This window comes from Mustelus asterias, chromosome 20 (genome assembly GCF_964213995.1).
Source record: "Mustelus asterias chromosome 20, sMusAst1.hap1.1, whole genome shotgun sequence".
Classification (NCBI taxonomy): domain Eukaryota; kingdom Metazoa; phylum Chordata; class Chondrichthyes; order Carcharhiniformes; family Triakidae; genus Mustelus; species Mustelus asterias.
This window is the reverse complement of record NC_135820.1, coordinates 5,446,763-5,590,941: the sequence shown is the minus strand read 5'-3', so window position 1 is coordinate 5,590,941 and position 144,179 is coordinate 5,446,763. Positions and strand designations below refer to the sequence as shown.

Below are 144,179 nucleotides of genomic sequence, written 5' to 3'. Positions count from 1 at the left end.
CCTCACCAATGCCCTGTACAGGTGCATCAAGACATCCCTGCTTTTATATTCTATCCCCCTCGCAATATAGGCCAACATCCCATTTGCCTTCTTGATCACCTGTTGTACCTGCAGACTGGGCTTTTGCGTCTCATGCACAAGGACCCCCAGGTCCCTTTGCACGGTAGCATGTTTTAATTTGTTTCCATTGAGATAGTAATCCCATTTGTTATTATTTCCTCCAAAGTGTATAACCTCGCATTTCTCAACGTTATACTCCATTTGCCATATCCTCGCCCACTCACTCAGCCTGTCCAAATCTCTCTGCAGATCTTCTCCGTCCTCCACACGATTCACTTTTCCACTTATCTTTGTGTCGTCTGCACACTTCGTTACCCTACACTCCGTCCCCTCCTCCAGATCATCGATATAAATGGTAAACAGTTGCGGCCCGAGTACCGATCCCTGCGGCACGCCACTAGTTACCTTCCTCCAACCGGAAAAACACCCAATTTAGCATGGCCAATCCACCTAACCCGCACATCTTTGGATGTGGGAGGAAACTGGAGCACCCGGAGGAAACCCACGCAGACACGGGGAGAGCGTACAAACTCCACACAGACGGTCACCCAAGCCGGGAATCGAACCCGGGTCCCTGGCGCTGTGAGGCAGCAGTGCTAACTTATTGTGCCACCGTGCTGCCCCAAATCAAATGATACAATCTGCTCCAAAGTTATGACTTACTTTCTTTTCGTTTCCTCTTGCAATTCACTCATGTTCCGTGACACACTGCTGCAGCATGACATCGAGAGGCCACTCAGGGTCCTGCATATGAATGGATGGTCAGTGCACAGTACTCACTCTCTAACCGCTGACAGAGGGTGTAACGAAGGAGAACACTCACAATGTTACAATACATGGCCCACAGGATAGGAGATAAACGGCATTCCAAATGATCCAGACAACTTAAGCAAATCATGATGTAGGACAGGTTTTAAAATGTAAATCATCAAGCTAATTCATGTATGAACAAGAAACAATAAACCCCCCCTGATTGAAAAAAGCAAATAAAATTCTTCCTTCTGTCCCCATGCTTTGATCTGCAAATTGGAAGCAGCCTTTCCAGTCTTAGAAAGAACTCGAATAGTGGGACTGCGGATTAGGCTCTCAGAGAGGGAAAAAATGTATTAAATAAATTGGTCAAAGAAGAATTGAGTAAATCTCTTGCCAGGATCAAAAAATACACTCGGCACAATTTGCAGTTTGCCCATGGTGAGTGACACCTGTGAAGGCATGCATTATAAAAATGAAGCAAAAACAGAAAATGCTGGAAATGCTCAGCATGTCACGCAGCAGCTGCGGGAAGGGAAACAGACAGCAGGGTTTTCCAGACCCAACATTGGTGGGCAGGACGGAAACATATTAACGGACAGCTCTCCAACACTCAAAATATTCCCAACCCACCTGCAATGATGCCCGCCAGTGTCATGGCCAGAGACTCCCGCCCAGAGTTAGAGTTTGAAGTTAATGACCATTCAATAGAAATCTAATTTGTTAATTGTGTTAACCCTGCTGCTATCTCCGCAGATGCTGCACAGCCTGTCGACTGCTTCCAGCTTTTTATTCTTTTATTTCAGACATCCAGCATCTGCAGTATTCTGCTTTCAATATGCAACTTAGTTCACATGGGTGAAAACATTACAAAGTGGTAAAGAAGATTAGAGATTGGGAGTACTCAGAATATAGAATCACTACACACACACACTCACACACCACACATGCACACATTCATGCACCACAAACACACACGTACTTACACATGCACAGATCACACACACATGCACACTTACACATGCACACACTACACACACAAATTCACACACACCACACACACACATCCTTGCACATGCACACATCACACAGACACATATACACACACAAACACACCACATGCATACACACATTGATTTTCACTGTAACTCGGCTGTTACCTGGGTTCCTCCACGCAGGGTGAGTCTGACTCTTCCTTTGATCTGCTGGAGCAGCATGCTACCCAGGTGCCTGCGAGCTTGCTGTGAGACAGAGAAACAACCATCTTCATCTACACACTGGAACTTTGACAAGTTGAACAGTAAAACATGGACACAATGGGCTGAGTGGTCAGCTTCTGAGCCATCAATCTTTGTACATTTCTGCTCACAACATGTTAATATTGCAGAGTGAGACAATCAAGAGATCACTTTATACTGGCTGTTACATCCTTTTGTATCCAAGATAATTTGCTTATGATGAAATTACACATACATGATACTAGACAGGCATGGGGTCTGTTTATCTGTTATGATCTGAAGTTTATTACATCTCCCTCCATCCTTTGGGCTCTAAAAAAATGATTACAGCTGTCAGCTAATTAAAAAACTAAACTTCTGCTAGACTGCTTTGATCATCTGGGCAAGTGGTGCAACATCTGTTCGAATTGTTCGTCGACAATTTCCAATTTTCTGAATGCTTGGCTGACTTTCAAAAACTACAATTATCTCAGTAGGAGGGTCAGCGTTTACAGTTTGATTGACAGCTGAGAAAGCCTATTGGTTACAGTAGCTGTTTTCGCGGTGGTGTATAATCAGAGCCACGTCTGTTTTTCTAAGTGATCAGATACTTAAGATTTGAAAGCTTTGCATAGGCTTTCATGAATAGGATGTTTTTAATTTCAAGTCTGGAGAGTGAAAGCTGTATAGAGTTTGCAACTGTATTTTATTTCATCTCCACATGGCTCTTGAGGTCTATACATCTTTTGTTCTACAGACCTGATATTAAAAACATCCCATTCATGAAAGCCTACACAAAGCTTTTAAGTCTCAAATACCTGATTATTAGAAAACAAGCATGCCTCGGTTTGTATACCACATCAATAATAGCTACGGTAATCCTCTGATACGGTCTCTAAGCTGTCAATCAGACTGTGAACTCGGCACGATGCCACAGTGCTTAGCACTGCTGCCTCACAGCGCCAGGGACCTGGGTTCGATTCCTGGCTTGGGTCATTGTCTGTGTGGAGTCTGCACGTTCTCCCCATGTCTGTGCCAGTTTCCTCCGGGTGCTCCGGTTTCCTCCCGCAGTCCAAAGATGGGCGGGTTAGGTGGATTGGCCATGCTAAATTTCCTTTAGTGTCAGGGGAACTAGTTAGGGTAAATGCATGGGGTTCTGGGGATAGGGCCTGGGTGGGATTGTGGTTGGTGCAGACTCGATGGGCCGAATGGCCTCCTTCTGCACTGTAGGAATTCTATGAAATCCTAAGGTTTGGACCAAAACAGGCCACACACATTTGTGCACAAACTTTACATTGAAGGTGTGTTCACCTTGACTTAGTGAAGTCGAGATTCCTTCATCTTCCAGTCGGACAGACAGAATAATGGTTTACATTATATTAAGGGCTACAAACATAAGGTTTACGAACTTTACCTTAAGATTTATATTGTCTTGTTAAGCACAGCACACTTCTGCTTGGCCGGGAACAAGCATCCACAGAGTTCGATTCCCCCCTCCACACCCTCCCCTCACAGGATTCATCATCGGTTTCACACCCTGGATGACAAGCCGAGAAGCTACTTGTGCCGTCAAGCATGAGAAGCCAAACATTTCTGCCCTCTGGAAAAACTCACCGCGCCTTCCTCTGGGCATCAGATCATGCTGCGTTCCAGGGATTGCCTTCCCAGTGTCGCACTGACAGGTGGGGTGGGATGATCACTTTGAGTGGATTTTAAACAGGCCCCTGTTTTCAAAGGAAGAACGGCCCAGTTCTATACAGGGAGGCCCTCTTACCCAGTCTCCTTGATATCATCGATGTTCTCCAAAGTGCCTTTGTTGCAACACGACAGCCAGTAATAAAAGATGTATCTGGTGGAGAAATAATATGAATTTTGCAATACTTGTTGCTTTGCTGAAGAAGATTATTCATATTAAAGCAAACTCTCTACTAATTAAATCGGACGGCAAAGTTTAAAAGTACAGGAATTACTGGCAGCAAAGACACCCGGTGATAAAAGATGTGTGAGACCATAAGATGTAGGAGCAGAGGTAGGCCATTCAGCCCATCAGCTGGAATTTTACCAGCCCGCCCACGACAGGAATCGGAGTGGGCGAGGGGTGGAGCTTGGGAAGATCCATTGAGCTCGGGCGGGAAGTTATGGTTTCGGGATGAGCAAGGCCGTAAAATCCCACCCATCATGTCTGCACTGCCATTCAGTGAGAGCATGACTGATCTGGTATAATCCCCAATTCCACATTCCCGCTTTATCCCCATAATTTTTGATTCCCTTACTGGTTAAAAATCTGCCTATCCCAGCCTTGAACGTACTTAATGACCCAGCCTCTACAGACCTCTGCGGTAAAGAATTCCACAGATTCACTACTCTCTGACAGAAGAAATTCCTCCTCAGCTCTGACTTAAATGGGTGACCCTCTCACTCTGAGATTACTCTGAGATGTATCTGTTGAGAAACAATGGCCGAAATTCTCCTGCCATTCACACCAGCTGGACCTTCTGGTCCCACCAATGGTTCTACCCTTGCGCGGGATTCCCAGCGGTGTGGGGTGACACCAATGGGAACTGCCATTGATAGCGGCAGGACCAGAAGACCCCGCCACCAGTGGACAGTGCACTGCTGAGAAAAACTCCAGAGAATCCCACCCAGTATAAATTTTCTGACATCTGTTTCATTGTTAACATAGACCATTTACATTAAAAGCAAATTGTCAACTAATTAAATTTGATGGCAAGGTTTAATAATACAAGAATTATTGTCCTATTTTGACATTATAATGGCCATATGAATACCTTTTTCTAAAGCCGTGAACACCAAAGTAGACACCATTTATAGTCCACCAGCCAATGAGGGAAAGAGTGATACCTCTGGGTGGAGGGGAAAAGATGTTGCATTTGGTCAGAAGTGGGGGTCAGTATGACATCTGGGAGAATTTCTTCACTGCTCCCTAAAAGTAGTTCTAGAACAGCTCACCATAAAGAAAACCCTATCTAATTGAGGATCAATTCATCTTTTAGCAAGGAACTGTATTAATAGGATGCTGAGCAAGGCAAATAAGGGTGGCATCAATATTAATTATTTTATATTTACACATTGCATAGAATTGTCAGCACAGAAAAAGGCCTAATTGCTCTGTGCTGGTGTTTATGGTGCACATGAGTCCTTGATTATCAAACCCACTGGTATAACCTACCATTACTGCCCCATCAGCACAGCTCTGGGTTCAGATCCCACAGTAAGAAGTCTCACAACACCAGGTTAAAATCCAACAGGTTTATTTGATCCACTTCAGATCCTACCCCAGGAGCTGATGGTCAAGGAAGGTTCATTCACAACGCGGCTAAACGGGTGGAGTGTGTCAACCTGACATTGAATTAACTACGTATGATCAAACATGTTCAAGTGTCCATACCATCAGTAAAACAATGGAAGGGGAAAACTAAACTTGGCCACTCAGTGAGACCTAGATATTTAAAATACCCGACCTCGGAGTCAATCATCAACTGTCGAACATCTAATGAAAAATCAGGCTATTTCTCAAACTCGTGCTCAAAACACACACAGCTTTACTCACAGGTTGAAAATCATGATGTGGAGATGCCGGTGTTGGACTGGGGTGGGCACAGTAAGAAGTCTCACAACACCAGGTTAAAGTCTAACAGGTTTATTTGGTATCACGAGCTCTCAGAGTGCCGCTCCTTCATCAAGTGAGTGAAAATCGACAGCCATATTCTGAAGAAACCCAACATACTCACCTGTTGAAACAGGAGCAGGAGCATTGCTGATCACAACAGTGTATCCTGATCGTGATGAATGTTGCACAGCATCTGCCAAAAAATCAGAATAATGCAGAGTTACCCTTTCCCAATTTAAAAGGCTGAGTGTAATTATGCACAAGCATTGTGCATTTATTTGAAGCCGATGCGCACTTTTTCGTTAAGTGATTAGCACAGTTAAGTCCGACTGGGTAAATTGATGCCGGCTAGGGTTACTTACATCAGCAGAGTTGGGATGAGTACAGCCAGAATTATGACCCACTGGAACATGTCCTTCTGTGTGGGAGTACCTGCAAAAGAGGTTCATGGCATTACAGTGGGAAGCATTACAGTTCTCCAAGTGGACTCACAAGAGTAGGAATTCATCCTGCTTTTGTAATAATATCATAAATGTAGAAATTAAGAGCAGGAGTAGGTCACTCAGCCCCTCAAGCCAACTCCACCATTCAAGGAGATCATGGCTGATCTAATTGTAACCTCAACCCCACCATGCCTGTCTACTTTTTCACCCCCTTGTTACTTTCACCCCCTTGTTACTCTACCTAGCTCTGCCTTAAGAATATTCAGAGACTCTGCCTCCACTTTGGAGGAAGAGAATTCCGGAGACTCATGACCCACTCAAAGGAAAAATTCTCCTCATCTCTTTCTTAAAGGGTAGACTGGGGAGGAAACCAGAGCACCTGGAGGAAACCCACGCAGACACGGGGAGAACATGCAAACTCCACACGGACAGTCACCCAAGGCCGGAATTGAACCTGGGTCCCTGGAGCTACGAGGCAGCAGTACTAACCACTGCTAGAACTAAAAAGAAACAGATATTAAAATACTTTAATTGTTTTATTTGTCTTTTTTTTAAATCTCGCTTAACTTAATTGTCCTTTTCCTTAATTTCTCTCTGTCCCTGATTTGACTTATTTTGTATATTTATTCTTTGGTTGTGGGAGTTGTTGGCTATGCCAGCATTCATTGCCCATCCCTAATTGTCCCTTGAGAAGGTGGTGGTGAGTTACAGTCCATGTGATGTCGGTACACTCACCATGCTGTTAGAGAGGGAGCTCCAGGATTTTGACCCAGCGACAGTGAAGGAACGGCCGATATATTTCCAAGTCAGGATGGTGAGTGACTTGGAGGGGAACCCCCCAGGTGGTGGTGTTCCCAGGTATCCGCTGCTCTTGTCCTTCTCAATGGGAGTGGCGAGGGTTTGGAAGGTGCTATCAAAGGAGCCTTGATGAATTGCTGCAATGCATCTTGTTGGCACTGTGGTTGCCACTGTGCATCGGTGGTGAAAGAGGGAGTGAATGTTTGTGAAAGGGGTGCACTCCCATTCTCTCTGGGCCCTTCCAAATCCTGCAATCTCATTTGCTAAGGGGATAGAACTTTGATTCCAACATTCACTAAGACCTCCGGATACTCTGTTAACCTCATCACACTTTCATCAGTTAGAGTTTCCAACAATTTCCAAGATGCAAGAATTTAAATTGAAAGGTGCAAGAGTGAAATCCAAATATATATCACAAGACAACCCTGCTGTAGTAGTTTTGGTTCAACTGAAATATACGAACGCAAGTTGCTATTTATATAGTCCTTTTAGCACGGTCAAAATCTCCCAAGGAGCCGCAGTTATCAGACAATGTTTAGAATGTATTACTCTACAGGAATAATGCAAACTCACTGTTTTCATCTTCAATCTGTAAAGAGTAGAGTCCGCTTGCTTTTTCACTAGCAGGGTTGCGTGCAATGCATTGGTAGTCACCGACGTTGGTTGCATCAACACCAATTATCGTCAAAGTGGTATTTTCTGAAGAAAGTATGATCATCTCATTGCCGTCCACAACGCTCCCATTGAAAAACCAAATTCTTTCGCTACAATTTCCAACTACATGACATGTCAGGCAAACAGAGACATTCTCTCGCATTGGGTTTGAAACATTAGATGTGATATACACAGAGGAGATTGGTTCTGTGAATACAAACGGAAATGGAGAATTAATAATCAACCTTAGGATAGAGCATTGAAAGAAATTGTTTTTAGTAAAGACAATAAAATAGCTCCATCCTTATTGGAGCCTCACAACATTATTCAAGAACAAAATATAATGAAAAATGTTGGACTAGTCCCGCTTAATCTGCTTTGAAATTTCCCCCTTTTTCAGAAATCACAGAACAAAAGAATTGTCACTGCACGGAAGGAGGCCATTTGGCCCATCCTGTCTGTACCAGCTTTCCAAACGAGCATTATGACTGAGTGCAATGCCCCAGCCTTTTCCTGCGTACCTCCACACATTGTTTCTATTCAAGTAATCATCCCTCGAATTCCTTAGTTGAACCTGCCTCCACCACACTTCCATGATTTTCATTTACCATTGGAGGGAGTGGGCAAGATGAACCACGATGCCAGTTTTACCCAAGTGGATAACATATTGAAATTCAAGTCCCATGCTGGGGATGAACCATGACAAAAACCACCTCATCTCTCTCCAGTCCTTCTTTGCAAAGGCACATTCCAACTGCAAGCTGCCCTCCAAGCTGCACACCACTCTGACTCAGAAACATATCGCTGCCATTCCCTTCACTGACGCTACAAGAGCAGGTCAGAGGCAAGACAGGTCAAAGGAGATAAGTGAGTAACTCACCTCCTGACTCCGCCAAAATCTGTCCACCATCTACAAGGCACAAGTTAGGAGTGTGATTGAATACTGCCCACTTGCCTGGATGAGTGCAGCTCCAACCACACCCAAGAAGCTCAACACCATCCAGGACAAAGCAGGTCCAATTGATTGTTACCCCTTCCACAAACATTCACTCCCTCCACCACCGATGAACAGAGGCAGCCATATGTACCATCTAGAAGATACACTGCAGGAATGCAACAAGGCTCCTTCGACAGCACCTTCCAAACCCATGACCACTACCATCTAGAAGGAAAAGAGCAGCAGATACCTAAGAACACCACCACCCCCTACAAATTCCCCTCCAAGTCACTCAGCATCCTGACTTGGAACCATATTGACTGTTCCTTCACTGTCGCTGGGTCAAAACCCTGGAATGCCATCCCTAACAGCACTGTGGGTGTACCTACACCTCAGGAACGGCAGCAGTTCAAGAATATGGCTCACCACCATCTTCTCAATAGCAACTGGGCAGTAAGTGCTGGTTTAGCCAACAACGCTTACACCCCAGGAATGAATGAAATACAAGCTTTATATTCTGAAGTTAGAGCTGAGGGGCGATCTGTTTGAGGTGTTCAAGATTATGAGAGGAATGGACAGGATGGATAGGGAGCACCTGTTCCCCTTAGTTGAAGGGTCAGTTATGAGGGGACATGAGTTAAAAGTGAGGGGTGGGATGTTTAGGGGGGGATTTGAGGAAAAACCTTTTTACCCAGAGGGTGGTAATGGTCTGGAATGTGCTGCCTGGGAGTGTGGTAGAGATGGGATGCCTCACATCCTTTAAAAAATACCTGGATGAGTACGTGGCACGTCATAACATTCAAGGCTATGGGCCAAGTGCTGGCAAGTGGGATGAGGTGGGCAGGTCAGGGCCTTTCATGTGTCGGCGCAGACTCAATGGGCCGAAGGGCCTCCTCTGCACTGCAGTATTCTGTGAATGTGTGATTCTGTGACTTCTGGGTAAATGAGAAACAATAGAAGCTCCAAACATTTTCCTTGGGTCAATCCTCCATTTTGTTTTTATCCAACATAAATCCCAAACTGGTATGTGCTGCTGCCCCCTTCAGTCAACTGTCGTACCAGTTTCTAAGTTGTACCTTGGAAACCACCAACATCCTAAATGCAATGGCTGCTTAGTATGGCAGCTTCTCAAAAAGAAAGACAAGGAAGTCGCTGAAGCAGGTTTTGCAGCTTTGGAAGCTATCTTGATGATCACATTCTAAGATATCTTCACTTTGTTAAGTCCCAAATTTTTCCCACTGCTCAGTGGCATCATCCTGTCAGGGAGTGAAGTAAGACCCCAGAGTTGGTTGTTAATTAGGCCTCAGATCCCGCACACAGATCCTGTGGAACCCAATGACTGATGCAATCTCCTTAAGAAGACATGAAATCTGAGTCCATTAAAGCCATCAAGAAAACTTGTGCAGGTGATAAAGTATTTGAGGGCAATGACATGTTTAATGTCTTTACGCAGTAGTGTTCTGTTTTCTAACATTGTTGTGTCACTGCAGTGGCACAGAATCTTGCACTGTGATGTGGCTGTTGGCCTCAGGCGATAGCTAACAACAATATTTTTTAAAAGTCTGTTCAAAATCTGATGGGAGGGAGGGAGGCCATTCAGCCCGTCATACTTGTACCAGGTAGGAACAGCCTTCCTGTCAGTGGAATCACCTTATTGTCTCTTTGGGTTGGATCTTCCAGTCCTGCCGATGGCAACCGCCCCCCGCCCCTCCCCACCTCCCACTTTGGTGGGTTTCCCAACGGCGGGAGAGATGAGCCACATAAATCGCCCTGGACATCAGAGGGACCGGAAGATCCTGCTGACAGCCAATGGTGAGCTGGAAAACAAGTTGAGGGATGGGGCTGGAAAATTCCACCCAATGAAAAAGCTTCATAATTTTGAACAAAACTATTAAATCTCCCCGTAGGCCTTGCTGCTCTAAGGAGGACAATCCACCTTCTCTCATCCCACCTCATAAGTTTCTCACCTCCAGTACCATTGTGGTAAATCTCCCCTGCACCCCCTCCAAGACATTGATATCCTTTTTACAGTAAGATGCTCGGAACTGAACACAATACTCTCGCTCAAGGCCAGCCAGTAACTTCTAAAGGTTTAACTTTAACTTCATTGCTTTTGTCCCAGAATAGAACCATTCAATCCCTACAGTGCCATTTGGCCCATCACGTCTGCACCAACTCTCTGAAAGAGCATCCCACCCAGGCCATTCGCCTCTCCGCCATCACCCTATCCCTGTAACTCCGCTCAGTTACCATGGCTAATCCATCTAACCTACAAATCCTTTGAAACTAAAGGGCAATTTTAGCATGGCCAATCCACCCAGCCGAATTTTAGCATAGCCAATCCCACACTCCAAAGGCTTAGGTTAATTGGCCATGCTAAATTACCCCTTAGTGCCAGGGAACTAGCAGGTAAATATGTGGGGTTATGGGGATAAGGCCTGGGTGGGATTGTTGCCGCTGTGAGCTCGATGGGCCAAATGGCCTCATTCTACACTGTAGGGATTCTATGATTCTAACCTGCACACCTTTGGACTGTAAGAGGAAACAAACCCACGCAGACACGGGGAGAAAGTGTGAACTCCACACAGTCACCCAAGGCTGGTATCAAATCCAGGTCCCTGGCACTGTGAGGCAGCAGTGCCAGCCACTGTGCTACCGTGCCGCCTCGATTGCTCTTAGTAGAAAGCCTATGTGTTATTTTTTAAAACAGCCTTACCAATTTGCCCCTGCCACTCTGAAAGGTGAATGTATATTCATTTGTTGATAACTGTTCAGGATATTGGTCTCAAAACACTCAATTGGCATCTGCACCTGTTTATTTTTGTTGAGATGTGGTTAGAATCTGAAAGTCTGCATTACCATCCAGCTGCTGTGGACTGTCAGAGGGAATCCTGTGCTATTGGGACAACGGGACCCTGATTGCCTTTTATACCAGGGTTTGAGTGTGGAAGGCACTGCCAGGTTCATGCAGGCAGGAGAAGGTCTTTGTGTGGGGGCGGGTGGGGGTAGGGGGCAGTCTCTGCCCAGGACCAACTCCTTCCCAACTGACTGTGAGACCTTCCCTCCCACTTTGACCAGCAACAAGGAGACGAGACCCCCTGGCTCAAAACCTCGCTGAGTTCAAATTGACCAACTGGTGGGTTTTTGCACTCACTCCATCGCCAGAATTCAACCTCCTCGATTTAATCAGCAATTGCTGCAAGCCACCCCAAATGTATTCAGTCGTGTTATAAAGCAGAGGTGGGTCCCACCCCCTCTGAGAACTAACACCTAGCCACTCAAAGAGGAATACCTCGCCCTATAATCTGTAAAACTGAGTGTGAAGTGGCACAATCTGCTCGTCAGCAACTTTAGTGATTAAATCAAAATAACCACCTGAGACGCTCTCTCTCAATCAACAAGTAACTATTTACCAGAAGGATATCAGAAGGACGTATTTTACACAGAGGGGTGGTGGGGGCCTGGAATGCGCTGCCGGGCAAGGTGGTGGAGGCGGACACACTGGGAACGCTTAAGACTTATCTAGATAGCCACATGAACGGAGTGGGAATGGAGGGATACAAAAGAATGGTCTGGTTTTGACCAGGGAGCGGCGCGGGCATGGAGGGCCGAAGGGCCTGTTCCTGTGCTGTATTGTTCTTTGTTCTTATTTATCTAACTAACAGTGAACAAGTTAACTAAATATTAACAAACCGAATAAAACACAATTCTAATGGAATGCTGTTTCGATAAATACAATTCCTACTTATTAACAAAAAAAATAGAATTTTAGACACTCTCTAAATTATAATCATGTTTTATGCCTTCTGGAATATTCTGGGCCTTCTCTGTTGATTCTTATTTCCTCTTTCTTCTTTCTTCGTTGGTACCTTCGCTATCGAGATGATGCTTTCTCTTAAGACATAAATGAAGCCAAGAGCTGAACTAAGAGCTGTTACTCTATCAGTTGCTCTCTGCTTTTGTCCCACTGCCCTCTTCTTTTTATACCTGTGATGACACATCAATATCCCCCACAACAGGATTGGTCTCAGGCTGCTAACACCATCAAATTTAAATTTAATAGGTTCTTGGTATCTAAGCGCCTAACTCAAATTGATTGGCTGAATTTAAAAAAAATTCTAAAGCCTGAAAGCATGTTGAAAGCCTGTTGCCTTGGTAACACTGCTGCTTGGCCTTTCAATACGAATGTTTCATTTTGGGTACTCTATACTTTGCAACTTGCAAAACCTGGTTGTAATTTAGAGAATAAATAAAATTCGAATTTTTTGTTAATAAGTGGGAATCGTATTTATCTGAACAGCATTCCATTGGAATCGTGTTTTGTTCAGTTTGTTAATAGTTTAGTGAACTTGTTCGCTGTTAGATAAATAAATTGTTATTTGTTCATTTTAGAGAGAGAGTTTCAGGGAGTTAGAACATAGGACATAGAACAGTACAGCACAGAACAGGCCCTTCGGCCCACGATGTTGTGCCGAGCTTTGTCTGAAACCCAGATCAAGCTATTTCCTCCCTATCATCCCGAAGTACTCCATGTGCCTATCTAATAGCTTCTTAAATGTTCCTAAAGTTTCTGACTCCACTATCCCTGCAGGCAGTCCATTCCACACCCCAACCACTCTCTGAGTAAAAAACCTACCTCGGACATCGTTCCTATATCTCCCACCATGAACCCTATAGTTATGCCCCCTAGTTACCGCTCCATTCACCCGAGGAAATTGTCTTTGAACGTTCACTCTATCTATCCCCCTCATCATCTTATAAACCTCTATCAAGTCTCCTCTCAACCTCCTCCGCTCCAAAGAGAAAAGCCCAAATTCCCTCAACCTTTCCTCATAAGACCTACCCTCCAAACCAGGCAGCATCCTGGTAAATCTCCTTTGCACTCTTTCCAGTGTCTCCACATCCTTCTTGTAGTGAGGTGACCAGAACTGCACGCAATATTCCAAATGTGGTCTCACCAAGGTCCTGTACAGTTGCAGCATAATCCCACGGCTCTTAAACTCAAACCCCCTGTTAATGAACGCCAACACACTATAGGCCTTCTTCACGGCTCTATCCACTTGAGTGGCAACCTTCAGAGATCTATGGATATGAACCCCAAGATCTCTCTGTTCCTCCACATTCTTCAGAACCCTACCTTTGACCCTGTAATCCACATTTAAATTTGTCCTACCAAAATGAATCACCTCGCATTTGTCAGGGTTAAACTCCATTTGCCATTTTTCAGCCCAGCTCTGCATCCTATCTATATCTCTTTGCAGCCTACAACAGCCCTCCACCTCATCCACTACTCCACCAATCTTGGTGTCAACAGCAAATTTACTGATCCACCCTTCAGCCCCCTCCTCCAAGTCATTTATAAAAATTACAAATAGCAGAGGACCAAGCACTGATCCCTGTGGCACTCCGCTGGTAACTGGTTTCCAGTCCGAAACTTTTCCATCCACCACCACCCTCTGTCTTCTGTTAGATAGCCAGTTACCTATCCAATCGGCCAAACTTCCCTCTATCCCACACATCCTTACTTTTTTCATAAGCCGACCGTGGGGGACTTTATCAAACGCCTTACTAAAATCCATGTATATGACATCAACTGCACTACCTTCATCTACACACTTAGTTACCTCCTCAAAAAATTCTATCAAATTTGTGAGGCAAGACTTGCCCTTCACAAATCCGTGCTGACTATCCCAGATTAAGCTGCATCTTTCTAAATAGTCATAAATCCTATCCCTAAGGACCTTTTCCATCAACTTACCGAACACTGAAGTAAGGCTAACCAACCTATAATTACCAGGGTCATTTCTATTCCCTTTCTTAAACAGAGGAACCACATTCGCCACTCTCCAGTCCTCTGGCACCACCCCCGTGGACAGTGAGGACGCAAACATCAATGCCAAAGGCTCTGCTATCTCATCGCTTGCCTCCCAAAGAATCCTAGGATATATTTCATCAGGCCCAGGGGACTTATCAACTTTCAGTTCATTCAAAATTGCTAGTACATCTTCCCTCCGAACATCTACTTCCTCCAGCCTATCAGCCTGTGACACCATCTCTTCCTCAAAAACATGGCCCCTCTCCTTGGTGAACACCGAAGAAAAGTATTCATTCATCACCTCTCCTATCTCTTCTGACTCCATGCACAAATTCCCACTGCCGTCCTTGACTGGCCCCAGCCTCACCCTGGTCATTCATTTATTCCTCAAATAAGAGTAAAAAGCCTTGGGGTTTTCCTTGATCCGACCCGCCAAGGACTTCTCATGCCCCCTCCTAGCTCTCCTAAGCCCCTTTTTCAGCTCATTTCTTGCTAACTTGTAACCCTCAATCGAGCCAACTGAACCTTGTTTTCTCAACCTAACATATGCTTCCTTCTTCCTCTTGACAAGACTTTCCACCTCTTTTGTGAACCATGGTTCCCTCACTCGGCCATTTCCTCTCTGCCTGGCAGGGACATACCTATCAAGGACACCCAGTATTTGTTCCTTGAAAAAGTTCCACTTATCATTAGTGCCTTTGCCTGACAATTTTTGTTCCCATCCTATGCTTCCTAATTCCCGCCTGATTGCATCATAATTACCTCTCCCCCAATTGTAAACTATGCCCTGCCGTATGGCCCTCTCCCTCTCCATTGCAATAACAAAAGACACCAAATTGTGGTCACTATCTCCAAAGTGCTCTCCCACAACCAAATCCAACACTTGGCCCGGCTCATTTCCCATTACCAAATCCAATGTGGCTCCACCTCTTGTCGGCTTATCCACATATTGTGTCAGGAACCCCTCCTGCACACACTGCACAAAAACTGCCCCATCCGAACTATTCGACCTATAAAGGTTCCAATCAATATTTGGAAGGTTAAAGTCCCCCATGACAACTACCCTGTGACCTCCACATCTATCCATAATCTGCTTAGCAATTTCTTGCTCCACATTACTCTATTACTATTTGGGGGCCTATAGTAAACTCCTAACAACGTGACCGCTCCTTTCCTATTCCTAACCTCAGCCCATATTACCTCTGTAGGCAGATCCCCTTCGAAATGCCTTTCTGCAGCCGTTACACTCTCCTTGATTAACAGTGCCACTCCTCCACCTCTTTTACCAGCTACCCTACACTTACTGAAACATCTATACCCCGGAACTTCCAACAACCATTCCTGTCCTTGTTCTACCCATGTCTCCGTAATGGCCACAACATTGTAGTCCCAAGTGCCAATCCATGCCCCAAGTTCACCTACCTTATTTCAGATGCTCCTTGCATTGAAGTAGACACACTTCAACCCACCTTCTTGTCTGCTGGTATCCACCTTTGACCATGATACCCTTCCCAGTACCTCACTACACTCACTGACCTCTGGACTACAACTCCTTTTCCCATCCCCCTGACAAATTAGTTTAAATCCCCCCGAAGAGCCGTAGCAAATTTCCCTCCCAGGATATTGGTGCCCTTCTGGTTCAGGTGCACCCCGTCCTGTTGGTACAGGTTCCACCTTCCCCAGAAAGTGTTCCAATTATCCACATAGCTGAAACCCTCCCTCCTACACCATCCCTGCATCCATGTGTTTAACTGCACTCTCTCCCTGTTCCTCAACTCGCTATCCCGTGGCACCGGCAACATACCAGAGATGACAACCTGTTTTGTCCTGGCTCTCAGCCTCCACCCAAGCTCCCTCAATTCCTGTTTTGAGTCCCCGTCCCCTCTCTTACCTATGTCTTTGGTGCCGACGTGCACCACGACTTGTGACTGTTCCCCCTCCCCCTTTAGAATCCTGAAGACACGGTCGGAGATGTCACGGACCTGGCATCCAGGATGCAACATACCATCCGTGAGTCTCTCTTGTTGCCACAGAACCTCCTATCTATCCCTCTAACAAACGAGTCCCCAATAACTATAGCTCTACCGCTCTCCCCCTTTCCCTTCTGAGCCACAGGGACGGATTCAGCGCTGGCAATCTGGTTACTGCGGCTTACCACTGGTAGGTCGCCCCCCTCACCTGTATCCAAAGTGGATACTTGTTGCTAAGGGGAACGACCACAGGGGATCCCTGCACCGACTGCTTCCTCCCAGCCCCTCTCACTGTCACCCATCTATTTTCATTCCCTGGAGCAACTATATCCCTGAAGCTTGTATCTATGGCCCTCTCTGCCTCCCTAATGACCCTAAGCTCATCCAACTCCAGCTCTAGCTCCCTAACGCGGTCTTGGAGGAGCTGCAGATGGGTGCACCTCCAACAGGTGTAATCAGCAGGGACACTGACGGTGTCCCTCACCTCAAACATTCTGCAGGAGGAACATTGCACTGCCTTCACTTCCATCCCTTCCATATAAAACTTACTGCTCCAAAGAAAAAGAATTGCTCCAATGGAACACTGAACCCTTTTCCCCCTTCCTCAGAGTGCACTGGGAAAGAACAAGGATTCGAAATTGAAGGGTAACAGAATGAATTTAAACCTGTCCTGTGTCGCCTGTTTCCGCCTAAGCCCTGTGAGCCAAAGCCCTTACAGCTCTCACTCTGCTTCCCACTCACTCCACTGCCCGCTCCCGATGCTATTTTGATTAAACCACTAAAAGTTGCATTTGTACTTGCATCAGTAACTTTCTAAGCACAGAAAAAGCAGCACCTTCTTAAAGGGACCATTCCATGCTTCTTCCCCAGTGTTTTACAATTTTATAAACACCAATCTACAACTGCTCTATTCAACTTCGCAACACTAGCTCCAGGCAGCCTGTGAACACAAGGATTATTATTCATTACTTCCTTTTGACATGGACGAATAAAACATTGTTGTGACTCACCGAAAACAAGGAGGTTGATTCTGGCACTTGCTGCTGTGTCAGAGTAGGAGTTCATGGTAACAGTGTATTCTCCACTGTCTGAAACACTCACTGACTTGAGCAGGAGAGAGTGGTTATCGACTAACTTCACTCGATCTGTGTAATTGTTATTTATATCCACACTTGTCCCGATCCACACTATGACATCGTTCCCATCGTGTTTCCAGGTCCCACTCCTCACCTCCACGGACGGCCTCACAGACAGGAGCACAGTATCTCCGGCTGCTGCATTCACACGACTCTCACTCACCGAGATGGTCAGAGGTTGAGATTCAACTACAGGGGGTGGGGGGGAAAGTTAAGAAATTTAAATGAAAATGAGACAGAGGCAGGATAGGGCAGGGTGTAAAATCAGCATCAATATCAGTAATATTGCTGAAGCTATAATTAACTTATCCTTCCCTGCCTGTTGAATCCTCCCCATAACATGAGAATTTCTTTTTCACACAATATACTTTGTTCGTAAAATATCTGAAAGAACATTACCAACATTTCAAAGTGACCATCACAGGAACAGCAATAACATTCAGGTTTTCTGCATACATTACGTTACAGTCGGAGATCATCATAGAAGTTATGATAGAATCCCTACAGTGCAGAAGGAGAGCATTCGGCCAATCGAGTCTACATCGACCACAATCCCACCCAGGCCCTATCCCCGTAACCCCACATATTTACCCTGCTAACCCCTCTAATATACCAGGACACTAAGGTGCAATTTAGCATGGCCAATCAACCTAACCTGCACATCTTTGGACTGTGGGAGAAAACCAGAGCACCCGGAGGAAACCCACACAGACACGGGGAGAACATGCAGACTCCGCACAGACAGTGACCCAAGCCAGGAATTGAACCCGGGTCCCTGGAGCTGTGAGGCAGCAGTGCTAACCACTGTGCCACCGCGGTGCCCTTTTGTGCTGTGTCTTCATCAAGCTGACACCAGGACTGGATGCTTCAATACAGCCAAATGAACAGTACAGACATTTCAAATTGGTCGTTACAAATGGTGCAAAGGTATTTGAACACAGATCATGAAATTCACTCTCACCAGTGGATAGGAATAACCAGACAGCCAGGGCAGTGAATAGGACTCTCTCCATCCTGCCGGGGTAATGCTGTTTCCTGTTACAGAGAGAGAGAGCAGCCAGAAATCTCTGGTCAATGAACCAGATTAGGTATTAACTAAACTGAAGCAATGTGGGCAGCAGTGCAGTTCAGAGTCACCTCCCTGAAAGGGATTGGGAAGTGAAGGGTGACAACTTGGTGGGAGGGATTAAACTCGCTGGAGACATTATTCTTCGTTCTCTCTCTGTTAGCTTATTTTGCTTGAGGTTTGAACACCGTTGCCACGTCGAACAATCGATTCCGCTCGCCTCTGGCCGTTTCAACGCTCATTTGGAACCATACAATGAAGAAGGAGGCCATTCGGCCCATCAATACTGTACTGACTCTCCAAAACAGTGTCTCATCTTTTGCACTGATGTGCTGGACTCTGTGATTAATGAGAATGCCCATGGAACCTCCCCTTCCCTTTAGCTGGTTAATTCACCACCACCCTTCTTGACTGGAAGTCTGGCAGGACTGAAGAGCTTTGATCTGATCAGTTGTTTAAGTTTATTTATTAGTGCCACAAGTCGGCTTACATTAACACTGCAATGAAGTTACTGTGAAAATCCTCTAGTCGTCACATGCTCCGGTGCCTGTTCGGGTATACTGAGGGAGAATTTAGCATGGCCAATGCATCTAACCAACACGTCTTTCAGATTTTTTGGGATTGCTTGGCTTATGCTGCTTCCACTGTGTTGTGGCTTCATCAAGCTGACACCAGGACTGGGTGCGATACTCTGGCTGTGGCCTAACCAGAGATTTTAAAAGGTTCAGCGTAACTTCCCTACTTTTGGACTCAATACCTCTATTTATGAAGCCCAAGATCCAATACACTGTGTAATGTGTATGCACCTATCGACTAATGGTGCATAGGGAGCCATGAGGTAGGTCTGGCAACTTGAACAGTGGGAACTCTTTATTATAGGTCTGCACTGTTCCACAGTCAGATCTCAGACTGTTCAACCGGGCCCCACAATGGGAGGAGCTAATCCCCAGGGGACGGACTCTTAATGGGGCAGTACGCACCCCAAACCCCAACATACATGATATACATTTATCACACTGTGCCAATTCTTTCAATGTGACCACTACCGTCAAAGATTTATGCACATGAACTAGTGTATATTTTAAATCATTGATGCATTGTAGTGTTATAACATGAAAAGACAGCCCATGTGGAAATTGCTACCTAAAGGCCAAAAAACAACAGATAAGGGCAAGATGAGTAAAGTTCCAACAACAATAAATCAGTAAGAGGATGTCTGTCAGAAGCAGGACGTTGAGAAAGTCTGGACCTCATTCTACGCATTGCGCAGTCTGGAACCAGTGATCTGGTAGGACAGGGTGTGGGGGGAAGAGTTGCACTTGGTTTAACCTTAAAAGAATTTGACTGACAGACAGCAAACAGCCAACCATCTAGATCATTGGGCAAAATAGATCTTCCCCTAACTTTTACTTACACCTCAACTGGCAGAAACAACATGACAAGACAACATTGTGGCACGTCTGGCACCTCAGCCACAGAAGCCTTGCCCAAAGGGTTATAGATAGGCCGAGAAGGTAGGGATATGTTCGGCACAACTTGTGGGGCCGAAGGGCCTGTTTTGTGCTCTAGTTTTTCTATGTTTCTAAAGGAAGGAAGAACAGGAACAAGAAGAAGCTTCAACAGCTAAGAAGGAGCTCATTGCTCTTCTACTTTGGTGCAAAGATCCTTAGGTTTTCTTAACCGAGACCCTTACTCTAGTTAATTCATAGACACAAAACCTTTGGGCTGAATTTTCCTGTTCCGCCTGCCATGGGATTTGGAGTGGGCGAGGGCGAACCAAGGGAAGGTCCGTTAACCTCAGGCGGGATTTTCAGGGCGAGTGCAGCCAGAAAATCTCACCCTTTATGTTTAAATCAAATTACGTCTTTATTAGGAAAACATAACTACTGAAGACAGGTGGCAGTTTTTCAAGGAATGTCTGTCCAGGGTTCTACAGGACAACGTTCCGAGCAAACAGGGAGGAGTTGGTCGGTTAAAGGAAACATGGTGCACGAAAGCTGTGTGGGACCTCGTCGAGAAGAAAAGGAAAGCGTACAAAAGGCTCAGAGAGCTTGGCGAAGATAGGGATCTAGATGAGTATACGGCTTGTAGGAAGCAACTAAAGAAGGAAATTAGGAGAGCCAGAAAGGGTCATGAGAAGGCCTTGGCGAGTAGAATTAAGGAAAACCCTAAGGCGTTCTATAAATATGTGAAGAGTAAAAGGATGAGACGTGAAGGAATAGGGCCTATAAAAGGTGAAGGCGGGAAAGTCTGTACGGAACCAGTAGAAATGGCAGAGGTGCTTAATGAGTATTTTCCCTTGGTTTTCACAGAGGAGAAGGACATGGGTGGGTGTACTGTGGGCTTGCGGTGGACTGAAAAGATTGAGTATGTGGACTTTAAGAAAGAGGCTGTGCTGAAATCTTTGAATGGCATCAAGATAGATAAGTCGCCGGGTCTGGATGGGATGTACCCCAGGTCACTGTGGGAGGCGAGGGAAGAGATTGCAGAGCCTCTGGCGATGATCTTTGCATCATCGATGGAGACGGGAGAGGTACCGGAGGATTGGAGGATTGCGGATGTGGTTCCTATTTTCAAGAAGGGAAAATTACTGACCGGTGAGTCTAACCTCAGTGGTTGGTAAGCTGATGGAGAAGATCCTGAGGGACAAGATTTATGAGCATTTAGAGAGGTTTAGTATGCTCAAGAATACTCAGCATGGCTTTGTCAAAGGCAGATCGTGCCTTACGAGCCTGGTGGAGTTCTTCGAAAATGTGACTAAACACATTGATGAAAGGAAAGCGGTAGATGTGGTTTATATGGATTTTAGCAAGACGTTCGATAACGTCCCCCATGCAAGGCTTCTCGAAAAAGTGAGAGGGCATGGGATCCAAGGGGCTGCTGCACTGTGGATCCAGAACTGGCTTGCCCAAAGGAGGCAGAGAGTGTGTATAGATGGGTCTTTTTCTAATTGGAGGTCGGTCACCAGTGGTGTGCCCCAGGGATCTGTTCTGGGACCCTTGCTGTTTGTCATTTTCATAAATGACCTGGATGAGGAAGTGGAGGGATGGGTTGGTAAGTTTGCCAATGACACAAAGGTTGGTGGGGTTGTGGATAGTCTGGAGGGATGTCAGAAGTTACAGAGGGACATAGATAGGATGCAAGACTGGGCGGAGAAGGTTGCTCTGTCAGAGAGCTGGTGCAGACTTGATGGGCTAAATGGCCTCCTTCTGTACTGTAGGAATTCTATGTGTGTATGGTTTTGAAGTAAAACATATGTGAACAATGACAAGAACAACCTCAAAGCTGCAGTGCAATGCTCGACACCATCGCCAGCAAGCAAGGATCTGGCATACTGCTTTAAATCCTTACCCAACACAGGTTGACATTCTTATATCCAGAAAAATCTCTTTAGTTCCAGCAAACCAAATCCTAATTGTCACTACCAGTGAATCCACTCCAGACGACTATCATGGATTGGGAATTCCACCCTCGTTATCACCTTTCACAGACTGCTGGGCCCTCGCAAGATGTTCTTTGACTTTCCCCATGGCTGTTGGTCAGGGATAGGAACAATTGGGCCTGGAGGTCATGCGTGTATTGTGGAAGTTAAGTTACCACAACAACAAGGCAATTCTGTCAGCGAGAATGGAAAAAAACTTATTATCAAACAAGGTCTCAGAGGGACCTGGGTGTGCAAGTCCACAAATCCTTGAAGGTGGCAACACAGGTGGAGAAGGTGGTGAAGAAGGCATATGGTATGCTTGCCTTTATAGGACGGGGTATAGAGTATAAAAGCTGGAGTCTGATGATGCAGCTGTATAGAACGCTGGTTAGGCCACATTTGGAGTACTGCGTCCAGTTCTGGTCGCCGCACTACCAGAAGGACGTGGAGGCGTTAGAGAGAGTGCAGAGAAGGTTTACCAGGATGTTGCCTGGTATGGAGGGTCTTAGCTATGAGGAGAGATTGGGTAAACTGGGGTTGTTCTCCCTGGAAAGACGGAGAATGAGGGGAGATCTAATAGAGGTGTACAAGATTATGAAGGAGATAGATAGGGTGAACGGTGGGAAGCTTTTTCCCAGATCAGAAGTGACGTTCACGAGGGGTCACGGGCTCAAGGTGAGAGGGGCGAAGTATAACTCAGATATTAGAGGGATGTTTTTTACACAGAGGGTGGTGGGGAGCCTGGAATGCGCTGCCAAGTAGGGTGGTGGAGGCAGGCACGCTGACATCGTTTAAGACTTACCTGGATAGTCACATGAGCAGCCTGGGAATGGAGGGATACAAACGATTGGTCTAGTTGGACCAAGGAGCGGCACAGGCTTGGAGGGCCGAAGGGCCTGTTTCCTGTGCTGTACTGTTCTTTGTTCTTTGTTCATTTGAGATCAGCGGTTACGTATTCAGGAAAGAGACTAATCTAACCTTGTGTCATTTTCATAAACACTGCATTCCTGGCCTTGGCCACAAGATGAAACAAAGACAAGTTATCATGACAAATACTAAAAAACAAGATATTTTGACACATTATGCAAATGAAGGAGATGGTTTTCTACTGGAAAAGAAAGGGCACAAAGTTATGCTATGATTGGTGGACTATGTATGCAAATGAAGGATTAGGAAGTTGCTTGTTTCTCATTTGTTGTAATTAACTATAACTGCTAGTTATCTGTATGAATGAACAGAACATCAGAGTGAAATTCACTGTGTCTGATCTCCTTGCTGGCAAGTAATAAAAGCTTTGGAGATTGGGTACTCATCGTGCGTGGTCTGGTTAATCCTCAACAGTTTCTTCATGTAGCATCCAACCCAGTGTGTATGATTGCTTATCTACAACCAGTGGAATCAAGTTGAACTTCAGTGGTTGCTTATCCAGGGCTTATGTATATTCTGTAACAGTGGCTTTCAACAATAACATATCTATGCCAGCGTGTTGTGTTGTACTCAGTGGGACTCCATTGGGGTGCGACTCACTGGCGTATAGAACAACCAAAATTTCCACAGCCATAGTAAAATGCCAGAGGTTATTGAATGATGGAGGAAAAATGTGAGCAACCTCTGACCTGGGCACTGAATCCCCACTGGATAAATGGCATGAAGGCAGCCTATACTGAATAAGATGGGTATAGAGGGATATGGGCCAAATGTGGACAATTGGGACTAACTTAATCTTAAAAACTGGGCAGCATGGACAAGTTTGGCCGAAGGGCCTGTTTCTGTGCTGTAAACTTCTCTGACTCTATGACTCTACACTTCTCTTGCTACTGGGGACAATAGTGGGAAACACCACATCAAAGAGAGCCATTGTTATTCCTGCCAAATATTCATGTTGTTCAACCATCACTGACACATCTGCATCTCTGTACTTGAGAATCCCGATGTGGAGATGCCGTCGTTGGACTGGGGTGAACACAGTAAGAGTTTTAACAACACCAGGTTAAAGTCCAACAGGTTTATTTGGTGGCAAATACCATTCGCTTTCGGAGCGCTGCTCCTTCATCAGATGGAGTGGAAATGTGCTCTCAAACAGGGCACAGAGACACAAAATCAAGTTACAGAATACTGATTAGAATGCGAATCCCGCTGTAGGGATTCGCATTCTAATCAGTATTCTGTAACTTGATTTTGTGTCTCTGTACCCTGTTTGAGAGCAGATTTCCACTCCATCTGACGAAGGAGCAGCGCTCCGAAAGCTAATGGTATTTGCTACCAAATAAACCTGTTGGACTTTAACCTGGTGTTGTTAAAACTCTACTTGAGAATCCCACCAGATTTGATTTGATTTGATTTATTATTGTCACATGTATCGGGATACAGTGAAAAGTATTGTTTCTTGCACGCTTTTCAGACAAAATATACTGTTCATAGAGTACATAGGAGAAGCTGAAAGGAGAGGGTGCAGAATATAGTGTTACAGTTACAGATAGGTGAAGAGAAATAAAAGCCTAATATAAAAGCATTTGGAATACTGCGTCCAGTTCTGGTCGCCACACTACCAGAAGGACGTGGAGGCTTTGGAGAGAGTACAGAGGAGGTTTACCAGGATGTTGCCTGGTATGGAGGGGCTTGGTTATGAGGAGAGATTGGGGAAACTGGGGTTGTTCTCCTTGGAAAGACGGAGGATGAGGGGAGACTTAATAGAGGTGTATAAAATTATGAAAGGCATAGATAGGGTGAACGGTGGGAAGCTTTTCCCCGGGTCGGTGGTGACGTTCACGAGGGGTCATAGGTTCAAGGTGAAGGGGGGGAGGTTTAACACAGATATCAGAAGGACATATTTCACACAGAGGGTCGTGGGGGCCTGGAATGTGTTGCCGGGCAAGGTGGTGGAGGCGGACACACTGGGAACGTTTAAGACTTATCTAGACAGCTATATGAACGGAGTGGGAATGGAGGGATACAAAAGAGTGATCTAGTTTGGACCAGGGAGCGGCGCGGGCTAATTGTTCCTGGTTTCTCGTTTCAAGGCTTCATTCTACGATCATCTTGCTGGTGCCAGTACAGAGTGATACTGCGGATAGTTGGGAACCTGTCTCGGGGGCAGGGGATTCATATGGTGTTCGTGGAAGTGGAAATGACTAGGGTTGGGAAGCATTTTCCGATCGGGGCCATTGTGATCTCCTGGACTCGTTTCGATCGCCTCAGGGGGTCGGAGAGGAATTTCCCAGATTTTTTTTTCCCCATATTGGCCCTGGGGTTTTTCACTCTGGGTTTTCGCCTCTCCCTGGAGATCACATGGTCTGGAATGGGGGGGTGGGGGTAAGTTAATAGGTTGTAATGAACAAAGCATCGTAGCTGTGAGGGACAGCTCGGTGGATAGGATATTGGTATGTAGATAGGCTGGAAAATTGGGTGGGGATCCTGGATTCAGGATTCAATCCTGGACTGGGGAGCGGCGCGGGCTTGGAGGGCCAAAGGGCCTGTTCCTGTGCTGTATTGTTCTTTGTTCTTTGTTCTTTGTTCTATATGATAGGACCATTCAAAAGCAGGATGACAGCAGGGAAGATGCTGTTCTTGTGTCGGTTGGTATGTGTCTTCAGACTTTTGTATCTTTTTCCTGATGGAAGAAGCTGGAAGAGAGTATGTCCGGGGTGGGGGGGGTCCTTGATTATGCTGGCTGATTTTCCGAGGCAGCGGGAAGTGTAGATGGAGTCAATGGATGGGAGGCTGGTTTGCGTAATGGATTGGGCTACATTCACAACTCTTTGTAGCTTCTTGCGGTCTTGGTCGGAACAGGAGCCATACCAAGCTGTGATACATCCGGAAAGGATGCTTTCCATGGTGCATCTGTAAAAATTGGTGAGAGTCGTAGCTGACATGCCAAATTTCCTTAGCCTCCTGAAAAAATAGAGGCGTTGGTGGGCTTGCTTAACTATAGCATCGGCATGGGAGGACCAGGACAGATTAGGGATATAAACTTATCAATACGGTTGGTGGGGATTGGAACTGGAAGGAGTTAGTGGATGAAGGATGATGTCCTAAACATTTTGTGCCCACGTCCTGGTGTGGTAAAGTAAAGGCACAGCTGAGAGGACACAGTGAACCCCCCTCCCAGCTCCTCTGTCGCCAGGGCAGTTTAATAATCTGAATCGATGCAGAAATAAAGAGGGGTAGCGAGAGGGCCAATATCATGCACAAGGCCAAGGGTGGGATTTTCCAGTCTCATCCACCATGGGAACTGGATATTCCTGCCCGAAATTAACGGAACTTTTGCTGGCCCATCAAATTTTCCATCCTGCTCGCGACAATTCCTGCTGTGGGCAAAACCGGAAAATCCAATTCCGGGTATCCGTTCTCCGTGATTCAAAAAGAAAAGCTTATTTGGAAATGTGAGAGGAGTAGGCAGTAAAATGGATTGCACCGTTGGGATCAGGGGAGGAATTCACTTGTGTTTCCTTTGTCTGCCAAAAGGTTAATCATCTACATGAATGAAACATATTGATCCATGCCCAAGAGGAACCTTTGTTCCAGTACTTTGTGTGGGCGCTCTCTCGGGAATGTAGTTCCTCTTTCAGCCCAATGGGTCAGGTGAAGCATGCCCAGCCACTGAAAATACACATTAGGCATTCCCAATTTTTCTACAGTGACTCCTGAACTGGACTGGGGAGTACTGGGTCCATCTGTCTGCCCAACTGTGTTGAGGAACGTGGTCAGAGAATGCCATAACAGCAACTGATAAATGAGTAACTGATCTTGGATTGAAGTCAACACCCCAGCTTCAAATTGGCCATGGCTGCACACTGGAGACATGGAGCGAAACTGAATGTTGACATTGGGCAAAACTCAGAAAAGGAATGAAGGTGGTAAAGCAAGCTGGTGATACCAGTCCCTGATTGGCCAATCGCAGATTGATGGCTCTACCAAATTGGCTAATGAAAGGCCAGAAACTCGCGAGATTTCCCAACCTTCCCTTTTCCCTTATGGGATCTTTTCCAATGGCTCACTATTGGCGGGATCTTCCAGTCCTACAATGTCTACAGAACCTGCCACGGGGCGGTGGGGGGCAGGGGTTGGATGGTTGGAGGGGGGAGGGTGTTCACCTTTGGCTACGCCGAAGATGCTGAAGCAGGAAGGGCCGCACTGGAGGGGGTGCAGAGGAGATTCACCTGGATGCCTCCTGGGATGGAACATTTAAGTTATGAAGAGATGTTGGAAAGGCTTAGGTTGTTTTCGTTGGAGCAGAGAAGACTGAGGGGGCGACCTGATCGAGGTGTACAAGATTATGAGGGACATGGACAGGGTGGATAAGAGGCAGCTGTTCGCCTTAGAAAGGTCAGACATGAGGTGACATAGGTTCAAGGTGAGTGGCAGACGGTTTAGGGGGGATGTGAGGAAAAACCTTTTTACCCAGAGGATGGTGATGCTCTGAAATGCACTGACTGGGAGGGTGGTCGAGGCGGGTTGCCTTGCATCCTATAAAAAGTACCTGGATGAACACTTAGCATATCATAACATTCAAGGCTATGGGCCAAGTGCTGGCAGATGGGATTAGGTGGGAGTTCAGGTGTTTCTAATGTGTCGGTGCAGACTCGATAAACTGAAGAACCCCTTCTTCACTGTATGATTCGATGATTCTATTCATCAGACCATAAGATAGAGGTGCAGAATTAGGCCATTTAGCCCATCGAATCTGCCCTGCTATTCAATCATGGCTGATAAGTTCCTCAACCTCATTCTCCAGCTTTTTCCCCTTAACCATTGATCCCCTTACCAATCAAGAACCTATCTATCTCTTTCTTAAGAACACTCAATGACCTGGTCTCCACAGCCTTCTGGGGCAATGAATTTCACCACCCTCTGGCATGAAGAAATTTCTCCTCCAAAGGGTCATCCCTTGACTCTGAGGCTGTGCCCTCAGATCCTAGTCTCTCCTACTAATGGAAACGTCTTCCTCACGTCCATTCTATCCAGGCATTTCAGTATTCAATTGGCAATCCTCTCGCTCAGATGTCAGAAGAGGGCGGGAGTCTTAAATTCCACTCCAGGAACTGACGACACAATCCAGGGCTGACAGCCCAGCACTGAGAGCACGCCGCATTGTCAAAGGAGAGGAGTTCAGCGGAAACATTGATGCTGCTTGTTCGACTGAAAGTAACAGATCAAACGGGTTTGGGGGTTCCAAAAGAAAAGAGGAAGAAATCCTGCCCACACTTACTTCCCAAGCATATTGATTATTCATCTTACTGACATTATAGAATCCCTACAGTGCAGAAGGAGGCCATTCGGACCATCGAGTCTGCACCAACCACAATCCCACCCAGGACCCATTCCCCTAACCCCACGTATTTCCCTCCTAGTTCCCCTGACACTCAGGGACAATTTAGCGTGGCCAATCCACCGAACCCACACATTTTTGGACTGTGGGAGGAAACCGGAGCACCCGGAGGAAACCCATGCAGACACGTGGAGAATGTGCAAACTCCACACAGACAGTGACCCGAGGCCGGAATTGAACCCGGGTCCATGGCGCTGTGAGGCAGCAGTGCTAACCACTGTGCCACCATGAAATGATTGTGAATTACTTTTATTTTGGAGATGAAACAAAACAGCGTGAAAAAGAACAGAGATTATAGAATCATAGAATCCCTACAGTGCAGTAGGAGACCATTCAGCCCATTGAGTCTTCGTCCACTCTCCAGCAGAGCATCTTACCCAGGCCCTATCCCCGTAACGCCACATAAAATTCCTCTAACCTATACAGTGAAGGACAATTTAACCTGGCCAATCCACCTAACCTGCACATCTTTGGAGTGTGGGAGGAAACCGGAGCACCCAGAGGAAACTCACACAGACATGGGGAGAATGTGCAAACTCCACACAGACAGTCACCCAAGGCCAGAATCGAACCCAGGTCCCTGGCGCTGTGAGGCAACAGTGCTAACCACTGTGCCACTGCACTTGTCTTGGCTCCAGGTCTGGAACTGTCACCTATTGGTTGGGAGGGGTGGGGGGGAGAGTGGGCGGGGGGTGTCCACAGGCAGCAGCCATCCTTCCAGATAAATAATCTTCAGCCTGGATCCTTCCCAGTCAAGCAGGGAATTCAGTGGGGCGATCCTAAGCAGTGTGGGTGGAATAATGCATTCCTTTCACTCATTCCAGTTTCAGCGTACACAGATAATTCCTGGCGGCTGCTCAACATCACAAGTGAGGGCTGTATCTTCTTCCTTGTGACAGAGATTCATCACACACTTAACAGCTCCACATTAACAAGGGAACACATCAATCTCTGGGTATGCTGCACTAGTGCCAGGGAGTTCTGACTCAGCAGCTAGGAATGTCTGAATGGAACTTTTGACACACTGTGAGGATAAGGGAACCTCACTGCATTGCTTTCTTTCAGTCCAATTATGACCTGCCAGAGATGTATAGTAGACTCTGAAATATGACCTAGAGAAGCATCAGATATTGAAGCTTAATGGTAAATGTGGTTAAGCAGCTGACAACAAGTCATCTATTTACTCAAGTAATAATAAAGGGCAATTTTTGTCCTTTACATCTGTTATGTAAACTGGCAAGAACATGTATCCTTAGTTACTGCAATGAGTGGCATGGTGGGAGCACTGCTGCCTCATAGCCCCAGGGACCCCGGTTCAATTCTAGCTTTGGGTGGCTCCCCAAACGGGAGTTTGCACATTCTCCCCGTGTTCCTCCCACAGTCCAAGATGTGCAGATTAGGTGGATTGGCCATGCTAAATTGCCCCTGAGAGTCCCAAGCTGCGCAGGTTAGTTGGATTGGCCATGCTCAAATTTCCTTTAGTGGCCAAAGATGCGCAGATGAACCTGTAAACGAGGTCACCATTGCCGATGTCAGAACAGCCTTCTCAAAAATCAACCCACCGAAAGCAACTGGCCCGGATGGGGTACCCGGACGAGCACTCAGGTCCTGCGCGGGCCAGCTGGCAGAGGTATTGGCAGACATGTTCAATCTCTCTTTACACCAATCTGAGGTCCCCACCTGCTTCAAGAAGACAACCACCATCCTGGTACCAAGGAAAATCCAGGCAGCGTGGCTTCATGACTATCGTCCAGTGGCTCTGATATCCATCATTATGAAGTGCTTTGAAAGGTTAGTCGTGGCACAAATCAATTCCAGCCTCCCGGACTGCACGACAGTTTGCCAATCACCACAACAGGTCGACAGCAGATGCCATCTCCCTGGCCCTACACTCAACCCTGGAATACTGAGATAACAAAGACACCTATGTCAGACTTCTGTTCATAGACTACGGCTCAGCCTTCAATACCATTATTCCAAGGAGACTCATCTCCAAACTTCGTGACCTGGGGCTCGGCTCCTCCCTCTGTGACTGGATCATAGAGGTCCTAACCCACAGACCGTAATCAGTAAGTATAGGAAACAACATCTCCTCCACCATCATCCTCAATACCTCTTTCCTCAGCCCCTTACTGTATTCCTTGTACACCTCTGACTGTGCGGCCAAATTCCCCTCCAACTTGATTTTCAAGTTTGCCAACGACACCACCCGTAATGGGTCGGATCTCAAACAATGACAAGACACAGTACAGGAAATAGATAGAGAATCTGGTGAACTGGTGCGATGACAATAATTTCTCCCTCAATCTTAACGAAACAAAGGAGGTAGTCATAGACTTCAGGAAGCGTAGTGGGTGGCATGTCCCTGTCTACGTTAATGGGGACGAAGTCGAAATGGTTGAGAGTTTCAAGTTTTTAGGTATCCAGATCACCAACAACCTGTCCTGGTCCCTCCATGCGGACACTATAGTTAAGAAAGACCACCAACACCCCTATTTTCTCAGGAGACGAAGGGAATTTGGCAATTCTGCTACAACACTCACTAACTTCTATAGATGCACCATAGAAAGCATTCTTTCTGGTTGTATCACAGCTTGGTATGGCTCCTGCTCTGTCCAAGACCGGAAGGGATTACAAAGGGTCAGGAATGAAGCCCAGGCAATCACGCAAACCAGCCACCCATCCATTGACTCCATCTATACTTCCCGCTGCCTCGGAAAAGCAGCCAGCATAATCAAGGACCCCATGCACCCCGGACATTCTCTCTTCCGCCTTCTTCCATCGGGAAAAAGATACAAAAGTCTGAGGACAGTATCAACCGACTCAAAAACAGCTTCTTCCCTGCTGTCATCAGATTTTTGAATATACCTACCTCGCATTAATATACCTGGGTATCTTTGTCCACACCCTAGCTATGACTGTAACACTACATTTTGCACTCTCTCCTTTCCTCCACTATGTACAGTATGTTTTGTCTGTTTAGCGCGCAAGAAACAATACTTTCACTATATACTAATACATGTGACAATAATAAATCAAATCAAATCAAAAGGTTAGGTGGATTGGCCATGCTAATTTGCCCCTTAGTGTCCAAAGATGTGTAGGTTAGGTGGATTGACCATGCTAAATTGCCCCTTAGTGCCCAAAGATGCGCAGGTTAGGGGGATTGGCCATGCTAAATTGTCCCTTACTATCTCAAGATGTGCAGGTTCGGTGGATTGGCCATGCTAAATTGCCCTTTCGTGTCTAAAGATGTGTAAGTTAGGCGAATTGGCCATGGTAAATGCATGGGTTACGGGGATATGGTGGGGGGAAGAGGGAGGGGAGTGGCCCTGGGTAAGATGCTGTAGCCAATTGATGCACGGCAGGGTCCCACAGACAGCAACATCATAATGGTCAGATAATGATGTGATTGAGGGATGAATATTGCCCCAGGGCAGTTAGGAGAATTACCCTGTTTATCTTAGAAATCGTGCAGGGTCAATTCCGTTGACCTGAGACAGCAGGCAAGGCCTCGGTTAATGAGTCATCAGGCAGAGGGCACCTCCAACGGTGTGGCACTCATTCAGTACCGCACTGGAGTGTCACAGGCCTTTGGAGTGGGACTGGAAGCTTCAACTTTCAGACTGAGAGGCACTAGTGCTACAGCTAGGGCCACGGACACTGCCAGCTATGTAGTCTGGAACTAAAGTCATGTGCAAGTCAGACTTTCGTCGGGGTAAGAGCTTTCCTTCCCTGAGCAATAGAAGTTGGGCTTTTAAACAACAATCTGGCAGATTCAGTGGTACCAGTCCACAAGATAACCACACTCACCGAATTCCGTAACTTGCCATGAATCATAGAATTCCCACAGTGCAGAAGGAGGCCATTGGGCCCATCGAGTCTGCATCGACTCTGCAACAGAGCATCCCACCCAGGCCATATCACCGTAGCCTCACATAATTACCCTGCTAATCCCTCTAACCTACACATCTTGGGACACAAAGGGACAGTTTAACAGGCCACTCAACCTAACCTGCACATCTTTGGACTGTGGGAGGAAACCGGAGCACCCAGAGGAAACCCACACTGACAGGGGAGAACATGCAAACTCCACACAGATAGTCACCCGAGGCCAGAATCGAACCCAGGTCCCTGGTGCTGTGAGGCAGAAGAGTTAACCACAGTGCCACTGTGCCGCGATCGTCAGACTTGAATTTCTGGCTTGTTAATCCAATGCCATCGAACAACAAAACTATAATACTCATCTTTGCCAGTCTTGCTCTGTGCATGAAATGGAAAGGGATCGTGAGGTGGGCATGTTCCTGGGTATCTGAATTCCTTCCTGTGATGCATCCTTGCGAACGATGTTCTCACTTTCTCATGGGCACTTACCTTCTCTTAAACACAGATATTAAATCCAGCAACTCACTTCACAATTTACTTGCAGAATTAAGAATTACCCTTTGAAATCTCTCCAGTGTTCACTAAATCTGATAATGGAGAACGAGACTATTTCATTAGCCCTACTTCCTGCTATTTCTCCTGAATCCTATATTTTTCTCTCCTCTCCAAGTATATATCCAATTTCCTTTTGAGAATTCCTGTTGAATCTGCTCCCCCAGCCTCTCTGGCAGCTCATTCCACAACTCACTACACAATAAAATAATCTCACTTTCCCTCGCCCTTTTCCCCATAGCTCTCAAAATGACTCCTTTTCAAGGTCACATCCATTTGGAAGTTCCAATCAAAACTCATTCCAACTCAAACTCCTGGGGTTCACAACCCTCTGTCTATAGCACAGAAACAGGCCATTCGGCCTATCTGCTCTGTGCCAGTGTTTAAGATCCACGGGAACCTCCTCCCACCCAATCTTCATCTCACCCTGTCACCATCAACATCCTGGGGGCTTACTATTAACCAGAAACTGAACTGGACCAGCCATATAAATATTGTGGCTACCAGAGCAGGTCAGATGTTGGGAATCCTGCAGCAAATAACTCAGCTCCTGCCTTCCCAAAGCCTGTCCACCATCTACAAGGCACAAGTCAGGAGTGTGATGGAATACTCCCCACGTGTCTGGATGGGTGCAGCTCCAACAACACTCAAGAAGTTCAACACCATCCAGGACAAAGCAGCCTTGCTTGATTTTCATGTCATTGAGAAATATTCACTCCCTCCACCACTGACGCACACTGGCACCCATGTGTACCATCTACAGGATGCACTACAGGAACTCACCAAGGCTCTTTAGGCAGCACCTTCCAAACCCACAACCACGACCATCTAGAAGGGCAAGGGCAACAGACACATGGGAACACCACCACCTGAAGGTTCCCCTCCAAGCCGCTCACCATCCTGACTTGAAGCATATCACCGTTCCTTCACTGTGACTGGGACAAAATCCTGGAGCTTCCTCCCAGCAGTACTGGGGGGTGAACCTCGAGGAGAATCTTTCTGTTCTTGTAACTTCCAGAATCAAGGGCCAATCCTGTGTCCATGTGACTCGTGGCAGCCATCTTGTTGGATTCGGCAGAAAGTCCATTTTAAAAATAGCAAAAAATTAAATAATGTCTGATGCAGACAGTTGCGATTTCCTTCATGTCTTGTTGACAGAACAGTAACGCTAAACTGACTGCATCCAGAAGTATAAAAAGAACCTTCCCCCTCTCCCTCGTAACGCAGTTTGTTGAAAGATTCCGGGAAATTTGCTGATCAGCAAGCAGTCTAATGCTCCTGTCAGAAAGCAGGGTTTTTTTGAATCGTGGTGAGATAAACATACCAAGTCTTTGTTTTGTTAAAGATAAGAATCTTGTTCTTGGCAGAGGCCAAGAATCCCAAAGGTCACTTTTGTTGGAGTTTGAGGCAAATTTGATGGGAGGGGGGGAATTTCTGACCTGGAAGGGTCTCTGACCTGCTCTCTACACATTTTCAGCTTATCATTCACTGTACTCAAGCTGAAATAGTCGGAAAAAAATTCCAAGTGTATTCCAAATGTATTATTTACTTTTTAAATGTACAATCACGTTTTAACTATGTAACCATTTCCTTATTTCTTTCAACGTGGACCGGCTGTGGTGTCTGTCTCATGCTGGTAACATTGGCACATGGCAATAAAAGGAGGACCCAGATCGAAGATATGTAAAGAATTGGACTGAACTGGATGATGGGCTCAAAAACACACAAAGCATGAAGGTTAATTTAACCAAATGAAAGCTTTGCTCGAATCAGCAAGTTCTGCAAAATGACTTAACTGTAGCGGGTTCATACCTGGGAAGATAAATAAACTGAGATGCGTTAAGGGACAATAAATGAGTTACCTTAGAGTGTTACAATCTCTATAGTGCAGAAGGAGGCTGTTCAGCCCATCGAGCCTGTACCGACAACAATCCCATCCAGGCCCTCTACCCGTAACCTCACATTTTTACCCTGCTAGTTCCCTAACATTTTACCATGGCCAATCCACCTAACTTACATATCTCGGGACATTAAGGGGCAATTTAGCATGGCCAATCCACCTAACCTACACATCTTGGGACACTAAGAGCAATTAAGCATGGTCAATTCACCTAACATCTTTGGACTGTGGGAGGAAACTGGAGCACCCGGAGCAAACACACGCAGACACGGGGAGAAAGTGCGATCTCCACACGGACAGTCACCCGAGGCTGGAATTGAACCCTGGTCCCTGGCGCTGTGAGACAGCAGTGCTACCCACTGTGCCACCGTGCCTTCTCCCAGCCCTGGAGATTGATATCGATGGCTGGGAGATAACAAAACAGAGGCAAGCTGGCTCTGGCACCTCCAGGGTGACCTTCCAAGGGGACCTAGCCAGGGAACATCTGGAGAAGGCATGGAGATGAGTAGTGATGTAATTAAAAAAACAATTAAATGGACTAAAAGCAGGCTTTACTTTATATGGCAGAAGGCCATAGCAAATAGAGTTTAAAGAAAGAGGCAACAGAACCATTGGGCCTGCAGTGGTTACACACATGGGGGGTCTTGTCATCAGATTGACCACGAAGCCAGGCCTCGGCACAGAGGGGAACTCAGCAACCAGTATCATTGTGAGGATGCACTATTGCTTAGTGGTTCAATAAAGGTGTATCACCTTTGGTGTAACTTCATCCGGGTTATTGTGCTCATGATGTCCAGAATAGAGACAAAAGAACGTTTAGAACAAAGAACAAAGAAAATTATAGCACAGGAACAGGCCCTTCGGCCCTCCAAGCCAGCACCAACCATGCTGCCCGACTGAACTAAAAACCCCTACCCTTCTGGGGACCATGTTCCTCTATTCCCATCCTATTCCCCTTAAAAGTCACTACCGTATCCGCTTCCACTACCTCCCCCGGCAATAAGTTCCAGGCACCCACTACTCTCTGTGTAAAAAATCTGCCTTGTACATCTTTAAACCTTGCACCTTAAACCTGTGCCCCCTAATAATTGACTCTTCCATCCTGGGAAAAAGCTTCTGACTATCCACTCTGTCCATGTCCCTCATCATCTTGCAGACAAGATTAGACAAGGCATAGGGTCTTACACAAGTTAAGGTATAGGAACATGCTGCACTGTTCTGCCAACACAATTCTTCCCAATGAGAAGATTCTTCCCCGTGGGTGGCATGGTGGCACAGTGGTTAGCACTGCTGCCTCGCAGTGCCAGGGACCTGGGTTCAATTCCCAGCTTGGGTCACTGTCTGTGCGGAGATGGCACATTCTCCCCATGTCTGTGTGGGTTTTATCCGGATGGTCCGGTTTCCTCCCACAGTCCAAAAGACATTGTAGTTAGATGCATTGCTGTGCTAAATTCTCCCTCAGTGTACCCGAACAGTCACTGGAGTGTGGCGACGAGGGGATTTTCACAGTAACTTCATTGCAGTGTTAATGTAAGCCGACTGGCAACACTAATAAATAAAACTAGATAAATAAACTAAACTTTAAACAATGCTTTATGCTGAGCTAGCTTTTAAATCTCAACGAGAGCATGGATGGAATAAATCTGGATGTCCGGGTTATTTACACCACAAGTGTCGTGTGTGTGAGCAGGGCAAAACAGGAGTTACCCTCTGAGTATAGCCTCGGTGCAGTGTTAACCTGCAGCCTTGGCCTACTTATGACAAATGTAGAGTTGATGTACTGAAACCACCTCACCTCAATCCAAGGGCAAGAGTAGGAGCAGCTGGAAATTCAAAACTTTGTAAACTGTTTTAAAATTTCATTCATGGGTTGTGGGCATTCCTGGGTAGGCCCTGCATTTATTGCCCATCCTTAATTGGCCTTGAGAAGGTGATGTTGAGCCACCTTCTTGAACCGCTGTAGTCCATGTGACTTAGGTGCACCCGCAGTGCTGTTGGGGAGGGAGCTCTGGAATTTGGACCCAGTGTCAGTGAAAGAACAGCTGATGTATTTCCAAGTCAGGATGGCTTGGAGGGGAACCTCCAGGTGGTGGCGTTCCCAAGTAGCTGCGGCCCTTGTCAGAGTCATAGACACAGAGTCTTACAGCAGAGAAAGAGGCCCTTTGGCCCAACATCTCTTTCTAGTCGGTAGCGGTCATGGGTTACCTAAGGAGCTTAGGTGAGGAACATACTTTGAACATACTTTGAAACCAAAGACTAGTTAAGTGTTGAAGATATGAGGAAAGGGGAATTTAATCATGGTGTTTTTATCCAGTATGCTCAACTGTTTCCTTCTTGTTTCGCAAACAAAATGAGTCCATTACCAATGAGTGTTCGACAAACACAACCCTGGAGCACTAGCATTCCAGAATTAATTTCATACCCCGTTCCATTAGTTCCTGAATCCATTCCAATTCTCTTCCCGCACTGAAGCAGACTTTTGTCTGTTTCCATAGCTAGTAATTCCTGGAACCGGTCACCAGTCTGTCGCCAGGGGCTTATATTGTGGGGGGCGCCACTACACATCAAGTGTGGCTTACCCAGGAATCTGCCCCACTCTAATCCCCTGCCTCTGGCATGTTTGGCAGGATTTTAAAGTTTGGCACACTCACCCTGTTTGGCCATTATGAACGCATCTTCCTTGGCCATTATGAGGAGCGGCACGGTGGCACAGAGGTTAGCACTGTTAGCCTCACAATGCCAGGGTCCCAGGTTCAATTCCATCCTAGGGTGACTGTGCGGAGTCTGCACATTCTGCCTGTGTCTGCACAGGTTTCCTCCGGGTGCTCTGGCTTCCTCCCACACTCCAAAGATGTTCAGGTTAGGTTGATTGGCCACACTAAATAGCCTCTTAGTGTCAGGGGACTAGCAGCATAAGTACATGGGGTTACAAGGTTATGGCCTGGGTTTGATGGACCAAATGGCCTCCTTCTGCACTGTAGGTATTCTATGATTCTATGTAGTCCTAGGGCGGGACTCAAACCTGGAGCTTCTGGCTCAGAGACAGGGACACTAACCCCACTGCGCCACAAGACCGCCAGCTCCTGCAGTCAGTCAGTATTCAACAGGGCGCGGACGCGCCTTTGAACTCTGCCAGTTAACAAGCTGTCAGCTCCTCCGGGAAAAGGGTTTGATGAATTATGGGGTCAGAAGTGAATTCCAGAGCCTGATGTTCTCAGGCACTTTCTGTTAGTAAACAGGATATGTTATCGAAGATATCAGCCACTTTACAGCTGGCTGTTCGATTAACCTGCTGTCCCAGATAGGAGCAAGTGATGACAAGAAGGAAAAAAACCTTACAAAAGGAACTCCAACCTTCCCAGGAAGCTGTTTTTATATTACAAAGATAACGAGTTCTGGAATGTTCTTTTTAATTCGGGGTAATTAAGGGGAGACGATGGCCAAGTGCTATTATCGCTCGACTATTAATCCAGAAACTCAGCTAATGTTCTGGGGACCTGTATTCGAGTCCCACCACAGCAGGGGTGGAATTTGAATTCAATAAAAAATATCTGGAATTAAGAATCCACTGATGACCAGGAAACCATTGTGATTGTCGGAAAAACCCATCTGGGTCACTAATGTCCTTTAGGGAAGGCAATCTGCCGTCCTTACCTGGTCTGGCCTCTGTGTGGCGCCAGAGCCACAGTAATGTGGTCAACTCTCAACTGTCAAAGAACAAAGAACAAAGAACAATACAGCACAGGAACAGGCCCTTCGGCCCTCCAAGCCCGCGCCGCTCCCCGGTCCAGGATTGAATCCTGAATCCAGGATCCCCGCCCAATTTTCCAGCCTATCTACATACCAATATCCTATCCACCGAGCTGTCCCTCACAGCTACGATGCTTTGTTCATTACAACCTATTAACTCACCCCCACCCCCCTATTCCAGACCATGTGATCCCCAGGGAGAGGCGAAAACCCAGAGTGAAAAACCCAGGGCCAATATGGGGAAAAAAAATCTGGGAAATTCCTCTCCGACCCCCTGAGGCGATCGAAACGAGTCCAGGAGATCACAATGGCCCTGATCGGAAAATGCTTCCCAACCCTAGTCATTTCCACTTCCATGAACACCATATGAATTCCCTGCCCCCGAGACAGGTTCCCAACTATCCGCAGTCTCGCTCTGTACTGGCACCAGCAAGATGATCATAGAATGAAGCCTTGAAACGAGAAACAAGGAACAATTAGCCCGCGCCGCTCCCTGGTCCAAACTAGACCACTCTAAACTTATAAGGAGCTAATGCAAAACCTTGCTGGAAGAGTAATGGAAAGAACTATGATTTATAAATTGGGTTAAAAGAAAGAGGCCATTCAGTCCTCTGAAATGGCCTAGCGACCCACTCAGTTCAAGGGCAACTTGGGATGGGTAATAAACACTGGCCAGTCAGCAATGCCCATGTCCCAGGGATGAATAAAAAAAAACCTCCCCAACACCGCTGCCTACTCTGCTGCCATTTTAAATTAAGTACCTACTTCAGAGGCATGGGGAAGGAATTCCAAAGAATGGGAGCGGAGACAGCTGAAGGAGTGGTGTGTGAGGTCGGGATTAAAGGGATGGAGAGTTTTGTCCCATTCCACCCCCACCTTCATGGTATAAATGCTCTTGGTTCTAGCCCTGACGAAGGGTCATGTAGACTCGAAACGTCAACTCTATTCTCTCCCCACAGATGCTGTCAGACCTGCTGAGGTTTTCCAGCATTTTCTGTTTCAGATTCCAGCATCCGCAGTAATTTTGCTTTTATGGAGAGTTCTGGGGTTGGTGGGGAGGGTTGGGGGGGGGGTGGGGGGGGGGGGGCAGCTGCAGCAGGTTACAGAGGGAGGGCAAAGGTCATGAAGAGAATTAAACTTGGAAGTGAGGCTTTAAAACTGACAATCTTTGGGGAAAACGCGTGACATTGCGGGTCAGTAAGGTCGAAGGTGAGGAATGAGGTCGGGGGGTGGGGAGCGCGTAACAATTAAACTATTGGAAAAATCGAGCCTCAAGGTGACAAAAATAATGTTTGAGGGTTTCAGCAGTGATTGAGGTGAAGGAGAGTTGGAAGTAGGTGCTGATAATGGAGGCAATGTCCGCTAGCCTTTGTGACGGTGAGTGAGTGCAGATGGAAGATCAGCTTCACAATGCTGAAGTGGCGAAGGGTCTGGTTCAATCTGAGGCAGAGTCTAAGGAGGGAGGGTACATTGGTGACAAGGGCATTGATGTAGCTGGCAGGGAGGGGAAAGAGGGCAGTGGTGCTGGTCAATGACTTTGGTCTCCCCTCTGTTTAACTGGAGGATGGGGGGAGCCTCCTGCCCATTCAGCAAGTCCGATAACATAGCCAGTGAATAGACCAAGACGGACAATGAGTAGATAAGGCAAGCGAGCTCAGTGGAGATGTGTGGGGGAAGTTTTTTACACAGAATGTGGTGGGGGCCTGGGATGCACTGCCAAGTGAGGGGGTCGAGGCAGTTGCGTTAGCCACATTTAAGACTTATCTTGATAGGCAGATGAACAAACAGGGAATAGAGGGATAGAAGTAGTTGGTTTAGATCGGCGCAGGCTTGAAGGGCCAAAGGGCTTGTTCCTGTGCTGTACTTTTCTTTGTTCTTTTGTTCTTTGAGTGCACATGGAAGGTGAACTCACATTACCAAAGCAGCAGTGTGTAGTTGAGGAAGATATGTGTGGCAGGGAGAAATATGGGGAAACCCCAAGGAGTTTGAATAAGAACATTAGAACCAGGAGCATGTCGCTCTGCCCCTCCAGCTCATTCTACCATTCAATAAGGTCATGGCTGAATTGATTGTGTCCTTTCCTACCTGTCCTCCTCGACTGTCTATTAAAAATTTGTTTAACTCAGTCTTGGCTATATTCAGTGACCCACACTCCCACTGCTCTCCGGGGACAGAGTTGCAAACTCTCACGACCCTCTAAAAGAAACTTTTCTTCATCTCCATCTGAAATGGAAGACCCCTTATTTTTAAACTGTATCCCCCACCCCTTAGATCTAGATTACCCCTTATGCGGGAAACATCCTTTCAGCATCTGTCAAGCCCTCTGTGGTGAACCATAGATGGTTACCACTATGGGTACTGAACCATAGATGGTTATCACTATGGGTACTTGTACATATGTTACTCTTGTTACTGTTGGGGTTAGGGTTGGGGTGTTCTACCTGTTGGTATTGTTCTGTGGTACACTCCGGTTGGCTCCGCCTACCTGTAGGAGTATAAAGGTCACTACACTGCCTGGTGACCCTTTAGTCTGGGATTGTATTGTTAAGCCGTATGCTCCATTCTTGTTACTAATAAAAGCCTTTATTTCCCGGGTACGATCCAGCCTCCCGAGTGATTTAATCGCGCATCACCCTCTTTGAATCCTTTATGTTTTAATAAGATCATCCCTCATTCATCTAAACTCCAATGAGTATGAGCCCCACCCTGCTCAACTTTTCCTCATAAGACAAACTCCATCATCACAGGAGTCAGACTGGTGAACCTTCTCTGAACTTCTTCCAATGCGAGTATATCCATCATTAAATAAGGAGACCAAAACACACGCAATACTCCAAGTGTTGTCTCACCAATGCCCTGTATAGTTGCTGCAAGACTTTCCAACTTTTATACTCCATTTCCCTTGTAATAAAGACCAAAATTCCATTTGCCTTCCTTATTACCTATTTTGATTTGATTTATTATTGTCACATGTATTTGGGTACAGTAAAAAGTATTGTTTCTTGCGCACTACACAGACAAAGCATACCGTTCATAGAGAAGGAAAGGAGACAATGCAGATTGCAGTGCTACAGTCATAGCTAGGGTGTAGAGAAGCATCAACTTAATATAAGGTCCATTCAAAAGTCTGATGGCAGCAGGGAAGAAGCTGTTGTTGAGTCAGTTTGTACGTGACCTCAGACTTTTGTATCTTTTTCCTGACAGAAGAAGGTCGAAGAGAATAAGTCCAGGGTGCGCGGGGTCGTTGATTATGCTGGCTGCTTTTCCGAAGCAGTGGGAAGTGTAGATGGAGCCAATGGATGAAAGGCTGGTTTGCGTGATGGACTGGACTTTGTTCACAACCCTTTGTAGTTTCTTGCGGTCTTGAACAGAGCAGGAACTGTACCAAGCCCTGATACATCCGGAAAAGATGCTTTCTATGGTGCATCTGTAAAAGTTGATGAGAGTCATAGCAGACATGCCAAACTTCCTTAGCCTCCTGAAAATGTAGAGGCGTTGGTGGTCTTTCTTTACCTTTATGCAAACATTTTATGATTCCTCTGGATCCCAGCCACCTGCAGTCTTTCCCCATTTAAATAATATTCTGTTTTGGTGGACAACCTCAAATTTGACACGTTGTGTTTCATCTGCCATTTGTTTGTCTGTACATTTAACCTATTGATATCCCTTTGCAGACTCCCTATATCCTCCTTACGACTTGCTTCCCTACCGACCTTTGCATCATCAACAAATCTGGCTACAATACAGTCGGTCCAAGTCAGGCGAGGGTACAAACAGCGGGGTTTTAAACCGAAGTTCAAAGCAGAACAAGGGAAGTAATTTCTGGAGATCCTCTGCACCAGTCAGGGGTGACTCTGGGTGGCGCTGCAATGATTCCCACTCTGCCCAGATTCTGGGTGGCGCTGCTGTGATCCTCCCAGGAAGCAACTGTCAATCAATCCTCCACTCTGCACAGACTCTGGATGGCGCTTCAATGATTCTCCTAGTGCAGGTGTCAATCATCATCCATTCTGCCCAGGCTCTGGGTGGCACTGCAGGGCTTCGCATGGTGCAGCTGTCAATCATTCCCCCACTCTGCCAGACTCTGGGTGGTGCTGCAGGGATGGCATTAAATTGAGAGAGGGTTATGCACTGTAAGGATTCTATGTTTCTATGAATGTGCAATGAGATTTGGGACTCATTGTAATCCAGTGACTGAAGGTAAGCCTGCAGGTGCAGCAGGCAGTAAAAAAAGCAAATTGTATGTTAGTTTTCATCGTGAGAGGATTCAAATACAGGAGCAGGGATGTCTTGCTGCAATTATACAGGGCCTTGATGAGGCCACACCTGGTGTATTGTGTGCTGTTTTGGTCTCCTTATCAGAGGAAGGATGTTCTTGCTATAGAGAGAGTGCAGCGAAAGTTTACCAGACTGATTCCTGGGATGGCAGGCTTATCGTATGATGAGAGGTTAAATTGTTTTGGATTATATTCACTGGAGTTCATAACAATGGGGGTGTGGGGGAGGTGGATATCAGTGAAACATAAAATTCTACCAGGTCTAGATAGGCTAGGATGTTCTTGATGATGGGGGTGTCCAGAACCCCTCGGGACATAGTCTGAGAATAGGGGGTAAACCTTTTAGGATTTGATTAGTTATTGTCATATGTATTGGTGAGGATGAGGAGAAAGGAGAAATGTCTTCACCCAGAGAATGGTAAGACTGTACAATTTGCTACCACAGAAAGCAGTTATGGTCAAAACATTGTATGTTTTGAAGAAGGTGTTAGATATAGCTCTTGGGGTGAAGTGTATCAAAAGGATGTGGGGAATCAAGCTATGGAATCGGATGATCAGCCGTGATCATAATGAATGGCATAGTAAGCTCGAAAGGCCAAATGGCCTACTCCCATTTTCTTTGATCCTCCTAGTGCAGTTGTCAATCATTTTCCCACACTGCCCAGACTATGGATGCTGCTGCAAGGATCCTCACAGGGAATAACAGTCAATCATTCCCACACTCTTCCCAGACTCTGGGTGGCGCTGCAAGGCTCCTCACAGAGCATAACAGTCAATCATTCCTGCACTCTTCCCAGACTCTGGGTGGCGCTGCAAGGCTCCTCACAGGGAATAACAGTCAATCATTCCCACACTCTTCCCAGACTCTGGGTGGCGCTGCAAGGCTCCTCACAGGGAATAACTGTCAATCATTCCCACACTCTTCCCAGACTCTGGGTGGCGCTGCAAGGCTCCTCACAGGGAATAACAGTCAATCATTCCCGCACTCTTCCAGACTCTGGGTGGCGCTGCAAGGCTCCTCACAGGGAATAACTGTCAATCATTCCCACACTCTTCCCAGACTCTGGGTGGCGCTGCAAGGCTCCTCACAGAGCATAACAGTCAATCATAAGAACATAAGAAATAGGAGCAGGAGTAGGCCATCTAGCCCCTCGAGCCTGCCACGCCATTCAATAAGATCATGGCTGATCTGACATGGATCAGTACCACTTACCCGCCTGATCCCCATAACCCTTAATTCCCTTACCGATCAGGAATCCATCCATCCGCGCTTTAAACATATTCAGCGAGGTAGCCTCCACCACCTCAGTGGGCAGAGAATTCCAGAGATTCACCACCCTCTGGGAGAAGAAGTTCCTCCTCAACTCTGTCTTAAACCGACCCCCCTTTATTTTGAGGCTGTGTCCTCTAGTTTTAACTTCCTTACTAAGTGGAAAGAATCTCTCCGCCTCCACCCTATCCAGCCCCCGCATTATCTTATAAGTCTCCATAAGATCCCCCCTCATCCTTCTAAACTCCAACGAGTACAAACCCAATCTCCTCAGCCTCTCCTCATAATCCAAACCCCTCATCTCCGGTATCAACCTGGTGAACCTTCTCTGCACTCCCTCCAATGCCAATATATCCTTCCTCATATAAGGGGACCAATACTGCACACAGTATTCCAGCTGCGGCCTCACCAATGCCCTGTACAGGTGCATCAAGACATCCCTGCTTTTATATTCTATCCCCCTCGCGATATAGGCCAACATCCCATTTGCCTTCTTGATCACCTGTTGTACCTGCAGACTGGGCTTTTGCGTCTCATGCACAAGGACCCCCAGGTCCCTTTGCACGGTAGCATGATTTAATTTGTTTCCATTGAGATAGTAATCCCATTTGTTATTATTTCCTCCAAAGTGTATAACCTCGCATTTATCAACGTTATACTCCATTTGCCATATCCTCGCCCACTCACTCAGCCCACTCACTCAGCCTGTCCAATCATTCCTGCACTCTTCCCAGACTCTGGGTGGCGCTGCAAGGCTCCTCACAGGGAATAACAGTCAATCATTCCCGCACTCTTCCAGACTCTGGGTGGCGCTGCAAGGCTCCTCACAGGGAATAACTGTCAATCATTCCCACATTCTTCCCAGACTCTGGGTGGCGCTGCAAGGCTCCTCACAGGGAATAACAGTCAATCATTCCCGCACTCTTCCAGACTCTGGGTGGTGCTGCAAGGCTCCTCACAGGGAATAACTGTCAATCATTCCCACACTCTTCCCAGACTCTGGGTGGCGCTGCAAGGCTCCTCACAGGGAATAACAGTCAATCATTCCTGCACTCTTCCAGACTCTGGGTGGCGCTGCAAGGCTCCTCACAGGGAATAACTGTCAATCATTCCCACACTCTTCCCAGACTCTGGGTGGCGCTGCAGGGATCCTCACAGGGCTCAGTGTCAATCATTGTCACACTCTTCCCAGACAATGGGTGGCGCTGCAAGGATCCTCACAAGGAATAATTGTCAATCATTCCCGCACTCTTCCCAGACTCTGGGTGGCGCTGCAAGGCTCCTCACAGGGAATAACTGTCAATCATTCCAGCACTCTTCCCAGACTGTGGATGGCGCTGCAGGGATCCTCACAGGGCTCTGCTGTCAATCATTGCCACACTCCTCCCAGACTCTGAGTGGCACTGTCGGCATCCTCTAGGCCGCGCAGGCATCACCACCTTGTCACAGAAGGAGGAGCTGGTGCTGGCGGATAGGTTCTACACAGTAAGAAGTCTAACAACACCAGGTTAAACTCCAACAGGTTTATTTCGGAGCAAAAGCCACGAGCCTTCGGAACAGGCTGTCCCTTCGTCAGGTGGGTGGGAGTTCTGATCACAAACAAGGCACAAAGACACAAACTCAATTTACATGAATAATGATTGGAATGTGAGTCTTTACAGCTAATCAAGTCTTAAAGATACAGACAATGTGAGTGGAGGGAGCATTAAGCACAGGTTAAAGAGATGTGTATTGTCTCCAGACAGAACAGCTAGTGAGATTTTGCACATCCAGGCAAGTTGTGGGGGTTACAGATAGTGTGACATGAATCCAAGATCCCGGTTGAAGCCGTCCTCATGTGTGCGGAACCTGGCCATCAGTCTCTGCTCAGCGACTCTGCGCTGTCGTGTGTCGTGAAGGCCGCCTTGGAGAACGCTTACCCGGAGATCAGAGGCTGAATGCCCGTGACCGCTGAAGTGTTCCCTAACAGGAAGAGAACAGTCTTGCCTGGTGATTGTCGAGCGGTGTTCATTCATCCGTTGTCGTAGCGTCTGCATAGTTTCCCCAATGTACCATGCCTCGGGACATCCTTTCCTGCAGCGTAACAGGTAGACAACGTTGGCCGAGTTGCAAAAGTATGTACCGTGTACCTGGTGGATGGTGTTCTCGCGTGAGATGATGACATCCGTGTCGATGATCCGGCACATCTTGCAGAGGTTGCTGTGGCAGGGTTGTGTGGTGTCGTGGTCACCGTTCTCCTGAAGGCTGGGTAGTTTGCTGTGGACAATGGTCTGTTTGAGGTTGTGCGGTTGTTTGAAGGCAAGAAGTGACGGTGTGGGGATGGCCTTGGCAAGATGTTCGTCTTCATCAATGACATGTTGAAGGCTCTGGATGAGATGGCGTAGCTTCTCCGCTCCAGCATCTCCACATCATGGATAGGTTCTACTCAGCGTCTTTGGGGTGCCTACTTCGAGTTACCTTGCCTCATGTAAGCAGGAATATTATATTTGAGCCATTTATGCTTTGTGCAATTTGTAGGTATAATAATAGTGACGTTCAAGGTATTTCCATCCTCTGACCCCTGTACAAAGATGGCCACCGCACCGTCCGTTTGGAGATAATGATCATGTCTGAATGCGCGAAGTCGTCATCAGGTTCTGCGACACGACGCAACGTAACGATGCCAGCTCGCCCGCCACTGCAATATTTGCGGGCGGGGGCCGGACCATGAAACGGTCCATTGACGTCGGGCAGGATTCTCGGGTTTTGAGGTGAGCGCGGCCGGAGAATCCCACCCAGGGACTTTGGTCATTCATTCCAATAAAAGGACAGATGGGAACTATTTTCTCATTGCCAACTGTTTATGTTCTGTCAAAACAAAACAACAAAGGAGAATGGGTATTGGGGAGGTTTGAATAACATGGACCTGCGGTTAGGGATTGCCAACAATGTGTTAAATGTATCCCTGGAGATTTCCTCGCATGGCTTGACCCCAAGCTCCATCCATTAGTCAGCTGACACATCCATCCTTGCCTTCCGACTCCAATCAGAAAGAAAAATGACCCATTTCCTGAGATAAAAAGCAATTCCAGAGATAAAAGCTCGGATGAAGGGTCACCCAGACTCGAAATGTTGGCTCCATTCTCTCTCCCACAGATGCTGTCAGACCTGAGATTTTCCAGCATTTTCTTGACCATTTCCAAGTTGCATAATGCGTGATTCAGCCAAACAGCACCCCCAACCCTCCATCTCATTTTCCACACTTTTTATATCTGGTCAAGCGAACTGTTCAAAGGAAATGACAATAAAAAGCATTTTTTTTCAATGTCCTTATGATTTTTTCCAGGATCACACCCAGCAGTGTCCTGCAGAGGCTTCAGGGAGAACCAGTGACACCTTCACAGGTCTGGGAGCAATATCCTCGCAATGCTGTTAGGTTTTACCTAACTTGTCGACGGCGAGGGGAGGGGGGGTTAGTTGTTGGGAACCTGCAAGAGATTTCAAGAGGATTTAGACAAGTGAGTGGGCAAGAGTGTGGCAAGTGGAATACAATGTGGAAAAATATTGGGGTTTCCACCTTGTTAGGAAAAACGTATCCTGAGGGATATTGACAGGATGGATATGGTGAGCATGTTTCCTTTTGGAGAAATGAGAATCGGGGGTGGCGGGGGGTCACTGTTTTAAAAATAAAAGGGTGGCCCATATTAGACAGAGATGAGGAAAACACTTCTCTGAGGATGGTGAGTTTCTGGAACTCTCTTCCTCAAAAGGCAGTGGAAGCAGAGTCTTTGAATGTTTTTAAGGTAGAGCTGGACAGATTTTTGATCAGCAAGGGGGTGAAAGTTTATCTGGGGTAGGCAGGAATGTGAAGTTGAGGTTAAAATCAGATTAGCTATGTGAATGGTGGAACAGGCTTGATGGGCTGAGTGGCCTGTTCCTAAATCATATGATTCATAGAATCCCTACCTGCAGAAGGAGGCCATTCAGCCAATCGAGTCCGCACCAACCACAATCCCACCCAGATCCCATTCCCACAACTCCACATATTTACCCTGCAAATCCCCCTGACAGTACGGTCAATTTAGCATGGCCAATCTACCTAACCAGCAGATCTTTGGCCTGTGGGAGGAAACCCACGCACACACGGGGACAACATGCAAATTCCACACAAAAAAATGACCCAAGGCCGGAATTGAACCTGGGTTCCTGGCGCTATAAGGCAGCAGCGTTAACCACTGTGCCACCCCATATGTTTTTTGTACAGCAAGCTCCCACAAAGTGATGTTATGATAAATTGGTCATCTGTTCCTGCAGGGTTAATTGAGGAATAAATATTGAGCAAGGCATCAGCAAGAAATTCCTTCAAATAAAGATCTCTTGCACCCATTCTGTGAGGGCTGGCATGGCACTGGTTTAACATCACATTCATAAAGGTGGCACCTCTGACGGTGCAACACTTTGTTAAGCGTGACACTGAAACATCACTTCTGGCCTTGTAGTATGGATTAGAACAGGAGCCCGTGACTGACTCGAAAGACAAGAGTGTGCCCATAATGGAATGGCCTTGACTGCACAGCAGACTCCTTGTAAAACTGCACTGCAAGAGTTAAACTCACTGAATTGGAACTCATGTCTGGCTGGGCCGGGCTTAGAGACTGAACTGGGTGCAAAGAGGCTTTCATAGGAAGTGTGGGAGGGGGGGGGGGGGGTGCGGGCGTGGGGAGTTGGAGAGGAAATGGTAATCGTGACTGTAGAAAAAGAAAACATGAAATCATCAGCACAGTGAGTAGATTATGGTCCCTTACATTCCTCTGAGAACCTGCACTGCAGCAAAAATTGACTCATTAATTCCTGCAGAACACCAGACTTGCTGCTGAAAGCAGCACCAATTCCCGGTCCTGGATTGCAGTCTGCGCTCTGCCATCCAGGCCTGGATTCCTCCCCTTCATGGCCTGAAGGGGAACACCCCGCTGGGCTGTTTACCACGACCTGCCCAGTGCCTCACTCAGATGCCTCACTCAAATTCATCATTTGCGTTCCCTGCCAAGTAGGTGGAGGAGTTTAGTGGTGAGTGTCAGTCAGTTAGAGGTGCTTCACAGCGAATATGAAGAAGTTGGAAATCCATGGCAGTGGGTGCCACGAGGCTAAAAGACTTTAACAATGGTTGTCAGTCACTGGGAGGACTTTGGCAGAGAATGTCAATCAACGGAGGACCTTGATGGAGAGTGTGAGTCAGTCATTGGAAGGACCTTGGCAGTGAGTGTTAGTCGTTGGGAGGACTTTGGCCGTAAGTGTTGTCCAGTGGGAAGACACGAGCAGTGAGTGTCAATCAGTCTGTCGGAGGACCTTGGCAGTGTAAATACAGATTTTGGTCAGAGATCAGTGCTACACTAATTAGGAGCAGGAACTTGGTGTTGTTTATTCCGTTCCCTGTGGTCCTAAAGCACAAAGAATATTCATAATGTAACGACTCCCCCAAACTACAAACTCACATGAACAAACTGAGCATTGGACCACCACAGTCTGATCTGCAGTGTGAGCACTGCCTCAGGACCTCTCTAATAGTGTGATCCAGGTGGGGAATGTTCATTAAGGACAGGACAGAGTAGGGGAGATGTCTTACATTGGTGAGGTATATAGGGTTTGAATTGGTGCATGTTCAGTTCTGGAATAATGCAGAGTTTCCCCTGTCAATCGTTTGAGGAGAGGGAGAGAGACCCCTAAGCGGGGGAAACCCCATATCCCACACCTGCAGTCCAAAGCTAAGATCTCTGAAGAATTTGTTCACATCCCTTTTTGACTGACTATTCTTCCTTCATTGCCCAGATAAAAGTCAACTTCCAAGTCATCCTGAGCCATTTATCAGATGGTCATCAGAAATCTGACCTCCGGTGCAGTCTGAGGAAGGCAGAAATTGCATCCCAGCCTACCTCCGCCTCTCTCCGTATTACCCACAAAAGATTAACTCGAACATGAAGCCAGCCACAGATTGCCAATAGCTGCTCTCTGAGGTCAAGGATGTTTCAGGAAACCAGTTATGTGAGGTTTCTCCGCACCCACCACCACCCCCCCTCCCCTTCCTCCAGAACTTGTAGAATTGCCAGATGTGAGATAATTGCTCCAGTGTTGGTGTGAGCATTTAGAAATCATGCTGAACTCGGAATAATGAAGGAACAGTGCAAATCACCATCAATTTCGATGTTAATGCACCCGTTATTGAATTGTCATGAATGCCAGGAAGAGCCGTTATCAGCTGGAACAGGTGAGCATGTGAAAAGATTGGGAGCCCCAGCCAAGAAGCAAGAGATGGAGGTTGAAAGCTCGTAATAAGCAAATCAGAATGTGTGAAAGACAGAGCGTGAGGCTTCTAACCCTCAAAATCGGAGCTTAGGAGGACAGGCTGAGGAAGCATGTCAGGCTGGGGACTGGTGCTGAGCACCATGGTCTCTGACCCATGAGTGAAATATTCAGCCCCTTGCCATCACCAGTCACCAGGACTGACATCTAACACCCAGAGACAGATTCTGTACATCCCAGAGAGACACTGTACACACCAAACAAACATTGTACCCCCGAGAGACAGGCATTGTACACATTGTTCATTGGCATTACCATTGCTTAATCCTCCATTATCAACACCCCGGGGGTTACCATTGACCAAAAATTGACCAGGGCCAGCCATATAAATACCATAGCTACCAGAGCAGTTCCGAGGCCGGGAATCCTGTGATGAGTAACTCACCTCCTGACTTCCCAAAGTCTGTCACAAGGCACAAGTCAGGAGTGTGATGAAACACCCTCCACTTGCCTGGATGAGTGCAGCTCCATCAAGAAGTTTGACACCATCCAGGACAAAGCAACCCTTCTAGATTGGCACCCCATCTACAAACATTCACTCCCTCCACCACCGACACACGTTGGCTGCCGTGTCTGCCGTCTACAAGATGCACTGCAGGAATTCACCAAGGTTCCTTAGGCAGCATCTTCCAAACCCACAACTGTTTGCATTGAGAAGGACAAGAGCAGCAGAAATATGGGGACACCACCACCTGGAAGTTCTCCAAGTCACTCACCATCCTGATTTGGAAATATTTCACCATTCCTTCACGGTTGCGAGGTCAAAAATCCTGGAATACCTTCCCTAAGAGCACTGTGGGTGTATTTACACCACATGGACTGCAGCAGTTCAGGAAGGCAGCTCCTCACCACCTTCTCACCAATTAGGGATGGGCAATAAATGCTGGTCTAGCCAGCAATACCCATGTTTCCCTTGAATGAAACAAAATTATAACTTTAATGAGGCACCTTAGAGTGCCATGTACTGTATTAAAAGAAATTCATATTACACAGTTAATGTAATGTCAACTTTGAATTGTCATTTAATGTACTTCTTTAATTTTTATGCATAAAGTATATAAATAGTCACTTGGCATTACAGAACTTGAGTATTGCTGAATAAAGACACATGCTGTCGAAGCTTTTTGTCTTGCACTCATCAGGAATGACACAAGAACGCCAAATTTCAAAGGGCGTTTATACTTCAGGTGCTGATTCATTGACAAGTGGACTCTGATTGATCGAGGTGTTGCCAAGAAGACCCCCATCCTTTTCTTTCATTGGAAAAGGCACAATGCCTCGGTGTGTTTCTGCTTGCAGGGGACTGGGTCCTTTGTATGAATAGATGTTTAATCTCTTTTCAGCAATTCTGTTTTGGAAAAAGAAACTCAACTATTCAAAGTGATAACACTGTTAATCTAGTTCCAGTTTAAGCAAAGATCCAAATCCCAATGATCTGATCCTCAATTGAATTCAGCCTTGCTTTATTAATGTTCAAACTGAAGGTAACACCAGTTGTACAGACTCCTTCCTGCTCATGCTGTGGTCCTCTTCCAAATGACATCGCATGATTTATCCCATTTTGTGGCAAATCAGTAAAACTGAATTGAGAAATGAAAAGTTTAAACTTTATATATTAGTGTCACAAGTAGGCTTACATTAACACTGCAATGAAGTTACTGTGAAAATCCCCCAGTCACCACACTCCGGAGCCTGTTCGGGTACACTGAGGGAGAATTTAGCACGGCCAATGCCCTAACCAGCACGTCTTTTAGACTGTGGGAGGAAACCAGAGGAAACCCATGCAGACACGGGGAGAATGTCTCCACACAGACAGTGACCCAAGCCAGGAATCTATTCCAATTCTGAGTTGTCTGCTATTCAATTGGGCTCGATATAAGACTTTGCGATGATCAAAGACGTGTTGTGCCTCTTGCAAGAAAGCCTCACTAGTGTTTTGTGCAAAGACTCACCTGTCAACCACAGCTTGTCAATGTGAATGGAGAGATTTAATTCGTGAAAAAATCAATAGCTGTAACAGGGAAAGAAAATGAACTCAGTCACGGTATGTTTGATGAGGTTTCAAGATCCTTAAGCTGCCTGCTTTGAGTGATTGCAAACACACTAACAATCAGAATGCACTATCAGAATGAAAGTTATGTTAATCTGTCTAAACATACTTGCAAATATGTCCTTGCATGCTTTGAATCTGTAAATCATCCTGTCCTTTTCTTGTATGTTCGAGCTGGCCTTTTTTATAATGAATTCCTCTGGCCCATACTGACAAGAGTATCTTTCTATGTGAACAATTTATTAGTGTAATAACACCCGCACTGGGAACAGGAACAAGCCACATACATCCGTCCTGTTCTGCCACTTAACGAAATCAAGGCCAATCTGCATCCTATTTTTATGTGCCCATCTTGGTTGAACAATGCCTAAATCCGAATAGCAAAAATCTTTCCATCCTGGATTTCAAATTATTAATTGAGCTGATGCTTTTTTGTGGGACAGAATTCCAGTGTAGGGTAGGGAGGTTGTGGTGGAATTAACACATTCTGATCACTTAATGGATACTTTCAACACCTTCTCAGCCTTCTACATGCTCATTCACATTCCCTTTGTCTAATTTCACCACCTCACCCTACCGTCATAGTATAAATCTCTGCTGACTCTCTTTCCTCTCTGATGAAGGGTCACCTAGACTCGAACATAAGAACATAAGAAATAGGAGCAGGAGTAGGCCATCTAGCCCCTCGAGCCTGCCCCGCCATTCAATAAGATCATGGCTGATCTGATAGTGGTTTAGTTCCACATACCCGCCCGCTCCCCATAACCCTTAATTCCCTTATTGATCAGAAATCTATCTACCTGTGACTTAAACATATTTAACGAGGTAGCCTCCACTGCTTCAATGGGCAGAGAATTCCAGAGATTCACTACCCTCTGAGAGAAGAAGTTCCTCCTCAACTCTGTTCTAAACTGACTCCCCCTTATTTTGAGGCTGTGTCCTCTAGTTCTTGTTTCCTTTCGAAGTGGAAAGAATCTCTCTGCCTCTACCCTGTCTCGCCCCTTCATTATCTTATATGTCTCTACAAGATCTCCTCTCAGCCTTCTAAACTCCAACGAGTACAGGCCCAATCTACTCAATCTCTCCTCATAAGCTAAGCCCCTCATCTCCGGTATCAACCTGGTGAACCTTCTCTGTACTCCCTCCAAGGCCAATATATCCTTCCGCAAATAAGGGGACCAAAATTGCACACAGTACTCTAATTGCGGCCTCACCAGTACCTTGTACAATTGCAGCAAGACCTCCTTGCTTTTATACTCCATCCCCTTCGCGATAAAGGCCAACATTCCATTTGCCTTCTTGATCACCTGCTGCACCTGCAAACTGAGTTGTTGCGATTCATACACAAGGACCCCCAGGTCCCTCTGCACAGTAGCATGTTGTAATTTTTCACCATTTAAATAATAGTCCATTTTACTATTATTCCTTCCAAAGTGGATAACTTCACACTTGTCAACGTTATACTCCATCTGCCAGATCCTCGCCCACTCACTTAGCCTATCCAAATCTCTCTGCAGACTTTCCGCATCCTCCACGCAATTTGCTTTCCCACTCATCTTTGTGTCATCCGCAAACTTTGTTACCCTATACTCGGTCCCCTCCTCCAGATCGTCTATGGTAAACAGTTGAGGCCCCAGCGCCGATCCCTGCGGCACGCCACTAGTTACCAACTGCCAACCAGAAAAGCACCCTATATTCCAACTCTCTGCTTCCTGTTAGATAGCCAATCCTCAATCCACGCTAACATTTTACCCCCAACTCCGTGTACCCTAATCTTCTGCAGCAACCTTTTGTGAGGCACCTTATTGAACGCCTTCTGGAAATCTAAAAACACCACATCCACCGGTTCCCCTCTGTCAACTGCACTCGTTACATCTTCATAAAAATCCAGTAAATTCATCAAACACGACTTTCCCTTCATGAATCCATGCTGCGTCTGCTTGATCGAACCATTTTTTTCCAGGTGTCCTGCTATTTCTTCTTTAATGATGGATTCCAGCAATTTCCCAACTACGGACGTTAAGCTAACCGGCCTGTAGTTATCCCCCTTTTGTCTACCTCCTTTTTTAAACAGTGGCGTCACATTAGCTGTTTTCCAATCAGCCGGCACTTCCCCAGAGTCCAGCGAATTTTGATAAATTACAACCAACGCATCTGCTATTACTTCTGCCATTTCTTTCAGTATCCTGGGATGCATTCCATCCGGGCCCAGGGACTTGTCTACCTTTAGTCCCATTAGCCTACCAAGCACTACCTCTTTAGTAATAGTAATCATTTTAAGGACCTCACCCCCTACAGTCCCACGACCGTCAATTTTCGGTAAGCTATTTGTGTCCTCTACCGTGAAGACCGACACAAAAAACTTGTTTAAGGCCTCGGCCATTTCCTCGTTTCCCATTATTAAATCCCCCTTCTCACCTTCTAAGGGTCCAACATTTACTTTAGCCACTCTTTTCCTTTTTATATATTTGTAAAAACTTTTACTATCAGTTTTTATATTTTGTGCTAGTTTAGTTTCATAATCTATCTTTCCTTTCTTTATCACTTTATCGAAACTTTGGTTCTGTTCTCTCTCCACAGATGCTGTCAGACCTGTTGAGATTTTCCAGTTTTTGTTTCAGATTCCAGCATCTGCAGTATTTTGTGTTTATCTTAAATAATCCCATAATCCTTTGTATCCCAGAGAATGCAAGCCTCATCAATATTAACTGCACCTCATAACTTAACCCTTCAGCACTCCTTGCAATGCTGGCATATGATGTGTGGTGCCCAGAATTGTGGGCAGTCCCACAGGTGTGGTCCAAGGCTTTGTACATCAAGCAGAACTTTACATCCCTTTGTAGTCCTTTTCTATTCTCCCCGCCGTTCCCCCCCACCCCCGCCAACAAATGGAATGGAGTGGAAACTGTCAGCCTTAATGCATGCTCTGGTGTGTCAGCATGGGAATGGATAATTGGAACAGTCTCGCGATATGCATGACAATGTTGAATGAATAATCTTACCAGCCTGATGTCCTGGAGCACACAAATGTCGGTTGATGAGAGTGGCAAAGATAATGAGAAAATTGAAAGCTATCACCAAGATGAACGATAGACATACCCGGTATCCTTTACAGAATATAGCCAGAACATCTGGAAGACAAATCACATGGATGTAGTCATTGGCAAAATGAAAAGCAACATGGAACTGACTTGATCCTTTAGAGGCAGCATCGATGCTCTTAATTAGGTGTGTCAACAATTCTCTTCTAATGGCTCAGATCTGTTTGCGCTCCCTCAGTCAACCCCTCGATCTCCTACATCATTATAGATTACCACTGTCCATCCTATCACTGTGTGCCTCTTAGTGACTCTCCTCGCACTCCATCCTCACATCTCACCCCCTACACATCTGGTTATATTATTAATCACTCCTCACTCTGAGAGGACAGTTCTCTGCCTGATGGTTGGCACTTACCAAGGGTAGCGTGATGGCACAGTGGTTAGCACTGCTGCTTCACAGAATCAGGGACCCAGGTTCAATACCAGCCTTGGGTGACTGCGTGTGCAGAGTTTGCATGTTCTCCCTACGACTTACATGGTAAGATGGGTTTAGAGGGATATGGGCTAAACGCAGGCAATTGGGACTTGCTTAGTGATTTTAAAAAAAAGGCGGCATGGACAAGTTGGGCCGAAGGTCCTGTTTCCACACTGTAAACCTCCAGGACTCTATGACTCCATGAGTTTCCTCCGGGTGCTCCGGTTTCCTCCTACACTCCAAAGATGTGTGGGTTAGGTTGATTGGCCATGCTAAATTGTCCCATAGTGTAAGGAGAATTGGCAGGGTAAAGATGTGGGGACAGGTGGGATTACTGTCAGTGCAGGCTTGATGGCTGAATAGCTTCCTTCTGCGCTGTAGGGATTCTATTATATTAAGGAGGCAGGTTCCCCAATCCTCCCCAGTTAGACATGGGGATCGAACCCCTCGCTGTTGACACTGAGCCATTCAGTCACCACAGAAGTCCAAGTGACAGTGACTTGCATTCACTGTTGCTTGTTGTTGCACAGAGCTGTGGACGATGATGATAAAGACTCCAGTTTCTTTCCATCCCGTGGCTGACCAGGAATCTCTCCCACTCTCACCACCATTGGTGTGCATACTTGACCTATGTGGCCACATTACAGACACACCTTCCTTGGCCATCAAGTCCTACGGTGGGACTCGAACCCTAGCGACTCAGATGCAGGGGCAATACCACTGTGCAACAAGACCTCCACTCTATCCTTTACCTTCTGTTAAAGGTGTTATTGTTTTAACAGTGACTCCCTCACTTCACCCCATCCCTTTATCTCACTTCAAAACATGGTCTAGCATTATTACCTCTCAACTCACCTTCAGTGCATTACAGATATTAGCCACCCCTCACTCTCCTCATTCTTTCACTCTCTGTATTACATATCGGAATATTAATGGCCCCCTCCCTTGTTGGCTTTCAGATACCATGCACGTAAATCAGTGCGCAAATAGATCTCGGTGTACAAGTTGAGTTCCATTACGTTGTAATTTTCAATTTGAAATGTTTGGGGATGCACTTCTATAAACTGTATCAACAAAGTGTATTTTTTTGGAAAGAACACAGCTCGATGTAGGCATTTGAATTTGATTTGATTTATTATTGTCACATGTATTAGTATACAGGGAAAAGTATTGTTTATTGCGCGCTATACAGACAAAGCATACCATTCATAGAGAAGGAAAGGAGAGAGTGCAGAATGTAGTATTACAGTCATGGCTAGGGTGTAGAGAAAGATCAACTTAATGCGAGGTAGATCCATTCAAAAGTCTGATGGCAGCAGGGAAGAAGCTGTTCTTGAGGCGGTTGGTACGTGACCTCTGACTTTAATCAGGCCATTGAGGTTGGCCTATTGGAATACAAATTTCCTGATTAAGAGGCCAATTCATGGGCCAGTCAGGGAGACTGTACTTTGTATACACCCCAGCTATGATTGTAACACTACATTCTGCACTCTCATTTCCTTCTCTATGAACAGTATGCTTTGCCTGTATAGCACAAGAAACAATACTTTTCACTGTATGCTAATAAATGTGACAATAATAAATCAAATCAAAAAAATTATTCGTGACCTCAGATTTTTGTACCTTTTGTAGCATGTCTCCATGCTAATGAATGAGTGAAATAGGATAAATATCAGTACCTGGACCTTGGTGACCTTGGTGCAATGTCTAATGCTTACCGTGGATTTCTTGACCAGCAGTTTGACGTTTGTATAGATGTGGTTAGCAAATACAAGAATGCAAACCAAAGCCAGAAGAACTGAAATGGTAAAACCAACATTGTAGGTTGTACACGAATGACTGGACCCTGGAAGAGATTATATTTTGGAGTCGTTTTTAATCCATTAACAAATGTAATCTTTAAATAAACTCTGTTGTCAACATAACCCAATGGAGCCATAAAGCTCTACATCGCAGAAAGAAGTCCTTCAGCCCATCGTGTCTGTGCCAGCTATCAAACACCAATCTGTTCCTATTTTCCAGCACCTGGTCTGTAGCCCTGTATGCTATGGCGTTTCAAGTGATCATCTAAATGCTTCTTTAATTATGTGAGGGTTCCTGCCTCTCCCACCCTTTCAGGCAGCGAATTCCAGATTCCTACCACCCTCTGGGTGAAAAGGCTTTTCCTCAAATTCCCTCCAGATCTCCTGCCCCGACCTTAAATCTATGCTCCCCCCCCCCCCCCCCCAACCTCCCCCCGGTTATTGACCCCTCTACTAAGGGGAAAGGTTCCTTCCTATCTATATCCCTCAGAATTTATCCCCCCACCCCTCAGCCTTCTCTGCTCTAAGGAAAACAATCCCAACCTAACCAGCCTCTCTTCATAGGTGAAACGCTCCAGCCCAGACAGCATCCTGGTGAATCTACTCTGCACCCTCTCTATTGCAATTTTCTTCCTGAGGGCTCTGCCAATTGCTGCCCCAGGCTGTTTGGCGAGGAGTGAGCGAGTGACTCTTCAACCAATATCCCGATTGTCATCCAGGCCCCCTTTTTGGCCAGTTCCACCCCAGTCCATGGCGTACATTTTCAGTAAATTGTTTTGTTCATTCCAGGCACAAGCATGACCAACTTGTGTTTGCAAGATTTTAGCTCACAGTTGCAAAAATGCCATTCCACCATTAAGACTGACGTTACATGAAATTTATGCAGAACATGGAATTGAAGAAGAGATTTATGAGGAGGATACCAAGAATGCAACACTTCGAATCATAGAAACCCTGCAGTCAGAAGGAGGCCATTCTTCCCATCGAGACTGCACCGACAACAATCCCACCCAGGCCTTATCCCCGTATTTATCCTGCTAAACCCTCTAACCTACACATCCTGGGACACTAAGGGGCAATTTAGCATGGCCAATGCACCTAACCCACGCATCTTTGGACTGTGGGAGGAAATTGGAGCACCCGGAGGAAACCCACTCAGACATGGGGAGAACGTGCAAACTCCACGTAGACAGTGACCCAAGCTGGGAATCGAACCCAAGTCCCTAGCCTTGTGAGGCAACAGGGCTAACCACTGTGCCGCCCCATTTCAATCACTCGGACAGATTGGGGGAGCTGGACTTGATCTGAGCTTTACATGGTTACATCTTTATCAATTTGATGTGGGAAGACCTGTTGACTCCCACCACCATGACGAAAACTCAGGATAACAGACCATTTTACACACTTTCTTGTTTTCCTGCTATTGAATTCATTAATAGGAAGAAGCAGTTTGGGTTAAATTTGGGCCAATTTGTCTGCCTGGCAATGGAAGTAAAAATTATATTGATAACATGGGAAAATTGAGAAAGTAGGAGCAGGAGTAGGCCATTTGGCCCCTTCAAGCCTTCTTCGCCATTCAATCTGATCATGTTTCGTCCTCTATCTCAACACCATGCTCCCACTATTACCCCATACCCCTTGAACACTATAGAGTCTAGAAACCTATCTACTTCCTGCTTAAATATACTCAGTGACTTGGCCTCTACAGCCTATTGTGGTAGACAATTCCATAGGTTCACCACTGTCTGGGTGATGAAAGGTTTCCTCATCTCAGGCCTAAATGGCCTACTCCCGTATCAAAGAACAAAGAAAATTACAGGAACAAGCCCTTCGGCCCGCCAAGCCTGCACCGACCACGCTGCCCAACTTAACTAAAACCCTCTACCCTTCCAGGGACATAACCCTCTATTCCCATCCTATTCATGTATTCGTCAGGGCGCCCCTTAAAAGTCACTACCGTATTCGCTTCCACTACCTCCCCCGGCAATGGGTTCCAGGCACCCACTACTTTCTGTGTAAAACATCTGCCTCCTTTAAACCTTGCCCCTCGCACCTTAAACCTGTGCTCCCTAGTAATTGACTCTTCCACTCTGGGAAAAAGCTTCTGACTGTCCAATCTGTCCATGCCTCTCATAATCTTGTAGACTTCTATCAGGTCGCCCCTCAACCTCCGTCGTTCCAGTAAGAACAAACCAAGGTTCTCCAACCTCTCCTTATACCAGGCAACATCCTGGTAAATCTTTTCTGTACCCTCTCCAAAGCCTCCACATCCTTCTGGTAGTGTGGCGACCAGAATTGAACACTATATTCCAAGTGTGTCCCAACTAAGGTTCTATAAAGCTGCAACATGACTTGCCAATTTTTAAACTCAATGCCCCGACCGATGAAGGCAAGCATGCCGTATGCCTTCTTGACTACCTTCTCCACCTGCATGGCCACTTTCAGTGACCTGTGTACCTGTACATCCAGATCCCTTTACCTATCAATACTCTTATGGGTATAGATGGGTCTTTTTCTAAATGGAGGTCGGTCACCAGTGGTGTGCCCCAGGGATCTGATGTGGGACCCTTGCTGTTTGTCATTTTTATAAATGGCCTGGATAAGGAAGCGGAGGGATGGGTTGGTAAGTTTGCCGACGACACGAAGGTTGGTGGGGTTGTGGATAGTCTGGGGGGATGTCAGAAGTTACAGAGGGACATAGATAGGATGCAAGACTGGGTGGAGAAGTGGCAGATGGACTTCGACCCAGATAAATGCGTCGTGGTCCATTTTGGTAGGACAAATGGGATGAAGGAGTACAATATAAAGGGAAAGACTCTTAGTACGGTAGAGGATCAGAAGGGCCTTGGGGTCCGGGTCCATAGGACTCTAAAATTGGCCCCGCAGGTGGAGGAGGTGGTTAAGAAGGCGTATGGTGTGCTGGCCTTTATCAATCGAGTGATTGAGTTTAGGAGTCCAGGGATAATGATCCAGCTATATAAGACCCTCGTCAGACCCCACTTGGAATACTGTGCTCAGTTCTGGTCGCCTCACTATAGGAAGGATGTGGAAAAGATTGAAAGGGTGCAGGATGTTGCCTGGATTGAGTGGCATGCCTTATGAGGATAGGCTGAGGGAGCTCGGTCTTTTCTCCTTGGAGAGACGAAGGATGAGAGGAGACCTAATAGAGGTGTATAAGATGTTGAGAGGCATAGATCGGGTGGACTCTCAGAGGCTTTTTCCCAGGGTGGAAATGTCTGCTACGAGAGGACACAGGTTTAAGGTGCTGGGGGGTAGGAACAGGGGAGATGTTAGGGGTAAGTTTTTCACACAGAGGGTGGTGGGCGAGTGGAATCGGCTGCCGTCAGTGGTGGTGGAGGCGAACTCAATCGGGTCTTTTAAGAGACTCCTGGATGAGTACATGGAGTTTAATAGGATGGAGGGTTATAGGTAGGTCTAGAAGGTAGGGATGTGTTCGGCACAACTTGTGGATATAGATCATAGAAACATTTGCTATGTTTCTATGATCTATATCCTGCTGTATCCTCTGATGGTCCTCATCGCTATCCGCAAGTCCACCAACCTTTGTGTTATCCGCAAACTTACGAATCAAACCAGTTACATTTTCCTCCAAATCATTTATATATATTACAAACAGCAAAGGTCCCAGCACTGACCCCTGAGGAACGCCACTTGTCACAGCCTTCCATTCAGAAACACACCCTTCCACTGCTATCCTCTGTCTTCTTTGACTGAGCCAGTTTTGTATCCACCTTGCCAGCTCACTTCTGATCCCACGCGACTTCACATTCTGCACCAGTCTGCCATGAGAGACCTTGTCAAAGGCCTTACTAAAGTCCATGTAGACAACATCCACTGTCCTACCCTCATCAATCATCTTCGTCACTTCATCGAAAAACTCAATCAAGTTCATGAGACACAACCTCCCTTTCACAAAACCGTGAGACTGTGACTGCTTGTTCTGGAACCCTCCTCACCTCCAGCCAGGGAAACATCATTCCTGCACCTACTCTGTCCAGCCCTCTTAGAATTTTATACATTTCAATGAGATACCCTCTTACTCTATCTCAGTGAATGAAGAGGCTTGTACAGATGCCACCCCTCACATAAGACTCCTGTGGCTGAGTGGTGTAGATCACTGAACTGGTAAACCACAAACCTGGGGAAATGCTCTGTGGCTCCAGGTTCAAATCCCAGCATGGGTGCTGGTCAAATTTGAATTCTAAAATAACTCTCATGTGCTCTAGTGGTCAGGTCACTGAACTGGTAAACCACAAACCTGGAGCAATGGGGAAATTTGAATCCAACAAAAATTTGGAGTTAAAAGTCTAATGACAATGAGACCCATTTGGTTTGCCAGTGCCCTTTAGGGAAGGCAATCTTCCACACTTGTCTACATGTGACATCAATGTGGTTGACTTTTAATGGCCCCTCTCAAGGGCAATTAGGGATGGGCACAAAATACTTGCCCAGCCCGATGCCAATGCCTGAATCATAGTGCAGAAGGCCATTCAGCCCATCGAGTCTGCACCGACCATAATTCCACCTATCCCTATCCCCATACATTTACCCTGTTAGTCCCCCTGACACTAAGGGGCAATTTAGCATGGCCAACCCACAAATCTTTGGACTGTGGGAAGAAACTGGAGCACCCGGAGGAAACCCATGCAGACACAGGGAGAATGTACAAACTCCACAGTGACCCAAGCCAGGAATCCAACCCAGGTTCCTGGCGCTGTAAGGCAGCAATGCTAACCACTGTGCCACCATGTCGCCCCATCAACAAATAATAGATATGTATCTATTATAGATAGTTAATTCAGTCATCAAATGTGAGAAGCAAGTATCACCAAATAAGTTGTAAGGGCTACTCACTGAACACATTCAGGGTGATGTTTGCTGTTGCTGTATCACCAGAAGGGGATTCCAGGGTAATGATGTACAATGGAAAGCTGTACTCGTGTACGGAAAGTAGAAGGAGCGATGCATTTGGCAAGAGGTCTATTAGAAACAGAGGGTGTAGAGTGACATTTTGTAAAGTGCTATTCCACTGAAAAAGCGTCTGGTCTCCAGTGCTCCAGCTGCCATTCTTCACTTCACCCGATATCATCACTGACAGCAGAACGTTGGCGTCATATTCTGCATTAATACTACTGAGCACAGGCCGGACATCAATTGGCTGCCGTTTGGCTGGGGGGGAAAGAACAGCTGGTCAATAAACAGCGTGAAACCTTTCCGAAACCCACCGACAACTCCACCCCGGACCCTTGCTGGCTTTTTGCTGATGACACCATCCTAGTGGCTCAGGTCTCAAACAATGATGAGACAGAGTACTGGAAAGAGAGAATCTGGTGAAATGTGCAACAACAATAATCTCTCCTTTAATGTCAGTAAAATGAAGTTTTTAGGTGTCCAGATCACCAACAACCTGTCCTGGGCCCTCCACGCCAACGCCATAGTTAAGAAAGCCCACCAACGCTTCTACTTTCTCAAGAAGCTAAGGAAAGATGGCATCTCCACTTCGAATCTCACCTCCTGACTACCCAAAGCCTATCCACCATCTACAAGGCACAAGTGTGATAGAATACTCCTCACTTTCCTGGATGGGTGCAGCTCCAACAACACTCAAGAAGCTTGACACCATCCAGGACAGAGCAGCCCCGCTTGATTGGCACGACAACGACAAACATTCAATCCCTCCACCACCGACGCTCAGTAGCAGCAGTGTGTACTATCTACAAGATGCACTGCAGCAACTCACCAAAGATCCTTAGACAGCACCTTCCAAACCCACGACCACTTCCATCTAGAAGGACAAGGGTAGCAGATAAATGGGAACACCACCACCTGCAAGTTCTCCTCCAAGCCACTCACCATCCTGACTTGGAAATATATCGCCATTCCTTCGCAGTCGCTGGGTCAAAATCCTGGAATTCCCTCCCGAACGGCATTGTGGGTCAACCCATAGCAGATGGACTGCAGCGATTCAAGAAGGCAGCTCACCACCACCTTCTCAAGGACAACTAGGGATGGACAATAAATGTTGGCCAGCCAGCAACACACATGTCCCATGAATGAATAAAAAAATCTTTTACAGATGTACCATAGAAAGCAATCTTTCTGGTTGTATCACAGCTTGGTATGGCTCCTGATCTGTCCAAGACCGCAAGAAACTACAAAGGGTCATGAACGTAGCCCAATCCATCACGCAAACCAGCCTCCCATCCATTGACTCTGTCTACACTTCCCGCTGCCTTGGAAAAGCAGCCAGCATAATCAAGGCCCCCACACACCCCGGACATTCTCTCTTCCATCTTTTTCCATCAGGAAAAAGATACAAAAGTCAGAGATCATGTCCCAACCCACTCAAAAACAATTTCTTCCCTGCTGCCATCAGACTTTTGAATGGACTTACCTCATATAAAGTTGATCTTTCTCTACACCCTAGCTATGACTGTAACACTACATTCAGCACCGTCTCCTTTCCTTCTCCCCTATGTCCGCTACGAATGGTATTTTTTTGTCTGAATAGTGCACAAGAAACAATACTTTTCACTGTATCCCAATACGTGTGACAATAATAAATCAAATTAAATCAGATCAAAGCATGCAGTCCCAGAGAAGGTTGTCTGCTGAGGATAGGCTGGAGAGGCTGGGCTTCTTTCCACTGCAGTTTAGAAGAGTAAGGGGTGACTTGACTGAGGTATTTAAGATCTTGGAAAGTATTAACAAGTTGGACATTTGAATTTGCCACTCAATGCTGATGTTCCTGGCACTGTGAGGCACGGTGGCACAGTGGTTAGCACTGCTACCCCACAGTGCCAGGGACCCGGGTTCGATTCCTGGCACGGTGGCACAGTGGTTAGCACTGCTACCCCAGAGTGCCAGGGACATGGGTTTGATTCTGATCTTGGGTGACTGTCTGTGTGGAGTTTGCACGTTCTCCCCTGTGTCTGCGTGGGCTTCCTCTGGGTGCGCCAGTTTCCACCCACAGTCCAAAGATGAGCAGGTTAGTGGATTGACCATGATAAATTGCCTCTTGGTGTCCCAAGATGTGTAGGTTAGAGGGAATAGCCGTGGTGAATACAAAGCTGAACTGGAATTCAAGTGGGGAGCCCAGGTTGTGGCCAGTTTGGGGTAAACATTAGAGAGTGGTAAGGAAAGGAGATGGATCAGTGTCAAGGGAATGGAGTTCCATGTTGCAGGCAGAAGACAACAGTCCCAGGTGTTCAACAGCACGTGGCACTCGGAGGGACTAAGAAGTGGAACTCACGATGGGAGAATGGTTAGCTCAGTGACTAAAATTCAAGTCATGATAAATTTGGGGGAAACAGGATCAACTTACTGCGCACATTCAGGTAGATCTTTGCTGTGCTTGTGTTGCCAGAGTCTGTGCTCATGGCGACTCGGTACTCTCCGGTGTCTGAGGCACGCACTGACTTCAACTGCAGGGAATTCTTGGCCAGTATCGCCACCCGCCTCCGGTAATCAACATTGATCTCTGGAACTGTACCTTCCCACATAACAACATCTTTCCCACCAAATGTCCAGCTCCCATTTTTCACCTCTTGCGAAGGACTCACGGACAGGACGACGGTGTCCCCGTCAGTTGTATTGATCTCCCTGTGTTTCACCGCAATGGAAAAAGGTACAGGCTTTGCTGGCAGAGAAATAAAAATAAAATATCAGCATGAGAGTCAGCATATTCAACCGATCATGATCGAGATTGAGGCATTGTAATGGCAGCAAGACTGTCAATGTTTGTCACCCTCATAAGGGGAGGCAGCGGTGTAGTGGCAATGTCGCTGGACTAGTAATCCAGAGACCCAGGATACTGCTCTGGGGTCCTGGGTTCAAATCCCACCACGGCAGATGGTGAAATTTGAATTCAGTAAAAATCTGGAGTTAAAAGTCCAGCAGAGAGACTTCACTGAGGAGCATTCTGGGAGAAGTCACCACCCTGACTGTGGAGTGGGTAGAGGAAGGACTCGTCCAGAGACAAACAGGAAAAAAACATCCAGCAGAGGCAGCAGTGAGACTTCATCCTGGAGCTTCCTTGGTTCTCAGCTTTTTTTTTTGTAATCAATCTATTTTATTTGCATGTCATGAGGGAAAACCTTAAATAAGACTTCTTCGCCAGCTTGCTCACCACTGTTTGCAACCTATTCAGGTTGTGTTTTAATGAAATCTCACCGTCTTACAAACTTCAGACCAAAGGATTCTCTTTCAAAGTGCAAAATGCAAACAAGTGATTTCAACCAATTGATGGCTCAGATCAAGTGTAGTTTTGCTATCCTGCACTTGGTAGAAGTCAACAAGGTTACACTGAGGCTTCATTTGAAGCAATTTTTTAAAAACCGCGTCTAGGCCTTTTGGCTAAGATGCAAGTGAGATCAAGCCTTGGAGGAGGTGCAAAGCCTGCTCCAATCAGTTTGGATCATGCAGATCAAGCCCAAGACAGGAAGCGTCCAGCCTGTCTTGTCAGCTTGGATCTGGAATGTCTCGCTGGTCGAGACTTTGAATTGGATTTAACTAAAGAAAATTCTCAGTGAAAGATGCTCTTTGGTCTGCCAAAAGCTTGTTGGACTTCCAGTGCAAGGAGCCTTGCAGACTGGCACATTCCAAAGCCCAGGACACTGTGCTGAGGGACGCACTAAAGCTTGGGGCAGCTGCCGCAGGGGCTAAATGGGGGAAGGTCGCTGTCTCAGACCTTGTGGCCATAGTGGGGCTAGAAACAGAGTGGAACTCTTTCAGGCTGTCATGCCTGATATGGAATGTACTTTGCGAATATAAGGAGGGTTGAACAGGTATAGAGGAACCCCATAGGGAGGAACACGATGTATGGAGGAAGAGCGAACTCTATTCCCATTTCCTGTCATTTCTGAACTTTAAATGTTTTGTGTAGGATTTTATGAACAAAGTATAGTTCTGGGGGGGGGGGGGGGCGGGGAAGAAGTTATTAAGTTGATAAAGTGAACAGGCAGCACCATGCAGGCCCCTAGCTTGTGAAGTCTGTCTGCATTTCAGAACCTGATTTATCCGTTTTACACAACATACTGGCACCATCCAGCAACCCATTCTATCAGGAGGAGGGGCATCATTTGGTGAGCTAGTAAAGCCCCCGCCCCCGCCTTCCCCCCCCCCCCCTCCCCCACACCTCCCAGTACTGACCACAGTAGTCGATGAACTTACGAAACACATTGAGGGTGATCTTGGCTGTGGCTTCATCTCCTCTGGGTGAGTCCATGGTCACCCAGTAGTCCCCGCTATCGGCCAGAGTCACAGAGAACATGAGGAGGGAGGTGTTGTCCAGCAAGTGCACAAGGCGTTTGGTGTAAGCGACATTGAGATAGGGGGCTTCCACTGTCCAAACCACAATCGATTTTGTACCAAACTTCCAGAAGCCGCCTGAGACAGGAACAGAAGGTCGGGCTGACAGTACGACAGTGTCACCCACTGTCGCGTTCACCTCTTCCTTCTTCACCATGAGGTAGAAAGGCTGCAACTCAACTATGGAAACAATACCGTTAGATCATTTTGCTTTCAGTAAGAAAGCAACTCTGACACTCACATTGAGTCCCCACGCTCTATCCTTTATCTGTACCTTTTTACTGACATTGTTTTCCACCACCAACCCCTTATTCCACGAGGAAATGTCTATCTATTACTGACACGGGGGGGTTTAAGAAAGAGATTCTCACCAGAGGATATCAATGAACAACAAACGACCAGTGCAACGAGCCGAGATCCCTCCATCCCAACGCAGCCCTTCCTGACGCGTCTGTCGCTGGATTCTTACTCCTCTGAAGATCACATGAGCACTTGCTGAAGAGGGCAAAACAGCTGACTGCTGGGCTTTTGGTGAGATCCTCCCTTCCCGCTTGTAAACAGCTATTTCAAGCAAAGTTCAGTAAGCAGAGCCTAATCTCTGACACTTCTATTGTTCTCTCACTTCCTCCAAAACCACTTTCGCCTCAGGGGCAGGATAGAGGATTGGCTAAACAATAGGATACACAGAGTTGGGATAAGAGGGGTAATTTCAGGATGGCAACCCGTAACTAGTGGAATGCCACAACGTTCAATGCTGGGGCCATAATTATTGACAATATATATTCATGACCTGGACGAGGGAAGTGAATGTACAACTGCCAAGGTTGAGGACGACACTAAAATAGGTGGGAAGACAATTATTGATCATGACACAAAGAGTCGACAGAGAGATATAGACAGGTTCAGTGAGTGGGCAAACACTTGACAGATGGTATATAAGGTGGGTAAATTGAAGTAATGCACTTTGGTAGGAAGAATAAAGGAGCTGAATTTTTTTTTAAATAGAGAAAGACTGAAGAAAGCTGCAGCTTAGAAAGATTTGGGGTCCTCGTGCGTAAATCACAAACAACTGGCATTCAAATTAAGCAGGTAATAGGGAAGGCAAATGGAATGTTGGCCTTTATTTCAAAGGGAACAGAGTATAAAATTAGGGAAGTCTTGCTAATACTATACAACTGTACTAGACCTCACCTAGAATACTGGGAAAAGTTCTGGTTCCCTTATCGAAGGGGCAGCACGGTGGCACAGTGGTTAGCACTGCTGCCTCACTGCACCAGGGACCCGGGTTCAATTCCCAACTTGGATCACTGTCTGTGTGGAGTTGGCACATTCTCCCTGTGTCTGTGTGGCTTTCTTCCGGGTGCTCCGGTTTCCTCCCACAGTCCAAAGATGTGCGGGTTAGGTGGATTGGCCATGCTGAATTGCCCCTGAGTGTCATGGGCTGAATAGCCTTCTTCTGCACTGCAGGATTCTATACTGGCATTGGAGGCAGTCCACAAGAGATTCACTCCGCTGATCCCAAGTATCGAGGGATTTTCTTATGAGGAGAGGTTGAGTAGATTGAGCCTGTACTCATTGGAGTTTTGAAGAATGAGACATTATTGAAATGTACAGGATTCTCAGGGGGCTTGACAGAGTTGATGCTGAGTGGTTGTTTCCCCTTGTGGGAGAGTCAAGGACCAGGGGGTATAATCGCAGAGTAAGGGGGTCGCCCACTGAAGACAGAGATGAGGAGGAATTTCTTCTCCCAGAGTGTAATGAATCTGTGGAATTCTTTCCCGCAGAGGGCTGTAGAGGCTGGGTCATTAATGTTCAAGGCTGAAATAGACAGATTGTTAATCAGGAAGGGAATCGAGGGTTAAGGGGATAAGGCGAGAAAGTGGAGTTGTGGATTATCACATCAGATCAGTCATGATCCCAGTGAATGGCAGAGCAGGTTCAATGGGCTGAATGGCCTATTTCTGCTCCAAGACTATGGTCTCAGTATTGTGCGTTCCCAGCCTGTTTTGGGAATGCATGGAACACTATTTTGTCCCTCTCTGAGTCAGGTCAAACCTGACTTCCGTTTTTCAGCAGATTGGAGACTTGTGCTGGTGCAGCTCACAACTCAGAACCTGAACTGGAAATTGAGAGACTGGGAGGCAGAAAGACAACGGGACAGAGAGAGAGGCAGAGAAGGGAATGAGCCAACAGAGAGAGAGTGGGGGGAGGGGATGGGGGGACAGAGTGGGGGGAGGAGATGGGGGGCAGAGTGGGGGAGGGGATGGGGGGGCAGAGTGGGAGGAGGGGATGGGGGGACAGAGTGGGGGGAGGGGATGGGGGGGCAGAGTGGGGGGAGGAGATGAGGGGGCAGAGTGGGGGGAGGGGATGGGGGTCAGAGTGGGGGGAGAGGATGGGGGGCAGAGTGGGGGGAGGGGATGAGGGGGGCAGAGTGGGGGGAGGAGATGAGGGGGGCAGAGTGGGGGGAGGGGATGGGGGCAGAGTGGGGGGAGGGGATGGGGGGCAGAGTGGGGGGAGGGGATGGGGGGCAGAGTGGGGGGAGGGGATGGGGGGCAGAGTGGGGGGAGGGGATGGGGTGCAGGGAGGGGGGAAGATAGAGGGAGAAAGAGTAAAGGGCAGAGCGGACAGAAGGGTGAAAACAAGAGAGGGGGAAAGGCAGCGATGGAGAGAAAGGGGAAAGATAGGAAAAGAGAGAGGAAAAGGCAGGAAGTTAGAGGGAAAAGGCACAGAGGGAAAGGGGGAAGACAGGAAAAGGGAGTGAGAGGAAAAAGCAGAGAGAAAAAGAAAGGAAAAGCCGGGGAGAGAAAGAAAATGGCAGAGAGAGAGAGCAAAAGGCAGGAACAGAGAGAGGAAAGGCAGAGAGAGGGGATGGGAAATGCGGAATTGAATGAGGATACGAGTTGAGAATGTGGGAAGGAGCTGAGTTGTGAAACGGCAGCAAACCCTTCGCTCTGTGTTGTGATTAAAGTGATACAACACCACCCTCTGCTGGTGTATGGATACTACTGCACAAGCGGTGGGGAATCACCGCATCAATCTCGAACAGGAGCATCGACACAGCCACAAGTTCAGTGCAGAGATCGGGAGGCGAGCGGTGCTTAACGGAACTCTGAGAAAAAACTTGTAAAGGTTTTGATAAAATGTGAAATCATTGAAAAACTTAAAACATTTATAAACATGGAAATGTATGGCAAAGTGCATTGAATGGACTGTAAAAAGCTGAAGAAGTTTTAAAAAGGTGTGCCAAGCACCGCACTTCACAATGAGATGGAAATAAAGCATCTGTGATTTCACAGCAGCGAGAAGGTGGGACATATTTTTAAATTCCTTTCTCAGAATTACAAAGCCAATGCTCAGAGTGAACGAGACAAGCTCCTAATCCATCTTCTCGCTTGCTCCAAAAAACCCAATTCCAATTGAATCCAATTCACGGTCCCCACAAGAGAGACAAACAAGATCCAAGCTGACAAGGTAAGACATTGCACCTCATCGTGAGCTTGATCTGATGCTTAATGTTAGCCAAAAGACCAACATCACAAAGCGTTGTGGTCTAGAAGGAGGTTTAAAGGTTGCAGCACCTCCCACTTCACATTTTCCCACATTGTACTGCATCTGCCAATTCTCTATCCATTCACTTAACCTATCAATATCCCTTTGCAGATTGTTTTGTATCCTCCTCACAGCTTACTGTCCCACCCACCTTTGTGTCATCAGAAAATTTGGCTACAATAACGTTAGTCCATTCACCCAAGTTATTGATACAGCTGGTAAATAGTTAAGACCCCAGCACTGATGTCTGTGGCACTCCACTAGTTACAGCCTGCTAAGCTGACCCATTTATATGGACTCTTGTTTCCTGTTACTTAGCCAATTCTCTAGCCATGCTAATAAATCACCTACAAATCCACAAGCTCTTTTATATACATCTTATCGAATGCCCCACACACACGCACACCGAGTCTCTCTCATACGCAGACACGCACACAGACACACACAGGTGCAGAGTCATAGTGAGAGACGCAGAAAAACAGAAGGATGCACATGCACAGACTCAGACCCAGACACATACAGAGATACACGCAGAGAGAAACACACACACAGATACACAGAGACAAACCAAATCAGACATGGATTAGCATGTTAAATTGCCCTTTAGTGTCGGTGCATCAGTAGAATGAAAACGTGGGGTTACGGGGATAGGATCTGGGTGGGATTGCTGTCAGTGCAGGCTCGATGGGCTGAATGGTGTCCTTGGGCACTGTCGGGATTCTATGATTCTATATTTATGGGATGGTGGTGTAGCTGGCTGGGCCTGCATTTGTTGGGGTGGCACGGTGGCCCAGTGGTTAGCACTGCTGCCTCACAGCGCCAGGGACCGGGGTTCGATTCCTGGCTTGGGTCACTGCCTCTGTGGAATTTTTACATTCTCCCTGTGACTGTGTGGGTTTCCTCCAGGTGCTCCGGTTTCCTCCCACAGTCCAAAGATGTGTGGGTTAGATGACATGCTAAAGTGTCAGTGGGACTAGCTAGGGTAAAGGCATGGGGTTATGGTGATAGGGCCTGGCTGGGATTGTGGTTGGTGCAAACTTGATGGGCCGAATGGCCTCTTTGTGCACAGTAGGGATTCTATGAAACCCGCTCAGAGATACACAGAGAGAAACACAAACAGACCGGCATAGTCTCACACACACATATAAACAAACACACACACATTTCGACATGCTTTTACATGAGCATCTTTATGTAGCGTTTTTCAGAGTGAGATGTTTTAATTGTGTTAAAGTCTTTAATGAAAGAATAATGTAACAGAGTTAGAATTATGAAAATAATTATTTTATTAAAGCATCTTAAACAGTCTAAATGTTTACACTGACCTTCCGAGAGCCAGCCCCTGCTCCAATTCAGTCGTATGTTGGGAAATGGAAACACCTTTGGGATTGTCAATAAAATCACCCTCAATGAGATTTTAACATTTTAGCAGATTAGATGTGTGAAGGCTCTGGAGAATGTCAATATATCAAAGTGGGAAGTGTTGAATATCCTAAATTGCATTAAGGTAGACAAGTCCTTGGGGCCAAATGGGATCGATCCCAGGTTGCTGCGGGAGGCAAGGGGAGAAATAGCTGGGGCCTTAACAGATATCTTCACATCCTCTTTGACCACAGGCAAGGTTCCAGAGGACTGGAGAATAGCCAATGTTGTTCCCTTGTTTAAGAAAGGAAGCAGGGATAATCCAGCCAATTACAGGCCAGTGAGCCTGACATCTGTGGTGGGGAAGCCTTTGGAGAAGATACTGAGAGACAGGATATCTGCACATTTGGAAGAAAATGAACTAGTTAGTGACAGGCAGTATGGTTTTATACGGGGAAGGTCATGTCTCACCAACTTGAGTTTTTTGAAGAGGTGACAAAGACCATTGGTCAGGGAAGGGCTGTGGATGTAGTTTATATGGACTTTAGCGAAGCGTTTGACAAGGTCCCACATGGCAGACTGTACAAAAAGTAAAATCAAATGGGATCCGGGGTGAGCTGGCTAGACGGATACAGAACTGACTTAGTTATAGAAGGCAGATATAGAAGACAGAGAGTAGTAGTGGAAAGGTGTTTTTCAGAATGGAGATCTGTAGCTAGTGGTGTTGATGTGGAGATGCCGGCGTTGGACTGGGGTAAGCACAGTAAGAAGTCTCACAACACCAGGTTAAAGTCCAACAGGTTTATTTGGTAGCAAATACCATACCAGGTATTTGCTACCAAATAAACCTGTTGGACTTTAACCTGGTGTTGTGAGACTTCTTACTGTGCTAGTGGTGTTCCGCAGGGATCAGTGCTGGGACCTCTGTTGTTTGTAGTATATATAAATGATCTGGAGGAAAATGTGGGAGTTCTGATTAGTGAGTTTGCGGATGTCACAAAGATTGGTGGAGTTGCTGATAGTGCCGGGGATTGTCAGAGAATACAACAGAATATAGATATGGAAACTTGGGCACAGAAATGGCAGAAGGGGTTTAATCCAGGTAAATGCGACGTGATGTATTTTGGAGGATCAAATTTAGGTGTGAATTATACTGTAAATGGCAGAACTCTTCGGAACCTTAACATACAGAGGGATCTGGGCGTGCAGGTCCACAGTTCCCGAAAAGTGACAAACACAGGTGGCCAAGGTGATTAAGAAGGCATATGGAATGCTTGCCTTCATCACCCGGGGCATTGAGTACAAGAGTTGGGAAATCATGTTTAGTTATATAAAACCTTGGTTAGGCTGCATTTGGAATATGTGTACAGTCCTGGTCACCACATTACCAGAAGGATGTGGAAGCTTTGGGGAGAGTGTAAAGAAGGTTCGCCAGGATGTTGCCTGGTCTCAAGGGTGTTGGCTATGAGGAGAGGTTGAATAAACTAGGATTGTTTTCACTGGAAAGACGGAGGCTGAGGGGAGACCTGATAGAGGTCTACAAAATGATGAAACGCACAGACAGGGTGGATAGTTGGAGGCTTTTTCCCAGGGTGGAAGTGTCAATTACAAGGGGGCACAGGTTCAATGTGAGAGGGGGAAAGTTGAAGGGAGATGTGCGGGGGAGGTTTTTCGCACAGAGAGTGGTGGGTGCCTGGAACGCGCTGCCAGAGGAGGTGGTGGAAGCAGGTACATCAGCCAGAGGAGGTGGTGGAAGCAGGTACATCAGCAACATTTAAGAGGCACCTGGATGGGTACATGAATAGGGAGGGAATAAGGGCAGAAGGTTTTTTTTTAGTTTAGTTAGGGCGTCATGATCGGCACGGGCTTGGAGGGCCGAAGGGCCTGTTCCTGCGCTGTACTGTTCTTTGTTCTTTGAAAGATAACCATTCTCAAAGCACTTTGGACAATATGAACTTGCTGTTCTACGCCATTAAACATGTTGTCTTCAGCTATTGCTGATCTCTGTTGATGAGAATCAGGCCACCTCGATTTCATTTCCATTTAATTGCAGCGTATTGGTTGGGTTCCTCAGTCTGGAGATGCATTTCAGGTTTGTGAATGTTTGAGACATTGAGTGCTGCGTACAGAACCTCCTCACTTTGAGCTGATTTGGATGCAGTCCCTGGACCATCAATATTCCTGCCCAGGCCTTGGTCCTGTAGCAGAAAACTGTGTGTTAGACATAGTGACGTGGATGGGAGTGTAATATCTGTACCAGAATAATCTACTTTATTCAATCTCTGATACCAATCTACTGTTCACACTCAGTCAGGGAAAAATCACTTTTAATTCCGATACATATTGTCTTATATTTAAAGAGCACATTACAGACACTCAGTGGCAATGAGTTACATTTGGAGTTATTTGCGCCAAAAGTTGTTTTACAAATGGCCTGACAATCCATTTTTGCTGATGTTTGGAGGTATTTTAGCTCCAACACACCCTCTCGACGAGACTTAACTTCATCTCAAACCTTGCACAGGGTTACAATCCTTATGGAAATAGGGCAATCCCAATCTCTGCCAGCTCAGAATCACAGAATTAATAAGGTGCAGAAGGAGGCCCTTTGACCCCCCCCCCCCCACCACCCCCCCCTCCCCACCCCACCACCCCCCACCCCGAGTCTACACTGGCTCTCCAAACAAACATGACTTAATGACCTTTCCCCTGCCCTCCCTTCACCACCACCGCCACCCACCCACCCCCAACCGCAACCTGCACCCCTGCATCTTGTTTCTGTTCAAATAATTATCTCATGCCCTCTCAAATGCCTCAATTGAACCTGCCTCAGTCACACTTCCAGGCAGTGCATTCCAGACCCCAACCACTCACTGCATGGAAATGTTTTTTCTCACATTGCTTCTTTCGTAAATCACTTTAAAATCTATGCCCCCTCGTTCTCGATCCTTTCACAAGCGCGAACAGTTTCTCCCCGTCTACTCTGACCAGACCTCTCATGATTTTGAACATCTCCATCAAATCTCCTCATAGCCTTCTCTCCAAGGAGAACAAAGAACAGTACAGCACAGAAACAGACCCTTCAGCCCAACAAGCCTATGCCGACACATGAAGCCTTTCGAAACAGTCCAAAGATGTGCGGGTTAGGTGGATTGGCCATGCTAAATTGTCCCTTAGTGTCAGGGGGACTAGCTAGGGTAAATGGAGCTACGGAGATAGGACCTGGGTGGGATTGTGGTCGGTGCAGATTCGATGGGCCAAATGGCCTCCTTCTGCTTTTTGGGGTTCTATAAACTGAAGATCTAGTGCCTCTACGTGGTCCGTATCCCTCTAATTCCTACCTGTTTCCTCCAGGTGCTCAGATTTGCTACCACAGTCTAAAGAGGTTAGATCGATTGGGCCATGCTAAGTTGTCCCTGAGTGCATGGGATTATAGTGAAAGAGCCTGGGAGGGATTGTGGTCACTGCAGACTTGATGGGCCGAATGGCCTCCTTCTGCACTGTAGGGATTCCATGATCTATGAAGATCTATGATCTATTCATGTATCTGTCGAGATGCCTCCTAAACGCCGCTATTGTATCTGCTTCTACCACCTCCTCTGGCAGTGCATTCCAAGTACTTACCACCCTCTGTAAAAAACTTGCCTGTCACATCTCCTTTAAACTTTCCCCCTTTTGCCTTTAACCTATGTCCCCCGGTGAATGACATTTCTACCCTGGAAACAGTCCCAACTTCTCCCATGTGGTTGGCCATTTCTCACCCACTTCCTGGACAGGGATCACCCCCCCCCCCCCCCCCCCCGCCCCCTTCCTCCGTCCACCCTCCCTCTCTCCCCCCCCCACTCCCCCTTCCCTGGGATAAAAACAGCACCATAAATCCAAGGCTGAAATTCCAGCTGGTTACAAAATACACTGATGCTGTTTGTTTTTTTCAAACCCCTTATTCTACCTGACCCTGTTGAGAATCCAAACTGCAGGATCTAATGTAACTGGAAGGCATCTGTTGTTATTTTTCTGTCATTTTACCTGAAGTATCCCTTTTATTGAATTTCTGGTGATTTCCCCATCCTCTTGTGCAGTAGCATCCGTCCACCAGCAGAGGATGGCATTGTATCACTTCAATCACAAGATAGAGGAACAGGTTTGTGGGGGGAGAGAGGCTTTGAACTTCTTTCTCAATTCATTCAATCGCTCAGAAACAAAAGATCTTCCATCGCAGCAGTTGGCTGTTTCTGAAATGATTTTAGGCTGTGCAGTCCCCACTGTCAAATCAGTTTCTAAGATGATTAATTTCCCTTCTGATCCCCCAATAATCACCCTCAGACACAGCAACAGCTTCACAGAGTGAGGAGGCAGTGCAAAGGCAATGTACCCGCACAGGTGAGTGAGGCCGAAGTCCCTCACCCAGGCTGCGTCTGCCTGCCATCGCCAGTGCTCGGAGACAGCAGCAGTTGCTTCACACAGCGAAAAGGGGAGGGTGTAAGGTCATGGGCGGCACGGTAGCACAGTGGTTAGCACTGCTGTCTCACAGCACCAGGAACCCGTGTTCAATTCCTGGCTTGGGTCACTGTCTGTGTGGAGTCTGCACGTTCTCCCCATGTCTGAGTGGGTTTCCTCCGGGTGCTCTGGTTTCCTCCCACAGTCCAAAGATGTGTAGGTTAGGTGGATTGGCCATGCTAAATTGACCCTTAGTGTCCAATGCTGTGCAGATTTCATAGAAGCAGGAGGAGGCCGTTCAGCCCTTTGAGCCTGTTCCACTGTCTGTGTGGAGTCTGCACGTTCTCCCCATGTCTGAGTGGGTTTCCTCCGGGTGCTCTGGTTTCCTCCCACAGTCCAAAGACATGGCTGACCATCAAATTCAATATCCTGATCCCTCCCTTCGCCCCGTATCCTTGATCCCTTTAGCCCCAAGAGCAGTATCTAATTTCTTCTTGAAATCACACAACGTTTTGGTCTCAACTACTTTCTGTGGTAGTGAATTCTACACATTCTTCACCCAGAGGGTGGTGAATGTGTGGAATTCATTACCAAGGTTAGATGGATTGGCCATACTAAATTGCGCCTTAATGTCCAAAGATGTATAGATTCGATGGATTGGCCATGCTAAATGTGTGGGGTTACAGGAATAGGGCAGGGGAGTGGGCGTAGGTAGAGTGCTCTTTTGGAGAGTCAGTGCAGATTCGATGGGCCAAATGGCCTTCTTCTGCACTGTAGGGATTCTTCCCCCCCCCCCCCCTCCTCCCCGAGTAACATTGTCTGTTCTGTCAATTAATGATTTCCTTCCAAAAAGAAACCACCTGAGAATGTTTGATATGAAATGTAGATATTTTTTTGGAGAATAAAATTCACATTGTTTAAAAATTTGTTTCTGACCAATCAGGTAGATATCTCCTTTGCATTTGGTGAGTTTCTTTTTCCTTCCTTACCTGGGTGTTCAGCGAATGTCTCACCGCAGCGTAAGTCACTGAATCATCACTGATTTCTGGGACAGAGACGATGTCACTTGTCTTCTTCCTGATAGCACAAACAATGTTTCATTTTTTAAATAACAGGTAGTTTATTGTAAGAAAAACCCGGTGTAGCTTTAATAAGTATAAGGGAGAGTTACAGATTGCTAACCCTGTGTTGGATTTTCTTACAGAGTCTTAACATTGTATTAAGCAGCAAACAAGTGTTTCGCGTAGAAAGTTCCCATCTTGTTAACCAGTAGGATTTTCAGACATTTTTCTTTAAATACAGAGCAGGAGGAAGAGATTAAACCCCTGCCTCAACAAAAAAACTTTTAAAAATTTCAGCAGGACTTCCATGTATGGTTACGATGAGCAAGAAAGGATCAGGTGACCTATCAGAGGCACCCTGTACCACCATGTTTGAGCTATCATGGCCAAATATATCTTCCCTCCCTCCCAACTGGAACCCCCCATCTCCTCCTCACAGCTAGCCTGCACCCAACCTCTCCGCCCCACCTCCTCCTAATTATAATATCTTACGTTTCCAATATCACTTTCTTAAAGTTAAAGGGTTTATAGTTTCTTCATTCTGTTCTGGTGAATTGGAGGCAACAAACCATTTCATTCACTCATCCATGTGAGAGACCATAAGACATAGGAGCAGAATTAGGCCACTTGGCCCATTGAGTCTGCTCTGCCATTCAATCATGGCTGATATTTTTCTCATCCCCAGCTCATTGAGATATTGAGAGTTCATTGAGATATCCACCTCCTGACTCCCCCAAAGCCTGCCCACCATCTCCAAGGCACAAGTCAGGAGTGGGATGGAATACTCTCCACTTGCCTGTTTGAGCGCAACTCCAACAACACTCGAGGAGCTCAACACCATCCGGGGCAAAACAGCCCCACTTGATTGGCACTTCATCCACTACCTTAAACATTGAAGGTTTCCTCCCACAGTCCAAAGATGTGCGGGTTAGGTTGATTGGCCATGCTAAATTGACCAGTGTCAGGGGGATTAGCAGGATAAACGAGGGTTACGGGAGTAGGGTCTGGGTGGGATTGTGGTCGGTACAGACTCAATGGGCCGAAAAGCCTCCTTCTGTATTGTAGGGATTCTATGGATTCTATTTACTCCCAATTAGGAATGGACAATAAATGCTGTCCAAGTCAGCGACACCCACTTCCTGTAAATGAATAATTAAAAAATAGATACACATCTTTGTGCTGTGATACCAGGCATTGGGGTTCAAGCAAGGGCCAAGTCTTCATTTTTCAAACACAAACATCTCCTATGATTTATTGTTTAATATCTTTGCATTCATGACTTGTCCGAAGTTCTGGAGTTACTTCAATTCGATTGGTCCCAGTTTTTTTATTTTTGATAAATTGACCAGTCCATTGCTATTGTTAGTTTAGATATTCAGATGTAATTTTGTGATGTGACTCGTGGAGACTAAATAACGTCAGCAGAGTTAGAAAAAAATGTTGACAACAAGCTTGTGGATGTTAATAAGAAAATTCCCGCTATGCGTCAGACAAATACTTCTCTTTAAATCCCTTGATCATCCCACAGAGAGTGTACTGTCTCTATCTCAGAGCCTGATGGTGTTGAAGTCTCAATCCAGGATTTGATGGATCAATGAATGTGGGTTTGTAATGTGGGTCAAACAGGTCTGATTTGAACTTGTAAATGCTCCCGTGGTAAGATCCTCCATAAACAAATGCCTTTGCGCTGGATTGATGTGGAGATGCCGGCATCGAACTCGGGTAGGCACAGTAAGAAGTCTCACAAGATGACTCACCTCAATCATAGATCAATCATAGAAACCCTACAGTGCAGAAAGAGGCCATTCGGCCCATCGAGTCTGCACCGACCACAATCCCACCCAGGCTCTATCCCCATATATTTACTCGCTAATCCCTCTAACCTATGCATCCCGGGACACTAAGGGGCAATTTAGCATGGCCAATTAACCTAACCCGCACATCTTTGGACTGTGGGAGGAAACCGGAGCACCCGGAGGAAACCCACGCAGACACAGGAAGAATGTGCAAACTCCACACAGACAGTGACCCAAGCCGGGAATCGAACCCAGATCCCTGGAGCTGTGAAGCAGCAGTGCTAACCACTGTGCTACCGTGCCGCCCCTGATGAAGGGGCAGCGCTCCAAAAGCTCGTGATATGAAATAAACCTGTTGGACTTTAACCTGGTTTTGTGAGACTTCTTACTGTTTGCACTGGGTTGTCACTGCTTCTTACACTATCTGCTGCTTTGAAATTTGTCTCCAACACCATCCGCTGTTTCAAATTTGCCTCCTCACTATGTTCTATTCTGCCTCCGCGCCACCCCCCCCGCCCCGCCCGCCGTTAAACCCTCGGGGAAGAATAAGGTTACTACAGTAATGCAAATCTGTTGTTTGACTATTCCAGTCCAAACCAGCCAGAACGAACTTGCCCAGGTCATTATTTAATTTTGAAAGTGTAACCAGATTGTCAGCATCATAGAGGTGTACAGCATAGAAAAATGCCCTTCGGCCCATCACACCTGCGCCAGTCAAAGATCTGATCCCATTTCCCAGCACTCGGTCCGTAGCCTTGTGTGCCTTGGCATTACAAGTGCACATCTCAATTCTTCTTGAATTTTATGGGAATTGTTTCAAATGTGGAAGTCCTTTAATGCAGTCCTGGTCCCCATAAAACAGCTTGGTGACAACTGATCAATTATTCTATTGTGGTGGGTTGCCTGTTTGGGATGATAGTGATAGAACCTCACTCCTCTTGCGCTAATACCTTAGCATCTGTTTCTGCTAATTGAGGGTGTTTTGGGTTACACATCTGTTAGGAGAGACAGCATCTCTCACAATGCCCCACTGCGGTACAGTGTGAGGGGGATATTCTGTTTCTATACTTAATTCTGAAGTCTAAACCCATATTTTATTTTACAACACTGCAGGGAAAGTGTAATGTCCTAATTATTGAGTTTTACACAAAAAGAAAAAAAGATGTGGCTTGCACATGTAGATTCAAAGTAACAACAACAGATTTATTGAAGGAGCTCTTGCCTGCACAGAGGACAAACTGAAATTCCAACATTTGGAATATTGTGTGCAGTTCGGGTCACCTCACTATAAGAAGGATGTGGAAGCGCTGGAAAGAGTGCAGAGGAGATTTACCAGGTTGCTGCCTGGTTTGGAGGGTAGGTCTTATGAGGAAAGGTTGAGGGAGCTAGGGCTGTTCTCTCTGGAGCGGAGGAGGCTGAGGGGAGACTTAATAGAGGTTTATAAAATGATGAAGGGGATAGATAGAGTGAACGTTCAAAGACTATTTCCTCGGGTGGATGGAGCTATTACAAGGGGGCATAACTATAGGGTTCGTGGTGGGAGATATAGGAAGGATATTAGCGATAGGTTCTCTACGCAGAGAGTGGTTGGGGTGTGGAATGGACTGCCTGCAGTGATAGTGGAGTCAGACACTTTAGGAACATTTAAGTGGTTATTGGATAGGCACATGGAGCACACCAGGATGATAGGGAGTGGGATAGCTTGATCTTGGTTTCAGATAAAGCTCGGCACAACATCGTGGGCCGAAGGACCTGTTCTGTGCTGTACTGTTCTATGTTCTATGTTCTAAAAGCAGGAGCCTCTGAAACACCCTAATGACATCACCATCAAATCATGCGACCTGCTCCTAAAGCAATCCTTCAACCACTTAAGTACATAACACAAAGGCACCGACCAAACCAAAAGTCTAGAACATGATTGCCGGCAGAAGTCAGTGATAGACTGACCAGGGGACTTGGAGAATTTGCCATTTCCCTATCTTCCCCACATGAAGACCTGGCCTCCATTCACTCTCCCCCTTCACAACACTTCTCAGGGAATCTCCGGGCGTACCACTTTGAACAATCGTTCCTCATCTGCAGAAATCCCGACAACCCTCCTCTCAGCCCCCTGAAAGCCTTTCAAATTTGTGATGACCATGTGAGTTTCAGTATTTAGGAAGCACACACATACCTCTGCACCTTCACCATGATGAGAATCAGAATAATAGCTGCAGCCGTAACTATCAGGATGACGATCCACCAGGGAAAAGTTCCTAAAATATAAAAAAAAGTCTTGTTGGGCATTATAGTTCTAAATTACAAGATGACAATAAGATACAATGTATATCTGCATGCAGCACTGTTACATCTAATGAAGAGGCAGCGGTATACTGGTATTTTCCCTGGACTAGTAATCCAGGGTAATGTTCTGGGGACCCGGGTTCAAATCCCACCACAACAATAGGATTCTGGAATTAAATGATGACCATGCTGATTGTTGTAAAAATACATCTACTTCACTCATGGCCCTTTAGGGAAGGAAATCTGTCGTCCTTTCGTGGTCTGGCCGACATGTGACTCCAGAGCCTCAACAATGTGGTTAACTCTCAAATGTCCCCTGAAATGGGGCAATTAGGGACGGGCAATAAATGCTGGCCCAGCCAGCGATGCCCACATCCCATGAATGAATTAAAGAAGTATGTTAACATGAATATATCGTTATTGTTATATTATATAGCTGTCCAATCCTAAAACTCAGGATTTTACAATTTTTATACAACTCTCCTGAAGTGATTTAACAATGCATTGGGAATCCTTCACTTTAATAAAGATAGGGCAGCATTTAAACTCTTTATAAGAATCGGAACTGGATTTCACACAGATCTTCTGGCCTTTGTGTCTCGTGTTAAGCTGAAATTAACATTTTGGGCAGAATTTTCCCGTCCTATAGGAATCACAGCGGGTGGGGAGAGGCAGACCATGCAACCATGGTGGGGAGAGGCAGACCATGACCTCGGACAGGATTTTCCAGTCTGAGGGTGAGCACAGCTGGAAAATCACACCCTTTGAGTTGAACGCAAATAATTAAACCCACGTTGAACTCAAATAATGTTAAAGCGAATTGGAAAGTGCAGGTACAATGTCATTTACATCTCTAAGTCTGCCCAGCAAGTCACGAATCTCTCAATGCAACCAAACTGCTTTGAAAAACCGTAACATCAGTCCCGAACACAATTACACAGAACCATACATACAGAGCAACATATACACAACCAGGGTGATACCTAACTCCACAAGATGAGATTAACATTGTCATTTGGATTCTATTTCCAGGTAGAACCCGGGTACGGAGTACATATCCACATTCTACTTTAAGGGTAGGATTTTCCAGCCTCACTCACCCCAAAACTGGAAAATCCCACCCGATGTCAATGGACCTTTGCATGATCTACCCCATACCCGGTACGATTCCCACAGTTGGCGGAACAGGAATATTTCGGTCTAACTGATTCGATATTCAAAAATTAGTACTGGGATGGCACGGTAGCACAGTGGTTAGCACTGTTGCCTCACAGCACCAGGGACCCGGGTTAAATTCCCGGCTTGGGTTAATGTGTGACGTTTGCACATTCTCCCTGTGTCTGTGTGGGTTTCCTTCGGGTGCTCCAGTTTCCTCCCACACTCCAAAGTTGTGTGGGTTAGGCCACGCTAAATTGCCCCTTAGTGCACTACACTGTAAGGATTCTATGAGTGAGATGCTTTTACGTGAATTAATCCTGATTTTGACAAAAGCATCCATAAACGCATTCAAGAAAATCAGAGAATACACTGAACAGAGTTTCAGTGAGACGCTGACTCAGTCAGGGAATGGACACTGAGTCTGTTCAAATTGACAATGGGCTCAGTATAATGTCAAAGATTATTTTGCATTTCCACCATGGCTATTCAACAGTTGTCTCAGTGAGGGAGCAGTCTGTATTCACTCACGTTCAGGATATTCTGGTGAGTCCAGCTGGTATTCCCTCACACTGACACCGTGCTCATTCTGTGCCATACACAAGATCAGATTTTCAGATCCAGTTGGGTGAGTCAGTCTCAGGGAACTCTCCAGCAAGTGGGGTGCAATCTCTGAAATGTTCCCAGTGATGTTCCATGTGATGTTTGCCACCGAAATGTTCCCACCGAGGTTCCATGTGATGTTTGCTGCAGGATTGGCTTTGACACGGCAGATACAGTGAACCTCATTCTTCAAACTGGTGCAGTTCAGATCTGATACTATTGTGGGTCTATCTATACAGGAAAAAAAAGAGGGTTGAATTTAAGAACCTTTCACTCATGCAGTTTTATTTTATAAATCTATCCAACTAAGGCCAGCATGGTGGCACAGTGATTATCAACATTGCTGCCTCACAGTGCCAGGAACCCAGGTTCCATCCGGCCCTGGGTCACTGCCTGTGTGGACTCTGCACGTTCTCCCCGTGTCTGTGTGGGTTTCCTCCGAGTGCTCCAGTTTCCTCCCACACACCAAAGATGTGTGGGTTTGGTGGATTGGCCATGCTCAATTGCCCCTTAGTGTTTGGGGGATTAGAAGGGTAAATATGTGGGGGATAGGTGGATGGGATAGTTGTCAGTGCAGCCTTGATGGGCCCAATGGCCTCCTTCTGCACTGTATGGATCCTATGATTCTATGAACTTATGCTTACAACCAACCAACTGTAATGAAAGGGCTGTCACTGACAATATTTTACCCTTTTAATTAAAAACAATAATCAAAGATAAATTAATGAGGGGGTTGCATGAAGGGGTGAGAGAGACCCTGAGGGTGGTGAGGGCACTGTGACAAAAAAGCAAAACATTAAAACCTCCACCCCAGGGGTGATGATGCACCCAGCCCTAACGGTGCCAATTGGTCACAGAAACAATCATTTATATATTGACAGGGGCATAACTAAACATCACTGCCGGGATTTTATGACCTCGCTCGGGCGAGCGGGTAAAATCCCGCCCGAGGCCAATGGAGAATTCCATTCTGCGAGCCTCGCCCACCCCGATTCCGGGGCCGGCAGGGTGGGAAAATTCCAGCCCACAAATCACTCCAGAGGCATATTAACCAACAGAAGTTTAGACCAATCACATCAGGAGATTTCTTTTAGACAAACACAAACAGGGTAAGGGCCTGATTTTAAGCGGTATCTCAAAGGAGGAGAGTAGCTCAAGAGAATGTCTCGGATGGGGAATTTAAAACATTCACGCCCAAGTGGATGAAGTCCCAGCCAGCAATGATCCAGTCGTTAAAGTCTGGGGTGTACAAGAGACCCAGAGGTCGGGGAGGGTGGAGACTCAGAGGTTTCTGGAGCTGTGGGAGGTGATACAGATATGAGTGAAGAGTTCATGGAGAGATTTAAAATCGAGACAGTTATTTCTAATCTAAAAATAAGACTTTGCTGGACTGGGCACCCCATGAGTTTAACATGAATCAATCACATTAAACCGGTTAATGGCTTAACAGAGTGGTCATTTTCCTAATCTGTAATAAATCAGTAAGACAGTTGTAAGTTTACAATGAGCAGTGAGATAAACTGTCCTGGAGATGATGGACTATCGCTGGGATACAGATTCTAAATAATCCCAGACTCGCTCCGGGAATCTGTCAGTTCTGAGCAACACCTCAGCAGCATTCAATCAGGTTACTCTCTCGAACATCAGGGCCCAGCCGGGGGAATCTCAAAAAGCCTCATGTGTTAACTGCAGGAATCAGCCGAGTTCCCACACAATCCCACCCCCCGGGAACAAATTGCTGCCTCTGTACTTGCCTCACATCCCACCATTTGGCTGACACTCAATCTGAAATACATTTCCAAGAACCGGGTTGGGTTATTCCATCAGTTGGTTCACTTTCTCCAATTTCCCTGACCTTTCTGGGAATATCCCTGACACTGACCCCTGTGGTAATTGTGTGTTTACATTGGGGAACAACACACCCGTTACAATTCATGGGAGTGACATTATTGATGTCCCTGTGTGTATCTGAAGGGTCCCACTCATCACTTACACTGCACGGAGATGTGTGTGGAACTCCTGGCGGTGCCCAGATTATTTGCAGCCTCGCACCAATATTCCCCTTCATCTTCAGAACTGACATTGTGAATGAAGAGCTTCAGCTCCACAATGGGAGAGTTGCTGATCTCTACACCACGTCGACTCAATGTTAAATTGACTGGGGGGATCCCTGAAGCTTTGCAATACAATAAGAATGAACTTCCTTCCACTGATACTATAGAGGAGTTGAGGATTGGTTTGCAAAGCGCATCTGAAACACACAAGTTCATTGGTGCTATAAGAAAATAAAGATTAAAATTTAAAAACACAAGAAAATAAGAATTTCTACTAGATATGGTGTTTAATTTGTTAAATAAACTGGAAAAATATTGGTGTCTAATTGCTTAAGCATAAGTTAAACTTAAACATCTATTCATTCGACATCTTCACTTCAGTTAGTTGTCTAACAACCTGACTGAACTTCTAATCAATAAACCTTTCAACCCAGAGACCATTCTTCCCTGATTGAGGATTCTTAACTTTCCCAATGGCGTTGAACTCAGTTTTAGCATCAAGACCAACAGCCCAGCAGCTCCACACAGAAACTAATGATCATTTGATTTTCTGACTTACATGATATCAGCGATTAATCAAGCTGTGGGATAATAGTGGTGGCACAGTGGTTAGCACTGCTACCTCACAGCACCAGGGACACTGGTTCGATTCCTGGCTTGGGTCACTGTCTGTGCGGAGTTCGCACGTTCTCCCCATGTCTGCATGAGTTTCCTCCGGGTGCTCTGGTTTCCTCCCACAGTCTGAAAGACGTGCTGGTTAGGTGTATTGGCCATGCTAAATTCTCCCTCAGTATACCCGAACAGGTGCCGGAGTGTGGGGACTAGGGGATTTTCACAGTAACTTCATTGCAGTGTTAATGTCAGCCTACTTGTGACACAAATAAATTAACTGAAACTTAAGAAACAAACATCTATTAGCCACACATATCACTCTAAGGCAGATCATGCCTTACGAGCCGAATTGAATTTTTTGAAGATGTAACTAGACACAGAGATGAGGGAAGAGCAGTAGATGTAGTTTATATGGATTTCAGCAATGCGTTTGATAAGGTGCCCCATGCAAGGCTTATTGAGAAAGTGAAGGGGCATGGGATACAAGGGGACATTGCTTTGTGGATTCAGAACTGGCTTGCCCACAGAAGGCAAAGAGTGGTTGTAGATGGGTCTTTTTCAGCATGGAGGTCGGTCACCAGTGGAGTGCCCCAGGGATCTGTTCTGGGATCCTTGCTCTTGGTGATTTTTATAAATGACCTGGATGAGGAAGTGGAAGGATGGGTTGGCAAGTTTGCTGATGACACAAAGGTTGGTGGGGTTGTGGATAGTGTAGAGGGATGTCAGCAGTTGCAACGAGACATAGATAAGATGCAAGACTGGACGGAGAAGTGGCAGATGGACTTCAACCCAGATAAGTGTGTGGTGGTTTATTTTGGCAGGTCGAATAGGATGAAAGAATATAATATTAAGGGTAAGACCCTTGGCAGTATGGAAGATCAGAAGGATCTTGGGGTCTGGGTTCATAGGACGCTCAAAGCAGCGTCGCAGGTAGAGGCTGTAATTAAGAGGGCGTATGGAATACTGGCCTTCATCAATAGAGGAATTGAGTTTAGAAATCGGGAGATAATGCTGCAGCTGTATAGGACCCTGGTCAGACCCCACCTGGAGTACTGTGCCCAGTTCTGGTCACCTCATTACAGAAAGGATGTGGAAGCCATAGAAAGGGTGCAGAGAAGATTTTCATGGATGTTGCCTGGACTAGATGGCATGCCTTATGAGGATAGGTTGAGAGAGCTCGGTCTTTTCTCCTTCGAGAGGCGAAGGATGAGTGGTGACCTGATAGAGGTGTATAAGATGTTGAGAGGTATTGATAGAGTGGATTCTCAGAGGCTTTTACCCAGGGCTGGAATGGTTGCCACAAGAGGTCACAGGTTTAGGGTGCTGGGGAGTAGGTACAGAGGAGATACTAGGGGTAAGTTTTTCACTCAGAGGGTGGTGGGTGTGTGGAATCGGCTGCCAGTAGTGGCGGTGGAGGCGGATTCGATCGGGTCTTTTAAGAGACTTTTGGATAAGTTCATGGAAGTTAGTAAGATAGAGGGTTATAGGTAAGCCTAGTAGGTAGGGACATGTTCAGCGCAACTTGTGGGCCAAAGGGCCTATTTGTGCTGTAGCCTTTCTATGTTCTATGTTCTATCACTCCATGTGTCAGCGACAATGTTAAATAATATAATGGACCAGTAATGGCTGAGAGTTTGATTGATAGACAATGGGGAGAAATGACCTCCAGCCCTTACAAATAGATCATGGCTGCTCAGTATTTTAGTGGCGGCTGGTACCATAATACTTCATCTCCACCTAGTCATCGAGGTTTACAGCATGGAAACAAGCCCTTTGGCCCAACTTGCCCATGCTGCCCAGTTTTTAACCACTAAGCTACTCCCAATTGCCCACATTTGGCCCATATCCCTCTCTACCCATCTTACCCATGTAACTGTCCAAATGCTGTTTAAAAGACAAAATTGTACCCGCCTCTGCTACTACCTCTGGCAGATTGTTCCAGACACTCACCACCCTCTGTGTGAAAATATTGCCCCTCTGAACATTTTTGTAACTCTCCCCTCTCACCTTAAAACTTTGCCCTCTAGTTTTAGACTCCCCTGCCTTTGGGAAAAGATGTTGACTATCTAACTCATCTATGCCCCTCATTATTTTATAGACTTCCACAAAATCACCCCTCAACCTCCTACCCTCCAGGGAAAAAAGTCCCAGTCTCTCCAGCCTCTCCTTATAACTCAAACTATCAAGTCCCGGTAGCATCCTGGTTAATCTTTTCTGCACTCTTTCTAGTTTAATAATATCTTTTCCATAATAGAGTGACCAGAACTATAAACAGTATTCCAAGTGTGGCCTGACCAATGTCTTGTACAACTTCAACAAGACGTCACAACTTAAAAATGAAATCTCGCAATCTCAGTTTTACAAATGTTCAGTTTTCCAGGCGAGACTCAGACAGATTCTGATTTACCGTCAGGGTGATTGAATAAATCCCAGCGCAGATACCTACACTGCACATCCAGTCTCAGAGATTCTTGGACAGTTGTCTGCCCATCGCCACTGATGAGTTTACAGGTCAGGGATTCCCCATGCTGATCCAGTGATGGGGTGAAGGAGAAAGTTGATGAAACCGTCCAGGAATCCTCCAAACTGTTCCTGGTGTGTTGTGAAGTTAGAGCTCCCGGCAGAATGGGAGATTCTTCTCCAATCCACTCCAGTTTAAACTCCGGAACTGAACAACTCTGGGTGAGTGAGCAGGTGAACCGGGCTGGTTTTCCAGCTATCAACTGTCCCGGGACTGAGATCCGCAGTTTCTCTGTCGGGAACAGAGGAAATTCGAGTTACCCAAGATTCCAACTTACAAAACCGAATGAGAGGAGAGGAAAGTCAAAGAAATAATCACATTAATAAATCGATTATCTGATTATTCTCTGTTATTGGCTACAGATAAAAATCCCTAAATTCCCCGAGTTCATTCTGTTAATAAGCTGCCCCCTTCTTTCTGAAGAATTGACCAATGACCAATGAATGTACCACATTATTTGTCAGAATTGTCTCTGGATGCCCTGGTCCTGACCAGACAGGGTGATAATTAACGGGGAAAACTGGATCAAATAGAAAGACAACCTTCCCCCGTTGAACACAATTTGTTAAACACCAGTCTGTTTATTCGACCTGGGAACTATATTTACCCTCATTCAGTTTCTTGTCCTTGCCTTGGAAACATTTTATTAACGTTGAATTCTGTTTTCTGAGGGTGGTTTGGACATTATCAAAGGATTTTTCACTCCACACTGGATTTTCTAGGACATTAACATTCAGTGGGGTCTCCCAGATAACCAATCTTCAAAGCAAAGTTCTGACATTAAGTTTTTTTGATATTGTGAATTAATGTTTCCAATTTGCATTTGATGGTAACACTTTCGTGCCCATTCAAAACCAATGGGATCTCCAAGGTAACTTGCCTTGAACAAAAGTTAGGGCTCAGGTTGTGGGACTCCCCGGCTGAAAAGTGGGTTCGAATCCCACTGCGTGAGTACGTTAGGGCAGTGAGACTTTATTAGTGATGAATCTGTTTGGAACGATCTCAGCTCATGAAAGGCGCTATTGAAATGCAGGACACACTCCTGCCTTCATTAAACGGAGGGGTATTAACGACGGAATTCCTCCCATGTACTGACCATGTGTCCCTCCATCCACTCAGAGTGTGAATCTACACTCAATGTTCAGTCTCTATTAAGGGTCGTTTTTTGTTCTTGTTCTGGGCAGTTCCAAACCATTTCCCAAATTACAATTAGCAAGTGGACAGCGGGGGGAATTTCTGCGGGTTTGGGATGTCAGTAACCTGTTTGAGTTCAGGTCAATAACATCAAACACATCTGGATATGGTTCACTGTACCACCTTGGAGTCGAAGCCTTTAACATTCGCCAATAGTAACAGCACACAATAACACCCTATTCACTGAGAAAGCGGAATATAAACTCCTCATAAATGAATGGAAAACCTACCCAGAATTGAGAGAGAGACAGGAATTTTCTGAAGGTGATTTTCGGCACTATTCCAGGGGCTGGTCATCTTCACTCTGATGTAATAATCCCCTTCATCTCCGCTCCTGAAGTCCTTTATCAATAAGGAGCACTGTTTCCCTGTCACATTTCCCTTCAGCTCAATTCTCCCTCTATATCCCGGGGTTGCTCTCCCTGGCTCTGCGGAATCATAGATAACAGAAACCCCACGGGTATGAGGATCAGAACCCCCCTTCAGCCACAGAATCCGCGGATTGCTGTATGTGTCGGGATAATCAAATGTGCACGGGATTTCTGCACACGAGCCTCTCACAGCCGTCACATTCCAGGGAATCCTCACAGACCATCGGGAACTATGGAGAACTGATAAACAAATATCCATTTCATTAATAATGAGCTAGCCAATGATAAACCGAATAAAATAATCCCAAAATTACAGCTCAGCACTGTTACATTTCCCTTGAAGCATCCACTGTTATATATACATCGCCAACAATTACAACTCTGCAAGTTCCCATTGAAACTATTCAAATTCTAGGAAATATTTCATTCAAACACATTGAAGTCAGAATTCTGTCAATTCAGTAAAATACAGAATAGAATTTCCAATATGAGTTGCATTACAACCTCAACATTAAATACAAATTTTTAATTAACCATTCTTATCTCTGGAGGTCATGAATATTTTATTTTATTCACGAGACGGATACACCCTCAATCGGAAATTATTAAAAGAATCTTGTACCTTGGATAAACATCAGGATGAGGGGAACACACTTCATCATAATCATCACTACAGAAGGTTCACCATTGTAGGAAGGAACTGATTTCAGATTAAAACCTGGTGCTGAATTCCAGTCGCTGCTAATCGATCGCTGATCGATTACAATGGAATCGGAGCTGCTGGGCACCCCCTCACTGGGAATCGATTTAACCTCGCACAGTTTGGCAATCTCGCTCCCTCTCAGTGACCGCCACTAGCTGTCTCAGACAGCGACAGCATGGAGCTGGGCAGTAATGTGTTACTCACACAGTTAGTGGGTGCAATGGTGCCAAACTAGTGACAAAGGCTCACCAACTGAGAATGAACCCTTCATTGTGATCGGCTGTTCAGATAACAGGACAGGAACAAACATTTTAGACTGGAAAACCAAAAATAGCCCAACACACAAGCTTCAGCCCGCTATCTCACACATCTTTCTCTACTTTTCAGTCATTGCGCTCTGAATGCAATGTTGTGGTTATTTCTGTAACCGCTGCTTGCAAATAAGTGATGATGTGGAGATGCCGGCGTTGGACTGGGGTAAACACAGTAAGAAGTTTAACAACACCAGGTTAAAGTCCAACAGGTTTATTTGGTAGCAAAAGCCACACAAGCGTTCAGAGCTGCAAGCCCCTTCTTCAAGTTCTTCTCACCTGAAGAAGGGGCTTGCAGCTCCGAAAGCTTGTGTGGCTTTTGCTACCAAATAAACCTGTTGGACTTTAACCTGGTGTTGTTAAACTTCTTACTGTGCAAATAAGTGGCCTTCGCACCTTCAGGATTTTTAGCCAGAACAGCTTGTGTGCTGGGCTATTTTTGGTTTTCCAGTCTAAAATGTTTGTTCCTGTCCTGTTGTCTGTGCAGCCGATCACAATGAAGGGTTCATTGTCAGTTGGTGAGCCTTTGTCGCTAGTTTGGCACCATTGCACCCACTAACTGTGTGAGTAACACATTACTGCCCAGCTCCATGCTGCCGCTGTCTGAGACAGCTAGTGGCGGTCACTGAGAGGGAGTGAGATTGCCAAACTGTGCGAGGTTAAATCGATTCCCAATGAGGGGGTGCCCAGCAGCTCCGATTCCATTGTAATCGATCAGCAATCGATTAGCAGCGACTGGAATTCAGCACCAGGTTTTAATCTGAAATCAGTTCCTTCCTACAATGGTGAACCTTCTGTCGTGATGATTATGATGAAGTGTGTTCCCCTCATCCTGATGTTTATCCAAGGTACAAGATTCTTTTAATAATTTCCGATTGAGGGTGTATCCGTCTAGTGAATGAAATAAAATATTCATGACCTCCAGAGATAGGAATGGTTAACTAAAAATTTGTATTTAATGTTGAGGCTGTGATGCATCTCATATTGGAAATTCTATTCGGTATTTTACTGAATTGACAGAATTCTGACTTCAATGTGTTTGAATGAAATATTTCCTAGAATTTGAATAGTTTCAATGGGAACTTGCAGAGTTGTAATTGTTGGCGATGTATATATAACAGTGGATGCTTCAAGGGAAATGTAACAGTGCTGAGCTATAATTTTGGGATTATTTTATTCGGTTTATCATTGGCCAGCTCATTATTTATGAAATGGATATTTGTTTATCAGTTCTCCATAGTTCCCGATGGTCTGTGAGGATTCCCTGGAATGTGACGGCTCGTGTGCCGAAATCCCGTGCGTATTTGATTATCCCGACACATACAGCAATCCGTGGATTCTGTGGCTGAAGGGGGGTTCTGATCCTCGTACCCCTGTGGTTTCTGTTATCTCTGATTCCGCAGAGCTAGAGAGAGCAGCAGGGAGAATTGAGCTGAAGGGAAAGGTGACAGAGAAACAGTTCTCCTTATTGATAAAGGACTTCAAGAGGGGGGATGGAGGGGATTATTACATCAGAGTGAAGATGACCACTCCCTGGGATAGAGCAGAAGATCACCTTCAGAAAATTCCTGTCTCTCTCTCAATTCTGGGTAGGTTTTCCATTCATTTGTGAGGAGTTTATATTCCGCTTTCTCAGTGAGCAGGGTGTCATTGTGTGCTGTTACTGTTGGCGAATGTTAAAGGCTTCAGCTCCAGGGTTGGTACAGTGAACCATATCCAGGTGTGTGTGATGTTATTGACCTGAACTCAAACAGGTTACTGACATTGCAAACCCGCAGGAATCCCCGCTGCTGTCCAGTTACTAAGTACAACTTGGGAAAAGGTTTGGAACTGTCCAGAACAACAACAAAAAACAACCCTTAATAGAGACTGAACATTGACTGAAGGTTCACACTCTGAATGGACAGGAAGGTGCACACGGTCAGTACATGGGAGGAATCCCGTCGTTAATACCCCTCCGTTTAATGAAGGCAGGAGTGCGTCCTGTATTTAAATAGCGCCTTTCATGAGCTGAGATCGTTCCAAACAGATTCATCACTAATAAAGTTTCACTGCCCTAATGTACTCACACTCTTGGCAGTGGGATTTGAACCCACTTTTCAGCCGGAGAGTCCCACAACCTGAGCCCCAACTTTTGTTCAAGGCAAGTTACTTTGGAGATCCCATTGGCTGTGAATGGGCGTGATACAGAGCCGGAAAGTGTTGCCATTGAATACAAAGTGGAAACATTAATTCGCAATATCAAAAAAACGTAATGTCAGAACTTTGCTTTGAAGACTGCAAGATCCCACTGAATGTTAATGTCCGAGAAAATGTCATTATCCAGTGTGGAGTGAAAGATCCATGGATAATATCCAAACCTCCCTCAGAAAATAGAATTCAACGTTAATAAAATGTTCCCAAGGCAAGGACAAGAAACTGAATGAGGGTAAATATAGCTCCCAGGTAGAGGAAACAGACTGGAGTTTAAGCAAAAGAGAAAAGCTGAAAAATCTCAGCATGTCTGGCAGAATCTGTAAGAAGAGAAAAGAGGTGACGTTTCGAGTCTAGATGACCCTTCGTCAAAGCTAAAAGGCATAGAAAGTGGGAGATATTTATACTGCAGGGGGAGGGAATGAAAGATGAGTCATAGCCATAGAAACCAGGGGGAAATACTGCTAATAGCTATTCCCAGAGAGCAGAAAGGGTGTGAATGGCCAAGCGGCGGAAAAGCTGTAAACTGTGACAGATGGAGATTTTGAGTGGGGAGCGGGGTGGAATGGGGCAGAGGTAGAATGTAGAAAAGGGTAAGCGGGAGGGAGAAATGGGGGATGAAGTAGAGGGAAGGAAAGGTGGGGGAGATAAAAATGAAGAAAGACAATAAAGAAATAAAAATTAGAGAACAGTAAAAAATTAAATAAAATGGAATGATAACAAAGGGGTCGAGGAGGGGTCGAGCAAATCATCTGAAGTTGTTGAATTCGATGTTGAGACTGGAAGGTTGTAAAGTGCCGAGCCGGAAGATGAGATGCTGTTCCTCCAGTTTACATTGAGCTTCACTGGAACATTGCAGCAATGATGTGGAGATGCCTGCGTTGGACTGGGGTAAGCACGGTAAGAAGTCTCACAACACCAGGTTAAAGTCCAACAGGTTTATTTGGTAGCAAATACCATAAGCTTTCGGAGCGCTGCCCCTTCATCAGATGGAGTGAAAATCTGTTCTCCAACAGTGCACAGAGACACAACATCAAGTTACAGAATACTAATTAGAATGCAAATCTCTACAGCCAGCCAGGTCTTAAAGGTACAGATAATGTGGGTGGAGGGAACATTAAACACAGGTTAAAGAGATGTGTATTGTCTCCAGACAGAACAGCTAGTAAGATTCTGCAAGATCAGGAGGCAAGCTGTGGGGGTTACTGATAATGTGACATAAATCCAACATCCCGGTTTAGGCCGTCCTCATGTGTGCGGAACTTGGCTATCAGTTTCTGCTCAGCGACTCTGCGCTGTCATGTGTCGAAGGCGGCCTTCACGACACACAACAGCGCAGAGTCACTGAGCAGAAACTGATAGCCAAGTTCCGCACACATGAGGACGGCCTAAACCGGGATGTTGGATTTATGTCACATTATCAGTAACCCCCACAGCTTGCCTCCTGATCTTGCAGAATCTTACTAGCTGTTCTGTCTGGAGACAATACACATCTCTTTAACCTGTGTTTAATGTTCCCTCCACCCACATTATCTGTACCTTTAAGACCTGGCTGGCTGTAGAGATTTGCATTCTAATTAGTATTCTGTAACTTGATGTTGTGTCTCTGTGCACTGTTGGAGAACAGACATTGCAGCAAGCCAAGGATAGACATGTGGGCATGGGAGCAAGTCCTTGTCTTGCTGCAATGTTCCAGTGAAGCTCAACGCATTCTCTGGTTGGAATCTTGGGTAACTCGAATTTCCTCTGTTCCTTACAGACAAACTGCGGATCTCAGTCCCGGGACAGTTGATAGCTGGAAAACCAGCTCAGTTCACCTGCTCACTCACCCAGAGTTGTTCAGTTCCAGAGCTTAAACTGGAGTGGATTGGAGAAGAATCTCCCTTTCTGCCGGGCGCTCTAACTTCACAACACACCAGGAACAGTTTGGAGGATTCCTGGATGGTTTCATTAACTTTCTCCTTCACCCCATCACTGGATCAGCATGGGGAATCTCTGACCTGTAAACTCATCAGTGGCGATGGGCAGACAACTGTCCAAGAATCTCTGAGACTGGATGTGCAGTGTAGGTATCTGCGCTGGGATTTATTCAACCACCCTGCCGGTAAATCAGAATCTGTCTGAGTCTCGCCTGGAAAACTGAACATTTGTAAAACTGTGATTGCGGGCGGGATTTCATTTTTAAGCACAGCGACACCAACCGCCACGAAAGTACTGAGCCGCCATAATCTATTTGTAAGGGCTGGAGGTCGCTTCTCCCCGTTGTCTATCAATCAAACTCTTCGCCATTCCTATTGTCGCTGACACACGGAGTGATATTGGTCGTTCAATGAGTTTGCTTCTAACCCACTATTATCCCACTGGTTGCTTGAAGTGGGGATCTTTCGAATGGCGGCCTGTTTCCTTAGAAAAACTAAATATTTTGAAAATTAAATCTCGCAAAGGCAAAATTCTTCGGTTTGAAAGCGTATCAATATTTATTTTAAAAAACATATAAAACTTACATAGACAGACAAGAACATAAAAAATGACCAAAGGGAAATCCTCAGATTGCCAAGCTACAGAATACCACTAAGCCTTCCAAAAATCCCAACCTTGTGACTCTCACCAATTTTTACAGATGCACCATAGAAAGCATTATTTCTGGTTGTATCACAGCTTGGTATGGCTCCTGCTCTGCCCAACACAGCAAGAAACTACAAAAAGGTTGTGAATGTAGCCCAATCCATCACGCAAACCAGCCTCCCATCCATTGATTCTGTCTACACTTCCTGCTGCCTCGGCAAAGTAGCCAGCATAATTAAGGACTCCACGCACCCCGGACATTCTCTCTTCCACCTTCTTCCATCGGGAAAAAGATACAAAAGTCTGAGGTCATGTACCAACCGACTCAAGAACAGCTTCTTCCCAACTGCTGTCAGACTTTTGAATGGACTTAACTTGCATTACGTTGACCTTTCTCTACACCCTAGCTCTGACTATAAGACTACATTCTGCACTCTCTCCTTTCATTCTCGAGGATCAATATGGTTTGTCTGTATTGCGTGCAAGAAACAATACTTTTCACTGCATGCTAATATATGTGACAATAATAAATCAAATCAAGTCATTCAAAAAAAATACAATTATACTTTTTTCCTTCTTTAAGTCTTTAGTTTAATTCAATTTCATTGCATGTTAAATTGTCATTCTTTACCATGTCAAATATCGTAGTCAATTGCAATATGCCACCCAATATAAGATCATGAGACATAGGAGCAGAATTAGGCCACTCAGCCCATCGAGTCTGCTCCACCATTCAATCATGGCTGATTTTTTTTCTCACCTCCATTTTCCTGTCTTTTCCCCATAACCCCTGATCCCCTTATTAATCAAGAACCTATCTATCTCTGTCTTAAAGACACTCAATGACCTGGCCTCCACAGCCTTCTGCGACAAAGAGTTCCACAAATTCACCACTCTATAGTGACATAGTGATGTTTCTATTGGTCCATTCCAATGTCCATCAGGCTATAGGCCAAGTGCTGGCAAGTGGGAGTATTCTTGAGCATACTAAACCTCTCTAAATGCTCATAAATCTTGTCCCTCAGGATCTTCTCCATCAGCTTACCAACCACTGAGCAGGGCATTTTGTGCATCAGTGCAGACTCGATGGGCCGAGGGGCCTCTCCTGCACTGTGGGATTCTGTGATTCTATGATTCTGAATATCTGATTGCCACCGATATGGCACAATCTTAAGATGCCATTCCTTTCTTGTATTATCTGTGACATAAATACCAAAGCATCTTGATAATATCAAATCCAGGGCCCTTGGATCTGATGTTATCTCAGGCTTGTTAATTATATTCCAAATTCGATGTTGCATTGTTTGTTCTTATATTGAAACATGATGTCACTGTTAAGCAGGTCATGAACATTCAAATTCCATCACTGCCGCTTCTGCATTTTTAACTAAATGCTTGGAATATCTCTCAGTGGAAGAGCATCTTGGGGATAGCGATCATAACTCTATCTCCTTTATGCTTGCCTTGGAAAAAGAGAGGATCAGGCAAACTAGGAAAGTGTTTATATGGAGTAAGGGGAAATATGAAGACATAAGGCAGCAAATTAGAGGAGTAAATTGGAAGGAGGTATTCTCGGGGAAATGTACTGAAGACAGGTGGCAGTTTTTCAAGGAATGTCTGTCTAGAGTTCTACAGGACAACATTCCGAGCAGATAGGGAGGAGTTGGTAGGTTAAAGGAACCATGGTGCATGAAAGCTGTGCGGGACCTAGTCGAGAAGAAAAGGAAAGCGTACAAAAGATTTAGAGAGCTTGGCGAAGATAGGGATCTAGATGAGTATACGGCTTGTAGGAAGGGACTAAAGAAGGAAATTAGGAGAGCCAGAAGGGGTCACGAGAAGGCCCTGGCAGGTAGGATTAAGGAAAACCCTAAGGCGTTCTATAAATATGTGAAAAGTAAAAGGATGAGACGTGAAGGAATAGGGCCTATAAAAGGTGAAGGCGGGAAAGTCTGTACGGAACCAGTAGAAATGGCAGAGGTGCTGAATGAGTATTTTGCCTCGGTTTTCACGGAGGAGAAGGACCTGGGTGGATGTACTGCGGGCTTGCGGTGGACTGAAAAGATTGAGTATGTGGACTTTAACAAAGAGGTTGTACTGGAATCTTTGAATGCATCAAATAGATAAGTCGCCGGGTCCGGATGGGATGTACCCCAGGTTACTGTGGGAGGCAAGGGAAGAGATTGCAGAGCCTCTGGTGATGATCTTTGCATCGTCGATGGAGACGGGAGAGGTGCCGGAGGATTGGAGGATTGCGGATGTGGTTCCTATTTTCAAGAAGGAGAATAGGGATAGCCCAGGAAATTACTGACCGGTGAGTCTAACCTCAGTGGTTGGTAAGCTGATGGAGAAGATCCTGAGGGACAAGATTTATGAGCATTTAGAGAGGTTTAGTATGCTCAAGAATACTCAGCATGGCTTTGTCAAAGGCAGGTCGTGCCTTACGAGCCTGGTGGAGTTCTTCAAAAATGTGACTAAACACATTGACGAAGGGAAAATGTTAGATGTGGTTTATATGGATTTTAGCAAGGCGTTTGATAAGGTCCCCCATGCAAGGCTTCTAGAAAAAGTGAGAGGGCATGGGATCCAAGGGGCTGCTGCCCTGTGAATCCAGAACTGGCTTGCCCAAAGGAGGCAGAGAGTGGGTACAGATGGGTCTTTTTCTAAATGGAGGTCGGTCACCAGTGGTGTGCCCCAGGGGTCTGTTCTGGGACCCTTGCTGTTTGTCATTTTCATAAATGACCTGGATGAGGAAGCAGAGGGATGGGTTGGTAAGTTTGCCAACGACACGAAGGTTGGTGGGGTTGTGGATAGTCTGGAGGGATGTCAGAAGTTACAGAGGGACATAAGTAGGATGCAAGACTGGGCGGAGAAGTGGTAGATGGACTTCAACTCAGATAAATGCGTAGTGGTCCATTTTGGCAGGTCAAATGAGATGAAGGAGTACGATATAAAGGGAAAGACTCTTAGTACTGTCGAGGATCAGAAGGACCTTGGGGTCCGGGTCCATAGGACTCTAAAATTGGCCCCGCAGGTGGAGGAGTTGGTTAAGAGGCGTATGGTGTGCTGGCCTTTATCAATTGAGGGATTGAGTTTCGGAGTCCGGGGATAATGATGCAGCTATATAAGACCCTCGTCAGACCCACTTGGAGTACTGTGCTCAGTTCTGGTCACCTCATTACAGGAAGGATGTGGAAAAGATTGAAAGGGTGCTGAGGAGATTTACAAGGATGTTGCCTGGATTGAGTGGCATGCCTTATGAGGATAGGCTGAGGGAGCTCGGTCTTTTATCCTTGGAGAGACGTAGAATGAGAGGAGACCTAATAGAGGTGTATAAGATGTTGAGAGGCATAGATCGGGTGGACTCTCAGAGACTTTTTCCCAGGGTGGAAATGGCTGCCACGAGAGGACACAGGTTTAAGGTGCTGGGGGGCAGGTACAGGGGAAATATTAGGGGGAAGTTTTTCACACAGAGGGTGGTGGGCGAGTGGAATCGGCTGCCGTCAGTGGTGGTGGAGGCAAACTCAATAGGGTCTTTTAAGAGACTCCTGGATGAGTACATGGGGCTTAATAGGATGGTGGGTCATAGGTAGGCCTAAAAGGTAGAGATATGTTCGGCACAACTTGTGGGGCCGAAGGGCCTGTTTTGTGCTGTAGTTTTTCTATGTTTCTATGTTTCTATTTGCAGTGTTAGCATTTTTACTGAGAGACACAGACATGTTAAATTTTAGTTAATATATATGACTGAAAAGATGTTTTCTCGGTTAAATAAAAATACTTCACAAGCAGTCATAATATATAATTTCACTTCAATTAAATGCATTCACACATAATTAAAAACCATTGATATCCAAAGTTTTTACAGAATCCTCCAGTGCAGAAGGAGGCCATTCGGCCTATCGAGCCTGCACCAACAACAATCCCACCCAAGCTCTATCCCCATAACCCCACATATTTACCAACTTAGTCCCCCTGACACTAAGGGGCAATTTGGTATGGCCAATCCACCAAACCCGTACATCTTTGGAGTGTGGGAGGAAACCAGAGCGCCCAGAGGAAACCCACGCAGACACGGGCAGAACTCCACACTGAGAGTCAACAGAGGCTGGAATTGAACCCGGGTCCCTGGTGCTGTGAGGCAGTCGTGCTAACCACTGTGTCACCGTGCTGCCAAACTGGGCCGAGGCAGTGAAAGTGCCGAATCCGAACCACTGGGCCACCAGGGAGGAAGAATCATTTTAACTCTTCCCTCCCCATGTGTTACTGAAACTAAACATATGTTATCCTCTTCGCTAAATTACATTTAGAGAGTAACCTGATTGAATGTTGTGAGGTGTTGTCCTTCTACATTGCTAATCGCTGATATAGTGTAAGCCAGAGAATCAAATGATCATTAGTTTCTGTGTGGAGCTGCTGGGGTGTTGGTCTTGATGCTAAAATTGAGTTCTACACCATTGGGAAAGTTAAGAACTCTCAATCTGGAAAGAATGGTCTTTGGACTGAATGCGTTTATTCATTAGAAGTTCAGCCAGGTAGTTAAACAATTAACTGAAGTGAAGACTTATTTATTAGTGTCACCGGTAGGCTTACATTAACACTGCACTTAAGTCACTGTGAAAATCCCATCGTTCTCACTAACTAGCACCTGTTTGGTTACACTGAGGAAAAATTTATTTATTTTATTTTAATCTTCATTTTCTTATAGCACCAACAAACCTGTGTGTTTCAGGTGTGCTTTGCAAACCAATCCTCAACTCCTCTATAGTATCAGTGGAAGGAAGTTCATTCTTATTCTATTGCAAAGCTTCAGGGATCCCCCCAGTCAATTTAACATTGAGCCGACATGGGGTAGAGATCAGCAACTCTCCCGCTGCGGAGCTGAAGCTCTTCATTCACAATGTGAGTTCTGAAGATGAAGGGGAATATTGGTGCGAGGCCGCAAATAATCTGGGCACCGCCAGGAGTTCCACACACATCTCCGTGCAATGTAAGTGATGAGTGGGACCCATCAGATACACACAGGGACATCAATAATGTCACTCCCATGAATTGTAACATATGTGATATTCCCCAATGTCAACACACAATTACCACAGGGGCCAGTGTCAGGAATATTCCCAGAAGGGTCAGGAAAATTGGAGAAAGTGGACCAACAGATGGAATAACCCAACTCGATCACTGGAACTGTATTTCAGATTGAGTGGGATGTGTGGTAAGTGCAAAGGCAGCAATTTTGTTCCCTCCTCGGCCTCTGGGTCTCTTGTACACTCCAGACTTTAATGGCTGAATCATTACCAGCCAGCACTTTAGTCACTTGGGCGCAAATGTTTTAAATTCCCCATCCTCAGTCATTCTCTCGAGCTACTCTCCTCCTTTGAGATACCGCTTAAAATCAGGCCCTTACCCTGTTTGTGGTTGCCTCTGAGACATCTCCTTATGTAGCTGGTCTCAACTTCTGTTTGCAAATAAGCCTCTGGAGTGATTTAGGATGTTTTATTATTCCAATGTCAGTATATAAATTATTGCTTCTGTGACCAATCGGCACCATTGGGGCTGGGTTTATCATCACCCCTGGGAAGGACACTGTAATCTGATTTTGTAAGTCTCCTTTAAGTTTCGATTTTTTTGTTAATGTCTCACCAGTGGCTGTCACAGTTCCCTACCCCCCTACCACCCCCCCCCCCCCCCCCCACACCCACCCCCCCTCCCACCACCAGTTTATTTTTGATTATTGGGTTTATTTAAAATAGTATATACATTATTTTACCCACCTCTACTACTACCTCTGGAAACTCGTTCCAAACACTCACCACCCTTTAAGTGAAAGAATTGCCCCTCTGGACCCTTTTCTAACTCTCCCCTCTCACCTTAAACCTATGCCCTTTAGTTTTAGACTCCCCTACCTTTGGGAAAAGGTGTTGACTATCTACCTTACCTATGCCCCTCATTATTTTATAGACATCTATAAGATCACCCCAAACCCTCCTACCCTCCAGGGAAGAAAGTCCCAGTCTATCCGGCCTCTCCTTATAACTCAAACTATCAAGCCCCGTCAGCATCCTAGTAAATCTTTTTTGCACTCGTTCCAGTATAATAACATTATTTATGTAATACGGTGAACAGAACTGTAAACAGTATTCCAAGTGTGGCCTTACCAATGTCTTGTACAACTTCAACAACACGTCACAACTTAAAAATGAAATCTCGCAATCTCAGTTTTACAAATGTTCAGTTTTCCAGGCGAGACTCAGACAGATTCTGATCTGATTTACCGTCAGGGTGGTTGAATAAATCCCAGCGCAGATACCGACACTGCACATCCAGTCTCAGAGATTCTTGGACAGTTGTCTGCCCATCGCCACTGATGAGTTTACAGGTCAGGGATTCCCCATGCTGATCCAGTGATGGGGTGAAGGAGAAAGTTGATGAAACCGTCCAGGAATCCTCCAAACTGTTCCTGGTGTGTTGTGAAGTTAGAGCTCCCGGCAGAATGGGAGATTCTTCTCCAATCCACTCCAGTTTAAACTCCGGAACTGAACAACTCTGGGTGAGTGAGCAGGTGAACTGGGCTGGTTTTCCAGCTATCAACTGTCCCGGGACTGAGATCCGCGGTTTCTCTGTCAGGAACAGAGGAAATTCGAGTTACCCAAGATTCCAACTTACAAAACCGAATGAGAGGAGAGCAAAGTCTGAGAAATAATCACATTAATAAATCGATTATCTGATTATTCTCTCTGTTATCGGCAACAGGTTAAAATCCCTAAATTCCCCTGAGTCAATCGGAACACACTTGTGTTCCTTCTGTTAATAATCTGCCCCGTTCTTTCTGAAGAATTGACCAATGACCAATGAATGTATCACATTATTTGTCAGAATTGTCTCTGGATGCCCTGGTCCTGACCAGACAGGGTGATAATTAACGGGGGAAACCGGATAAAATAGAAAGACAACCTTCCCCCGTTGAACACAATTAGTTAAACACCAGCCTGTTTACTCGACCTGGGAATTATATTTCCCCTCATTCAGTTTCCTGTTCTTGCCTTGGAAACATTTTATTAATATTGAATTCTATTTTCTGAGGGAGGTTTGGATATTATCCATAGATTTTTCACTCCACACTGGATTTTCTAGGACATTAACATTCAGTGGGATCTCCCAGATAACCAGTCTTCAAAGCAAGGTTCTGACATTAAGTTTTTTTGATATTGTGAATTAATGTTTCCACTTTGCATTCGATGGTAACACTTTCCGGCTCTGTATCGCGCCCATTCACAGCCAATGGGATCTCCAAGGTAACTTGCCTTGAACAAAAGTCAGAGCTCAGGTTCTGGGACTCTCCTTGCCGGCTGAAAAGTGGGTTCAAATCCCACTGCCGAGAGTGTGAGTATATTAGGACAGTGACACTTTATTAGTGATGCATCTGTTTGGAACTACCTCAGCTCATGAAAGGCGCTCTTTAAATGCAGGACACACTCCTGCCTTCATTAAACGGAGACTCGGGGGGTATTAGCGACGGAATTCCTGCTATGTACTGACCGTGTGCACCTTCCTGTCCATTCAGAGTGTGAACCTTCACTCAATGTTCAGTCTCTATTAAGGGTTGTTTTTCGTTGTTCTGTGTAGCTCCAAACCATTTCCCAAGTTTACATTTAGTAAGTGGACAGCGGGGGGAATTTCTGCGGGTTTGGGATGTCAGTAACCTGTTTGAGTTCAGGTCAATAACATCAAACACATCTGGACATGGTTCACTGTACCAACCCTGGAGCTGAAGCCTTTAACAATCGCCAACAGTAACAGCACACAATGACACCCTGCTCACTGAGAAAGCGGAATATAAACTCCTCACAAATGAATGGAAAACCTACCCAGAATTGAGAGAGGGGAATTTTCTGAAGGTGATCTTCGGCACTATTCCAGGGAGTGGTCATCTTCACTCTGATGTAATAATCCCCTCCATCCCCCCGCCTGATGTCCTTTATCAATAAGGGGCACTGTTTCTGTCACCTTTCCCTTCAGCTCAATTCTCCCTCTATATCCCGGGGCTGCTCTCCCCGGCTCTGCGGAATCATAGATAACAGAAACCCCAGGAGTACGAGGATCAGAACCCCTCTTCAGCCACAGAATCCGCGGATTGCTGTATGTGTCGGGATAATCAAATGTACACGGGATTTCTGCACACGAGCCTCTCACAGCCGTCACATTCCAGGGAATCCTCACAGACCATCGGGAACTATGGAGAACTGATAAACAAATATCCATTTCATAAATAATGAGCTGGCCAATGATAAACCGAATAAAATAATCCCAAAATTACAGCTCGGCACTGTTATATTTCTCTTGAAGCATCCACTGTTATATATACATCGCCAACAATTACAACTCTGCAAGTTCCCATTGAAACTATTCAAATTCTAGTAAATAATTCATTCAAACACATTGAAGTCAGAATTCTGTCAATTCAGTAAAATACAGAATAGAATTTCCAATATGGGATGCATTACAGCCTCAACATTAAATACAAATCTTTAATTAACCATTCTTATCTCTCTCGGTCATGAATATTTTATTTTATTCACTAGACGGATACACCCTCAATCGGAAATTATTAAAAGGATCTTGTACCTTGGATAAACATCAGGATGAGGGGAACACACTTTATCATAATCATCACTACAGAAGGTTCACCATTGTAGGAAGGAACTGATTCCAGATTAAAACCTGGTGCTGAATTCCAGACGCTGCTAATCGATTGCTGATCGATTACAATGGAATCGGAGCTGCTGGGCACCCCCTCATTGGGAATCGATTTAACCTCGCACAGTTTGGCAATCTCACTCCCTCTCAGTGACCGCCACTAGTTGTCTCAGACAGCGACAGCATGGAGCTGGGCAGTAATGTGTTACTCACACAGTTAGTGGGTGCAATGGTGCCAAACTAGTGACAAAGGCTCACCAACAGGGAATGAACTCTTCATTGTGATCAGCTGTACAGACAACAGGACAGGAACAAACATTTCAGACTCCAATGCCAAAAATAGCCCAGTACACAAGCTTCAGCCCGCTATCTCCCACATCTTTCTCTCCTTTTCTCTCAATACGCTCTGAATGCAATGTTGTGGTTACTTCTGTAACCGCTCCTTGCAAAGAAGTCGCCTTCGCACCTTCAAGGTTTTAAGCCCGAACAGGTGTCTTAAATGTCAATGGGACGTAAGCATTTTTTCTCAGTAAATATTCAGAAAGACCATGAGAGGGGAGGCGATGGAGTGTGACAACTAGGGGATTTTTCACAGTAACTTTATTCGAATGTTAATGTATGCCTACTTGTGACACTAATGAATAAACTTTAACTTTTCACTTTAACTTAATCCTTGGTGAGGGATCCCAGGCACTGAGTGTTTCTCTCCCATTAAACAAGCACAGGAGAATCGCTGCCATCAATTAAACCTGACCTGGGTGTAGTTAATTCTGTCCGTGCTATCAGGAAATTAGCAGCATGTGTCCCAGTGTCTCCCCGTGTCTGCGTGGGTTTCCTCCCGTGCTCCGGTTTCCTCCAACTGTCTGAAAGACGTGCTGGTTAGATGCATTGACCCGAACAGGCGCCGGAGTGTGGCGACTAGGGGATTTTCACAGTAACTTCATTTGCAGAGATAATGTAAGCCTTACTTCTGACGAATAAATAAACTATTCACTATACTACTACTGCTTGCTCTGACTATTAATAAACAGTTTCACGTTAGTAAACACATTCCACTGTCTCGATTTGTGGAAATCAACCAAAAGTTAACCCCAAAAATAAAGCACAAGTTAATGTCCTTTAGGGAAGGAAATCTGCTGTCCTTACCTGGTCTGGCCTACATGTGACTCCAGAGCCACAGCAATGTGGTTGACTCTCAACTGCCCTCAGTCAATTGGGGATGGGCACTAAATGCTGGCCAACCAGTGTCGCCCATGTCCCATGAAGGAATGAAAATAAAATAGTTCCAGAACCAACAATGGGATCTGGAGAAAAAGCAATTTGAAGAGGATTATTGTACGGCTGGGATTAATTGGACTGAATTTCATTTTGTCAAATGTTAGAATGAGGTCACATCGAAAAGTAGCAGATTAACTGCGGAAAAGTATTTACTGAGAAAATGCTTACGTCCCATTGACATTTAAGATACATGTTCTGGTGCAAAAGTTTGAAGGTGCGAAGCGACTTATTTGCAAGCAGCGGTTACAGAAATAACCACAACATCACACTCAGAGCGCATTGACTGAAAAGTAGAGAAAGATGTGTGAGATAGCGGGCTGAAGCTTGTGTGCTGGGCTATTTTTGGTTTTCCAGTCTAAAATGTTTGTTCCTGTCCCCTGTTATCTGAACAGCCAATCACAATGAAGGGTTCATTCTCAGTTGGTGAGCCTTGGTCACTAGTTTGGCACCATTGCACCCACTAACTGTGTGAGTAACACATTACTGCCCAGCTCCATGCTGTCGCTGTCTGAGACAGCTAGTGGCGGTCACTGAGAGGGAGTGAGATTGCCAAACTGTGCGAGGTTAAATCGATTCCCAATGAGGGAGTGCCCAGCAGCTCCGATTCCATTGTAATCGATCAGCAATCGATTAGCAGCGAGCGGAATTCAGCACCAGATTTAATCTGAAATCAGTTCCTTCCTACAATGGTGAACCTTCTGTCGTGATGATTATGATGAAGTGTGTTCCCCTCATCCTGATGTTTATCCAAGGTACAAGATTCTTTTAATAATTTCCGATTGAGGGTGTATCCGTCTGGTGAATAAAATAAAATATTCATGACCTACAGAGTTAAGAATGGTTAATTAAAGATTTGTAAATTAATGTTGAGGCTGTAATGCATCTCATATTGGAAATTCTATTCTGTATTTTACTGAATTGACAGAATTCTGACTTCAATGTGTTTGAATGAAATATTTACTAGAATTTGAATAGTTTCAATGGGAACTTGCAGAGTTGTAATTGTTGGCGATGTATATATAACAGTGGATGCTTCAAGGGAAATGTAACAGTGCTGAGCTGTAATTTTGGGATTATTTTATTCGGTTTATCATTGGCCAGCTCATTATTTATGTAATGGATATTTGTTTATCAGTTCTCCATAGTTCCCGATGGTCTGTGAGGATTCCCTGGAATGTGGCGGCTGTGAGAGGCTCGTGTGCAGAAATCCCGTGCACATTTGATTATCCCGACACATACAGCAATCCACGGATTCTGTGGCTGAAGGGAGGTTCTGATCCTCGTACCCCTGGGGTTTCTGTTATCTCTGATTCCGCAGAGCCGGGGAGAGCAACCCCGGGATATAGAGGGAGAATTGAGCTGAAGGGAAAGGTGACAGAGAAACAGTGCTCCTTATTGATAAAGGACATCAGGCGGGGGGATGAAGGGGATTATTACATCAAAGTGAAGATGACCATTCCCTGGAATAGTGCAGAAGATCACCTTCAGAAAATTCCCCTCTCTCAATTCTGGGTAGGTATTCCATTCATTTGTGAGGAGTTTATATTCCCCTTTCTCAGTGAGCAGGGTGTCCTTGTGTGCTGTTACTGTTGGCGAATGTTAAAGGCTTCAGCTCCAGGGCTGGTACAGTGAACCATATCTAGGTGTGTTTGATGTTATTAGAACATAGAACATAGAAAAACTACAGCACAAACAGGTCCTTCAGCCCACAAGTCGAGTCGGTCATTTCCCTACCTACCTCAGCATATATAGGGTGAATGGATGAATACATGGGACTTAATAGGATTAAGGGTGATAGGTAATATCACCCTTAATCCTATTAAGTCCCATGTATTCATCCAGAAGTCTCTTAAAAGACCCTATCGAGTTTGCCTCCACCACCATTGACGGCAGCCGATTCCACTCACCCACCACCCTCTGAGTGAAAAACGTACCCCTGACATCTCCTCTGTACCTACTCCCCAGCACCTTAAACCTGTGTCCTCTCGTAGCAGCCATTTCAGCCCTGGGAAAAGCCTTTGACAATCCACCCGATCTATACCTCTCAACATCTTGTACACCTCTATCAGGTCACCCCTCATCCTTCGTCTCTCCAAGGAGAAAAGACCAAGCTCCCTCAACCTATCTTCATAAGGCATGCCACCCAATCCAGGCAACATCCTTGTAAATCTTCCCTGCACCCTTTCAATAATTTCTACATCCTTCCTGTAATGAGGCGACCAGAACTGAGCACAGTACTCTAAGTGGGGTCTGACGAGGGTCTTATAAAGCTGCATCATTATCTCCCGACTCCTAAACTCAATCCCTCGATTGATGAAGGCCAGCACACCATACGCCTTCTTAACCACCTCCTCTACCTGCGGGGCCAATTTAAGAGTCCTATGGACCCAGACCCCAAGGTCCTTCTGATCCTCTACACTGCTAAGAGTCTTACCCTTGATATTATACTCCTTCATCACATTTGACCTGCCAAAATGGACCACTACACATTTATCCAGGTTGAAGTCCATCTGCCACTTCTTTGCCCAGTCTTGCATCCTATCTATGTCACTCTGCAACTTCTGACATCCCTCCAAACTATCCACAACACCACCAACCTTCGTGTCGTCAGCAAACTTACCAACCCATCCCTCCACTTCCTCATCCAGGTCATTTATGAAAATTACAAACAGCAAGGGTCCCAGAACAGATCCCTGGGGCACTCCACTGGTGACCAACCTCTATTCAGAAAAAGACCCATCTACAACCATTCTCTGTCTTCTGCAGGCAAGCCAGTTCTGGATCCACAAGGCAACAGCCCCTTGGATCCCATGCCCTCTCACTTTCCCGAGAAGTCTTGCATGGGGGACCTTATCGAACACCTTGCTGAAGTCCATGTAAACCACATCTACTGCTTTTCCTTCATCAACGTGTTTAGTCACATTTTCAAAGAACTCCACCAGGCTCGTAAGGCACGATTTGCCTTTGACAAAGCCGTGCTGACTACTTTTGAGCAGACTAAACTTCTCTAAATGTTCATAAATCCTGTCCCTCAGGATCTTCTCCATCAACTTACCAACCACTGAGGTTGGACTCACCGGTCAGTAATTTCCTGGGCTATCCCTATTCCCTTTCTTGAATATAGGAAACACATCCGCAATCCTCCAATCCTCCAGAACCTCTCCTGTCTCTATCGACGACACAAAGATCATCGCCAGAGGCTCTGCAATCTCTTCCCTTGCCTCCCACAGTAACCTGGGGTACATCCCATCCAGTCCCGGCGACTTATCTATCTTGATGCTATTCAAAATTTCCAACACATCCTCTTTCTTAATGTGACAAACTCAATCTTCTCAGTCCGCCGCAATCTTGTAGTACAACCACCCAGGTCTTTTTCCACCGTGAATACCAAGGTAAAGTATTCATTAAGCACCTCTGCTATTTCTTCCGGTTCCGTACAGACTTTCTCACCTTCACATTTTATAGGTCCTATTCCTTCACATCTCATCCTTTTACTCTTCACATATTTATAGAATGCCTTAGGGTTCTCCTTCATCTTACCTGCCAAGGCCTTCTCATGACCCCTTCTGGCCCTCCTAATTTCCTTCTTAAGCCCCTTCCTGCAAGCCGTATTAACCCATCTAGATCCCCATCATCGCCTCGCTCTCTGAACCTATTGTACGCTTTCCTTTTCCTTTTGACTAGGTTCAGCACAGTTTTCGTGCGCCACGGTTCCCGTAACCTACCAAAACCTCCCTGTCTCATCGGAATGTTGTCATGTAGAACTCCAGACAAACATTCCTTGAAAATCTGCCACCTTACTTCAGTACTTTCCCTCGAGAATACCTCCTTCCTATTTACGCCTCTAATCTCCTGCCTGATGGCTTCATATTTCCCCTTACTCCAGATAAACACTTTCCTAGCTTGCCTGATCCTATCTCTTTCCAATGTTTGCGTAAAGGAGATAGAGTTATGATCACTATCCCCAAGATGCTCCCCCACTGAGAGATCCGACACCTGTCCAGGCTCATTAGCCAGTACCAGATCGAGTACAGCCTCTCCTCTCGTAGGTTTATCCACATGCTGTGTCAGGAAACCCTCCAGAACACACCTAATAAACTCCTCCCCATCCAAACCCCTTACCCTAAGGTTATTCCAATTGATGTTTGGGAAATTAAAGTCTCCCATCACGACAACCCTGTTATTACTACATCTCTCCAGGATCTGTTTCCCTATCTGCTCCTCAACATCCCTGTTACTATTGGGCGGCCTATAGAAAACACCCAGCAAAGTTATCGACCCCTCCCCGCTCAGAACTTTCACCCACAGAGACTCCGTAGACAACCCCTCCATGGCATCCACCTTCTCTACAGCTGTGACACTATCCCTGATCAGCAGCGCCACTCCCCCCCCCCATCTTCTGCCTCCCTCTCTGTACCTTTCTGAAACATCTGAAACCCGGCACCTGAAGTATCCAGTCCTGTCCCTCTCCCCAAGTGTCCGTAATAGCCACCACATCAGACTTCCAAGCATTGATCCACACTCTAAGCTCATCCACTTTATTTACTACACTCCTGGCATTAAAATAGACACATCTCAAACCATTGGTCTGAGCTCTCCCCTTCTCCATCACCCGTCTATTCTCCCTCTTACGCTGTCTACAATCCCTCTCTATTTGCGGGCTACCCTCCTCGCTCCCAGTCACCTCATCATGATTCCCTCCCCCCAACCTTTCTAGTTTAAAGTCTCTCCAGTAGCCTTAGCCAACCTTCCTGCCAGGATATTGGTCCCCTTGGGATTCAAGTGCCACCGGTCTTCTTTATACAGGTCACACCTGCCCCTAAAGAGGTCCCAATGATCCAGGAACCCGAATCCCTACCCCTTGCACCATTCCCTCAGCCACGCATTCATCCTCCACCTCACTCCATTCTTGCTCTCACTTTCCCGTGGCACAGGCAGTAATCCTGAGATTACTACCTTTGTGTTCCTCCTTCTCAACTGTCGACCTAACTCCCTATATTCTCTTTTCATGACCCCTTCCCTCTTCCTACCTATCTCAGCAGTACCAATATGTACCACGACCTCTGGCTCCTCTCCCTCCCCCCTCAGGATTTCTGGGATGCAACCAGAGACATCCCGGATCCCGGCACCAGGGAGGCAGACCACCACCCGAGACTCCCGTCTGCCTCCACAAAAATGCCTGTCCGACCCCCTTACTGTTGAGTGCCCGATTAATACTGCCTTCCTCCTCCTTTCCTTAGCCCTCTGAGTTACAGGGCCGGACTCTGCTCCAGAGACACAGCCACTGCTGCTTCGCCCAGGTGGGCTGTCCCCCCCAGCAGTACTCAGACAGGAGTACTTATTGTGAAGGGGCACATCCACCAGGGTGCTCTCTATCACCCGAGCTTTCCTCCTCCTGGCCGTTACTCACTTGCCTGCCTCCCGTGGCCCTGGTGTGACCACCTGATGATAGCTCCTGTCTATCACCTCCTCATTTTCCCTAACCAGATGAAGATCCTCGAGCTGCAGTTCCAGTTCTCTAACACGGTCCCTTAGGAACCGCAGCTCAACACACCCATCACAGATATGGACGTCTGGGAGGCCAGGAGCCTCCAGGACCTCCCACATCCTAGATTGGGAACAACAGACTGGCCTCACAGTCATAATTTTCCTTTCTGTTTCAAGGAACACAGAGAAACGTACTTAAGAATTAAAGTTACCCCGCCTTGCCCTTTCCGCCTAAGCCCTTCGAGCCAAAGCCCTTACAACTCTCACTCTACTCCCAGCTCACTCTGCTGCCCACTCTCAACGCTGCCCGCTCTCAACGTGCCCGCTGGTTAGAGCCGCCTATTTTTTATACCTCGCGCTAAAAAAAAACTACAAAAATCCTTCCCACGTCACGCCGCTCCCTTCCTACTTCCGGTTCCCACTCAAACTCTTAACTAACTAAAACCCCGCGAAAAAATAAGGATTTATTGACCTGAACTCAAACAGGTTACTGACATTGCAAACCCGCAGAAATCCCCGCCGCTGTCCACTTACTAAGTACAACTTGGGAAAAGGTTTGGAACTGTACAGAACAACAACAAAAAACAACCCTTAATCGAGGTTGAACATTGAGTGAAGGTTCACACTCTGAATGGACAGGAAGGTGAACACGGTCAGTACATGGGAGGAACCCCGTCGTTAATACCCCTCCGTTTAATGAAGGTAGGAGTGTGTCCTGCATTTAAATAGCGCCTTTCATGAGCTGAGATCGTTCCAAACAGATTCATCACTAATAAAGTGTCATTGCCCGAAAGTACTCACACTCTCGGCAATGGGATTTGAACCCACTTTTCAGCCGGAGAGTCCCACAACCTGAGCCCTAACCTTTGTTAAAGGCAAGTTACCTTGGAGATCCCATTGGCTGTGAATTGGCACGATACAGAGCCGGAAAGTGTTGCCATTGAATACAAAGTGGAAACATTAATTCACAATGTCAAAAAAACTTAATGTCAGAACTTTGCTTTGAAGACTGGTTATCTGGGAGATCACAGTAAGAGTTTTAACAACACCAGGTTAAAGTCCAACAGGTTTATTTGGTAACAAATACCATAAGCTTTCGGAGCGCTGCTCCTTCATCAGATGGAGTGGAAATGTGCTCTAAAACAGTGCACAGAAACACAAAATCAAGTTACAGAATACTGATTAGAATGCGAATCCCTACAACCAGCCAGGTCTTAAAGATACAGACAATGTGGGTGGAGGGAGCATTAAGCACAGGTTAAAGAGATGTGTATTGTCTCCAGACAGGACAGCCTGCAAGTCCAGGAGGCAAGCTGTGGGGGTTACTCATAATGTGACACGAATCCAACATCCCGGTTTAGGCCGTCCTCATGTGTGCGGAACTTGGCTATCAGTTTCTGCTCAGCGACTCTGCGCTGTCGTGTGTCGTGAAGGCCGCCTTGGGGAAAGCTGTAAACTGTGACAGATGGAGATTTGGGTGGGGGGGGGGGGGGGGGGGGGGGGGTGGGTGCGGGGTGGAATGGGCCAGAAGTAGAATGTAGAAAAGGGTAAGCGGGAGGGAGAAAAGAGGGATGAAGTAGGGGGAAGGAAAGAGTGGGGGTGAGGGGGGAGCGAAAAATGAAGAAAGACCATAAAGAAATAAAAGGTAGAGAATAGTAAAAAAATTAAATAAAATGGAATGAAAACAAAGGGGTCGAGGTGGAGTAGAGCAAATCATCTGAAGTTGTTGAATTCGATGTTGAGACCGGAAGGCTGTAAAGTGCCTAGCCAGGAGATGAGATGCTGTTCCTCCAGTTTGCATTGAGCTTCACTGGAACATTGCAGCAAGCCAAGGATAGACATGTGGGCATGGGAGCAAGTCCTTTTCTTGCTGCAATGTTCCAGTGAAGCTCAACGCATTCACTGGTTGGAATCTTGGGTAACTTGAATTTCCTCTGTTCCTTACAGAGAAACTGCATATCTCAGTCCCGGGACAGTTGATAGCTGGAAAACCAGGCCCGTTCACCTGCTCACTCACCCAGAGTTGTTCAGTTCCGGAGTTTTAACTGGGGTGGACTGGAGAAGAATCTCCCATTCTGCCGGGCGCTCTAACTTCACAACACACCAGGAACAGTTTGGAGGATTCCTGGACGGTTTCATCAACTTTCTCCTTCACCCCATCACTGGATCAGCATGGGGAACCCCTGACCTGTAAACTCATCAGTGGCGATGGGCAGACAACTGTCCAAGAATCTCTGAGACTGGATGTGCAGTGTCGGTATCTGCGCTGGGATTTATTCAACCACCCTGCCGATAAATCAGAATCTGTCTGAGTCTCGCCTGGAAAACTGAGCATTTGTAAAACTGTGATTGCATGATTTCATTTTTAAGTAGAGCGATATCAACCGCCATTGAAGTACTGAGCCGCCATGATCTATTTGTTAGGGTTGGAGGTCGTTTCTCCCCGTTGTCTATCAATCAAACTCTTAGCCGTTCCTGGTCCATCATATTATTTCACATTGTCGCTGACACACGGAGTGATATTGGTAGCTCAATGAGTTTGCTTCGAACCCACTATTATCCCACAGGTTGCTTGAAGTGGGGATATTTCGAATGACGGCCTGCTTCCTTAGAAAAACTAAATATTTTGAAAATTAAATCTCGCAAAGGCAAAATCTTTCGGTTTGAAAGCGTACCAAGATTTATTTTAAAAAACATATAAAACTTACATAGACAGACACGAACATAAAGAATGGCTAAAGGGAAATCCTCAGATTGCCAAGCTACAGAATACCACTAAGCCTTCCAAAAATCCCAACTTTGTGACTCTTACCAATTTTTACAGATGTACCATAGGAGGCATTCTTTCTGGTTGTATCACAGCTTGGTATGGCTCCTGCTCTGCCCAACACAGCAAGAAACTACAAAAGGTCGTGAATGTAGCCCAATCCATCACGCAAACCAGCCTCCCATCCATTGACTCTGTCTGCACTTCCCGCTGCCTCGGCAAAGCAGCCAGCATAATCAAGGATACCACGCACTCCAGACATACTTTCTTCCAACTTCTTCCATCGGGAAAAAGATACAAAAGTCTGAGGTCACGTACCAACCAACTCAAGAACAGCTTCTTCCCTGCTGCTGTCAGACTTTTGAATGGACTACCTTGCATTAAGTTGATCTTTCTCTGCACCCTAGCTATGACTATAAGACCACATTCTGCAATCTCTCATTTCGTTCTCTCGGAATGATATGCTTTGTCTGTATCGCGTGCAAGAAACAATACTTTCCACTGCATGCTCATATATGTCCAAAGATGTGTGGGTTAGGTTGATTGGCCAGGTCAAAAATTGTCCCTTAGAGTCCTGGGATACGTAGGTTAGAGGGATTAGCGGGTAAAATATGTGGGGGTAGGGCCTGGGTGGGATTGTGGTCGGTGCAGACTCGATGGGCCGAATGGCCTCCTTCTGCACTGTAGGGTTTCTATGTTTCTATGTGACAATAATAAATCAAATCAAATCATTCCAAAAAAATACAATTATATATTTTTCTTATTAAGTCTTTTGTTTAATTCGATTTTATTGCATGTTAAATTGCCATTCTTTACCATGTCAAACATCATAGTCAATTGCAATATGCCACCCAATATAAGATCATTAGACATAGGAGCAGAATTAGGCCACTCAGCCCATCGAGTCTGCTCTGCCATTCAATCATGGCTGATTTTCTTTCTCATTTCCATTCTCCTGATCGCCTTATTAATCAAGAACCTATCTATCTCTGTCTTAAAGAAACTCAATGACCTGGCCTCCACAGCCTTATGTGGCAAAGAGTTCCACAGATTCACCACTCTATAGTGACATAGTGATGTTTCTATTGATCCATCCCAATATCCATCAGGCTATAGGCCAAGTGCTGGCAAGTGGGATTAGGTGAGCAGGGCATTTTGTGCATCAGTGCAGACTCGATGGGCCGAGGGGCCTCTTCTGCACTGTGGGATTCTGTGATTCTATGATTCTGAATATCTGATTGCCACCGATATGGCACAATCTTAAGATGCCATTCCTTTCTTGTATTATCTGTGACATAAATACCAAAGCATCTTGATGATATCAAATCCAGGGCCCTTGGATCTGATGTTATCTCAGGCTTGTTAATGATATTCCAAATTCGATGTTGCATTGTTTGTTCTTATATTGAAACATGATGTCACTGTTAAGCAGATCATGAACATTCAAATTCCATCACTGCCGCTTCTGCATTTTTAACTAACTGCTTGGAATATTTGTAGTGTTACCATTTTTAGTGAGAGACACAGACATGTTAAATTTTAGTTAATATATATTACTTAAAAGATGTTTTCTCAGTTAAATAAAAATACTTCACAAACAGTCATAATATATAATTTCACTTCAATTAAATGCATTCACACAGAATTAAAAACCATTGATATCCAAAGCTTTTACAGAATCCTCCAGTGCAGAAGGAGGCCATTAGGCTCATCGAGTCTGCACGAACAACAATCCCACCCAAGCTCTATCCCTTAACCCCACATATTTAACATCCTAGTCCCCCTGACACTAAGGGGCAATTTGGTATGGCCAATCCACCAAACCCGCACATCTTTGGAGTGTGGGAGGAAACCGGAGCGCCCAGAGGAAACCCACGCAGACACGGGCAGAACTCCACACTGAGAGTCAACTGAGGCTGGAATTGAACCCAGGTCCCTGGCGCTGTGAGGCAGTCGTGCTAACCACTGTGTCACCGTGCTGCCAAACCGGGCCGTGGCAGTGAAAGCGCCGAATCCTAACCACTGAATCACCAGGGAGTAAGAATAATTTTAACTCTTCCCTCCCCATGTGTTACTGAAACTAAACCTATGTTATCCTCTGAGCTAAATTACATTGAGCTGAATTGTTCTCAAATCAGAAATGAATAATTTTACAACATTAGATAGAGAGAGTAATCTGATTGAATGTTGGTGAGATGTTGTCCTTCTACATTGCTAACCGTTGATATCGTGCAAGTCAGAAAATCAAATGATCATTAGTTTCTGTGTGAAGCTGCTGGGGTGTTGGTCTTGATGCTAAAATTGTGTTCTACACCATTGGGAAAGTTAAGAACTCTCAATCTGGGAAGAATGGCCTTTGGAGTTAATGGGTTTATTGATTAGAAGTTCAGCCAGGTAATTAAACAATTAACTGAAGTGAAGAATTATTTATTTATTAGTGTCACAAGTAGGCTTACATTAACACTGCAATTAAGTCACTGTGAAAATCCCCAGGTTGCAACAAACCAGCACCTGTTTGGTGACACTGAGGGAAACTTATTTTTTTAAATTTTAATCTTCATTTTCTTATAGCACCAACAAACTTGTGGTTTCAGGTGCACTTTGCAAACCAATCCTCAACACCTCTATAGTATCAGTGGAAGAAAGTTCATTCTTATTGTATTGCAAAGCTCAGGGATCCCCCCAGTCAATTTAACATTGAGTCAACGTGGGGTAGAGATCAGCAACTCTCCCGCCGCGGAGCTGAAGCTCTTCATTCACAATGTGAGTTCTGAAGATGAAGGGAATATTGGTGCGAGGCTGCAAATAATCTGGGCACCGCCAGGAGTTCCACACACATCTCCGTGCAATGTAAGTGATGAGTGGGACCCTTCAATACACACAGGGACATCAATAATGTCACTCCCATGAATTGTAACGTGTATGATATTCCCCAATGTCAACACAACAATCACCACAGGGGCCAGTGTCAGGAATATTCCCAGAAAGGTCAGGGAAAATGGGAGAAAGTGGGCCAACTGATGGAATAACCCAACCCGGTCCTTGGAAATATATTTCAGATTAGGTGGGATGTGTGGCAAATACAGAGGCAGCAATATGTTCCCTTCGTGCCTCTGGGTCTCTTGTACACCCCAGACTTTAATGACTGGATCATTGCCAGCCAGGACTTTAGTCACTTGGGCGCAAATGTTTTAAATTCCCCATCCTCGACATTCTGTCGAGCTACTCTCCTCCTTTGAGATACCGCTTAAAATCAGGCCCTTACCCTGTTTGGTGGTTGCCCTCTGAGACATCTCCTTATGTAGCTGGTCTCAACTTCTGTTTGCAAGTATGCCTCTGGAGTGATTTAGGATGATTTATTATTCCAATGTCAGTAGTATAAATTATTGCTTTTGTGACAATAGGCACCATTGGGGCTGGGAAGGACATTGTAATCTGATTTTGTAAGTCCCCTTTAAGTTTTCGATTTTTGTCAGTGTCTCACCAGTGGCTGTCACACCTCCCTACCCCCCCCCCCCCCCCCCCCCCCGCCAGACCCACTACCCCTCTCCCACCACCAGTTTATTTTTGATTATTGGGTTTATTTAAAATAGTATATACATTATTTTACCCACCTCTACTACTACCTCTGGCAACTCGTTCCAGACACTCAACACTCTCTGAGTGAAGAAAATGCCCCTCTGAGCCCTTTTGTATCTCTCCCCTCTCACCTTAAACCTATGCCTTCCAGTTTTAGACTGCCCGACCTTTGGGAAAAGGTGTTGACTATCTACCTTACCTATGCCCCTCATTATTTTATAGACATCTATAAGGTCACCCCTAACCCTCCTACCCTCCAGGGAAGAAAGTCCCAGTCTATCCAGCCTCTCCTTATAACTCAAACTATCAAGTCCCGTCAGCATCCTAGTAAATCTTTTCTGCACTCTTTCCAGTTTAATAATATTATTTATGTAATACGGTGAACAGAACTGTAAACAGTGTTCCGAGTGTGGCCGTACGAATGTCTTGTACAACTTCAACAACACGTCACAACTTAAAAATGAAATCTCGCAATCTCAGTTTTACAAATGTTCAGTTTTCCAGGCGAGACTCAGACAGATTCTGATCTGATTTACCGTCAGGGTGATTGAATAAATCCCAGCGCAGATACCTACACTGCACATCCAGTCTCAGAGATTCTTGGACAGTTGTCTGCCCATCGCCACTGATGAGTTTACAGGTCAGGGATTCCCCATGCTGATCCAGTGATGGGGTGAAGGAGAAAGTTGATGAAACCGTCCAGGAATCCTCCAAACTGTTCCTGGTGTGTTGTGAAGTTAGAGCGCCCGGCAGAATGGGAGATTCTTCTCCAATCCACTCCAGTTTAAACTCTGGAACTGAACAACTCTGGGTGAGTGAGCAGGTGAACTGGACTGGTTTTCCAGCCATCAACTGTCCCGGGTTGTATCACATTATTTGTCAGAAGTGTCTCTGGATGCCCTGGTCCTGACCAGACAGGGTAATAATTAACGGGTAAAACTGGATAAAATAGAAAAATAGAAAAACATCCTTCCCCCTTTGAACACAATTCAGTAAACACCAGTCTGTTTACTCGACCTGGGAATGATATTTCCCCTCATTCAGTTTCTTGTCCTTGCCTTGGAAACATTTTATTAATATTGAATTCTATTTTCTGAGGGAGGTTTGGACATTATCCATGGATTTTTCACTCCACACTGGAGTTTCCAGGACATTAACATTCAGTGGGATCTCCCAGATAACCTGTCTTCAAAGCAAGGTTCTGGATTTAAGTTTTTTTGATATTGTAAATTAATGTTGCCACTTTGCATTCGATGGTAACACTTTCCGGCTCTGTATCACGGCCAATGGGATCTCCAAGGTAACTTGCCTTGAACAAACGTTAGGGCTCAGGTTCTGGGACTCGCCTCTCCGGCTGAAAAGTGGGTTCAAATCTCACTGCCGAGAGTGTGAGTACATTAGGGCAGTGACACTTTATTAGTGATGAATCTGTTTGGAACGACCTCAGCTCATGAAATGTGCTATTTACATGCAGGACACACTCCTACCTTCATTAAACGGAAAATCGGGGGGAATTGGCGACGGAATTCCTCCTATGTACTGACCGTGTGCACCTTCCTGTCCATTCAGAGTGTGAACCTTCACTCAATGTTCAGTCTCTATTAAGGGTTGTTTTTCGTTGTTCTGTGTAGTTCCAAATCTTTTCCCAAGTTACATTTAGTATGTGGACAGCGGCGGGAATTTCTGCGGGTTTGGAATGTCAATAACCTGTTTGAACATAGAACATAGAACATAGAACATTACAGCGCAGAACAGGCCCTTCGGCCCACGATGTTGCACCGACCAGTTAAAAAAAAAAACTGTGACCCTCCAACCTAAACCAATTTCTTTTCGTCCATGAACCTATCTACGGATCTCTTAAACGCCCCCAAACTAGGCGCATTTACTACTGATGCTGGCAGGGCATTCCAATCCCTCACCACCCTCTGGGTAAAGAACCTACCCCTGACATCGGTTCTATAACTACCCCCCCTCAATTTAAAGCCATGCCCCCTCGTGCTGGATTTCTCCATCAGAGGAAAAAGGCTATCACTATCCACCCTATCTAAACCTCTAATCATCTTATATGTTTCAATAAGATCCCCTCTTAGCCGCCGCCTTTCCAGCGAAAACAATCCCAAATCCCTCAGCCTCTCCTCATAGGATCTCCCCTCCATACCAGGCAACATCCTGGTAAACCTCCTCTGCACCCTCTCCAAAGCCTCCACATCCTTCCTGTAATGTGGGGACCAGAACTGCACACAGTACTCCAAGTGCGGCCGCACCAGAGTTGTGTACAGTTGCAACATAACGCTACGACTCCTAAATTCAATCCCCCTACCAATAAACGCCAAGACACCATATGCCTTCTTAACAACCTTATCTACTTGATTCCCAACTTTCAGGGATCTATGCACACATACACCTAGATCCCTCTGCTCCTCCACACTATTCAAAGTCCTCCCGTTAGCCCTATACTCAACACATCTGTTATTCCTACCAAAGTGAATTACCTCACACTTCTCCGCATTAAACTCCATCCGCCACCTCTCGGCCCAACTTTGCAACCTGTCTAAGTCTTCCTGCAAACTACGACACCCTTCCTCACTGTCTACCACACCACCGACTTTGGTGTCATCAGCAAATTTGCTAATCCACCCAACTATACCCTCATCCAGATCATTAATAAATATTACAAACAGCAGTGGCCCCAAAACAGATCCCTGAGGTACACCACTTGTAACCGCACTCCATGATGAATATTTACTATCAACCACCACCCTCTGTTTCCTATCCGCTAGCCAATTCCTGATCCAATTTCCTAGATCACCCCCAATCCCATACATCTGCATTTTCTGCAGAAGCCTACCATGGTGAACCTTATCAAACGCCTTACTAAAATCCATATATACCACGTCCACTGCCTTGCCCCCATCCACCTCCTTGGTCACTTTCTCAAAAAACTCAATAAGGTTAGTAAGGCACGACCTACCTGCCACAAAACCATGCTGACTATCACCTATCAATTCATTACTCTCCAAATAACTATAAATCCTATCCCTTATAATTTTTTCCAACATCTTGCCGACAACAGAAGTGAGACTCACCGGTCTATAATTCCCGGGGAAGTCTCTGTTCCCCTTCTTAAACAATGGGACAACATTCGCTAACCTCCAATCTTCTGGTACTATACCAGAGGCCAACGACGACCTGAAGATCAGAGCCAGAGGCTCTGCAATCACTTCTCTTGCCTCCCAGAGAATCCTTGGATAAATCCCATCCGGACCAGGGGATTTATCTATTTTCAGACCCTCCAGAATATCCTGCACATCCTCCTTATCAACTGTAATACTGTCTATTCTACTCCCTTGCAACCCAGTGTCCTCCTCAGCTATATTCATGTCCCCTTGCGTGAACACCGAAGAGAAATATTGGTTCAATGCTTCACCAATCTCCTCCGGTTCCACACATAACTTCCCTCTGCCATCTATAACTGGCCCTAAACTTGCCCTAACCAACCTTCTGTTCTTGACATACCTATAGAACGCCTTAGGATTCTCTTTAACCCTATCCGCCAAAGTCTTCTCATGTCCCCTTTTAGCCCTTCTAAGCTCGCTCTTCAACTCCCTCTTAGCCAATCTAAAGCTTTCTAGTGCACTACCCGAGTGCTCACGTCTCATCCGAACATAAGCCTCCTTTTTCTTTTTAACCAACAAAGAAACTTTTTTGGTGCACCACGGTTCCCTAGCCCTACCAATTCCTCCTTGCCTGACAGGGACATACCTATCACAGACTCGCAGTAGCTGCTCCTTGAAAAAACTCCACATGTCGGACGTTCCCAGTCCCTGTAATCTCCTAGTCCAACCTATGTTTCCTAATTCTCTCCTAATAGCCTCATAATTACCCTTCCCCCAGCTAAAACCACTGGCCCGAGGTTCATGCCTATCCCTTTCCATCACTAAGGTGAACGTAACCGAATTGTGGTCACTATCACCAAAATGCACACCAACTTCCAAGTCTAGCACCTGGTCTGGCTCATTTCCCAGCACCAGATCCAATATAGCCTCACCTCTAGTTGGCCTGTCTACATACTGAGTCAAAAAACCTTCCTGCACGCTTTGAACAAAAACTGACCCCTCTAACGAGCTAGAGCTATAACAATTCCAGTCAATATTAGTCAAGTTAAAATCCCCCATAACAATTGCCCTATTACTTTCACTCCTAAGCAGGATTGACTCCGCAATTCTTTCCTCAACCTCTCTAGAACTTGTGTTGAGGTCAATACAATCAAACACATCTGGATATGGTTCACTGTACCAACCCTGGAGCTGAAGCCTTTAACATTCGCCAACAGTAACAGCACACAATGACACCCTGCTCACTGAGAAAGCGGAATATAAACTCCTCACAAATGAATGGAAAACATACCTAGAATTGGGAGAGAGACAGGAATTTTCTGAAGGTGATCTTCGGCACTATTCCAGGGAGTGGTCATCTTCACTCTGATGTAATAATCCCCTCCTTCCCCCCTCCTGAGGTCCTTTGTCAATTAGGAGCACTGTTTCCCTGTCACATTTCCCTTCAGCTCAATTCTCCCTCTATATCCCGGGGCTGCTCTCTCTGGCTCTGCGGAATCATAGATAACAGAAACCCCAGGGGTACGAGGATCAGAACCCCCCTTCAACCACAGAATCCGCGGATTGCTGTATGTGTCGGGATAATCAAATGTACACGGGATTTCTGCACACGAGCCTCTCACAGCCGTCACATTCCAGGGAATCCTCACAGACCATCGGGAACTATGGAGAACTGATAAACACATATCCATTTCATAAATAATGAGCTGACCAATGATAAACCAAATAGAATAATCCCAAAATTACAGCTCAGCACTGTTACATTTCCCTTGAAGCATCCACTGTTATATATACATCGCCAACAATTACAACTCTGCAAGTTCCCATTGAAACGATTCAAATTCTAGTAAATATTTCACTCAAACACATTGAAGTCAGAATTCTGTCAATTCAGTAAAATACAGAATAGAATTTCCAATATGAGATGCATTACTGCCTCAACATTAATTTACAAGTCTTTAATTAACCATTCTTATCTCTATAAGTAATGAATATGTTATTTTATTCACTAGGCGGATACACCCTCAATCGGAAATTATTAAAAGAATCTTGTACTTTGGATAAACGTCAGGATGAGGGGAACACACTTCATCATAATCATCACTACAGAAGGTTCACCATTGTAGGAAGGAACTGATTTCAGATTAAAACTTGGTGCTGAATTCCAGTCGCTGCTAATCGATCGCTGATCGATTACAATGGAATCGGAGCTGCTGGGCACCGCCTCATTGGGAATCGATTTAACCTCGCACAGTTTGACAATCTCACTCTCTCTCAGTGACCGCCACTAGCTGTCTCACATAGCGACAGCATGGAGCTGGGCAGTAATGTGTTACTCACACAGTTAGTGGGTGCAATGGTGCCAAACTAGTGACAAAGGCTCACCAACTGAGAATGAACTCTTCATTGTGATCGGCTGTTCAGATAACAGGACAGGAACAAACATTTTAGACTGGAAAACCAGAAATAGCCCAGCACACAAGCTTCTGCCCGCTATCTCACACATCTTTCTCTACTTTTCAGTCAATGCGCTCTGAATGTGATGTTGTGGTTATTTCTGTAACCGCTGCTTGTAAATAAGTGGCCTTCGCACCTTCAAACTTTGGCGCCAAAACATGTATCTTAAACGTCAATGGGACGTAAGCATTTTCTCAGCAAATACTTTTCCGCAGTTAATCTGCTACTTTTCGATGTGACCTCATGTGTTAATTCTAACATTTGACAAAATGAAATTCAGTCCAATTAATCCCAGCCGTACAATAATCCTCTTCAAATTGTTTTTTCTCCAGATCCCATTGTTGGTTCTGGAACTATTTTATTTTCATTCCTTCATGGGACATGGGCGACACTGGTTGGCCAGCATTTAGTGCCCATCCCCAATTGACTGAGGGCAGTTGAGAGTCAACCACATTGCCGTGGCTCTGGAGTCACATGTAGGCCAGACCAGGTAAGGACGGCAAATTTCCTTCCCTAAAGGACATTGACTTGTGCTTTATTTTGGGGGTTAAGTTTGCTAAAGGCATTTGAGGGGGACGGTTAAGAGTCAATTCCATTGGTGTTGTGGGTCTGGAGCCAGATGTAAGCCAGGCCTGGTAAGGGTGGCACAGTTCCTTCCCGATGTGGAGATGCCGGCGTTGGACTAGGGTAAGCACAGTAAGAAGTCTCACAACACCAGGTTAAAGTCCAACAGGTTTATTTGGTAGCAAATACCATAAGCTTTCGGAGCGATCCCCTGTCGTCAGATGGAGTAGTTATCTGTTCTCCAACAGTACACAGACACAGAAATCAAGTTACAAAATACTAATTAGAATGCAAATCTCTACAGCCAGCTAGGTCTTAAAAGGTACAGATAATGTGGGTGGAGGGAACCCACATTATCTGTACCTTTTAAGACCTGGCTGGCTGTAGAGATTTGCATTCTAATTAGTATTCTGTAACTTGATTTCTGTGTCTGTGTACTGTTGGAGAACAGATAACTACTCCATCTGACGAAGGGGCATCGCTCCGAAAGCTTATGATATTTGCTACCAAATAAACCTGTTGGACTTTAACCTGGTGTTGTGGGACATTTCCTCCCCGACAGGACGTTTCAACAATGGTTTCATGGTCATTAGATTTTTAGTTCCAGAGTTTATTGAATCTGTGGTGGGATTCGAATAGAGCATTGTTCTGGCCTTTGGTGACTGTATTTCCAAGTCAGATGGTGAGTGACAGTACCACTAGTGACAATACCACTCTACAATAGCCTCCCCTCTCATGGTCTTTCCGAGTATTTAGTGCGAGAAAATGCTTACGTCCCATTGACGTTTAAGATACATGTTTTGGCGCAAAAGTTTGAAGGTGCGAAGCGACTTATTTGCAAGCAGCGGTTACAGAAATAACCACAACATCACATTCAGAGCGTACTGACTGAAAAGTAGAGAAAGATGTGTGAGACAGCGGGCTGAAGCTTGTGCGCTGCTGGGCTATTTTTGGTTTTCCAGTCTAAAATGTTTGTTCCTGTCCTGTTATCTGAACAGCCGATCACAATGAAGGGTTCATTATCAGTTGGTGAGCCTTTGTCACTAGTTTGGCACCATTGCACCCACTAACTGTGTGAGTAACACATTACTGCCCAGCTCCATGCTGTCGCTGTCTGAGACAGCTAGTGGCGGTCGCTGAGAGGGAGTGAGATTGCCAAACTGTGCGAGGTTAAATCGATTCCCAATGAGGGGGTGCCCAGCAGCTCCGATTCCATTGTAATCGATCAGCAATCGATTAGCAGCGTCTGGAATTCAGCACCAGGTTTTAATCTGAAATCAGTTCCTTCCTACAATGGTGAACCTTCTGTAGTGATGATTATGATGAAGTGTGTTCCCCTCATCCTGATGTTTATCCAAGGTACAAGATTCTTTTAATAATTTCCGATTGAGGGTGTATCCGTCTGGTGAATAAAATAAAATATTCATGAAGTCCAGAGATAAGAATGGTTAATTAAAAATTTGTATTTAATGTTGAGGCTGTAATGCATCTCATATTGGAAATTCTATTCTGTATTTTACTGAATTGACAGAATTCTGACTTCAATGTGTTTGAATGAAATATTTACTAAAATTTGAATCGTTTCAATGGGAACTTGCAGAGTTGTAATTGTTGGCGATGTATATATAACAGTGGATGCTTCAAGGGAAATGTAACAGTGGCGAGCTGTAATTTTGGGATTATTTTATTCGGTTTATCATTGGCCAGCTCATTATTAATGAAATGGATATTTGTTTATCAGTTCTCCATAGTTCCCGATGGTCTGTGAGGATTCCCTGGAATGTGACGGCTGTGAGAGGCTCGTGTGCAGAAATCCCGTGTACATTTGATTATCCCGACACATACAGCAATCCACGGATTCTGTGGCTGAAGGGGGGTTCTGATCCTCGTACTCCTGGGGTTTCTGTTATCTATGATTCCGCAGAGCCGGGGAGAGCAGCCCCGGGATATAGAGGGAGAATTGAGCTGAAGGGAAAGGTGGCAAAGAAACAGTTCTCCTTATTGATAAAGGACATCAGGAGCGGAGATGAAGGGGATTATTACATCAGAGTGAAGATGACCAGTCCCTGGAATAGTGCCGAAAATCACCTTCAGAAAATTCCTGTCTCTCTCTCAATTCTGGGTAGGTTTTCCATTCATTTGTGAGGAGTTTATATTCCGCTTTCTCAGTGAGCAGGGTGTTATTGTGTGCTGTTACTATTGGCGAATGTTAAAGGCTTCGACTCCAAGGTGGTACAGTGTACCATATCCAGGTGTGTGTGATGTTATTGACCTGAACTCAAACAGGTTACTGACATCCCAAACCCGCAGAAATTCCCCCCGCTGTCCACTTACTAAATGTAATTTGGGAAAATGAACTATACAGAACAACAACAAAAAACAATCCTTAATCGAGACTGAACATTGAGTGTAGATTCACACTCTGAATGGATGGAGGGACACACGGTCAGTACATGGGAGGAATCCCGTCGTTAATACCCCTCCGTTTAATGAAGGCAGGAGTGCGTCCTGCATTTAAATAGCGCCTTTCATGAGCTGAGGTCGTCCCAAACAGATTCATCACTAATAAAGTGTCACTGCCCTAATGTATTCTCGGCAGTGGGATTTGAACCCAATTTTCAGCCGGCAAGGAGAGTCCCACAACCTGAGCCCTAACTTTATGATAAAGGCATGTTACCTTGGAGATCTCATTGGTTTTGAATGTGCGCAAAAGTGTTACCATCGAATGCAAAGTGGAACCATTAATTTACAACATCAAAAAAACTTAAGGTCAGAACTTTGCTTTGAAGACTGGTTATCTGGGAGATCCCACTGAATGTTTATGCCTTAGAAAATGTTATTATCCAGTGTGGAAACATAGAAACATAGAAAAACTACAGCACAAACAGGCCCTTCGGCCCACAAGTTGTGCCGAACACATCCCTACCTTCTAGACCTACCTATAACCCTCCATCCTATTAAGCTCCATGTACTCATCCAGGGGTCTCTTAAAAGACCCCACTGAGTTCGCCTCCACCACCACTGACGGCAGCCGATTCCACTCGCCCACCACCCTCTGTGTGAAAAACTTAACCCTAACATCTCCCCAGTACCTATCCCCCAGCACCTTAAACCTGTGTCCTCTCGTAGCAGACATTTCCACCCTGAGTCCACCCGATCTATGCCTCTCAACATCTTATACACCTCTATTAGGTCTCCTCTCATCCTTCGTCTCTCCAAGGAGAAAAGACTGAGCTCCCTCAGCCTATCCTCATAAGGCATGCCACTCAATCCAGGCAACATCCTTGTAAATCTCCTCTGCACCCTTTCAATCTTTTCCACATCCTTCCTATAGTGAGGCGACCAGAACTGAGCACAGTACTCCAAGTGGGGTCTGATTAGGGTCTTATATAGCTGCATCATTATCCCTGGACTCCGAAACTCAATCCCTCGATTGATAAAGGCCAGCACACCATACGCCTTCTTAACCACCTCCTCCACCTGCGGGGCCGATTTCAGAGTCCTATGGACCCGGACCCCAAGTCCTTCTGATCGTCTACCGTACAAAGAGTCTTTCCCTGTATATTGTACTCCTTCATCCCATTTGTCCTACCAAAATGGACCACGACGCATTTATCTGGGTTGAAGTCCATCTGCCACTTGTCCGCCCAGTCTTGCATCCTATCTATGTCCCTCTGTAACTTCTGACATCCCTCCAGATTGTCCACAACCCCACCAACCTTCGTGTCATCGGCAAACTTACCAACCCATCCCTTTGCTTCCTCATTGAGGTCATTTATGAAAATGACAAACAGCAAGGGTCCCAGAACAGATCCCTGGGGCACACCGCTGGTGACCGACCTCCATTTCGAAAAAGACAAATCTATACCCACTCTCTGCCTCCTTTGGGCAAGCCAGTTCTGGATCCACCGGGCAGCAGGCCCCTGGATCCCATGCCCTCTCACTTTTTTGAGAAGCCTTGCATGGGGGACCTTATCGAACGCCTTGCTAAAATCCATATAAACCACATCTACCGCTTTCCCTTCGTCAATGTGTTTAGTCACATTTTCGAAGAATTCCACCAGGCTCGTAAGGCACGATCTGCCTTTGACAAAGCCATGCTGAGTATTCTTGGGCATACTAAACCTCTCTAAATGCTCATATATCCTGTCCCTCAGGATCTTCTCCATCAGTTTACCAACCACTGAGGTTAGACTCACCGGTCGGTAATTACCTGGGCTATCCCTATTCCCCTTCTTGAAAATAGTAACCACATCCGCAATCCTCCAATCCTCTGGCACCTCTCCCATCTCCATCGACGATGCAAAGATCATCGCCAGAGGCTCTGCAATCTCTTCCCTTGCCTCCCACAGTAACCTGGGGTACATCCCATCCGGACCCGGCGACTTATCTATCTTGATGCCTTTCAAAGATTCCAGCACAACCTCTTTCTTAAAGTCCACATACTCAATCCTTTCAGTCCACCGCATGCCCGCAGTACATCCACCCAGGTCCTTCTCCTCTGTGAAATCCGAGGCAAAATACTCATTGAGCACCTCTGCCATTTCTACTGGTTCCGTACAGACTTTCCCGCCTTCACCTTTTATAGGTCCTATTCCGTCATGTCTCATCCTTTTACTCTTCACATATTTATAGAACGCCTTATGGTTCTCCTTAATCCTACCTGCCAGGGCCTTCTCGTGACTCCTTCTGGCTGTCCTAATTTCCTTCTTTAGTCCCTTCCTACAAGCCGTATACTCTTCTAAATCCCTATCTTCGCCAAGCTCTCTGCGCCTTTTGTACGCTTTCCCTTTCTTCTCGACTCGGTCCTGCACAGCTTTCGTGCACCACGGTTCCTTTAACCGACCAACACCTCTCTGTCTGCTCGGAACATTGTCCTGTAGAACTCTAGACAGACATTCCTTGAAAAACTGCCACCTCTCTTCAGTACATTTCCCCAAAGGAGTGAAAACTCCTTTGATAATGTCCAAACCTCCCTCAGAAAACAGAATTCAACGTTAATAAAATGTTTCCAAGGCAAGGACAAGAAACTGAATGAGGGGAAATATAATTCCCAGGTCGAGTAAACAGGCTGGTGTTTAACAAATTGGGTTCAAAGGGAGAAGGTTGTCTTTCTATTTTATCCAGTTTCCCCGTTAATTATTACCCTGTCTGGTCAGGACCAGGGCATCCAGAGACACTTCTGACAAATAATGTGATACATTCATAGGTCATTGGTCAATTCTTCAGAAAGAAGGGGGCAGATTATTAACAGAATGAACACAAGTGTGTTCCGATTGACTCGGGGGAACTTAGGGATTTTAACCTGCAGCCGATAACAGAGACAATAATCAGATAATCGATTTATTAATGTGATTATTTCTCGGACTTTGCTCTCCTCTTATTCGGTTTTGTAAATTGCAATCTTGGGTAACTCGAATTTCCTCTGTTCCTGACAGAGAAACTGCATATCTCAGTCCTGGGACAGTTGATAGCTGGAAAACCAGCCCGGTTCACCTGCTCACTCACCCAGAGTTGTTCAGTTCCGGAGTTTAATCTGGAGTGGATTGAAGAAGAATCTCCCTTTCTGCCGGGCGCTCTAACTTCACAACACACCAGGAACAGTTTGGAGGATTCCTGGACGGTTTCATCAACTTTCTCCTTCACCCCATCACTGGATCAGCATGGGGAATCCCTGACCTGTAAACTCATCAGTGGCGATGGGCAGACAACTGTCCAAGAATCTCTGAGACTGGATGTGCAGTGTCGGTATCTGCGCTGGGATTTATTCAATCACCCTGACGGTAAATCATATCAGAATCTGTCTGAGTCTCGCCTGGAAAACTGAACATTTGTAAAACTGAGATTGCGAGATTTCATTTTTAAGTTGTGACGTCTTGTTGAAGTTGTACAAGGCATTGGTAAGGCCACACTTGGAATACTGTTTACAGTTCTGGTCACTTTATTATGGAAAAAATACTATTAAATGAGAAAGAGTGCAGAAAAGATTAACCATGATGCTATCGGGACTTGATAGTTTGAGGTATAAGGAGAGCTGGATAGACTGGGACTTTTTTCCCTGGAGCGAAAGAGGCTTAGGTGTGATTTTATGAAAGTCTAGAAAATAATGAGGGGCATAGATGCGTTAGATAGTCAACATCTTTTCCCAAAGGCAGGGGAGTCTAAAACTAGAGGGCAAAGTTTTAAGGCGATGGGGAGAGTTACAAAAGTGTCCAGTGCGGCAATTTTTTCACACAGAGGGTGGTGAGTGTCTGGAACAAGCTGCCAGAGGTAGTAGTAGAGACTGGTACAATTTATTCTTTTAAAAAGCATTTGGACAGTTACTTGGGTAAGATGGGTAGAGAGGAACATGGGCCAAATGTGAGCAATTGGGAATAGCTTAGTGGTTAAAAACTGGGCAGCATGGGCATGTTGGGCCAAAGGGCCTGCTTCCATACTGTAAACCTCGATGACTAGGTGGAGATGAAGTATTATGATATCAGCCGCCACTAAAATTCTGAGCCGCCATGATCTATTTGTAAGGGCTGGAGGTCACTTCTCCCCATTGTCTATCAATCAAACTCTCAGCCATTACTGGTCCATTATATTATTTAACATTGTCGCTGACACATGGAGTGACATGTGTGGCTAATGGATGTTTGTTCCTTACGTTTGAGTTAATTTATTTGTGTCACAAGTGGGCTGACATTAACACTGCAATGAGGTTAGTGTGAAAATCCCCTAGTCGCCACACTCCGACACCTGTTCGGGTATACTAAGGGAGAATTTAGCATGGCCAATGCCCCTAACCAGCATGTCTTTCAGACTGTGGGAGGAAACCAGAGCACCCAGAGGAAACCCATGCAGACATGGGGAGAACGTGCGAACTCCGCACAGACAGTGACCCAAGCCAGGAATCGAACCAGTGTCCCTGGTGCTGTGAGGTAGCAGTGCTAACCACTGTGCCACCACTATTATCCCACAGCTTGATTAATCGCTGATATCGTGTAAGTCAGAAAATCAAATGATCATTAGTTTCTGTGTGGAGCTGCTGGGGTGTTGGTCTTGATGCTAAAACTGAGTTCAATGCCATTGGGAAAGTTAAGAATCCTCAATCTGGGAAGAATGGTCTCTGGGTTGAAAGGTTTATTGATTAGAAGTTCAGTCAGGTAACTAGACAACGAACTGAAGTGAAGATGCCGATTGAATAGATGTTTAAGTTTAACTTATGCTTAAGCAATTAGACACCAATATTTTTCCAGTTTATTTAACAAATTAAACACCATATCTAGAAGATATTCTTATTTTCTTGTTTTTTAAAATTTTAATCTTCATTTTCTTATAGCACCAACGAACCTGTGTGTTTCAGGTGCGCCTTGCAAACCAATCTTCAATTCCTCTATAGTATCAGTGGAAGGAAGTTCATTCTTATTGTGTTGCAAAGCTTCGGGGATACCCCCAGTCAATTTAACATTGAGTCGACGTGGGGTAGAGATCAGCAACTCTCGCGCCGCGGAGCTGAAGCTCTTCATTCACAATGTGAGTTCTGAAGATGAAGGGGAATATTGGTGCGAGGCTGCAAATAATCTGGGCACCGCCAGGAGTTCCACACACATCTCCGTGCAGTGTAAGTGATGAGTGGGACCCTTCAGATACACACAGGGACATCAATAATGTCACTCCCATGAATTGTAACGGGTGTGTTGTTCCCCAATGTAAACACACAATTACCACAGGGGCCAGTGTCAGGAATATTCCCAGAAAGGTCAGTGAAATTGGAGAAAGTGGACCAACTGATGGAATAACCCAACCCGGTTCTTGGAAATGTATTTCAGATTGAGTGTCAGCCAAATGATGGGATGTGAGGCAAGTACAGAGGCAGCAATTTGTTCCCGGAGGGGTGGGATTGTGTGGGAACTCAGCCGATTCCTGCAGTTAACACATGAGGCTTTTTGAGATTCCCCTGGCTGGGCCCTGATGTTCGAGAGAGTAACCTGATTGAATGCTGCTGAGGTGTTGCTCAGAACTGACAGATTCCCGGAGCGAGTCTGGGATTATTCAGAATCTGTATCCCAGCGATAGTCCATCACCTCCAGGACAGTTTATCTCACTGCTCATTGTAAACTTACAACTGTCTTACTGATTTATTACAGATTAGGAAAATGGCCACTCTGTTAAGCCATTAACCGGTTTAATGTGATTGATTCATGTTAAACTCATGGGGTGCCCAGTCCAGCAAAGTCTTATCTTTTGATTAGAAATAACTGTCTCGATTTTAAATCTCTCCATGAACTCTTCCCTCCGTATCTCTATAACCTCCCACAGCTCCAGAAACCTCTGAGTCTCCACCCTCCCTGACCTCTGGGTCTCTTGTACACCCCAGACTTTGACGACGAGATCATTTCCGGCGAGGACTTTGCCGGCTCCTTGGGCGCGAATGTTTTAAATTCCCCAATCCTTGACATTCTCTTGAGCTACTCTCCTCCTTTGAGATACCGCTTAAAATCAGGCCCTTACCCTGTTTGTGTTTGTCTAAAAGAAATCTCCTGATGTGATTGGTCTTAACTTCTGTTGATTAATATGCCTCTGGAGTGATTTGTGGGCTGGAATTTTCCCACCCTGCCGGTCCCGGAATCGGGGTGGGCGAAGCTCGCAGAATGGAATTCTCCATTGACCTCGGGCGGGATTTTACCCGCTCGCCCGAGTGAGGTCATAACATTCCGGCAGTGATGTTTAGTTATGCCCCTGTCAATATATAAATGATTGTTTCTGTGACCAGTTGGCACCGTTAGGGCTGGGTGCATCATCACCCCTGGGGTGGAGGTTTTAATTTGATTTTAATGTATTGATTTTTTGTCACAGTGCCCTCACCACCCTCAGAGTCTCTCTCACCCCTCCATGCAACCCCCTCATTAATTTATCTTTGATTAGTGTTTTTAATTAAAAGGGTAAAATATTGTCAGTGACAACCCTTTCATTACAGTTGGTTGGTCGTTAGCATAAGTTCATAGAATCATAGGATCCCTACAGTGCAGAAGGAGGCCATTGGGCCCATCAAGTCTGCACTGACAACTATCCCACCCATCCCTATAACCCCCATATTTTCACCCTTCTAATCCCCCGAACACTAAATGGCAATTGAGCATGGCCAATCCACCTAACCCACACATCCTTGGAGTGTGGGAGGAAACTGGAGCACTTGGAGGATACCCACACAGACACGGGGAGAAATGTGCAGATTCCGCACAGACAGACAGGCAGGGCCGGAATTGAACCTGGGTTTCTGGCGCTGTGAGGCAGCAGTGCTAACCGCTGTGCCACCTTGCTGGCCTTAGTCAGATAGATTTATAAAATATAACTGCATGAGTGAAAGGCTCTTAAATTCAACCCTCTCTTTTTTTTTCTCTATAGATAGACCCACAATAGTATCAGATCTGAACTGCACCAGTTTGAAGAATGTTCACTGTATCTGCCGTGTCAAAGCCAATCCCGCAGCAAACATCACATGGAACCTCGGTGGGAGAAACATCATCAGAAACATTTCAGAGATTGCACCCCACTTGCTGGAGAGTTCCCTGAGACTGACTCACCCAACTGGATCTGAAAATCTGATCTTGTGTATGGCACAGAATGAGCACGGTGTCAGTGTGAGGGAGTACCGGCTGGACTCACCAGGTACATCCTGGAATATCCTCACCCCAGCATGTTAGTATGTTTCTTAATATGCAAATGATTAAGAAGGCAAATGGAATGTAGAAGTAGGGATCAAAAACAGAAAAATGCTGTAAATTCTCAGCAGGTCTGACAGCATCTATGAGGAGAGAATAGAGCCAACGTTCCGAGTCTATATGATCCTTCGTCAGAGCCTTCGATAGAAGAAGGGACGTTTTGCTGCAGTTATGTGGGGGGTGGGAAGACCACATTTGGAGTACTGTGCGCAGTTTTGCCGTTATTTGCAAAAGGATATAATTGCATTCGAAGCAGTATGGAGAAAGTTCACTCCATTGATTCCAGGGTTCCGGGGATTACCCAATGAGGGAAGGTTGAGCAGGTTGGGCCTGTACCCAATGGAGTTGAGAAGAGTTGGGAGGCAGATCAGGCTTGAGGGGCTGAATGGCCTATTTCTCCTCCTGTTTGGGATGTTACATTTTTTAGAAAATTCATTTACAGGATGTGGGCATCACTGGCAAGGCCCAGCCTTTATTGCCCATCTCGAATTGCCCTTTGAGAATATGGAGGTGAGCTGCAGTCTTGAACCGCTGCAGTCCATGTGATGTAGGTACACCCACAGTGCTGTGAGGGAAAGAGTGGGACAGCATGGTGCCACAGTGTTTATCACTGCTGCCTCACCGCGCCAGGGACCCGGTTTCGATTCTGGCTTTGGATGACTGTCTGCGTGGAGTTTGTACGTTCTCCCCGTGTCTGCGTGTGTTTCCTCCGGATGCTCCGGTTTCCTCCTACAGTCCAAAGGCGTGCAGGTTACGTGGATTGACCTTGCTAAATTGTTCCTTGGTGTCCACAGTTGTGTAGATTATGAGTATTCACATGGTAAATATGTGGGGTTACGGGGATAGGGCCTGGGAAGGATGCTCTGGCAGACAGATGGTGCAGACTCGATGGACCACTTGGCCTTCTTCAGCAGGGATTCTATTCTATTCTATACTATTCTATCCAGGATTTTGACACAGCAACAGTGAAGGAATGGCCAATATATTTATATATTCAAAACTTATAAGCTCCTAATGGGACTTGACTGGGTGGATACTTAAATAATTCTTCCCCTTGCCAGAGAGACTGGAACAAGGTAACACCATTTCAAAATTGAAGAAAATTCCTATTTCAGATGGAGATGAGGAGAATTATTTTCTCTCAGGTTGTTGTGAGTCTATGGAAATTTCTTCCCCAAAGATGAGTGGAGGCAGGGCCAGACTGAGGTAGACAGATTCTCACTCACTCATCAATTATCAAGGGGGGAAGATGGAAAGTGGGGCTGAGGGCACAGCCACATTAGCCAGGAACTAAATGAATGGAGAGCCAGGCTTGAGGTGCCAAATGTCCTACTCCTGCTCCTAATTTGTATGTTGGCGATATTCTTGAATGTCGACCTTTTTCTCCATCCCAGGCCAGTCACCAAGACAACTGTGATAGTATCATTCCCATGAGGGTTTCCCATGAGTTTCCTCGAGTTTCCTCCCACGATCCAAAGATGTGCAGGTTAGGTGGATTAGCCATGGTAAATTGCTCCTAAGTATCCAAAGATGTGTAGGTTAGGGGGATAAGCGGAGTAAATATGTGGGGTTACGGGGATAGTGCTGGGGAGAGGGCCTGGGTAAGATACTCCGTCAGAGAGTCGGTACAAACTCGATGGGCCAAAAGGCCTCCTTCTGCATTGTAGGAATTCTATGATTCTCTGAGTTGGAAAGATCAACATTTCCTGTAATTTTGGATCAAATGGACTGTAACGTTTGAGTTGCCTATGAGGTTAGAATCATAGAATCCCTACAGTGCAGGAGAAGGCCTTTTGGCCCATCGAGTCTGCATCAACAACAGTCCCATCAAAGCCCTATATCTGTATCCCCACATATTTACACTGCTGGTCCCCCTGACACTAAGGGGCAATTTATCATGGCCAGTCCACCTAACCTGCACATCTTTAGAGTGTGGGAAGAAACTGGAGCACCCGGAGGAAACCCATGCAGACGTGGGGAGAACATGCAGACTCCACGCAGACAGTGAACCAAGGCAGGAATCGAACCCGGGTACATGGCACCATGAGGCGACAGTGCTAACCGCCAGGACTCACCGCCATCTGACTTTCCTCTGAATAAATGTATTTGATTTGATTTATTATTTTCACATGTATTAGCATGCAGTGAAAAGTATTATTTCTTGCGTGCTATACAGACAAAGCATACCATTCATAGAAAAGGAAATGAGAGAGTGCAGAATGCAGTCAGAGCTAGGGTGTAGAGAAAGGTCAACTTAATGCAAGGTAAGTCCATTCAAAAGTCTGATGACAGCAGGGAAGAAGGTGTTCTTGAGTCAGTTGGTACATGACCTCAGACTTTTGTATCTTTTGCCTGACGGAAGAAGATGGAAGAGAGAATGTCCGGGGTGCGTGGGGTCCTTAATTATGCTGGCTGCCTTGCCGAGGCAGCGGGAAGTGTAGACAGAGTCAATGGATGGGAGGCTGGTTTGCGTGATGGATTGGACTACATTCACGACCTTTTGTAGTTTCTTGCGGTCTTGGGCAGAGCAGGAGCCATACCGAGCTATGATACAACCAGAAAGAATGCTTTCTATGGTGCATCTGTAAAAGTTGGTGAGAGTTGTAGCTGACATGCCAAATTTCCTTAGTCTTCTGAGAAAGTAGAGGCATTGGTGGGCTTTCTAAGCTATAGTGTCAGCATGGGGGGATCAGGACAGGTTGTTGGTGATCTGGACACCTAAAAACTTGAAGCTCTCGGCTCTTTCTACTTCATCCCCGTTAATGTCGGCAGGAAGATATTCTCCTCTACTTTTCCTGAAGTCAATGACTATCTCCTTCATTTTGTTGACATTGAGGAAGAGATTATTGTTGCCGCACCAGTTCACCAGATTCTCTATCTCATTCCTGTACTCTGTCTCGTCATTGTTTGAGATCCGACCCACTAGGATAGTGTCGTCAGCAAACTTGAAAATCGAATTGGAGGGGAATTTGGCCACACAGTCATCGGTGTGTAAGGGATATAGTAGGGGGCTGAGAATACAGCCTTGTGGGGGGCACTGGTGTTGAGGATGATCATGGAGGAGGTGTTGTTGACTATCCTTTCTGATTGTGGTCTGTGAGTTCGGAAGTTTAGGATCCAGTCACAGCGGGACGTGCCGAGGCCCAGGCCACGGAGTTTGGAGATGTGTTTCATAGGAATAACGGTGTTGAAGGCTGAGCTGTAGTCAATAAATAGGAATCTGACATAGGTGTCTTTGTTACCTTAATGTTCCAGGGTTGAGCGCAGGGCCAGGGAGGTGGCGGCTGCTGTGGACCTGTTGCAGCGGTAGGCAAACTGTGGTGGATCCAGGTAGTCCAGGAGGCTGGAATTGCTTCGTGCCATGACTAACCTTTCAAAGAACTTTATATTGATGGATGTCAGAGCCACAGGATGATAGTCAATGTAGCACGCTGCTTGGTATTTCTTAGGTACTGGGATGAGGGTTGTCTTCTTAAAGCAGATAGGGACCTCAGATTGTTGTAAAGAGAGATTGATGATATCTGCAGACACCCCCACCAGCTGATCTGCACAGGATCTGAGTGCTCGTCCGGGTAACCCATCCGGGCCAGTCACTTTCTGTGACTCTTCGAGAAAGCTGCTCTGACATCTGCAATGGTGACCTCAGATACAGGTTCATCCAGGGTTTCCAGGGTGGAGGGCATGCTCTCGCTGACCTCTTGCTCAAAATAGGCATAGAATGCATTGAGCTCACCAGGGAGGGGTGAGTTGGAGCCGGCGATTTTACATGCCTTCGTCTTGTAGCCTATGTCTTGCAGAGCTTGCCATAGTCGGCGGGGATCTGTGTGGCTAGCCTGGGACTCTAGCTTGATCTGGTACTGTCTTTTGGCATCTTTGATGGATCTCCTTATATCGTATCTGGATTTCTTGTATAGATCAGGGTCGCCTGACTTGAACACCTCAGACTTGGACTTCAGCAAGAAGTGAATATCCCTGTTCATCCATGGTTTCAGGTTGGAGAACACATGGGTTTGCTTCTTTGGCACAGAGTCTTCTACACACTTACGAATGAAGTCAGTTACTGTCCTGGTATACTCATTCAGGCTGGTCACAGAGTTTTTAAACACTGACTTGTCCACTGACTCCATGCAGCCCCATAGGAGATTATCCGATTCCTCAGGCCAACATTGCATGACCTTCTTTGATGGATTGCCCCGCTTCAGTTTTTGCTTGTAAACCGGGAGCAGAAGCACAGCCTTGTGGTCTGATTTGCCAAAGTATGGGTGGCTGATAGAGCGGTAGACATGTTTGATATTTGTGTAGCAGTGGTCTAGGATGTTGGGCCTCTGGTGGAACAGGAGACGTGTTGGTGGTATCTTGGTAGTACGCTGTTGAGCTTGGCCTGATTGATGTCCCCGGCCATGATGAACAAGGCCTCGGGATGTTTCATCTCAAGGCTATTTGTAGTTGTGGATATTTTGTCCAGTGCGATCTTCACGTCTGCATGGCGTGGGATGTAAACTGCCGTCAGGATAATGGAGGTGAACTCCCGCGGAAAGTAGTAGGTGCGGCATTTTAGCATCAGGTATGGGGAGCGAAACTTGCCAGTGTTGCTACGTCTAGGCACCATGAGGTTTTGATGAGGAAGCAGACCCCACCTCCCCTAGCCTTGCCTGAGGCCACTCATGACCTCCTTCAGTCGATTTTTCATCACATTGTTTGTGAGAACCGATGGGTGTTAGCATTAACAGGCGATGTAGCAATCTTTAACAATTGGTCGTGATAGTGATGAGTGCATTTTTTCTGAGTGGAAGGGGTTAAATAATCCCTGTACGCTACGTTGTAACCTTATCTTTGCTTTTGTAAAAATATACTTGCATCATGCAAAACCTGAACGACTCATTACAAAACATTTCCAACTATTTTTACTGTAAGGTACGGTGATATTTACATTTTCTCCAGAGATCAAGATGTACTCTGAGGTGCTTCAGTTCAGAAATATATTTCAATATTTTCATTACAGGGTTTGTATATTCTTTACAAACTATATACATTGGTCATGTGGCGACTTACATGTTTCAATAAAGTTGCACACTTTTAGTAATCTGCATAGTTCGAGGGGTTTTACCCGGTTACTAGCCCCTTGGTCTACATTCACTGAAAGGCCTTATACTGTGGCCTTTCCCCATTGCACCTTGTCTGTTATACCTGCGGCTGTCCCAAGCAAAAATATCGAACACTTCAAGAATTTGCTTGTCATCCTTGCTCAAGGGCTATGCTAATGTACTCTGCAATGTTCTGGGGACCCAGATTCGAATCCCTTCACAGAAGATGGAGCAATTTGAATTCAATAAAAAATATCTGGGATTAAGAATCTACTAATGACCATGAACTAATTGTCGATTGTTGGAAAGATCCATCTGGGTCACGAATGTCCTTTAGGGAAGGAAATTTGCCATCCTTACCCGGTCTGGCCTACATGTGACTCCAGAGCCACAGCAACATGGTTGACTCTCAACTGCCCTCCAAGGGCAACTAGGGACAGACAATAAATGCTGGCCAGCCAGCAACACCCATATCCCATGAATGAATTAAATAGTGTATGTACTGCCGAAGCTTCATTCTAACATTGTCTTTTGATCATTTCAGGGCCATTTTGGGATTTTATCTTCCCAATAAGAGTAGCCGTCGCAATTGTCGTCTTCTTTGCCCTCGTTGCCTTGGTGACCATGGACATGAATTCACACAGGTATAATAGATAATCACTCAAACCCTGTGGCAGCAACAGATATATTCCTAAAGACTGTGTCATTAGGATTTAAACATCTGGGACTCTGTTACTTGAAATAACTTAGACATGGTTAGCACTGATCCTGAATCATAATGAAGAGATGTGGAAGGGAGAGTTCTGTGACTTTAAGTGCTTCACGGGGAAATGAGAGGAATATCACACCCACACACACAGACAAACACACACACATACACACACAGAAATATACTCAAACACACACAGATATATACTCAAACACACACATGTGCACAGATATATACTCAAACACACACATGCACACACACAGAAATATATTCAATCACACACATGCACACAGAAATATACTCAAACACACATACACTCACAGATGTATACTCAAACACACACAGATATGTACTCAAACACACACACATACACGCACAGAAATATACTCAAAAACACACACTTACACACACAGAAATATACTCAAACACACACATACACACACAGATATATACTCAAATACACACAGATATATACTCAAACACACACATGTACACTGATATATACTCAAACACACACACGTACACACAGAAATAAACTCAAACACACATGTACACACACAGAAATATATTCAACCACACACATGCACACACACAGAAAATACTCAAACACACACACAGATATATACTCAAGCACACACATACACTCACAGATATATACTCAAACACACAGATATATACTTTAACACACGTACACACACAGAAATATACTCAAACACACACACTTACACACACAGATATACACTTAAACACACATACACACAAGATATGTACTCAAACACACACGTATACACACAGAAATATACTCAAACACACACATACGCACACAGATATATACTCAAACACACACACATGCACACACAGAAATATATTCACACACACTTACACACACAGATATACACTCAAACACACACACGCACACACAGAAATATACTTAAACACACACAGATCTATACTCAAACACACACATACACTCACAGATATATACTCAAGCACACACACAGATATATACTCAAACATACACTCGCAGATATATACTCAAACACACACGTACACACACAGAAATATACTCAAACACATATTGTTGTGGGAAAAATCCACTAGTAGTCAGACTTCGAGATTCAGAAAATACGATTTATTAAACGGAGCTCCGTGGAGACAAGGCACATGTCTGTAGCAAACATTCTCTCAATCGAATGTCAGGAGCGGTTCATTTTTATACCCTTTACACAATGGGTAAACCGGTGATTCGAACATTATCACATCGTTTAAGTGAGTACAAGCAGGTATAGACATTTAACATAATATGAATGGGTACATTTCCTCATGTCTGTATCTATCAATGGTTAGTTTCGGCTCATTCAGGTGTTAATTGGTTTCCTCGCATTCATATTTTCCCGCTTCCTAAGGTTAAGCTAAGCTCTTTGTTTCGGGTTTTCCTGATCTTAAAAGATGTTTTGACCCTTGGCTTTGGCTTCCTGAGGTGTTTGTTTGCTATGAGTCAATGTCTGTGATTTGGAAGTGGCTTGTCTGTTAGGTTTTGACTTGACGTGATTTCTGAACAGCGGGAGCCTGTGTCTGCTTTTCTGGCTTCTTTCCCAGTTAACCCTTTATGTGCCAGGCAGCCATTTTAGAGTTTGCTTTCTTGTATTGCCTTTTTAAAGTGTGCCCCCTTGTATTTTTCCCCTTACAATATGTACACACAGATATATACTCAAACACACGCACGTACTGTAGAAAGATAGAAAAGAAAAGGGCTATTGGAAATTTGGCAGATTCTGCTCGAGGTTTTGTTTAATCAACTTAGATGTAGAATTCACTTTAAATCAATGGGGAGCAAGTTTGTTAGTAATTGTAATGAGGTGTTTTAAATGCTTTGTAGTTTTAAAGGTACATGTAATACCTTTTATTAGTCCATAAATATAAAGCTTCTATACATTTTTACAAGTTAAACAAAGAAACTTTGATGCACAAGTTACAGAGTGCCCTTTGATACTAAACATATGTCAGATACATTCCTTTAAAGCACCCAACTGTTGGAATCACAAAGCCATAAAGGAGACTTCATTGCCTCACCAGATATCTTATCAGAAACAACTGATACAAGAGTGAGTTTTAATGAAGCTGCCTTCACAGTTTCTAATCAAAACAGAGTCAGAAAGACATTAATGTCTTAGCTAACGAAAGAGTTATGGTCGGGGACTTAGTGGGAACTGACAAGGATTAATGGTAGCATGATGATACCCCTTTTAATTGTAGGTAGTGATAAAAAGTTCAGTCACTGAATTGATAAGCAATATATACATGTGTTTCATTATGTCGGCAATGAACAAAACTTATCAGGGCTATAATTGGGGAATATCCTGACGGCAAGTTGAGTTGACCACATCCCTTAGAGATTCAGTTAACTTCACTGACAAGGCCACAAAATACTAATGGCTTTTGTAGGCCCCTTTTATCAAATAAAGGATACCTACGTGAGACTGTTTTAGTGAAGATGCTTTGTGAGGCTGCTATCAAAATAGAGACATGATGTCTGACTTAGAGACTAGCGGACAGGCTTAGAGATGAAACATTGGGGTATCCCACGAGGTATCGTGATCTCATAGGTCAGGGTGGTTCAGTATTTTTTTCTATTGGATCAATATGTAAAGTATGTCATTTGTAACACTTTTGATTGGATTGTGTCCAACTGACTGTGAGCTGCAGAATTGTATAAACCAGGATGATTTTCTTTGTCCGTTGGAGTAGTGTCTCGACCTATTGTGCCGAGAAACTACCCCCTTGCTGGCAAGTAAATAAAGACAATCTGTCAATTAAGTATCTTGCGTTAATGCATGTTTGTGTTAAAGTGAAACGCAGAAGTCGAGATTTCGACAGTACACAAAGATTTATGCTCAAACACACACACATACACACAGATATATACTCAAACACGGGATGAATTTTCCCATTCCGGCTGCCACAGGAGGCGTAGCAGGCGAGGGGCGGACCATGGAAAGGTCTATTGACCTCGGGCGGATTTTCCAGTTTCAGGGTGAGTGTGGCTGGAAATTCCCACCCATAGTGTTGTTTTGTCAGTGCAGTCTTGATGGGCTGAAGGGTCTGAACTATACTTTTGTTATTAATTCATGGGATATGAGCGTCGCTGGCTGGCCAGCATTTATTGTCCAGCCCTAGTTGCCCTTGAACTGAATGCTTGCTAGGCCATTGCAGAGGACAGTTGAGAATCAACCACATTGCTGTTGCTCTGGAGTTACATGTTGGCCAGACCAGTTAAGATTTTCTTCCCTCAACAACATTAGTGAACCAGATGGGTTTTTCTGACAATCGACAATGGTTTCATGGTCATCAGTAGATTCTTAATTCCAGATTTTTTTTATTGAATTCAAATTCCACCGTCTGCCATGGCAGGATTCGATCCCGGGTCCCCAGAACATGAGCTGAGGTCTGTATTCAATGACATAAGCTCAAAAGCACACACAAACACATAGAAACTCAAACACACACAAATACTTATTCAAACTTATTTTCACTCTGGGTTTTCGCCTCTCCCTGGAGATCACATGGTCTGGAATGGGGGGGTGGGGGTGAGTTAATAGGTTGTGATGAACAAAGCATCGTAGCTGTGAGGGACAGCTCGGTGGATAGGATATTAGGATGTAGATAGGCTGGAAAATTGGGCGGGGATCCTGGATTCAGGATTCAATCCTGGACCGGGGAGCGGCGCGGGCTTGGAGGGCCGAAGGGCCTGTTCCTGTGCTGTATTGTTCTTTGTTCTTTGTTCTTTGTTCAAACATACATGCACACACATAAAATGCAAACACACAAATACAGGGTCACACACACACGCATGCACTCACACACACACAAATACATCCTCACCTTAAGCAATCTTCCTCCCTTTATGAAAAGTGTGTTTTCATAATCACACTCTCTCTCACAAACACATACATAATACATACACAATCCATCACGCAAACCAGCCTCCCATCCCTTGATTCTGTCTACACTTCCCGCTGCCTCAGCAAAGCAGACAGCATAATTAAGGACCTCACGCACCCAGGACATGCCCTCTTCCATCTTCCATCTCTGAGGACACGTACCAATCGACTCAAGAACAGCTTCTTCCCTGCTGTCCTCAGATGTTTGAATGGACCTACCTCGCATTAAGTTGATCTTTCTCTACACTCTAGCTATGACTGTAACACTACATTCTGCACTCTCTCCTTTCCTTCTCTATGAACGGTATGTTTTGTCTGTATAGCACGCAAGAAACAATACTTTTCACTGTATACTAATACATGTGACAATAATAAATCAACTCAAAAATAAAAGACAGAAGCACAAACACACACAATCTCTCTCTCTCTCTCTCCTACCAACACAAAAACACATCCACCCTCAGCTAACCTCTCACTGTGTAAATAAACATTTCATTGTGTTGCTGTTGGTTCTTGTCTCATTCACCATAACGGGGACATGCAGATAGCACTGACAGACTGACAGCTCTACAGGATCATCCTGTGGTTTAATCCTCACTTCAGAAAGGGAGGTGCAGGGGGAGATCTCAGTTACTCACCAAACTCAGCAAGATGTACCGGTCCACTGCAAACAAGGAATGAATTACAATCCTTTTTTTTAGTTTTATTTATTAGTCACAAGTAAGTCTTACATTAACACTGCAATGAAGTTACTGTGAAATTCCCCCAGTTGTCACACTCTGGCGCCTGTTCAGGTCAATGCACCTAACCACAGGGAGAGCTGCTCCGTGGTTCTGTTGAACATCACTGCCCAGGATTCAATCATCCATGTTTTCAAAATCCTCAAGGGCCTCACTGTTCCCTATCTCTGTAACCTCCTCCAATCCCTACAACCCTCCCTATCTCTGTAACCTCCTCCAATCCCTACAACCCTCCGTTTCTCTGTAACCTCCTCCAGCCCTTACAACCCTCCTTATCTCTGTAACCTCCTCCAGTTCCTACAACCCTCCCTATCTCAGTAACCTCCTCCAGTCCCTACAACCCTTCCTATCTCTGTAACCTCCTCCAGCCCCTGCACCCCTCCCTATCTCTA

At 45.6% G+C, this 144,179-nt stretch overlaps 4 protein-coding genes and 1 pseudogene across 4 annotated transcripts in view; 1 reads left to right on the top strand and 4 right to left on the bottom strand.

Annotated features, from left to right (window-relative positions):
- LOC144508385 (uncharacterized) overlaps positions 1–18,443 on the bottom strand; it is a 56,016-nt gene extending 37,573 nt beyond the window's left edge. The window contains exons 1-8 of the mRNA XM_078236255.1: positions 18,373–18,443; positions 17,286–17,600; positions 7,473–7,760; positions 6,021–6,090; positions 5,780–5,851; positions 3,802–3,876; positions 1,971–2,051; positions 724–804 (exon numbers count right to left, since the gene is read on the bottom strand). Of these exons, the coding sequence (XP_078092381.1) occupies positions 724–804; positions 1,971–2,051; positions 3,802–3,876; positions 5,780–5,851; positions 6,021–6,090; positions 7,473–7,760; positions 17,286–17,600; positions 18,373–18,424 (1,034 nt within the window). The 5' untranslated portion in view covers positions 18,425–18,443. The remainder of the gene's footprint in view (positions 1–723; positions 805–1,970; positions 2,052–3,801; positions 3,877–5,779; positions 5,852–6,020; positions 6,091–7,472; positions 7,761–17,285; positions 17,601–18,372) is intronic.
- Positions 18,444–51,197: 32,754 nt separating this feature from the next.
- LOC144508386 (muscle M-line assembly protein unc-89-like) lies at positions 51,198–67,369 on the bottom strand. The gene is made up of 8 exons (XM_078236256.1): positions 67,269–67,369; positions 66,760–67,077; positions 64,913–65,227; positions 62,443–62,757; positions 57,484–57,611; positions 55,252–55,380; positions 52,152–52,210; positions 51,198–51,547 (listed from the first exon to the last, which is right to left on the bottom strand). Exons 1-6 carry the CDS (start codon positions 67,321–67,323, stop codon positions 55,324–55,326), a joined length of 1,188 nt encoding a protein of 395 aa, XP_078092382.1. The 5' UTR covers positions 67,324–67,369; the 3' UTR covers positions 51,198–51,547; positions 52,152–52,210; positions 55,252–55,323.
- A 6,472-nt stretch (positions 67,370–73,841) lies between these two features.
- LOC144508747 (sialic acid-binding Ig-like lectin 14) lies at positions 73,842–90,563 on the bottom strand. The gene is made up of 8 exons (XM_078237056.1): positions 90,518–90,563; positions 89,755–90,135; positions 88,256–88,561; positions 85,137–85,418; positions 83,068–83,374; positions 81,276–81,395; positions 77,235–77,322; positions 73,842–74,006 (listed from the first exon to the last, which is right to left on the bottom strand). The coding sequence occupies exons 1-8, from the start codon at positions 90,561–90,563 to the stop codon at positions 73,842–73,844; spliced, it is 1,695 nt and encodes a 564-aa protein (XP_078093182.1).
- Positions 90,564–92,155: 1,592 nt separating this feature from the next.
- LOC144508746 (myelin-associated glycoprotein-like) lies at positions 92,156–139,054 on the top strand. The gene is made up of 8 exons (XM_078237055.1): positions 92,156–92,498; positions 94,862–95,167; positions 100,370–100,651; positions 122,598–122,651; positions 129,045–129,389; positions 130,931–131,212; positions 132,997–133,260; positions 138,942–139,054. The coding sequence occupies exons 1-8, from the start codon at positions 92,156–92,158 to the stop codon at positions 139,052–139,054; spliced, it is 1,989 nt and encodes a 662-aa protein (XP_078093181.1).
- LOC144508775 (U6 spliceosomal RNA) lies at positions 138,518–138,612 on the bottom strand (annotated as a pseudogene).
- Positions 139,055–144,179: the final 5,125 nt, after the last annotated feature.

Coding starts and splice junctions, on each gene's coding strand:
- LOC144508746 (XM_078237055.1), top strand. CDS start 92,156: ATGGTCTGTGAGGATTCCCTGGAATGTGACGGCTCGTGTGCCGAAATC. Junction 100,652..122,597: donor CACACACATCTCCGTGCAAT/GTAAGTGATGAG, acceptor TTTATTCACTAG/GCGGATACACCCTCAATCGG. Junction 129,390..130,930: donor TTTATTCAATCACCCTGACG/GTAAATCATATC, acceptor ATTTTCTTATAG/CACCAACGAACCTGTGTGTT.
- LOC144508386 (XM_078236256.1), bottom strand. CDS start 67,323: ATGGAGGGATCTCGGCTCGTTGCACTGGTCGTTTGTTGTTCATTGATA. Junction 67,078..67,268: donor TTGTTCATTGATATCCTCTG/GTGAGAATCTCT, acceptor TTGTTTCCATAG/TTGAGTTGCAGCCTTTCTAC. Junction 62,758..64,912: donor GATCTACCTGAATGTGCGCA/GTAAGTTGATCC, acceptor TTTCCCCCCCAG/CCAAACGGCAGCCAATTGAT.
- LOC144508747 (XM_078237056.1), bottom strand. CDS start 90,563: ATGATTATGATGAAGTGTGTTCCCCTCATCCTGATGTTTATCCAAG. Junction 90,136..90,517: donor CATCCTGATGTTTATCCAAG/GTACAAGATTCT, acceptor TTTGTTTATCAG/TTCTCCATAGTTCCCGATGG. Junction 88,562..89,754: donor TGTCTCTCTCTCAATTCTGG/GTAGGTTTTCCA, acceptor TGTTCCCGACAG/AGAAACTGCGGATCTCAGTC.